We start from the raw sequence: 121,896 nt of genomic DNA, 5'->3' as shown, positions 1-121,896 counted from the left end.
AGAAACTTTCTGCTAGAATATCAAAATGTGCTTTTATGATGTGTAACTTACAAGGCGTGCACAGTTTTGCAACCACAGCATTTTGAAAGATTTTTAATCATATTTCCTAGTAAGTATCGATTTGCAGTTCACTTTTGTATTCTTGTTTGTAAAAGCTGATTATAGCTGAAAAAATACAAGAACTGATTTACTTTAATTTCAACATTTACAGCAACATAAAGTGAAATTTCATTAAGGGCATATACTTTTGATATCCATTTACTGTATGTTAGTGTCTGTTCTTACTTCTCATAGCCATAATCTGTATTTTTGTATGTTAAATTTAACATAAAAGTCTGTTATTTTATAAGTGCATGTTAGTTCCATTTATTCAACAGGAAATTGGGAACTAAAATCAATCGGCCAAATTTAAGCTGTGGGAGGGAGTTACAGTTAGGTCCATAAATATTTGGACATAGACAACTTTTTTCTAATTTTGGTTCTGTACATTACCACAATGAATTTAAATGAAACAACTCAGATGCAGTTGAAGTGCAGACTTTCAGCTTTAATTCAGTGGGGTGAACAAAACGATTGCGTAAAAATGTGAGGCAACTAAAGCATTTTTTTAACACAATCCCTTCATTTCAGGGGCATAAAAGTAATTGGACAATTGACTCAAAGGCTATTTCATGGGCAGGTGTGGGCAAGTCTGTCATTATGTCATTATCAATTAAGCAGATAAAAGGCCTGGAGTTGATTTGAGGTGTGCTGCTTGCATGTGGAAGATTTTGCTGTGAACAGACAACATGCAGTCAAAGGAGCTCTCCATGCAGGTGAAAGAAGCCATCCTTAAGCTGCAAAAACCCATCCGTGAAATTGCTACAATATTACGAGTGGTAAAAAAATCTACAGTTTGGTACATCCTGAGAAAGAAAGCAAGCACTGGTGAACTCAGCAATGCATAAAGACCAGGAAGTCCACAGAAGACAACAGTGGTGGATGATCACAGAATCATTTCCATGGTGAAGAGAAACCCCTTCACAACAGCGAACCAAGTGAACAACACTCTCCAGGGGGTAGGCGTATCGATATCCAAGTTCTACCATAAAGAGAAGACTGCATGAAAGTAAATACAGAGGGTGCACTGCAAGGTGCAAGCCACTCATAAGCCTCAAGAATAGAAAGGCTAGATTGGACTTTGCTGAAGAACATCTAAAAAAAGCCAGCACAGTTCTGGAAAAACATTCTTTGGACCAGGGGTCCCCAACCCCCGGTCCGCGGCCCAGTATCGGGCCGCAGCCGTCTGACAGCCAGGCCGCGAGAGAACTGCCGGCAACGGAGACTCACTCAGACTTTTCAGAACGCTTGGCGGGCAGGGCTTTGCAGCGGCACAGAGAGAGGAGAGAGACCGAGGTTGAGTATTACAACAAAGTATTTTTATGGTCCCGACAGTTTCCCCATATGACACGAGCCTATAGAATCGCGTTACTACGAAGTACATTCAGCAGATGCTTTCATTGCAACGAAGTGACCTTGAAATGCTTGAACAAATCATCCACAGAGCAGTTAGATCTGTTGTCGCAGTTCAGTTGTGCACATTTGCACAACGATCCCCAAACAGAAACATTGTAAACAAAATCTCTTTCTTCGAACTTTCCTACCTTTTGTTTATTGCTTGTCAACATTTGAAAAACATCCATTGGAATTTAACTCATTGTCACCCTCCTATAGAAACGGCAGACACGAAAAAAAGATAGCAGTGTTAATGTTTGTGATGTGCAATCTGTTGGAATGGCAAATGTAAAGCATATGTCTTTGTTATATGCAAAAAAAGAAGAAACATCTCGGGTTGCAAACGTATGCGAACTGCTTAATAACTTAATAATAATAGAAATGTTATGTAAATTGTGTATAAAAGTGACCCCCCCTCCAACCGGTCCGTGGAAAAATTTGCATCTAATAAAGTGGTCCTTGCTGTCAAAAAGGTTGGGGACCACTGCTTTGGACAGATGAAACCAAGATCAACCTCTACCAGAATGATGGCAAGAAAAAAGTATGGAGAAGGCGTGGAACAGTTCATTATCCAAAGCATACCACATCATCTGTAAAACACGGTGGAGGCAGTGTGATGGCTTGGGTGTGCATGGCTGCCAGTGGCACTGGGACACTAGTGTTTATTGAGGATGTGACACAGGACAGAAGCAGCCGAATTAATTCTGAGGTGTTCAGAAACATACTGTCTGCTCAAATCCAGCTAAATGCAGTCAAATTGATTGGGCGGCGTTTCATGATACAGATGGACAATGACCCAAAACATACAACCAAAGCAACTCAGGAGTTTATTAAAGCAAAGAAGTGGAAAATTCTTGAATGTCTAAGTCAGTCACCTGATCTTAACCCAATTGAGCATGCATTTCACTTTTTGAAGACTAAACTTCAGACAGAAAGGCCCACAAACAAACAGCAACTGAAAGCCGCTGCAGTAAAGGCCTGGCAGAGCATTAAAAAGGAGGAAGCCCAGCATCTGGTGATGTCCATGAGTTCAAGACTTCAGGCTGTCATTGCCAGCAAAGGGTTTTCAACCAAGTATTAGAAATGAACATTTTATTTCCAGTTATTTCATTTGTCCAATTACTTTTGAGCCCCTGAAATGAAGGGATTGTGTTAAAAAAATGCTTTAGTTGCCTCACATTTTTATGCAATCGTTTTGTTCACCCCACTGAATTAAAGCTGAAAGTCTGCACTTCAACTGCATCTGAGTTGTTTCATTTAAAATTCATTGTGGTAATGTACAGAACCAAAATTAGAAAAAAGTTGTCTCTGTCCAAATATTTATGGACCTAACTGTATTTCTAATAATGAAATCTTGTAAACACACACTGAAAGTGATAAGGATGTTAATGTGCACAATTTATTTCTCTGCATACACATCTTGTTAAAATATTTTTTTATATTTAGATAAGGAAATCACACCAAAAATATTTTGTAGCACTAAAAACATGCATTTATGAAACTACAGAAATTTCAAATCTGAGTAGTTCTTCAATGAACTGTTTTAGTTCAGCTTGAGATGTGCACCTGGGCAGCAATCATTACACCTTTTTTATTCAGTTTTTGGGTCACAGGGAACTAAGAGTCACTTTCAGTGTCATCAGGAGTCAGGTAGAAACATATACTGGATAAAAGGCTGCACTTGTATGCACTCATATTGGGCCAATTTAGATTAACTTCCTAGCTATGTACCAATGTCCTTGGCAATTAACTCACACAGACAAAGAAAGAATGTACACTATCTACATATTGACCAGAGTAAGTTTCAAAATCATTCTCAGAGTTCTGTGAGGCAGGAGTGCTAAACACTGTGCCACCAGGCTGCTCTGGCAAGAGCATGTCCTTTATTTCTTTATATCCCTACTCTGTTAAGGTTTGTAACAAGTAGAATTTATCCTCCTCGTACAGTTCTCCATTTACTTTCAGGCCAATTCTGGAGGGTTCCTCCTCACCATTGCAGCTTCATTCTAAACTACTGTGACCTCATTTCTAGTATTGTAATTGATCTCTGCTTTCACCATCATCTTTCCCATTTCTAAATCTGCTTTCTTGCCAGTGCTTACCATGTCCCCAAATCTCTGTTCATGAGGATAAATTCTTTCAGAAAATGTCATACCAGAGCTAGGCTGTTGGGTAAAATGGAATTCATCCAAGGGTGCATGCTCTATTTTACACAGACTATCTTCACTGTCACTGTGATATCCGTGATTTAATGCAGAGGTCATCATTCCTGTCCAGGGCTCTTGTGAGATCACAGAAATTCTCTCAGCAAGGTGCACTTCCTCTGTCTGCACATATTTGTCTTGCTTGAAACTCACTGGGCCAAATTCACTTGTTGATCCATTAGGAGAGCCAGGTTCCACCTTACGGAAGCATTGCCGTGCAAAAAGCCCAATGCAGAACATCTCCACAATGATGGAGTAGTGGTAAATTACTGTAGAGACAAAAGCATCAGTGAACAAAATTATTTATCAAACTCAGTGGTCTAAGAAAGTAGGATATATCAAATATATCTGACTGCTATTAATATCTTCACACCTGATGCTATTTATATGGTGTTTCCCTTTAGGATAAATAAAGTACGTACAGTGCCTATAAAAAGAGTTTACCCCTAGGAAGTTTTAAGTTTTTTTTTCTCTTTAATGTCAAAGTGAAAAAAGATTTCTGTTAAGTGGTCTAAATCAATTACAAATATAACACACAAAATAACAGACTGCATAAATATTCACTACCTTCAAGTCAGCATTTAGTGGACGTACCTTTGGCAGTCATTACAGCCTTGAGTATGTCTGGGCAGGTCTCTGCCAGATCTATATTTCTGCACATTTCATATTTTCTCTATTTGTCTTTGCAAACGTCCTGCACATTTGCACACATGGGCAAAGGTACAGTGCATCCGGAAAATATTCACAGCGCATCACTTTTTCCACCTTTTGTTATGTTACAGTCTTATTCCAAAATGGATTAAATTCATTTTTTTTCCTCAGAATTCTACACACAACACCCCATAATGACAACGTGAAAAAAGTTTACTTGAGATTTTTGCAAATTTATTTAAAATAAAAAAACTGAGAAATCACATGTGCATAAGTAGTCACAGCCTTTGCTCAATACTTTGTCGATGCACCTTTGGCAGTAATTACAGCCTCAAGTCTTTTTGAATATGATGCCACAAGCTTGGCACACCTATCCTTGGCCAGTTTCGCCCATTCCTCTTTGCAGCACCTCTCAAGCTCCATCAGGTTGGATGGGAAGCGTCGTTGCACAGCCATTTTAAGATCTCTAAAGAGATGTTCAATTGGATTCAAGTCTGGGCCACTCAAGGACATTCACAGAGTTCTCCTGAAGCCACTCCTTTGATATCTTGGCTGTGTGCTTAGGGTCGTTGTCCAGCTGAAAGATGAACCGTCGCCCCAGTCTGAGGTCAAGAGCACTCTGGAGCAGGTTTTCATCCAGGATGTCTCTGTACATTGCTGCAGTCATCTTTCCCTTTATCCTGACTAGTTTCCCAGTTACTGCCGCTGAAAAACATCCCCACAGTATGACGCGGCCACCACCATACTTCACTGTAGGGATGGTGCCAGGTTTCCCCCAAATGTGACTCCTGGCATTCACACCAAAGAGTTCAATCTTTGTCTCATCAGACCAGAGAATTTTCTTTCTCATGGTCTGAGAGTCCTTCACGTGCCTTTTGGCAAACTTGAGGCAGGCTGCCATGTGCCTTTTACTAAGGAGTGGCTTCCGTCTGGCCACTCTACCATACAGACCTGATTGGTGGATTGCTGCAGAGATGGTTGTCCTTCTGGAAGGTTCTCCACTCTCCACAGAGGACCTCTGGAGCTCTGACAGAGTGACCATCGGGTTCTTGGTCACCTCCCTGACTAAGGTCTTTCTCCCCCGATCGCTCAGTTTAGATGGCCGGCCAGCTCTAGGAAGAGTCCTGGTGGTTTCAAACTTCTTCCACTTACGGATGATGGAGGCCATTGTGCTCATTGAGACCTTCAAAGCAGCAGAAATTTTTCTGTAACCTTCCCCAGATTTGTGCCTCGAGACAATCCTGTCTCTGAGGTCTACAGACAATTCCTTTGACTTCATGCTTGGTTTGTGCTCTGACATAAACTGTCAACTGTGGGACCTTATATAGACAGGTGTGGGCCTTTCCAAATCATGTCCAATCAACTGAATTTACCACAGGTGGACTCCAATTTAGCTGCAGCAACATCTCAAGGATGATCAGGGGAAACAGGATGCACCTGAGCTCAATTTTGAGCTTCATGGCAAAGGCTGTGAATACTTATGTACATGTGCTTTCTCAATTTTTTTATTTTTAATAAATTTGCAAAAACCTCAAGTAATCTTTTTTCATGTTGTTATTATGGGGTGTTGTGTGTAGAATTCTGAGGAAAAAAATGAATTTAATCCATTTTGTAATAAGGCTGTAACATAACAAAATATGGAAAAAGTGATGTGCTGTGAATACTTTCTGGATGCACTGTATGCTGAAAACAGTTCAGGGTGCAAGGGCCTGCCCAAGACTAGACTAGCACCACCAGAAGCAAAGGACATTTCATGTATTCCAAAAAGAGATTTTTCTATAAGAAATTGCATTGAGCATATAATGAAAAAAACAGAACATTTTCATTATACTGTATATAACAGTGCCATCTTCTGTGAGATAGGGGACAGTCTCCCATTGCCCGTTATGCAGAGGCATGACTGCTCTTGATGTAAATGAAATGTGTTGTGGTTGTATTGAGTGTAGTATATGAAGTCTCAGTTTAGTGGAGGCCATCTAAGTCTTTAGGCCTTATGTCTACAATGATGATATGTGTCTAAAATAACAAGTAAAATGCATGGCCTAAGGGTTTAGCAGTCTCTGTCTCATTTAATCTATAACCTGATCTCGGTCTTATTGTTTATATGTAAACATTAATTTATTATATTTATGTTTTTCCTCTCCTGTGCAGCCAGCCAAGCTAATTTTCTGTCAACTAGATTCCTTTAGTGCCTGGCATGCTGGTTAGCACCACTGCCATATGGATCCAGCATCCAGAATTCCAAACCAACACCCATTTGTTGTCTCTGTGCAGTTTTGTCCATCTGGCATTTGCTTCAGCTAATCCTTTATTCTCCCATCTTCCCAAAGATCTGTGTAACAGGTGGATTGGTAGTTGTAAACTGGTAGGTGTGCATGGACTGACACTCCATTCAAGGTCGTTTTGGGAATAATGGTCACTGGCTGAGACCCTAAAATTCTGAAAAGGATTAATCCGGTTTGACATTATATGTATGTATGTATGTATGTATCCTCTTTAACATGAGTTTTGTTACATTTTGGCTAAAAATTAATACCCTTTCTCCTTCTACCTCTCTCTCGGTCTTTTACTGTCCTGTACATCTGGAATCATAGAGAAAAATAAAGCCTGTGTAAAGGTTGATGGAAAGCCCAGATCTTACATCAGTAAATATTGTTTTTGGGTAATTCAGAGTCACTGATCTGAATGAACAAAAAAAAATCAGCATTTTGAACATGTGTGGCGGTGCATTATTGACGCAACAACATTACTCCTTAGCTTACTGCTCCTTTGTTGACTGCATGTGTATATTGTGTGGATTTGTGTATCAGGAAAAATGGTGGATGCACCAAACACATTGTTGCCTTTTTATTTGCACATATAAGTCAAGATTTATATCTGCTTATGTTTGTAAAAGTTATCTTGCTTTAAATGTTTCTGTTACAGTTGATATTTGTAAATCTGTGAAACATCTTACACAAGAATAAACTGAACTTTCAAATAGGCTGTCTGTCTTCACTAGTCTTGCTGAGCCAGAAATGATTCTCAAACAAGAATACATGTCTGTGGACAACCCATTAAAAACTGTGTAGTGAATAGTAGCAAAATCATGTACTGCAAATGCTGCAACCACAAGACATCTTCCTAAAACACCCGCCTCCAATTCATCTAATCCATGCATTTTAAACCACTGCTGGGGTATCCGTGAGAGAGCAAAAGATACTGAACAAAAGACTTGACACTGAGAGAAAATTAAAAAACTAAAATTGCTGTTATCTATTTAGGAGCCCAGTAGCACAAGGTAACTGAAGTTTAATAATTAATTTGCACATTGTAATGAGCACTGACAGTAGAGGCAGACAGATGTGCGCGCACACGCACACATACACATACACACAGACCACTGCAGCTGCTGGGCTCTACATGTTTGAGACATGCCTCTGTCCCATCTGCCTCTGACATGCCTCTGTCCACTACAAGTGCTTTCTGTCATTTAAACTATTGCATCACTATATAACATAATATAGTAATTGCAAATAGAGTTTAGATAAGCATTGTGGTCTATGAATATCCAATGTGTAAAACACGTGCGGCTATTTTATCATGGTATGTTTGCCTTTCTAAGTTGACAGTAATGTTAAATTTCTTCAGTTATTCGCTTAGAAGTGCAGTCACAACGTGAGTGCTGTGCAGTCTTGTCCATGCTTGTACTGATGTTTTTAGGCAGGTTTGTTGATTTAGGTGTTTTGTCTACTGAAATCTGCATCTCCTGTGGCTCTTTATTATTAGCTCTCTTAAGAGCAGCCCGTTTGGTGGAGTATGACACACCGTTTATTTCAAATGCATATTTTGCAGTTCACATTTTCATTTACATAGCTGCCAATTCTTTCCATTGATTCTCAATGTATAATCTAATGCTAAAGAAAAGTTTTTCCTTGCATCAGGTTATGCTTATTTTTTAATCAGGTTATGTTTATTTTTAAAATGTGTAATGTGCCCTCTGCTCATGTGACACACATTACATGACTAAAAGGAGACTTTTCAAATGCAGACAGTCCATCGCAAAGAAAAGCTTGCTATCTGTCGGACCAGGTTAACAAGAGCACCTCTGATCTTTTGCAGTTCAATATCACCACCGCCTTGAGGTGTTGGATTAGTTTAAGAATGTGACAATCAATGAGCTGTCATAATTGTTGTCACAAAATTGTTCCCACACATAGAGACAACTATGCGTTTGGGTTCAGCAAGACTAGCTTTCACAAAATAAAGATCAGTAACATATGCTTATAGACTCATATTACTACAAGTACAGTATATCAGATTCATTTACAGCAAAAAAGAGCTGAGGTTTTGTTAAATGGTTAAGATATTAGTACACCCTTAAAAAGTATTGCCTTCATGCTGCATTGTTACTAAGTGGTTAAGGTCATGTGATTGCACTTTACAGCTACTAAACTCCTACTCTCAAATAACAGTGCCTGCCTCATACAAGCAAACACTTTTTATTTAATTATTTATATTTTAATTTACTGTTTCACCCACTCCCTGCCATCATCTTTCACTCTACTGTTTTGGAATCTTGCTTTCATCAATCTTGTTAACAATGTTTTTTAATCTTTCATTTTTGTCATTCTTATAGCAAGAGATGTACCTGAGATGTTATTACACAACCCCAGACCTATATGTTTTACTTCGGTTTATATCCATCTTACTAACCGAAGGTTGTAAACCGGATATGGACGCAAGGCGCTGGGCACATTGAGGCGCACGCGCACTGCCGCTCGTCACAGAGCAAAAAACGAAACGAGAGGATTCGAAGGTTGTATTACAGTACGGTAACCCCAGAGGTCCACGTTGCGCAATAACGCCCTGCAACGCAGGGCACTGGGCGCAGGGCTCACCGGATGTACGGAATCCCCACAGGTCCATGCTGTGACAACACGTGTGCCTACAACGCGCTTGCGAAAGGAGTCACGGCTCAAAGCAAAGAAAACACAGAAACGAGACTACGACCTGTGAACTACACCTGGGGTAAAGCGTGCACGCCAGGTTGTACAGCCGCCCGGATGCGACCGCCCACGCAACCGCATATACCTTCCATGATATGTCTTCACGCAGCGGCTTCCCACCGAGGCGGATATTGCGCTGTGGCGCCCTCCCCACAGTCAGACGCAGCGGGTTCCCAGAGTCAGTAGGCGGCCCCCAAACAACACAACCTGTTCAAGCAGTCGGTGTCAGCAAAGGCAACAGACTCACATCTCCACAAAACGAAACCGCTTTAGTACAGATATGCTTATTGGATTAAATGACATTTCCCCAGATGCACCTGCCCTCCATGATATGTCATCCATCCACATATCGGACGGAACAGAAACTGATTGCCATTCTAGGATTTCCGATTCGCTGGCAAATCGCGGGGTTACTTGTAGGTACAGATGTCAGCATGTGCTAAGTATACGTAAAATGTCAGGAGAAGTGTGTCCAAAAGGCGAAGATCATTGAAACTGAGTATTCCTGTTATAAATGCCTCATTGTGATATAATTTACAGAAACATAATTTCCCAAGGGTTTTCTTTTCTTTACTTGTCACCTGATAATGTCTAACTTTTTACTCAGCAAGACTATATATTGATATGAAGTCTGTGTGTGTGTTTGCGCCCAGCTGTGGGCTGACGCCCTACCCGGGGCTTGTTTCCTGCCTTGCACCATGTGTTTGCTGGGATTGGCTCCAGCAAACCCCCATGACCCTGTAGTTATGATATAGTGGGCTGGATAATGGATAGATGGGTGGATGTCATTTCATCTAACAATTTATGTATGCAAATATATTGTGAGGTTTTGACCGGCACTGTGGTGTGGTTGTTTAGGAACTCCACGCTAAGCCATACATTGCTGATTCAGTCTTTAACACTAATTTACTGAGTAATGTTGAACAAGTTATTTATCCTGCCTATGATTCCCAGTTGTAAAAAATAAATATATTGTATGTAAACAGTTGTATTATGTATCAGTATTTGTAAGGTTCTTTGGGATGGTGTTCACCATTGGAAATAAATTAAAGTTGTTTTTGCTGAATGCCTTAAAAGATACAAGTGTGAGAGCATCAAGTGGAACGTCCCACTCACAAACACTTCCACTTTCACATTAACATAGGCTCAATGTATCATCTTCAATCAGCCTAACCAGCACATCTTTGGTGACGTGGAAGAAAACTGTAGAATCCCAGAGGAAAAGCTATACAAACAGAATGAGAAAATGCAGACCTCACACAGACAACAGAAAGAGTCAGGATTCAAACTTAGGACACTGTGACAATTATGATGTGTTGTGCACACTTAAATTTTAGAACTTTATTGTAATTGAATTATTATTGGAAATGTGCATGTGCACTTCAAGTCATTCCTCATTTAGGATCCACATACAGGAATAAATGTAAAAAAACTGAATTATGATACACATCCTATTGGAAGGTGTAAAAGAACACCAGGGCAGCACGGTGACGCAGTGGGTAGTGCTGCTGCCTCGCAGTTGGAAGACCTGGGGACCTGGGTTCACTTCCCGGGTCCTCCCTGCATGGAGTTTGCATGTTCTCCCTGTGTCTGCGTGGGTTTCCTCCGGGCGCTCCGGTTTCCTCCCACAGTCCAAAGACATGCAGGTTAGGTGGATTGGCGATTCTAAATTGGCCCTAGTGTGTGCTTGGTGTGTGGGTGTGTTTGTGTGTGTCCTGCGGTGGGTTGGCACCCTGCCCGGGATTGTTTCCTGCCTTGTGCCCTGTGTTGGCTGGGATTGGCTCCAGCAGACCCCCGTGACCCTGTGTTCGGATTCAGCGGGTTGGAAAATGGATGGATGGAAAAGAACACCAAAAAGTATTGTAATACTGTCAAGATAGAGAACAGACTATGTTATGATCAAAGTCCCAAGGTCAGCGGAAGCCCCTGTGGCAAAGGAGAATGTGGAAGGTCATCTCACTGAAATCAGTAGGTGGTTCTCACAGCCTAATGGAAGCAGTTGCTTGTGTTACTAAATGCTGTACAGTACTCTATGAAATATGCTTTATTCCTGGTAGACGTCATTGTGCACCATTCATGCAGTTAATGGAATTTGAGAAGAATCATATTATGGGCTTTTATGAAGCAGGACAATTCTTCTGTTAAATTGCAGAAATAATTGGATGCAGGTGTTGAAGTTGGCAATGACAGCAAGAGGAAGGTATCTACAGGATGAGGGTGTATGGATGCATGTTATGACTGAGGTAACAGAAGGAAGATTGTGGCAGATCCAATGTTATGTCAGTAGTGTCCACTCAGATCATATGCAGTCATATTTTTGATGCAAGACTGTGGTCATGCCTTTGCTTGCTTTGACTGCCACTCATTCATTGCTAATCACACCTGCAGTGGTGCCTTGAACATAAAGGTTGGAGGGAAGATGGCAGTCTATTGTCTTTTAGTGATGAAAGAAGGTTCTGACTGGGACTGAGTGAGTGTTGCATGTGTGTCTGACAGTGACCAGTTGAGGGGCTATGTCTGTTGTATATATGTCAGGGCGTATGGTACAGGGTGCCGTCACTACAGTGCCTGTTCATGTCTGGTGTTTGCGTATGTGATGCTGGGGGAGTACAAAGTAAGTTGCACCCGTAAAGATCTGATACACCCTACCAATGATGCCAGAAGAAGACAGAAATTCTAAAAGTAAATGGAAGAGGAGTGGCAACATATATATAAAAAAAGAGTCGACATGTTGTGAGAGGCATACATATGCCTTGAGTACTAACTTTGATACAACACTGAGACGTGAAATCGGAGACAGAACGCGAAGAAGCAGCACAGTCCCAGAGAATCACGCTGATAAAGAACGAGTGGCGGTCCGAAGATGGATGAGATGTGGGCAGTAAATTCGAGCTGAAGACTCGTAAACGGAAGCCAAAGAAAAGACAGACTCAAGCGGTCCCAGTGTATCGTTTCGGTAAAGGTGCAGAGTGGTATGTAGCGGACTGAGACGGAATAAAAAATATATAAAAACAAAAAAGATGAAGCCACTGGGGAAGTACTTAACAGACGGAAAATAGAGAGTGATAGAGGGACGGAGTTTGGGTTGCCACCTACCCTGATGACACTCAACTAATGAAGTAGAAACTGTGGTATCAAACTCTTATTTGTTTTTATTTTTTGCTTTGTATCCTATATGTTTGTCCATAGTAAAAGAAAACATTTAGTTACTGCCAGAAATTTGAATATTATACTTTTAAGTGTGCAGGAAGGGTGATAGCATTGCTCAGGGGAAAGGCTACTTTATAATTCAAGAGAGGTGGCAACAGCCAAACAATTGGCGAGTGGCATTAGGGTATTACACGACTTAGACCTTCACAACCTATGTCAGAAACAAACATCATACATGAAACAGGATACATGTTCCTCCAATAAGACAATGCCATTTAATATTCCATCTGTGCCACTTAATGTGCTGTAGAAACTGTTTGTCAACTCCCCAGGTTGGCAGCTCACCTGATCTCTCCCTGATTATGGAACTGGATTACATGCCCGGAAACCAGCAATGAACCTTGACCAGTTGCAACCTCTGTTTAAGAGTATGAATTGACGGTTCACAGAAGGACATTTGTCATCTGTATATGCATTTGCATGTCTGGGTGTAGGCCTGTATTGCAGCAATGCGAAGTTACATCCAATTTTAATTTGAAAATGCTGCACTATGTGACACTCAATGTACTGAATAAACTAGTGTGTGTGATCATGTTCTTTGCACACTCAGAAGATTCTTCTACCTAAATCTCAATTGCGTGATAATATTTTATATTATTTCTTTTTAAAAAACTTGAAATAGTGAATTTTTTCTTACAAGTCCAAAGTGAATCTTCACAAACCCTTTCAGTAAGCATAGATTGCAAGCAGCTTAAATTATCCTGAAGTCTATCACAGCTCTTGGGAAAGTATAATGCATGTCATATACTTGCAAACATTCATCATTTAAAAGTGCTGATATCTGCACATTTTCTATAGCAATGGCAATCTGACTCGCAAGACCTCCTACATTAAAGGGCTGAATAGGATAGTTAAGCCAAGAAGTACCAGGTTAATTTAGACAATACTAAAAATATTAAAATTTTGGAAACCTGACCTTTATTAACTTTAATAAAATACACAGAAAATTTTAGTTGTGTAGTTCTTAAAAAGTAACACATTCTATCAATTTATTACACAAGTCAAGTCAAGTCAAGTTGGGGAGCATGCACTGGTACAGTGTGTCGCCGCACCCACTACACAACAAACAACTCGGGATCTCAGTTTGCAACCCTCCAGGCCGACATGCGGTCCGGTCCCACTCTCCGCAAATGACCCTCTATCTGCCACAGCCAGGTGTTACATGGGCGACCCCTTGGTCTGGTCCAGCCACTCGGGTCCCTAACAATGAGGATCTTACGAGTCAGATCACCCTCAGGGAAATGTGCCACATGGCCATAGTGCCATAACTGAAGCTCCCTCACAATACAGGTAATGTGCCACATTCGGGACTCCATGAGCAACCGCTCATTTGACACAAAGTCAAACCAACGGTACCCAAGGATTTTCCGGAGAGACACAGTACCAAAGAAGTCCAGTCTTCATCTCAGGTCACTGGATAGCATCCATGTCTCGTGACCATATAGCAAGACAGGAAGCACCAGCACTCTAAAGACTTGGACCTTCGTCCATTTACATAGATATCGAGAGCACCACACATCCCTTTCCAGCGACCTCATGAATCCCATGGTCTCCCAATCCGTCTACTGACTTCATAGGAAGAGTCAGCAGAGACATGAATGTCACTGCCACAGTATGTAAACCTCTCAACAAGTTCAACACTCTATCCGCAAACAGACACACTGCTGATGGCTGTGCCCAAGAGGTCATTAAAGGCCTGGATTTTGGTTTTTATCCAGGACATTCACAAGCCCAGACACTGTGTGGGTTTTTTTTTTTTGATCAGATAAAAAATTAGGTCTTATGAGTGACATTACGGGAGATGTTACTCTAATTTTTTGTAAGTTTTACATGTTTCCTAACAGACAATTATACTGTAAGTGTAGGCTAAATGTTTACAACTAGACTTTGACAGAAAAAAAAGGCAGAATGAATCTGGAATACTTACATTGTGAGCGCATGAGTCTGGAGAAGGGTGGATTGCAGGGGATGACCCCGAAAGCTGCCATTGTCTCAAGAATTCCACTTTGCAGACCACACAGCACCAAAATTAAAATAATACAAATGAATTTGGCACGTAACCCATAACCATGCAGAGCTCGCCGTGTGGCCTTATAAAAGAGCAAGTAACCATAGAAAGAAAGGAAAGTGGACACTCCAATGATGGCATTCACATAGGCATTAGGGTTCTTGTAGTCAACCTGAAATACAAAGACAGATTATTTTCTCACTAGTTATGCATACATGCATGTTTTGAAATCCCAATCTTAAATAGTATTGTTTGAAGATGCAAACTGTGCTTTCTACTTCCCAGTCTTAAACAGTTTTGTTTCAAGCCACATTCCAACTATGCAACTATACCTCTCTACCTTCATATAATTCATTTTCACATTCACTGATTCACTTATTAGTTGAATTACAAAGTTACATGTAATTCCATTGAATTACATGATTGTTGATAGATAGATAGATAGATAGATAGATAGATAGATAGATAGATAGATAGATAGATAGATAGATAGATAGATAGATAGATAGATAGATAGATAGATAGATCCCAAAGGAAATTGCATTTTTACAGAAACAGACAAAAACACACAATATACAGTACATATGACAATAATTATTATAATATTAAGTATGGTCTGTATATGACAAGATCAGAAGATGTAATGTTCTTTCATGATTTATCCAACGTTCCTTCTTCTTTCCCTAAAGTTTTACTCACATCCCCGTAGTCATACTTCTCATCTGTCCACAGCACCATGGTGACAAAGAAGAGGATTGTCCTCACAACTGATAGCTGAAAAACAATAGCTGTCATCCATCTTATATTAGACCTGTGGAAGAAAAATTAATCTGAAAAATCAAATAAAGTATTTGTTATAGGTAGAAGTGTGTAATAACAAAGTAATCTAAAAATGAATCACATGTATTGGTTTTGCTTTGTGCTGCCATTGCCTGTTACATGAACATAGCCCCAGTTAGTACTGCTGCCAAACTGATAATCAATCTTTATTTCATACAGCGTCATTAACATGCACCATCACAAACACACACATTTACTGCTCCTAGTAAAGGTATTCACATTCTTGGAGATTTTCATGTTTTTTGAGTCACAGTAGATTTAATTTGGCTTTTTTCACACTGATCAGCATAAAAAAATAAACTTTTTAATATCAAAGTGAAAACATATCTCTGCAAAGTGGTGTAAATTAATTTCAGATTTAAAGCAAAACATAATGGATTGCACCCCAAAGAAGAAATACACTACTAAGAGACACCAGGATATTACATAGGAAAGCAAACATGAGAGCTATATAATCTAGGATAGCTATAGTGTAAAACATAACAATAGTGACAGGCAAAATCAAATGAGTTGATATAAAAGTCAATAAAAACTACAAAATGAAAGATTCACTACAAAATACAAATGAATAAAACAGGATATTTTACAGTGAAGTTATGACATTGCAATTACATTGAATAACGATGGCATGGAACTCATAAATGACATGACGACAACTAAACATAGAGAATCTGCCTGCATATTGATGAGATATCATTCATAGACCTAAGATAAGTCTATGTTTCTCCGTGGATTCCCATTAACTGACTAACTTATGAAAATGCACAGCAGAGAGTGCACTGAGTAACTACATCACAGTTTTGAATGACAATTGTATTATGGTAAATCACAAGGCCTGTAGTGGGTGGTTAGAAAGGTCCAGTTTATCACTGGGCCATCCATAAGGGTCATTAAAATCCACACAAAATTACAGAAAAAATATATTGTCCTGGACTATACAGACTCCAGATACAAATCATATGACTTCTTTTTCCATTCTATAAACAATATTGCAGCATCCAATGTTTTACCAGTGGACTTGAAAGCGTTTCTTACCCTGGGACATTAAATTGTTAATTCGTATACAAACGTCTGCTTGAGCAGTGATTAAGACTCGACTGTGTTAGCACCGGCACTACTAATCACGTATCTCTACAGATTCAATGTTACTTACAGGCCACAGCTTAGTAATTTGTATGTTCTGAGTGTTACTTCTTATACATGTTGCAAATTTATTTATTTGTTTGTTTATTCATTTATCCATTAATTATTCAATGACGTTATATACTATTTGCATTAATATTCATTGATTTTTTAAAAGATTGTCCTTTTAGTAATTTATTTTGGCCATGTCATTCTACTATGTACTATATTGTCCCTGCATATTTCTACACCACCGGGGCTATATTTGATTTTTCCTGTAAGATATAATGATAATAAGTTTAATTGAGATAATGTAAATTGAATTGAATAGAGAGAGTTCCAGAGTGACAATGTCTCAAATTAGAATGATTGTTTGCCATGAACTGCTAAACAGGGTGTTAGGATAGCTAATGGTGTTTAAGGTTTTAATTAAAACCAACATTTTCATTTAAATATATTCTTTCATAATGCTTGCCTTTCTGTCTAAGCATTCAGGACACAAACAGAGAAGAGGGCATTATTATAATTTAGTGTTCCAATAAGTTTACCGCCATATTGTAAGGGGCAGAGCCTTGTCCTGCTTATCATTCTTAATTCTGTGAAACTGATGACACATCACAGGAGCTTCATCCTGTTACATGGTTATCCATTGTGTAGAGAATATGAGACCTGGGTGGCTATTAAACCTTAGAATAGGGGTGTCAAACTCTGGGCCTGGAGGGCCCATTTTCATTCTAAACCCTTTTCCTAATCAGTGACCAGTTTTCACTGCTAATTAAATTCTTTTTCCCTTCATTTCAATAGCCCTGTTTTTAAGGATTCAGTGCTCTGAATTGATTCTTTTCTTCTTTAAACGACAGCCAAACAGAAATGAGACATGAAACAAGCCAACAGACGACCAGCTAAATTGGGGCTTCAAACGCCAGCCAATTTCACTCCAATCACTTTCTTAATGAGAAGCTGATTCTTGCTGTTAATTAAATCCGTTATTTAATTCCATGGCTTGTTGCTTCTCTTATTCTGTCACAGCAGACATTTCCAAAACTGTTGATTTTCTGTTTCTTCTAAGGATACCGTCGAAATGTTTTGGTGACCTGAGAGATCAACCTTACTGAGACCTTTCTTTATTTTCAGATATTGTATGATGGGCACAGGTGAGCTGGTCATGTGGTGGCTTGTTTTGTGTCTCACTATAATTTGGCTGCTAATTAAGGAAAAAGATACAACAAAGGGGCCTGAGTCAAGTTAATTAAAATTAAGGCAAAAGAAGTTAATTAGCAGCAAAAACTGGTAACTAATTAAGAAGATGGTTAGAATGAAAACCTGCAGCCACTGTAGCCCTCCAGGACCAGAGTTCGACACCCGTGCCTTAGAACAAAGCAACAGCTTGCACTTGGATTTCCTGTAGCAATCTTTATCTTTCTATTTGTGTGCATGGGCACCGGAAAAACCATTTGATCTGTATATGTTTTCATTACAGGATGGCAAAGATCACCTTAAAGGATATAGAAATGTATATATGTTTCTACATGTGTAGACATCAGCTACCCTCGGCATTACGTTTAATTATTTATTATTATGAAATCTGTTTTTCAGTTTGCAACATTTACCCATATATTTTCTAATCACACGTAGCATAATTTTTGGATGTGTGATAATGGAAATTAATGACTGCATTCGGAGACAAAGCAGGACATAACACTAGATGAGGTGGTAATCAGTTTCAGGATACACTAACTCCATCGGGCCTATTTAGAGCTGTCAATTAATGTAACATACATGAACACAGGGGAAATAGTCAGATTGAACACAGACAATACACAATTCATGTTGCTAGAGCTTTTGGGCAGTAATGCTAATTACTTTACCAAAATGCCACTCTGTAAGCAACTTACTGTACTTAAAAAGTTAAAATTGCATCAATTATAATATTCTCTCGGCACGGTGGAGCAGTGGTAGCACTGCTGCCTCGCACTTAGGAGACCCGGGTTTGCTTCCCGGGTCCTCCCTGCATGGAGTTTGCATGTTCTCCCCGTGTCTGCGTGGGTTTCCTCCGGGCGCTCCGGTTTCCTCCCACAGTCCAAAGACATGCAGGTTATGTGGATTGGTGATTCTAAATTGTGCTTGGTGTGTGTTTGAGTGTGTCCTGTGGTGGGTTGGCACCCTCCGTGGGATTGGTTCCTGTGTGGGCTGGGATTGGCTCCAGCAGACCCCTGTGACCCTGTGTTCAGATTCTGCGGGTTGGACAATGGATGGATGGATAATATTCTCTCACCACAGAAGGTAGCTTTGAAACCAAAGTCACACTCAACTATTCTGGTCCAGTATTGAGTAGGTACTCACAACAGAATGAACACAAAATTCAAGAAGATGCTACAAGTGAAAACAAAAAGCAGTCTTTTCTTTACTGCAAGTGCTACAATTGTTAGTATAAATTGAATACATGTGCCCAGAAAATAGATTTATCGATCATTATTTAGAAATAAGATAACAATGGTAAGCAGGTTTGAGAATGTTAACATATTCTGATCAAATAGTTTACATAATGATATATTTTTGGTAAAGTCATACTGATAAAATGGAAAAGGGAAATTAGTAGTTCATTCATAGTTTGATCCTTCTGTCACTGAATTGATCCATATATTAGTGTTTACAGTACAAATACTGCCTCCATTGATATTCTGCTTTTAGTTTTAGTTTAACCAGCATATTCTACAGCATAACTTAACACATTATTTAAAGCCAATAAGCGACTTTTAAAACCTGCTCAGGGACAGCCAATGACAATATGCTACATAGCCAGCATCATTCACATTTGACAGGCTGTGATATCACAATCATCCAGCAATTCATGATGTCTGCAAACGTTCCAAGTCATGTCAAGCATCAGCTCAGAAGGACCTGTTGTCATCTAGGAAGATCAAAATCCATCAGCTTTTAATTAGGATTTCTTTATGAAGAAAGTCTTTCATGGGGGGTGGCACGGTGGCGCAGTGGTAGTGCTGCTGCCTCGCAGTTAGGAGACCCGGGTTTGCTTCCCGGGTCCTCCCTGCATGGAGTTTGCATGTTCTCCCCGTGTCTGCGTGTGTTTCCTCTGGGTGCTCCGGTTTCCTCCCACAGTCCAAAGACATGCAGGTTAGGTGGATTGGCGATTCTAAATTGGCCCTGGTGTGTGTGGGTGTGTTTGTGTGTGTCCTGCGGTGGGTTGGCACCCTGCCCAAGATTGGTTCCTGCCTTGTGCCGTGTGTTGGCTGGGATTGGTTCCAGCAGACCCACGTGACCCTGTGTTCGGATTCAGCGGGTTGGAAAATGAATGGATGGATGGACTTTCATGGATGTATTATTCTTCCACATATCTCTCTGTCTGAAGTTCCCACTTAAGTTTTTTATTGACAAGTTCACAAAAAGATGAAGAAAATAAACTAAATTCAGAGGGCAGTGCACCTAGTCTACCTGAAGTAGTTAGTTAGGATTCTCTTACCTGTTAACAGTTATCATTGGAAAACAGCAGCAGCAACAACATGGAAAGGGGTTTGGTGAAACCAGCTGTCCCTCTAATACTACCAGCATCTGAGATTTTCCTCCAAAAAAGTCAGTAATGAGAGCCAAAAACTTCCAAAGAGTAATGGAGTGATACCTGTAACATGTAAAATTTCACTACTGTAATGAAGTATCCAGAAAAAAAAATTCTTTAACTCACATCCTGTTTGGTGGAACTTTTGCATCATTTTGATTTGTACATTCAGAAAAATTAAAGGCATAAAACCTTTGTTGGAAAAAAATCATCCTGGCACAAAATAACTGATTTAGGCTATACATGAGGCTGTAGGTGGTGTGGGGTAGAAATAAAATGGCAAAGGTATAGAGATTTCTGCGATGGTGAGGTTATTACAAGTGTATCTGTAAATCATTTTTGCTTTAGTGCAATAAAAATTCCTGAGAGAGCAAAGAGTGCATAATCTTAAAGGAACAGCAGTCTTAACTATGAATAAACCATGTACATTAGCAAAATTAATTGGAAAAGTAAAATAAAGGTGAATAATTCCCAGACTGATAAATTATAAATAAAAACAAGGAAATATCAGCAAAATTACATGAGAATATCACTAATATTAAATTAACACTTAAGGTCTATTTATAGATACAGTGTTGTCACATATTCAGTTTAATTGTTAATTTAATACAGGCAACTTTATTTTGCAGAAATCAAAACACAGGCAAAAACTGGCAACAAATTAATAAGTTGGAGTAACTTAGCAATGAGTTTGGAAAGCACATCTCTGCTGGACTCTTTTTGGGCTTGCCTATTTTTACATGCAAATTCTTTTTTTTCATTAACATTTTACTTTATATTGTTGTTCTTAGCAAAAATCAGTTTTATCACACACATTAAAATACATTTACATCTATCATTAATTTCATACATGTTTTAACAAGCTTTATCCATTACACAGGCATGGAGAGCCAGTGTATATTCAGGCAGTATAGGGCAAAACACATTCAATAATTCTGAATAAGACAAAAGTCCCATAATCACTTCAACCAAGATATTTAGGGACTCCTTCCCCTGAATCAGCCTAATCACTCTTCTCTACTCCATACATCACGCTATATAACCTAACATTCTATTAACATTCTTAATGGCTTCAGAACACGGTCTTGAAGTTGATAGTGAAGAGTCCACTATGACTCCTAGATCACTTTCATAACATGTACTTTCAATTTTCATACATTGTATTGTGTATTCAAACCTAACATTTTTACTTTTTACATGTAATGCTTTACATTTACTTACATTACATTTAATCTGCCAGAAATCTGCCCATGCCTACTGTATAAGTTTTCCAATTTCCTCTGTAATGATTCAATGAATTCTAAATTACCTGCCACTTCACCAAGCTTGGTATCATCTGCAGACTTAACCATCGTGTTATTTATATTCCAGTCCAAATCATTTACTGTATATCCACTAAAAATATCAGAGGCCCCAACAATGACTCCTGTGGGACACCACTATTAACATCACCTATTTCAGATCAGGTCCCCCACACCTTAACTCTCTGCTTCCTGTGTCTTAGCCAATTCTGCACCCATCTACACACTATACCCTGAACTCCCACTTCTTTTCGTATGATGCTCAACTTGTCACGTGGCACCTTATCAAAAGCTTTATGAAAATCAAGATAAATAATATCATATGCATTACTTTGAATGTATTCATTTGTTGCTTCTTCATAGAATTTTAAAATGTAAGTAAAATACAACCTCCCTTGTCTGAGCCAATGATGACTGTTCAGTAAAACTGTGCTTGCCATGTGTTGCTCAATCTTTTTCTTAAGATTTGCTTCAACTAATTTACCTGTGGCGAATGTTTAGCTTACTGGCTTATAGTTGCTTGGATCTTTTCCATCACCCTTTTTATATAATCAGATAATATTTGGCATTTTCCAGTCCTTTGGAATTTCCCCAGTGTGCAGTGACTTCCTAAAAGTATGTGTCAAGGGTTTATATATGTACTCTCTAACCTCCTTAAGAATTCTGGTCCTGGGAATTTTATTCGATTTCAGCTTATTTAATCTGAGCAGAATGTTCCCTCTACAATCTTTTAATTACTTCATACTTCCATAGTAGTCCCTGTTACCACTGGGAGGTTACCCACTTCCTCACATGTGAAGACTTCAAAAAATTAATGTTTAGAGCATCTGCTATTTCATGGTATGCATTTTTTAATTCCCCTTTAGTATTCCTGATGCACTTTACCTCCTCCTTGACTATTTTTTACTATTAAAATACCAAAAGAATCTCTTTGGGTCATCTGCTATGTTCCTCTGTAAGAGCCTTTTAGCTTCTCCAATATCCTTTGTGGAATACTGGGACGCACCTGCCACACCAACCCTGACATAGACAGGCAGAGACACAAGTGCAGCACACCGCACACTTTTATTTGCATACTTGGAGTTTTCTTTCCTTGCTTCCCAAAGCACAGCACAGTAGAAAGCACCAAATAGTGCAATTCAGTCCTTTTCTCTTTGTCTCTCTCGCTCTCTCTCTTTTTCCACCTCCACTCCTCCTCACAAGCTTCATCCACCTCCTCCTGACTCTGGCTCTCCAAGTAGTGGCATCTGACTCCTTTTATAGGATACCCTGAAGCACTCCAGGTGTCCAATGAGCTTCTCCTGGCAGCACGTCCGGGTGCAGCAGAAATGCTACCAAGCAGAGCTCAGCAAACATCCAGGCACCCCCTGGCTGTGGCCACGGGCCCCAGCAGGGTTGAGCTTCTATGTTCCAAACCTGTAGCCCTGCTGCAAAACATTTCGTGCAAAAAAAATGTCGTGCAAAACATTTCTAAGCCTGTTCCACTGTTCCTTGACTGTCTCCACACTTAAAAGCTTATCCCAGTTTATGCCTTTTATACTTTATCGCCTCTGTTAAAATTTTGCCCAATCAAAGTTAAACTTAATAGTTTTGGTCTTTGCATTTGCACTCTTGCATAATCCTGAGAATTGTGTTATACTATGGTCACGTGACCCTAGCAGTTCAATTACTTCTACACTATTCTACCCTGATTGTTAGAAAATACTAAATCTAGACAGGCATTTTTCCCCACATTGGTGCTTTAAAACACTGTGTTAAAAAGCAGTCTTTGATTATGTCCAAAAACTCATGCTCCTGTACTCCACTATTTGCAAAGTTAGTTCAGCTAAAATGGGTAGCTAAAGTCCACCATGACTATAATATCCCCCTGCAAACCTGCCTTTTAATATTACACTTCATTGGAGGGTCTATAGCAATCTTTTAAAATTAGGTGTCTTTCCTTATTGCTTTTCAGATGAATAAAGATGTCCTCATTAACATGTGGCTCATTGTTAAACTGAACAAGACTTGTATTTAAATACTGCTTGACATAATTGGCAAAGCCTCATCCTTTTATGTTCTGTCTCTCCTTCCTAAAAATGTGTAATCCTCTATGTTTTACTCATCACCATAGTTGTTATTTAGTCAGGTTTCTGTAATTACTATAATATCATAATCACTTTCAGTTACATACAACTCTAAGTCATTTGTTTTATTTTTGACTAGCAAAATACCCGCGCTTCGCAGCGGAGAAGTAGTGTGTTAAAGAGGTTATGTAAACATATATATACATAAACATATATACTTATATATACACATATATACATACATATATGCATATACATATATATATACATATATATATATATATATATATATATATATACATATATATATACATATATATATATACACATACAGACACATATATATACATATACATATATACATATCTACATACATACACATCTATCTATCTATCTATCTATCTATCTATCTATCTATCTATCTATCTATCTATCTATCTATCTATCTATCTATCTATCTATCTATCTATCTATCTATCTATCTATATATATATATCTCTATCTATCTATCTATCTATATATATACATCCCCATGCTTTGCAGCGGCAAAGTACTGCTTTTAAATTTTTTTTAAGAAGAAAACCTTTTTAAATTGAGTGAAAATCTACCAATAACAATTTGTTAAGGATCTGTTTTTTTGTGAAGCTGACTTCACACAGCCTCTCCGCTGTTTTATAAATGAACGTCATATAAGGTCTTCCTTTCTCGTTGCTTTGCCAACGGAAGCAGCCTTTTTATTTAATCCTGTTTTTACGATTGTGCTGTTTGTATATCACGTTGTCAGTTCAGCACTCCGGTTGTAATATGACCAAGCTGTGCAAGCACACTCTTGAGAATGCAACGTATAGTTGTACAGGATAAAAGCAATCTTGCCTGAAATCAATGGCAACCTTTTGTAGGTCTATGAACTTAATTTAAACTTTAGGTTTACACGGTGCTTTCTTTCCGAAGTACCTGCACTCATGAATATGTCTGTATGCGTCAGTCGCTCAAATCCCCGCGGTTCGCACCGGCGAAGTTCTGCTTTTAAATTTTTATTAAGAAGAAAAGAAAACCTTTTAAAATTGAGGTAAAATATACCAATAACAGTTTGTTAAGAATCTGTTTTTTTTGTGAAGCTGTCTTCACTCAAGTGATCATTTTGAGCTGTAAGCCTGAGAAATCACCCCGTAAATGCACACGTTTAATTGCACATCTGTTAATATGTATGCTTACAAAGTATTAAAAGACACTCAACAATTACACAGTATTAAAAGACACTCAACAATTAATGTCATTTACCTTCGTTCCCGCGTTTGACTCGTGCTGTAAATCTCTTCCTTGTTTTCACTTCACGTGATTACGTAGGAGGCGTAATACGTGATGACGCGATACGTGACTCCGCCTCCTCCATTACAGTATATGGACAAAAAACAGGTTCCAGTTATGACCATTACGCGTAGAATTTCGAAATGAAACCTGCCTAACTTTTGTAAGTAAGCTGTAAGGAACGAGCCTGCCAAATTTCAGCCTTCTACCTACACGGGAAGTTGGAGAATTAGTGATGAGTGAGTCAGTCAGTCAGTCAGTGAGTGAGTGAGTCAGTGAGGGCTTTGCCATTTATTAGTATAGATACTTGTAATGCATGCTATTTTAAGTTTTACTTGTTTAACTTTTGCATTAAAACCTTGGGTTAAAATTTACATTACTATGCATATTTATTTTTACACTATTGCTTATCCCTTCATGTACAATTCTAAACCTGGCCTGTCTTAAACTCACTGCCTCCCCATTCCCTAGTTTAAGCAATCCTCAACTAACCTACTCATACAACTCCTAACGCATTGATGCCTCCCCTGGTTCAAATGTAACCTAACATAGCAGAACAGATCCCATTTGTTCCAAAAGGTTTCATAATGCACCATAAACCTACACTCTGTTAACCTGTACCCAGATTTGAGCCTTTTGTTAAGCCTTCTAATCTCATATTTCTTTCTGGACTGGCGTGTGGCACGCATAGAACTTCTGAGAAGACTACCTTGTCAGTTCTGCTCCTCAGCTTAGCACTTAACTCTTTAAATTTGGATTGCAGAACTGATAGCCTTCCCTTATGTATGTCATTTATGCCTAACATGGACAATAATAACTGGATCCACCCCTGCTATGGCCAAGAGCCTATCAACATTTACAGGGTGGTCTCTCACCTGTACATTCACTGGCAACACACCATGCAAGACTATCTGTCTCTTTAATCTCCAAAAATATTGAGTTCCCCACTATCACAACCTCTCTTTTTCTGTAGACTGGTTTAGAGGTGGCCCATTTGGACTCCTCATTCCTGCCTACCACCTAAGAGTCTTCAGAGACACAGCTCCACAAGTGCCGGAAAAAGGATTTTGACATTTCCATTTCTGGGGTTGATGCCCAGAACATTGTGCATCTTTTGTCTTGTGTCTTGTGACCCATCTATCTCTACCTGTCTAGTCTGGAATGAACTCCCACACCACCTATGGGGTCCTCTCTAAAGTACATCTGGGCCAGGTCCGCCAATTCTCTACTTAAACATAAGCATGCTAACTCCTCCTCCAGTTCAGTGACCCTAAACTTGAGGTACATGATTAGCTGGCATCTCCTACAGACATAGCCTTCAAGGAAGACAGGCCAAGGAAGACATGCCATCCTCCAAAAAGTCCAACATCCAACTAGACTTGTATTGCACTGGCCTCATTATTAAAAATTGGTTTTGGATTACCTAAATTGCTCAAACCTTTCTTATTGAATTTATTTTATTTATCTTAAGTTATAAAAATAAAAAAATAATACATTAAAGGACAAGGGAGCTACACGACCTCTAAGTCCTATGGTCATTGCTGTGTGTGCCAAGCGGTTTGGTAATTGTGGACTGAGAGCAATTTACACATATTTGGCAATACAGTGCTATCGATTAATTGTGGATGTAGGACAAGAGTGTCAACTCTCCTGCCTGTGTTTTGTATGCACAGGATATCATATATATATGATATATAAATATATATCATATACTAGCAAAATACCCGCGCTTCGCAGCGGAGAAGTAGTGTGTTAAAGAGGTTATGAAAAAGTAAAGGAAACATTTTAAAAATAACGTAACATGATTGTCAATGTAATTGTGTTGTCATTGTTATGAGTGTTGCTGTCATATATATATATATATAGCAAAATACCCGCGCTTCGCAGCGGAGAAGTAGTGTGTTAAAGAGGTTATGAAAAAAAAAGGAAACATTTTAAAAATAACGTAACATGATTGTCAATGTAATTGTGTTGTCATTGTTATGAGTGTTGATGTCTTTTATATATACAATATACACACACACATAAACATATATATACATATACATATATATACATATCTACATATACACATATCTACATATATATATACATATACACATCCACATATATATACATATATATATATATATATACACATATCAACATATATATACACACATACATAAACACACACATATACATACACACACACACATATATATACATATATATTTATATATATATATATTTAGGGCGGCACGGTGGCGCAGTGGGTAGCGCTGCTGCCTCGCAGTTGGGTGATCTGGGGACCTGGGTTCGCTTCCCGGGTCCTCCCTGCGTGGAGTTTGCATGTTCTCCCCGTGTCTGCGTGGGTTTCCATACGGGGCGCTCCGGTTTCCTCCCACAGTCCAAAGACATGCAGTTAGGTGGATTGGCGATTCTAAATTGGCCCTAGTGTTGTGCTGGTGCTGTTTAGTGTGTGTCCTGTGGTGGGTTTGGCACCTGCCCGGGATTGTTTCCTGCCTTGTGCCCTGTGTTGGCTGGGATTGGCTCCAGCAGACCCCCGTGACCCTGTGTTCGGATTCAGCGAGTTGGAAAATGGATGGATGGATATATATATATATAATATATATATATATATATATATATATATATATATACTGTATATATACTGTATATATACATACTCTAATTATGGCTCCTGTATTTAGGATATAGCGGGTTGGATAATGGATGGATGGACATCTGTATGCATAGCCCTATTTGCCCATTTTCGTTTTTTTTCTTTCTTCAGTAATATTCAGTAAACCCCGGAAGCTTGTCAGTTCAAATCCTGGTACTGACACCACTGTGTGACCCTGAGGAAGTCACTTCACCTGCCTGTGCTGCAAAAACAAAAGTAATGTAACAAATTGTACCTCAGATGTTGTAAGTTGCTGGAATAAAGCATAAGTAAAATAGGATAATTATGTATGATACACATAGGAACTATTCATTTATTTTCAGGTTAAGTCATCTGCAGCAAACTTTTATAAATGAGGGTTTCTCATTTTTATATAGTGCAAAACGGTTTCTTCTTCATTGACGTTTTCTCTTGGAGAGCTTTTTTCATTTCATTGAAAATTAAAGCAGCAGCTGCCAAAATATGTAGCTTTCTTATTAATTTTTCAACATTGTGTAAAATAAAATGTATAAAGTAACATAAAAGGTTTAAATACTGGTTATCCTTTTACACTAAAAATATTACTAAAGAGATACAAAAAAAGTAAAATGGATATGTTCTTTTTCTTTAAGGAGATTAAATATTACTGAAGAAAGAAAAAAAAAATTAAACAGCCAAATGGGGCTATGCATACGAACTTAAAAAGGTTTAAATAAAACAGAATATATATTTTATTTTTACTTGCTTAACTTGTGGAGGGTGTATCCTGTAGCAAAGCCCTAACTTTTTTCGTGAAAGCCCGTTTCAGTCGATAAGTCTTAAAAAAACGTGTAAAGATATTGACAATAAGCTAAGCAAACCCAGGAAGACATGGAATCGTTTAAATCAAGTATCATTACATCTTCCTTTCTTAAAGAGAAGTAAGGCGAGTACTTATAAGCTTACATATTTATATATAGACATACATACATATATATATATATCTATATCCGAAGCCGTGCAAGCACACTCTTGAGAATGCAACGTATAGTTGTACAGAAGAAAAGCAATCATGCCTCAAATGAATGGCAACCTTTTGTAGGTCTATGAACTTAATTTAAACTTTAGGTTTACACGGTGCTTTCTTTCTGAAGTACCTGCACTCATGAATATGTCTGTATGTGTCAGTCGGTCAAATCCACGCACTTCGCCCCGGCGAAGTACTGCTTTTAAATTTTTATTAAGAAGAAAAACCTTTTTAAATTGAGGGAAAATATACTAAAACAGTTTGTTAAGGATCTGTTTTTATGTGAACCTGCCTTTACTCGAGTGATCACTTCGACCTGACTTGGTGGCCAACTATAAGCGTTACCTGGTAGGTAACCACCCATACAATCAGATTGTGAATCAGACTACGAATGCCGTGATGTAATTACACACTCACTGCACTTGCTTACGGTAATCGAACCTCGGACGTCAGCGCTAGAGGGGCTTAGCAGCGGTGAAGTATTGCTTTTAAATTTTAATTAAGAACAAAGAAAACCTCAGAGGTTCGATTCCCATAAGGGAGTGAAGTGAGTGGCTGGTTACCTACAGGTAACGCTTATGGTTGGACAGCAAGTGACGTAACATCAGCCACGGTGCCTTCAGTTGAGAGAAGCAGATCATAGAATGATTGAAAATAGTTTTGCATTTACCTTTTTAGTAAAAGGCGAGCTTTTAAGCCTGAGAAATCACCCCGTAAATGCACACGTTTAATTGCACATGTGTTAATATGTATGGTTACACAGTATTAAAAGACAGTGAACAACGTCATTTACAGTTGTTCCTGCGTTTGATAAAAGGCGAGCTTTTAAGCCTGAGAAATCACCCGTAAATGCACACGTTTAATTGCACATGTGTTAATATGTATGCTTACAGATTTAAAAGACACTCAAAAATTAACGTCATTTACCATCAGCCACGGTGCCTTCAGTTGTGAGAAGCAGATCATAGAATGACTGAAAATAGTTTTGCATTTACTTTTTAGTAAAAGGCGAGCTTTTAAGCCTGAGAAATCACCCCGTAAATGCACACGTTTAATTGCACATGTGTTAATATGTATGGTTACACAGTATTAAAAGACAGTGAACAACGTCATTTACAGTTGTTCCTGCGTTTGATAAAAGGCGAGCTTTTAAGCCTGAGAAATCACCCCGTAAATGCACACGTTTAATTGCACATGTGTTAATATGTATGCTTACACAGTATTAAAAGACACTCAAAAATTAACGTCATTTACCATCAGCCACGGTGCCTTCAGTTGTGAGAAGCAGATCATAGAATGACTGAAAATAGTTTTGCATTTACTTTTTAGTAAAAGGCGAGCTTTTAAGCCTGAGAAATCACCCCGTAAATGGTTTAATTGCACATGAATTAATATGTATGGTTACACAGTATTAAAAGACAGTGAACAAGTCATTTACCTTTGTTCCCGCGTTTGATAAAAGGCGAGCTTTTAAGCCTGAGAAATCACCCTGTAAATGCACACGTTTAATTGCACATGTGTTAATATGTATGCTTACACAGTATTAAAAGACACTCAAAATTAACGTCATTTACCTTCGTTCCCGCGTTTGACTCGTGCTGTAAATCTCTTCCTTGTTTTTAGTTCACGTGATTACGTAGGAGGCGTGATGACGCGATACGTGACTCCGCCTCCTCCATTACAGTATATGGAAAAAACAGGTTCCAGTTATGACCATTACGCGTAGAATTTCGAAATGAAACCTGCCTAACTTTTGTAAGTCAGCTGTAAGGAATGAGCCTGCCAAATTTCAGCCTTCCACCTACACGGGAAGTTTGAGAATTAGTGATGAGTCAGTCAGTCAGTCAGTCAGTCAGTCAGTCAGTCAGTCAGTCAGTGAGGGCTTTGCCTTTTATTAATATGTATATATATATATTTTTTTGTATTAATCCCTTGGGATTAATAATGTATCTATCTATCTATCTATCTATCTATCTATCTATCTATCTCTATCTATCTATCTATCTATCTATCTATCTATCTCTATCTATCTATCAAGGTTCAGCTGAGACATAGAGAGTATCCAAAGTGGAAATCTCAGAATTAATTCTTAGACTCTTACCAATGATGTTACCTTCTTGGTATCCATAGACTGCATTTTTGAGGCACTCTAAAGCAGTTTACAATAGTGTGTAATGAAGGATGAAAATTAACACCTCAGATGTAAGGGCATTGTTCTCTTCTGGCAAACACTGGTGTCTTTACAACAGGTAATGAGTGATCAGATGTTCCAAGTCAAGTTCAAGTCAGTGCATCTGGAAAGTATTCACAGCGCTTCACTTTTTCCACATTTTGTTATGTTACAGCCTTATTCCAAATAGATTAAATTCATTTTTTTCCTCAGAATTCTACCACAACACCCATAATGACAACGTGAAAAAAGTTTACTTGAGGTTTTTGCAAATTTATTAAAAACAAAAAAACTGAGAAATCACATGTGCATAAGTATTCACAGCCTTTGCTCAATACTTTGTCGATGCACCTTTGGCAGCAATTACAGCCTCAAGTCTTTTTGAATATGATGCCACAAGCTTGGCACACCTATCCTTGGCCAGTTTTGCCCATTCCTCTTTGCAGCACCTCTTAAGCTCCATCAGGTTGGATGGGAAGCGTCGGTGGACAGCCATTTTAAAATCTCTCCAGAGATGTTCGATCGGATTCAAGTCTGGGCTCTGGCTGGGCCACTCAAGGACATTCACAGAGTTGTCCTGAAGCCACTCCTTTGATATCTTGGCTGTGTGCTTAGGGTCGTTGTCCTGTTGAAAGACGAACTGTCGCCCCAGTCTGAGGTCAAGAGCGCTCTGGAGCAGGTTTTCATTCAGGATGTCTCTGTACATTGCTGCAGTCATCTTTTCCTTTATCCTGACTAGTCTCCCAGTCCTGCCACTGAAAAACATCCCCACAGCATGATGCTGCCACCATGCTTCACTGTAGGGATGGTATTGGCCTGGTGATGAGCGGTGCCAGGTTTCCTCCAAACGTGACGCTGGCATTCACACCAAAGAGTTCAATCTTTATCTATCAGACCAGAGAATTTTCTTTCTCATGGTCTGAGAGTCCTTCAGGTGCCTTTTGGCAAACTCCAGGTGGGCTGCCATGTGCCTTTTACTAAGGAGTGGCTTCCGTCTGGCCACTCTACCATACAGGCCTGATTGGTGGATTGCTGCAGAGATGGTTGTCCTTCTGGAAGGTTCTCCTCTCTCCACAGAGGACCTCTGGATCTCTGACAGAGTGACCATCAGGTTCTTGGTCACCTCTCTGACTAAGGCCCTTCTCGATCAGTTTAGATAGCCGGCCAGCTCTAGGAAGAGTCCTGGTGGTTTTGAACTTCTTCCACTTACGGATGATGGAAGCCACTGTGCTCATTGGGACCTTCAAAGCAGCAGAAATGTTTCTGTAACCTTCCCCAGATTTGTGCCTCGAGACAATCCTGTCTCTGAGGTCTACAGACAATTCCTTTGACTTCATTCTTGCTTTGTGCTCTGACATGAACTGTCAACTGTGGGACCTTATATAGACAGGTGTGTGCCTTTCCAAATCATGTCCAATCAACTGTATTTACCACAGGTGGACTCCAATGAAGCTGCAGAAACATCTCAAGGATGATCAGGGGAAACAGGATGCACCTGGGCTCAATTTTGAGCTTCATGGCAAAGGCTGTGAATACTTATGTACATGTGCTTTCTCAATTTTTTTATTTTTAATAAATTTGCAAAAATCTCACGTAAACTTTTTTCACGTTGTCATTTTGGGGTGTTGTGTGTAGAATTCTGAGGAAAAAAATGAATTTAATCCAGTTTGGAATAAGGCTGTAAAATAACAAAATGTGGAAAAAGTGATGCACTGTGAATACTTTCCGGATGCACTGTACTTTAGGGTCTTGCTCACTGGTAAAGCTAGAGGTGATTGTGAATTTCACTAACAAATAAGGGCAGCCATGGCAGTTTTTTGGCTGTTCCACCAGACAACAGTGGTGAAGAGGGAGTTTGAGTAAATCCTTGCACAAATCTTTCTATTCACCTGTCAGTCTATATCCCCATCCACATGTATTGTCATGAACTCTGTGCAAGGACCAAAAGAATGATACAGTCAGTCTAAGCAGCTGAAATAAAATTCCTGCACTGTGTTTCTGAGCTCACTTTTCATGACAGAGTGGGAAGGTCAGCAATAAGAAATGACCTCAGAGTGAAACTGCTACTTGTTGAAACCAAGGGAAGCCAGCATAAACAAGGAGCATTCTATCTTTCAACTCAACAGGTAACTTTTAAAAACTCCCCACTTGCAGCTGGAAAGTTTTGCTGAGAACAGAGTCCAATTTGTTATTGTTTCCACCAGGACCCTCACCAGGATAAGCATAGTAAAAGTGAACTGAAGTGAAACTCTTAAATGATTAAGCTTTAATCCCATGTGGCTTACTTACAGAGAGGCAACAAAACTGCAGACAGACATAGAGCGAGGCACATACATCCCAATGAGAGACGTCATGCTGAAAACCTGAAAAAAATTTACAGAGATGCTATATCACCACAAGAAATGGTTGATCAACAGTCCACAAGATGTTACATTGAAAGGAAAATACAGAGGAAATATGGAAATGAATGAGCTGGACTTAATGAAAGAAAAAACTTTTATATCCCTGTATAAGTTTAACTGATCCATAAAATCTTCAATAGAAACAGCAGAAAATAAACATAATTTTTGTTTTACCGGGTAAATGCCAAGAATCCAAAGATATAGCCGACGACGTCTACAAGAAGTGATATTGCGGAACAAGAAGCCCATTTCCTCCAGGAACACAGCTGATAGAATGAAAGTGAGAAGAGCAGGGAGTAGGAAAAGCCATAGCTCTCCTTTGATTTCTGTAAAAGACCATTCATAAATGTAAGAATGTTTAACTGTATCACAGCTACTGATCTTATAAAACTCCTAGCCACCTTTGCACAAACCTTTCATACATTCCTTATTCAAGATTCACCTGAGATTTTGTTACTCCATTATCACTGTCCATGTCATGAGGATTGAGAAAACAAAAGAGGTGTGTAGTTCAGTCACTGAATCACAAATCATTGAATCAGCCTATGCACCATTGTGAAAAAATACACATAAATAATTGATTTGTATTTGTCAAGTTCCTCTATGAGGAAACAACAGAAAAATGTGATCAATGAGATGAATATATTAATATCTTGATTTCCTTAAGGCTTTTGATAAGGTACCTATAAAAGATAAATGATCAAACTAAAAAATTGGATTAAATAATGGAAGCAATGGGTCATGGTGATGGCAACATTTACACAATTATGTGATGTTAAAAGTGGTGTCCCTCATAGATCAGTGCAAAGACCACTGCTATTTTTAATATACATAAACTGTCTGGAAAAAATATAATCAAAAAGCTAGTTAAGTTTGTAGATGATACCAAAACTAGGTAGAAGGGCAGATAATCTAGTATCAACTAAATTGTTACAGAGCTACTTGGATAGCATACAGACTTGGGTAGATTTGTATCAGATGGAATTTAATGAAACTAAATGCAAAGCTTGATCTGAATACACTTCGGGAGGTCTTGAAAGTACACTTATGAGAAGTACTTAGGAGTCATAGTGTATTCATTACTATTTTCAACCAGACAGTGTATAATAGTGATTAAGAAAGATAATTGGATGTTAGGTTAAATATCATAAGATATGGAATTTAAGTCAAGGTTTTGCTTAAGTTATATATGACTCAGGTGCCTCCGCGAGTGGCAGCCATTCCAGCAGCTCTGTGTATGACTCTATCTTCTACCTTTTTTCTCTATTTTTCTCTATTTCACTGTTCGCTCCTACCACTTTCTTTTATGTGGACTTGTTCCCTGGACACTTTTTACTTTTTACTACTTGGACATGGATTTTTACACGCCGAGACCCGTTTATTCAAGTAGTCAACTTCATTGACAACAACAAATGCCCGCTCCGGTGTGGTTCCCTATTTACCTAACGAGGTAAGAAGACGGTATCGTGGCAGCAGAGCCGGCGCTAAGATAAAAGCCAAGCGTCCAACGAGAAAGTGGCACTACAAACCTTTTTTGCCTTCTGTGATCCTGGGAAATATGAACTCACTACCAAATAAGATCGACAAACTGGCTGTGCTGGTGAAAAATGTCAGGACCTACAGAGAATGCAGTTTGTTGTGTTTTAGTGAAACGTGGCTAACAACTAACATCCCAGATGCTTTGGAGCTAGCCGTGTTTAGCACAGTTAGAGTGGGACGAACAGTATCTGCGGGAAGCAGAAAGGAGAGTACTCGCACTCTATGTCAATACAAGATGGTGCAACTCTGGACATGTAAACATTAAAATTTCCACTTGCTGCAGGGACATGCACTAGTTAGACATCACCTGGAGTACTGTGTTCAGTTTTCATCTCCATATATTAAAAAAGACATAGCAATGCTAGAGAAGGTCGAAGGAAGATCAATTAGGCTGATTCCAGAACTACAGTAAGAAATATGAACAATGAGGAGAAATTGAAGGAGTTGAATCTTTTTAGTTTAAGCTAAATTAAGTTAAGAGATTACATGATTTAAGTTTTAAAAATTATCAAGAGGAATTAGTAGAGTAGTTACTTGTTACTTTAAAATAAATGTTTCAAAGAGAACACTGGGAGAATAAGGGTAAATTTTACACAAATGTTGTAATGTTTTTGTTCAAGTAGAAAACAAGAGAACATGGAATAAATTACTAAGTAGTGTGTTGGAGAGCAAGGCTTTAGTAGGGACCTTCAAATGTGGACAATCTAGATGAATAGGATGGATAAGCTTCTTGGCCTAAATAGCCTATTCTCAGCATAATTGTTCTACCATTCTAAAATTATAACCTAGTGCAAAATTTGTTTATTTTTAACTAAAGCTGAGCTAATAAAATTCTCTGCTACCCCAAAGTCAATAAATGCTTGAGCATTTATTTCTTTTTTTGGTGTAACTAGAAGAAACTGAGTTTAGAATGGCAAGCAGGCATTGCTCTAAGACCACTGACAAAAGAATGAGGTGACAAATTTTTTACAAAGCTTGGTACACTTACTAATTAAGCAGCCAGAGCCACTACAGTAAAAACAAAGTACTACTCAAAATGGTAACCGTGGGCAATACCCAGGATCAAACCTGCAATCTCTTGATTACAAGACAGTAACTCTTTCCTCTGCACCAGTCAAACAGACATGTCTGCTTTGTGTTGATTGACATTTGGGCTTCATTTTTTAACACTTTGAAAGTAACTACATAATGTAAGTGCTGTTAGTTTGTCCATCATCTAAGGCTGAGTATTCAGTTTCATAGTCACTGTGAGCTGGCACCTATCCAAACAGCAATAGGTTCAAGACATGACCCTTCCTAGTCCAAGATAGGATACCAAACCATCATAAGGCAGATTCCCACACACTACATTCAGTTATACAGGACTAATTTTAGAGTTGTCAATTAATCTAATGTTCATGTTTTTGGGATGTAGAAGAAAATGTAATAAAGATGTGTGACAAACAGACACATTTGACTGTGACATGGCCAGGATTTTAACTCAGTGCCCAGAGGCTGAAAGGCAGTGACACTAACCACTATGTCACATCGCAGCCCAATTTTTGCCATATGACATCAGATTGCATGACATTGCTAATTACAGCTAGCGCCTTTATTAAGGTACCAGAGTGCTATCCGGAAAGTTATTAACAGCGCATCCACGTTTTCCACATTTTGTTATGTTACAGCCTTATTCCAAAAATGGATTAAATCATTTTTTTCCTCAGAATTCTCAACAACACCCATAATGGACAAGTGAAAAAAAAAGTTTACTTGAGCAATTTTTGCAAATATATTAAAAATAAAAAATTGAAAAAGCACATGTACATAAGTATTTCACAGCCATTTGCCGTGACGCTCAAAATTGAGCTCAGGGGCAATCCTGTTTCCCCCTGATCATCCTTGAGATGTTTCTGCAGCTTAATTGGAGCCACCTGTGGTAAATTCAGTTGATTGGATATGATTTGGAAAGGCCACACCTGTCCTATAATAAGGTCCCCACAGTTGACAGTTCATGTCAGAGCACAAACCAAGCATGAAGTCAAAGGAATTGTCCTATAGACCTCGAAACAGGATTGTCTCGAGGCACAAATCTGGGAATGTTACAGAAAAATTTCTGCTGCTTTGAAGGTCCAATGAGCACAGTGGCCTCCATCATCCGTAAGTGGAAGAAGTTCGAAACCACCAGGACTCTTCCTAGAGCTGGCCCGGCCATCTAAACTGAGCGATCAGGGGAGAGGGCCTTAGTCAGGGAGGAGACCAAGAACCAGATGGTCACTCTGTCAGAGCTCCAGAGGTCCTCTGTGGAGTGAGGAGAACCTTCCAGAAGGACAACCATCTCTGCAGCAATCCAGCAATCAGGCCTGCATGGTAGAGTGGCCAGACGGAAGCCACTCCTTAGTAAAAGGCACATGGCAGCCCGCCTGGAGTTTGCCAAAAGGCACCTGAAGGATTACTCAGACTGTGAGAAAGAAAATTCTCTGGTCTGATGAGACAAAGATTGAACTCTTTGGTGTGAATGCCTAGGCGTCACGTTTGGAGGAAACCAGGCACCCGCTCATCACCAGGCCAATACCATCCCCACCGTGAAGCATGGTGGTGGCAGCATCATGCTGTGGGGATGTTTTTCAACGGCAGGGACTGGGAGATTAGTCAGGATAAAGGGAAAGATGACTGCAAGCAATATACAGAGACATCCTGGATAAAACCTGCTCCAGAGCGCTCTTGACCTCAGACTGGGGCGACGGTTCATCTTTCAGCAGGAAAACGACCCTAAGCACACAGCCAAGATATCAAAGGAGTGGCTGCAGGACAACTCTGTGAATGTCCTTGAGTGGCCCAGCCAGAGCCCAGACTTGAATCCAATTGAACATCTCTGGAGAGATCTTAAAATGGCTGTGCACCGACGCTTCTCATCCAACCTGATGAAGCTTGAGAGGTGCTGCAAAGAAGAATGGGCGAAACTGGCCAAGGTTAGGTGTGCCAAGCTTCTGGCATCATATTCAAAAAGACTTGAGGCTGTAATTGCTGCCAAAGGTGCATCGACAAAGTATTGAGCAGAGGCTGTGAATACTTATGTACATGTGATTTCTCAGTTTTTTTATTTTTAATAAATTTGCAAAAAACCTCAAGTAAACTTTATTTCACGTTGTCAGTATGGGATGTTGTGTGTAGAATTCTGAGGAAAAAAAATGAATTTAATCTATTTTGGAATAAGGCTGTAACAACAAAATGTGAAAAAAGTGAGGCGCTGTGAATACTTTCCGGATGCACTGTATCTTCCCAAAAGATTCACAGACAACAGGGCCAATAGCTTTTTCAACATTAGAGCCAAATTAAGACCAAATTCTACTAAATGTGAAAAGTAACAATAAAGTCAAATCTGTATGCATCCTCAGGAAACTCACTGGCCTTAAATGTGCACTCACTGCAAAAGCCTATTTTTTCAATTTATATCATAGAAAGGTTTAGGCAAGCCAATAACAATGCAAGTATTTGCCCAAGTTGATTAGCCACCTGTAGCTCACTTACAGTGCCTATAAAATGTATTCATCCCATTTGAAAATGTCACATCTTATTCTAATACAACATTGAATCACAATTGATTTATTTTGACTTTTTGATACAAGTCTACCTAAAATTACCTTTTATTCTCAACATGAGAACAGATCTCTGCAACATGCTCTAAATTAAATACAAATATAAAACACAAAATAACTGTTCACACCAAGGTTATTATAGTTAACGAAAACTAAAATCAAAAACTGAAACTATTGTTAAAAAAACATTTTCGTAAACTGAAATAAAATAATTAACAAAACCGAAATGAAAACTAAAACTAAACAAAACTATTAAAGTAGCTGGAAAGACTAACTGAAATAAAATAATAATTTACTAAAATATTTTTAGTTTTTGTTTTTGAATGAATATTCTTGCCGTTAGTCTTTAACCCTTGTAAGTTTTAACTCTAAAACAGAAAGTCATCCCCCACGAGCCGTCCGCACATATTCATTCAGTAATCGGCATTTGGTGATGGAGTGTGGCTGTTCACACAGTATTTGCGGTGACAAAGCAAGCTGAATGCAGGTGCGTAAAGCATGTAAAATGGAAAGCGACTTACTGTGCCACCTTTCTTTGCACTTGTTGTATATCAAAATGTAATTCAAACGCCTGAAAACAGAATGTGCTTGTCAACCTTTACCATATGGACAGAAAAATCAGAGTGAGTAACGTTTCAGTTTATTTCTCAGGTGACTGCTTTTTGTTGATGGCAATTTACCTGCTACTTTCCATCCATCCATTTTCCAACCCGCTGAATCCGAACACAGGGTCACGGGGGTCTGCTGGAGCCAATCCCAGCCAACACAGGGCACAAGGCAGGAAACCAATCCCCGGGCAGGGTGCCAACTCACGCAGACCTGCCACTTTGCACAGGAGAAATCGTTTTTTACTTTCTCATATATGAAGTATACAGAAAGTAATTATGAAAAAATTTGACCTCAATATTTTGATGCATCTTGACATTATAGACCTCCCAGAGTCCAAAAATGCAGTTTTTTGGAATTGTGTGTAAACACAATAACTCAAAAATGCAACTTTGGCAACTTTGAAATTTGGCATGTGGTTGTAACACCACAGTTGTAGATCTGTATTAACTTCTGGGCCAAATCCATCACCCGGAAGTGGTACTTTACCGAAACACATATTCGATTTTTTTTTCTTATTCAAGCAGCTGCAGATTCCGATTTATTCAACTTTACATTTTAATAAATGTTCAATATATTATTCATTTGATTGATTTGTTGTTGATGGTTCCTTAATGTACATAATATAAAAATATAATTATTGTCTTGCAGTTTACTCCTCAAATATCCATCCCCATATCTTAGTATATGAGAAAGTCTCGAGGAGACCACTTCCGGTTTTTGAAAATAAAACGACACTGATCGAGAGACTGACAAGGTCATCATACAAGAACAGCATATTGTTACTGACCAATCACTTTTGCTTTAAAAACATCGTTTAATAATGAAGCGATACAAACAAAGGTAAGTAGGCGAAGAGAGTCTGCCAAGTGATGAAAAACTAAAAGATACTAATGGGTTTTTGTATTTATTCTATATTTATTAATTTATCTTTTTTTAGTTCATATTCACAACTCAAAATACCTGATATTGTGAAAGTAATCCATTAGCAGAATTATATTTTAAAATATTTGTCTCACTTTTTCAATGTTTTTCTTCCTCTCTCTCAAAATAGATAGTTGAAATATCATATTCTTTTTATTCTTAACATCAGCCTTATCATACAGGTTTCCTGTGATCCTGCTCTAGATAAACAGTTTTAGATAATGTATATATTGTTCTTAATCTCAGATGCTGTCTCTGTTGTTTTATGCCGTTCAAACTCCTATTACCTGCTCTTACTCTGCTCATTATGGGTTTACTGTCCTTTATGTATGGGCTATTCAAGTCTCACCACCCCTAACCTTCGCACTACATGCTTGTTTTTCATTGTTTCCCTCAATACAGCTAGGTGTTGTCTGCACAGACATTCAAGTCTAAGAGCCCTGTTCTTCCTAAGCCCCTGTAATTTTCATGAGAAAATATTTTAAAAATTATAAAATTGTGTAAAATTGTTCTTATTCAGTATCTAGTTTTGATTATGCTTGTTTTTATCAGACAAAAGCAAGACCAGATAGTAAACCATGTAGCGTAGTAAGCTTCCACTAACATTAAACTTGTATCCAAACCTGTTAAGTGCACAGTTCTGTCTGATTGTGACACAAAACTAAACTCCGTAGGAGCTTCATGCCATAATTACTAAAACTGAAAGTAATAGATATAAGAATAAAATAGAAATGTGAAATAAAAACTAAACTAAAACTAAAAATACACAATGAAGGAAAACTAAAACTAAACTGAATTTCCAAGTAAGGTCAGAAAAAATCTAGAAATAAAAACTAATATAAAAAGGCAAAACTACAATAACCTTGGTTCACACAAGTATTCACCCCTATTAATATGACACACCTAAATTACCACTGTTGCAGTCAGTTGGTTTTAACAGGCACATAATTAGCTTACTGAAGATCCCTGTCTGTAGTCAAGGGCTTCCAATTGATTGTAATCTACTGTAAATGCACCTGTAGCTGAACGGTCCAACTTGTGGTGAGTCAGGACTGTAGCTTAAGCTAATCAATGAAGAAAAAATGAACACTCCAAGTAACTCTGTGAAAACATGATTGCAAAGCACATGTCGGGTGATGGATACAAGAAAATTTACAAGACCTTGAATATCCCTCAGACTACAGTTAAATCAATTAATAAGAATTGGAAAGAGTGTAGTGCAGCTGTAAATCTGGCTAGCTGAGGCAATCGTGCAAGAAGAAGACTAGTATGGGGGGCCACCAAAAGACCCTTTGACAATTCTGAAGGAGTTAAAAGCTATATTGTCTGAGATTGGAGAGACTGTGTATACAACAACTGCTGCCTGGGTACTTCACCAGAAAAAAATACACATAACATCTTATTTTAAGTTTGCCAGAAGGAACATAGGGGACTCCAAAATTAGCTGGAAGAAGGTTCTAGAGTCTCGTAACACCAACATAAATCTTATTGACCACCAGACTAAATGCCATGTATTGCATAAGCCAAACACTGCACATGATCAAAAATTCATCATCCCCACCATGAAAACATGGTGGTGGCAGCATAATGCCCTGAGCATGCTTCTATGCAGCAAGCCCTGGAAGGCTTGTGTTGGTGGATGGTGAGATAAAAGCAGACAAATACAAGAAAATCCTGCCGGAAAGAAATCTATGCCATGGAAGAAGAAATTCCCTCCAGTAAAGCAGCAACCTCAAGCATATTGCAAACGCTACAAAAGAATGGCTTAAAAACAACAATATTAATGTCCTGGAGTGGTGGAGTGTCCAGATCGCAATTCAATAAAGAATTTGTGGCTGCACTTGCAAAACGCTGTTTGCTCAATATCCCAAACCTGACAAAGCTTGAGCCTTTTTCATAAAGAAGAATGGAGAGAAATTACAGTGAACAAATGTCTAAAACTGATAGAGAGCTATTAACACAGACTCTAGGCTGTCATGGCTGCCACAGATGCATCAACTAAATGCTGACTTAAAGGGGGTAAATATTTATGCAATCAATTATTTTGTGTTTTATATTTGTAATTAATTTACATCATTTTGTAGAGATTGTATTCACTTTAACATTAAATGGCCTTTTCCCATTGATCGGTTTCAAATAGCCAAATTAGATTGTGTTTCAGTGTTGTTTAACCATAGAATGTAGAAACGTCCAAGGGGGAGAATACTTTTATAGACACTGTAGTATGGTAGCATGCTAATCAAAATATGTATAATCTCTTACTTTCAAAAAATTCTGTAGATAATGGGATCTCGGTCTCCGGAACAGAACAGTTGCTTCTTCGCACCATTTCTTGGGATCACAGCTTACCTGAATAACACTACCTTGCTGCCAATAAACACAAAAAACAGTTAATTTACATTTCTAATACAAGATCATTGCTTAGAAAAAAAAGACATGCCATGGTAACCAATTAGTTATATAATGCCAGCTATAAAATAGAAACAAAGTACACATGGTTTGCAGGGGGCATCTCACGGCCCCAAACACTAGACACAGCTTCGTCTCAGGTGCAAGTAAGAGAAACTTTATTTTCATAATACCTTCAGAATTTACAACACATGCCATAATGGCCATCCATTATAAAGGTACGTCATCCAGGTAAGGAACCATCAATTCTGGTTGGGATGTCAGCCAACTCGTGTCATCCGTGACAACAGATACATAAAATAAAGCTAATAACTAAAACTATTTTTTCAGACAGCAACTTGTTCTGTATGGTATGGTGTTTATTTCATGTATTGTTCTCCATTTAAACTAGTAAATTTAACCTCCCTGAAGCCACAACCCCCTCTCCCGCATATTTCAAACACTTTCAAATCCAAGGTATGAAGATAAAGAAAGTAAAACCTAAATTATTAATGGATTACTTATTATGGTAAGTAATTATGACTGTCCTGTAAATCAGATTATCCCATCTCTTATATTCACTATATATGTCATACCTCCCAATCAATCACAATATAGGCACCAAAGCCAAGATGTTGTCCTGTGATTTGTCTGAAATATTGTAAGCATTATTGAAAGCTTATCACAATGGAAAGGAAATATTGAGTTTATGAGGGAAAACGTTTTGAATTTCTGAGCTTTGTAATAAACTGCTGTTCTCACCAACTGCATTGTTAAGCCAGCTAAGCTTCCAGATGATTATTATGGTCAGTATAAAAATTTAATTTCAGTAGCAGTGTTTCCATGTGAATACCCTCAGTATTTGTCATATTTTCTAATAATATGAACAACAAATATCCCTAAATTTGCCTGAACATGATGTCATAGATGTAATGAAGATGGAGATCATTATAATTGGAGGGTGTATTAATAAAGAAGTACCTGGACTGTCAGGCCAAGGTAGTGTAAATGTCAGTGGCTCATAGCTTAAATGTTTTGAAATAAGAAAAAAAAAATGTTCTGAAGAGTATATTGGCATAACATAACACAGTGTAACAAAACACAACATACAATAACATAGCATAACCAAGCTTGATATTCCTGAGCCCATCTAGTTCAGGTTTTAATTGTTTTAAAATTATAAATTCATCTCTGAAATAATTTCATGTAATACTTTAAAAATAATGCTGGTAAAAATCTTTCATATTCAATACTTCAAAATTCTGGAACAAAATTCAGAGTTGTAGAGGTTGGAGCCTTTCCTGGCAGCACAGTGTGAAAGCAAGAAACAAAGAGACAGTCCATTCAAGGGTCCACTTACGCACATGGCCATATTCAGACTCACTCAAAACCAATTTGGACCAGGCCTAACTAGCACATCTAGAGGTAGAATAGAATAGAATAGAACTGTTTAAGTCTAAGTCTAGTTACAGCATTGTGCTACTCACCACAGAGATAGACTTCTGCTACCTCTGACATATACTGTACTGTCAGAAATGGGTCCAGAAATTAAATCAATGAGTAAGTCATATATGCCAACCATCAGTTGCTCTACCTAGTTAATCCAGTTCAGAATGCTGAGGTCTGGAGTCTGTTCTGTCAACACTGGATGCAAAAAAAAGAATCAGCTTTGGACAGGGAGTTAGAACTTCATAGGACATGCTCATTCACAATTTACATTCACTGATTTTCCTGAAGTGCACATTTTTGAAATGTGTAAGAAAACACAGAGTATCATGAGAAAAACCCATGCAGACAAAATGATGATGTGGGAAAACCATACAGACATTGCCTGAGATGGAATTCGATCTCATTTTCCTGGACCTAAAATGTAGCACTGTTGCATATCTACAGGGAAGTTTTCTTATTTTATTTTCATGTAACTCTGAATCAAAGTAGATTTAATATGTATTTTTACACTAAATCAACAGAAAAAGACCAACTAATATCAAAACAAAACAGATCACTGCAAAGTGGTCCAAAGTAATTACAAATATAAAGCATAAAACTATTAAGTGCATAAGTATTCATCCCCATTAACATGACATACCTAAATCATCACTGATGAAGCTAATTGGTTTTAAAAAGCACAGGATTAGTTCAATGGAGATCACATGCTGTAGGCAAGGTGTTTCAATTGATGATCCACCTTATCTGAAAGGCCCTTCTTGTGGTGAGTGAATATCATGGCCTCACCTACATAATGAAGACAAAAGAGCACTTCAAGCAACTCTGTGAACAGGTTATTGAAAAGCACAAGCCAGGGGATGGATGAAAGAAAAATACAAGTCAATGAATATTCCTTGAAGTCCAGTTAAATCAATAAGTTAAGAAGTGGAAATAGGAAAACTCAGCTGAAAATCTGCCTAGAGTAGGCAATCCACAAAAACTGAGTGATCATGCAAGAAGACTAGTGAGTGACACCATAAAGAGACAACCCTAAAGCAGTTACAAAGCTATGGTGTCTCAAATTGTAGAAATGTGAATAAATACAACAATAAAATAATCTGTAATTCAATGGTTGTATAAAAATAAAATATTGAAAACATCCAAGTGTGAATACTTTTTATAGGCACTGTAATATGGTATCATGCTAGTCAAAATATAGCACTGTATATACAGTTGAAGTTAGAAGCTTATGTACACTTAGGGTGACTTCTTTAAAACTCAATTTACAACCCCTCCACAGATTTTAAACTAACAATCTATAACAAACTATAAATTTGGCAAATCATTTAAGACATCTACTCTGTGCAGGGCAAAAGTAATTTTTTCCAACAATGCTCACAGACAGAGTATTTAACTTTTTATTGACTATATGAGTGTATCATTATTCAGTGGGTCACAAGTTTACATACACTTTGTTAATATTCGGTAGTATTGGCTTTAAATTGTTTAACTTGAGTCAAACATTTAGAATAGCTTTCCACAAGCTTCTTACAAAAAGTTGCTGGAATTTTGGTCCATTCTTCTAGACAGAATTGCTATAACTGGGAGAGGTTCGTAGGTATTGTTGCTCACACACACTTTTTCAGTTCTACCCACAAATTTTCAATCAGATTGAGGGCATGTCACTCCAATACCTTGACGTTGTTGCCCTTAAGCCATTTTGTTACAACTTTGGAGGTATGCTTGATGTCATTGTCCATTTGGAAGACGCATTTACAACAGAGCCTCAACTTCTTGACAGCTGGGATGGTGTTCTTTGGCTTGCAAGCCTCTCCCTTTTTCCTCCAAACATTACAATGGCCATTATGGTCAAACAGTTTGATCTTGGATTCATCAAACCAGAGGACATTTCTCCAGAAGGTAAGATTTTTGTCCCCATGTGCCACTGTAAACTGCAGTCCGGCTTTGTAATAGTGGGTTTGGAGTAGTGGCTTCTTCCTTGCTGAGCAGCCTTTCAGGTTATGTTGATATAGTACTCATTTACTGTGGATATAGCTACAGTACTTGTCTACATGTTTCCTCTAACATATTCACAAGGTCCTTTGCTACTGTTTTAGGATTGATTTGCACTTTTCGTGCCAAAGTACATTCTTCTCCTTCCTGAGCAGTATGATGGCTGTATGGTCCCATGGTGTTTATAACTTGCATATTATTGTTTGTACAGATGAATGTGGAACCTTCAGGGTTTTGGAAATTGTTCCCAAGGATGAACCTTCTTTTCTGAGTCTTGCCTGATTTCTTTTGATTTTCCCATTATGTCAAGCAAGGAGTCAGTGAGATTAATTGTAGGCCTTAACATACTGTACATAACATGTTAGGTCCAATTTGGCTAATTCGCTATCAGAAGCTAATTGTCTAATTGTCCAAAGGCTTGATATCATTTCCTGGTATTTTCCAAGCTGTTTAAAGGCACCATTAACAAAGTGCATGTAAACTTGTGACCCACTGGAATCCGTCTGTGAACATTGCTGGAAAAATTACTTTTGCCCTGCACAGAGTAGATGTCTTAAACAGTATTACAAAGTTATTAAAAATGTATAGTTTGTTAGTATATAATCTGTGGAGGGGTTATAAAATGAGTTTTATAGAATTCACTCTAAGTGTAATGTAAATGTAAACTTCTGATGTTAACTGTACTTAAATAAAATCGCAGACATGGTAGCATCTTTGGTACAAATACCATGTCTGACTACTGTCTGTGTGCAATTTGCGCATACTGCCCTTACCTGTGTGGCTTTTTCTCTGGATGTCTTTTTTCCTCCTGCATTCAAAAGATGTATGTGTTAATTAGAATTCTAAATTGTATAATGGCTTTGTACAGGTGACCTGTCTAAGGTTAGTTCCTATTCTCCATCTAATAATTCTTTGATAAGTTCTAACCCTGAGAGACCCTGAATTGGATATTGTCGTATTTGTAATGAGTGATAGTGCCCTGAGATTGTTGAACAGATGTGTGCTATATAAGCATAAATTAAACAAGAATTGAATTATTCATGAAGGGCACTATGGCTTAACTACCATGTCCAAAGACTAATTGTCAATTTTAAACTGAGCCTATGTGTGTGTGAAAGCACACTATAATAGAATACAGCCATGTCCAAGACTGCTTGATATCTTGTGCTTATTTTTTGCCTGGGGAGGCTCCAACTCCCTGTGACCATACAATTCGATTAAGGGATTGGGATTTTGGAAGGATTGATGGATGTGTATATATACAAGCTCCTCTTTTAATAATCATTGTAGTTTTTAAGTTTTTATACAAGTAAATGGCATGGTAATATAAAGTAAATTTACATAAGGTATGCTAAGTCAAGGAATGTTACCAAATAAATAAGATTTCATATGCAGTATATTATACATCACTTATTATAATATTTATGATTAGGTTCTATGGTTATTAGAATTAAATATCACAACCCAAAATGCATTGCTTAGAATCCTGTGCTTTACCTTTTCTTCTTATATATGTATAATTTCCCATCAGAGCTCCATTCTTTATGGAGGCAAACATAGCATAATATCCCTAATTATTAAATTTTAAAAAGCATTTGAAATTATAACAACTCCATCACTTTTGGTAATAAACAATTAGCTGGTAGTTTGTTTAAATATTCTGAACTTTCTATTTAGTTTGAGATGTTATTTCCAAGTTATTAAAAGCTTCAGAATTGCACTTGGTGATAAGCAGTAATTTCATTTTGCCTGCTCCTTAACAAAAAGGTAGAGAGAGCCATATTGATTCTACTCAGTTAGGATTCAAATTGTTGAGTGTATTACAAATTAGTACTCTTTTTGTTACATCATTTCACAGTGGGGGAGAAAACGTAAGGCAGTATGGAGTTGCCAAAGGTACTGATATTAAATGTTGGTGTTCATGCATTCATGGTCAAACTCAGAGAAAGAAGGACTCTTTGTTGGCAAGAAGAGGCGCATATTAGGAAATGCAAAAAACTTCTGCATAGCAAGTACTCCAGCACTAAAAAACTGAATTGTCCCAGGCACTGCAAGGTCATAATATTTATAGTATGAATTGTGTATATTAATATAAGTGAACATAGAAAAAAATGGCAAAAAGCTCATCATAGTTATAACTAAAAAGCTCCATTCCAGACCTTGCAAGTTAGAGATCATTTTGTGTGATCTCCTACCTTGTTATATACAAAAGTGTAGTCCAACATTTAGTAACTAAAGTAAAAAAAAAAATGGAAATGTTTACCTACACTAGTTGGAAAATTCTTTCTTCTCTTACTTTCAAATGTCTTCCTCTTATTTTATGCAAACAGAAAATCGGCCCATAATTTGAAGCTTTATAACTTCCAAGAAGGTTTTAAGTATTTATTCCTTTTGGGGAAAAGAGTGGGAATTTGCTGCTTACCTTGACTATCCCACACTTCGCTGTCAGAACAGTGAACAAAAAAAGATACGTCTCCAACAGTACTCTCTCTGTCCTCCATGCCAATTGTTCAAATAATGGTGTGCCTTCTCTTCCTGCTGTCCTGTTAATTATTCACTTTCTTTCCAAAGTAAGAGACAGGTAACTCGGTCTAAGTCCAGCATACATCATGACGCATTAAAGAAACAGCCATGCTGTTAGGCTATATCAAGTGCACTTCCACGTCAAAATCAAAACTTACAGAACCTGCTTATATGACACAATTACACTTTTCTTTGTAAGATATTAGTGTTTATTGAGTTTTACTTCAATGAACAGCACAATTGGGATCAATCAGACAATGACGAGTATCATTTCGTTTTAACCAAATCACCCACCAGTGTCACTATACTTCCCAGGATTTTATTATCAACCTTTCATCCTCAGCACATTTAAGAATCAGTCCGATACCAGCAAGACATCACAAAACCAGTTTTCCTATGTTATAAAACTTAACACAACAACAATGACTGCTTTAACAACTAAAAAAAATATACAGTTCTTCAGTATTCTATATTTTGGTCACATTTTGTAATCGGTGATCTCTAAAAATATCTCATACGGTGAGTGTTGTAAACAACAGTGTTGTTTACCATTTTTATTTTTCTCAAGAAAAAACATCCATATGGATTTGAGTATTTTTTTCATAATAACATTGCACATAAGGACAGTATAGTAGTACAGTGTTTCGCGAAAATTTAATCTCTAGAAAATGAGTTTATGAACAGTTCCAATCACGGTTTAATAGATTTTGCATGTTCGCCTAGCTTGTATTAGCCGTCATTCAGGTTAAACTGGCAATGCTAACCTGGCTGGTGTGACTGAACGTTAGTGTGCATTCGAGATCGTGTGCTGGGTTAGCCAGCAAACTACAGAAAAAAAGGCCTGTACACATTTGAATGAATAAAAAAAATCCCGGGTCCCATGCTCTACAGGCATTTGCTATGGTCTTGTTATATAACAGTAACTGAGCTTCTAGTTTTTTTTAAGCTGAAAAACCTTGCGCTTTTATTAAATCATGGTCAGGGTGTGGCGATTCAAATAGCAGACCAACCTAAGCGAAGTACAATCTGCAGAAATGAATGCCTAAACAATTATTAAGAACTAAAGAGCTTTATTTCCAGGATGGAATGCGGTGTGAAACGTTTAAAGGGGCGGCGTAAAGAAGGCAGACAGAACAACACCCTTAAACTAGGCTTAATCTACTCAAGTTTGTGTGTCACAGCTATCACGGGTTAAACCACCTCCATCTAGGTTCACTTTATATTAACAAAATGCCAGGAGTGATAGAAAGCAAGATACAAACGGTTTGTTTATTGGTCGGGTGTTGCCCACAATGGCCGAAAGAACGTGACTCTTTGACAGTTGAGTGAATCCATGAGCTCAGCAGTGCGTTGATATACGGTGAGGCTCTGCCTAGCTGACTGTGCCTTTTCGGGACAATCGCAGGATTGTTACACGGCCTCTTCCAGAACAGATTCCCAGACCATAAATGTCGCACACAGTGGCCCAGCGGAGCGTTTTCACACTCAAACAGAAGTTACAATCCTTACGAGTCTGAGTCGCGCAAAGATGCCAGGAGCGAAAGGTGAGGGTGCTGCGGCGAGGGGGATGTATCTAATTGCGGGTTTGTTTTCAGGGAAGTCTCGGTACCTGCGATATGAAAGAGATAACCTGCAGAATCAGAAGAAACCCCTATAGTATAGTATAGTATAGTATAGTATAGTATAGTATAGTATAGTATAGTATAGTATAGTATAGAATAAGATAGGATAGGATAGGATAGTGCGCGTTTATAATTAGAGCTGCGGAAACGTGTTTCAATTTTTGACAGAAAATGTGCTTTTTGACAATGATAATGGAATGTACCTATTTGTTGTCAGTTTTCGTCAAAAAATGTGGACCAGTTACTAAAAGAACTATTCATATCGAAAGGTACCACAATTATTTCAGCTATTTTTGATATGTTTTAATATCTGGATACCTACATCTTATAGCCTATGTGGATATGGTAGGGATGGACAAATTGTACATGTATATAATAAGACTGTTGAGATAGCAGTTTTGCAGAACTGTTATGCTTTCTGGTAGCCCTGCTTTACAGGGTAGGGTTACTGCACATTTTACAGTAATGTTTTGTTACACACAATTATATTGAAATCTATTTTCTACTGCAATATAAATACAACCATCATCTTGGAAGAGAATATTTTAGTAAACAGATAATTGTTAATGCATTATGTCATGATCTTTTTCATACATACACAACAATATTTTACCAAAAATAAACTGAAAAACAGCATTAATATTGTATTCTCAAATGTTGTTTTCAGACCATAGTTAGACCCACCATTTAATTTCTCTGTCAAAAACATCATCAGTTTAACCCTCAGGGTTATTCTAATGTGTAATGTCCTTTACAGTGTCACACATATATGTATGCAGTTGCATTATGCAGGCATGTTCACACTGCAGTATTTGGGCTAATAGTAAAGAGTGTTTTCAGAACCACTAGTAAACCTGTTAAGAGTCCAGAGGACCTATCGGTAAATTGCGATCATCTTATTTTTTATGAGGTTCCTCTCATGCTCTTTCTGTGACTGTATAAGGTAAGATTCTTGTAATGGGGTATAATCTTCTGATTTCCAAAGGTTAATATCCAATTTTCAAGACTGAACACTTGAATATTTGTGACAGAACATTGTTGGAACATTAAGGTCATCACAGGTGATCAACAAGCTACTGAATATTTTAGGACATTATTTCAGCAGAATCAAGCCCTGTCAGTTGAGTAGAGTTACATGCTGCATCAGTGTACAATTCATGAAATGACTCTGCAGTGCATTAGTATTTCTTAGATCTTGCAAGCTGACTACCATAGTAAATATCACTATGCTTTCTCACCTTTTCAATCTTAATTATTAGTTTTGCCTGAAAACAAAGGATGACTTTATCCCTGCATACAGCACGGTACATTCTCTGACTTGGTTGTGATGCTGTCCCCTCCCTACAGTTATCGCTACTTTGTGGAATAATGTTAATTTTTAATCCACTGAAGTACTGTACTACCATTGTTTGAAAAGTTATTTTCCATTTATTTTTGTGACAAAACTGCTTGTAATTATGATTCCTTTCATTTGTTACTGGTATTGAAGCAGCAGTGAAATGGTTCACTTTGTCCTTTGCTCTTTTTTATTTAATCCATAACCAACCATGCTGTAAATATTACATTTTTATATTGTGGTAAACAATGAGAGGGTATGATTAACTGTTGCCATTCTTGTCCTCACTAACACTATTGTTTCCCTGGCTTGCTTTACAGACTTGTTGCACAATTTCATCTATATTGCTCACTAGTGTGTGTGTGTGTGTGTGTGTGTGTGTGTGTGTGTGTGTGTGTGTGTGTGTGCGTGCGTGCGTGCGTGCATGTGTGTGTGTGTGTGTGTGTGTGTTAGACAGTGATTATTGCAGTCCGGAATGCTATAGGCAGCTGTGACACCCACACAAAGACTGTACATGAAGAATGGGGTCTTTTGTTCTCATCATATTGTTTTTGATTAGGAAAATATTGCATGGACCAAAGATCCAAAACATGTGGTAGTCCATTGGGCCTTGTGAGTCTGTAGTTTGGTTGTCTGGAATTAAAACGTGATAGTCCTGGATGTCTGGACCACCAATTTGTCAAACCTTTGTACAGGCATATGAAGTGTGATGGTTTTCATTATTATATTAAATATAAAGTGGACGTGTATATCTACAGAAAATTCACAGCTCATAAAGTAGGAAAAACACAAACTGAAATATAGTTTAAAAGTCAAATCAATTTTAAATTATAAAATGTGATTTAACTGTGATTCAATTTGTTGCCTTCTTTCTTAATTTTATTGATTTTATTAAAATCAAATAACATTCCACGCAAATAAATCAAGTTTTATAAAAATAGGTTTGAAACAAATCAACCCCCACCCCTGAGAAAGAGAGCTAGGCCAGCAGAGTAAAACTTCAAGCTAGTAGAAATAAGTAAATAGATAAATTAATAAATCATTTGTCACTTTTTAAATTCTTATTGTGAGTATGGAATTTATTTCTACTTTTTGTAAATAGATTTAGTATATACTGTTTGAGTATGGATTTGGGCATGAGTGTGTACTGTGAGGGATGAAGATCTTGTCTTGGGGATGGTTCTTACTATGTCTCCAGTGTTGCTGGGACAGGATGTGGCTCCCCATTACTTGAATTGAACTAAGCAATTTTGAAAACATTGTTTTGTATTGCAGACATACACATTGACAAACAAGCAATTTCTCAAGGCTGAGAACTGGAGAGAATAAGAAGGTGTGACAAGGCTAATGCTCTGCTGGATGTGGGGTGCAGGACTTTCACCTAGCAAGAATACTAATAATGAGATGTTTGACTGAACTTTATTAGATTAAAACCTGATCTAAGGATTTATTTAATTGCACTAAGCGATGATGTGGGGATTTCTGATTTTAGGTTGAGGCTGTCTCTTACAGAATGCTAAAACTATTAAATATTACTTGCTTATACATTCAAATTTATACATAGAATAGTGACATGGGCGCTGCTGCCATGTCCACATGTGTTTTTCTTCCACCAGTCTAAGACATGTATATTACTTTTATTTGAGCCTCTAATTTGGCCTAGTATGAATGATGAGTTATGTATCGGTATGAATCACAGATGTGTTTTGTGAATGAGCCCAGAAATTGACTGATGCCTCATCCTGAATTACACTCATTTGATTTTAACTTTCTGTGATATTGAATGGGATAGGCTAATTCAGAAAATGGGTAGAATGTTAAATAGATAATTTACAGCACATGTAAGCAGCACAGATGAGAAATAAATATATAGGAATTATTTATAAAGCACAATATCTTGACAATGCCACATTAGTATAACAGTCAGATGTGTTAAAGTCAATTTATTTATTATCATATTTCTTATGTCACATTTAATAAAATGCATTTTGCATACAATTAAAACATGAAAATCTAAAGGGTTTGCTCCTTCTCACAGATAAATTGACAATAATATATAATATAACATTCTCAAACCTGTTAAATGCAATTCAGGGTCAAATGGTACCAGAGTACATCTCTGGATGAGGAGCTAGTCCATCACAGAGCTCACTCCCACAAAGGGCAAATTAGGAATCATCAGTGAAACTAAAAATCATGTCTTAGAGGATCAGGGAGGAACACAAAATGCATGGAGGAGTTTCATGGATACTAACCAGCAAAAAATTTGAACCCAGGACACTGGATGCATGAGGCAACAAACCCACACACTGTATCACATTACTGCCATTGACAATATTAGTTTTCAGATAACCAGAGTATTTACTGATAGTGAGTACTTCTCTTTTTAGGTAACAAGCCGGACAAAAAATCTGCCACAAAGGTAAGCCAAATAAGCACCCATAGTTAAACCCATCAATTACTCATTAAAGTTCAACTGAAGTAAGTCATACATTGAGACACTTTACTGGTATCTGGACAGCCGGAAGGAGTCTTACGCAGAAAAGATAAGAATAAGGTAAGTTTATTTCTATCCCAGTCAAGGGCTTCTGCTTTGAGGCTGCACCACGTGCAACACCATCTTCCAGAAAACTGAGGAAAATTACATTTATCCGAAATATTTTATGAACTTTATCCATCAGATCAAAGTGCAGTTTTTATGTCTAGTTTCCATCATAAGTAGGCTTACAGCCCAGTCAGGGCAAACACTTTTTCCTATTTAGGACACCAGCAACACAACACAATCCAAATGGGGACCTGGGGCATCATATATAACATTGTGCATAGAAATCACACTATAGCATGGCCTATAGACAAAAGCGGAAATGTTCGTACACACAAAAAAATCCAGATGCATAAATCTGTTCGAACGCTAACTTCCACGTTCTTCCGCTACATAAATCCTGGTCAGCGTGAAAAGTAACGCATGTGCACACACCTGCTGTCCCGCCCCAACTCCTCCCAGAATTACACCTCTTTGAATATGTAAATCAATATAAATAGCCCTTATGCTCAGCCTTCTGTTAAAAGACAATGGCAAAAGCCCGGGGGAAAATAGAAGCATTTCAGTGAATACCAAGTGGAAGCAAGGAAAAACTTACTATTTGTTTGTTTAAACAGTGATATAATCAACAAAAGGAAATTGACAGAGTGAAACAGAGTGTCAGAGAAGCTCAAAAGCTCAAGTTCACAAAGTCGCACAGTGCCTGAAATAAAAAAGTTGTCAGATATCAAAGTCGCAATGAAAAGGTGAGTCGTAGCCCACCGTCTGAGTGTCATATGAAAGCTTATTAGGGTACAGAGAAAAAAAATAGGCACACAGTGGGAAAAAAGCAAGAAATGTCAACTTTAATCTCGAAATTTCCACGTTAATCACGTAGTTTATTTTGTCATTAAAGTAGAACATCATAAACTTCATCTTAAAATCGTTTAATATACTAGTTTCTCAAATCCCATTGTAACTAAAGTAGCATGTTAAATGCTTTGTTTTGTATTTGATCTTCTATATGCTCTATGTGTGTGAATCACCACGTGCTTCTTAAACGGGGTTTCTCTTCCTCCGACAGGACACAGAATCCATTACATTTGTGATATTACAGCTCTCTGAATAATTAAAATACTGAGATGTACACTTGATATGATTATCTTGATGATAGGAGTTAAAGCATGTTATTAAACATGGGAACACGGTGGCGCAGTGATTGTTCCTACCTCACGCAAAATGGTTGCTGTGCCGTGCGCGACCTTCAATGAAATAATTTACTGTGGCAGTACTGTCTCTTTCAAACATATTAACCCCCAATTCCTGTCCTTACTTTTCTTTCTCCAAATACCCAATCACCACACAATCAGCTCTGTAATAGACGTTAAGCCATCTGTAAGCTTAGAATACAGATTCTTCAAAACTTTTAAGGAATTTCAAAATATATTTGTAGTACATGTTTAATTATCCTATCCATCTATCCTTCCAGTGTCGCGCCAGCCCCAGCAAAAATACAGCGCAAGGCAGGAACAATCTGTGAACCGAGCGCCAGCGCCTCGCTAGCACTGCGGCACCATGTCCTCACATGTTTAACTATTAACAATATAGATTATTTAAATGATGTTAACATTTTTTCTGTATAATATAATAAACATATTTTCCTGCATTTCATCTTAAAAATGACATCATCATCATATGTAAATATGCGCTTTATAAAGTGGCTCAGGTTGTGCAATATTATAACTGTATCGCAAGTTTACAGTGAGGTAATTGTACTTATAAGTACAAACAGTTCTACAAGGAGCACTTGATGGACTGATTGAGTGCGTTTATAGTTCTTGGGATGAAATTTTTCTGAACCACGAGGAACGGCTCTGAAGCGTTTGTCATATGAGACCAGTTCAATAGACAGCATGGCTGAGGCAGCGTGTGCTTGATGCTGTATACCAATAATCTGTTTCCAATCATCTGCTGTAGAGCTAGATGTAGATACAGTGATATAAATATTCCGAGTGGTGCAGTGAGAGTAATATGGAAAAAGATGATCCACTGTGGCAAACCCTAATGGGAGCAGCTGAAAGAAGAAGAAGAAGGTGCAGTGAGAGTAACAACGCTAAAGCAGCTATGGTATTTACAACAGTTTGACCATTCTGTGAACCATTATATTGTTACAGGTTAATTACAATCAGATGCATTAAACTAATAAACAATATGTGGTTAATTTCAGTGTATTTATAAAGCTGCGTCAGGGATGTGGATCTAAAAAAGAAAGTTAAACCACACTGGAACAGTAGCACTGCTTTGACGCTGGGTGTCGCCAGTTTGAAAAACCAAGTGAAGAACTTGTGTACACCAGGGTTGGAGCTACCATGAAAATGTACGTGGCTTTACGCCAACTTTAGGTTTTATACATCGCGATTTGAGCGTGGAAACTGGATTACACAACATTTTTGTGCGTACGCACCGTTTATACATGAGGTCCCTGATCTTTACCAGCATTCTGTGTTATATATTTTTGTGGTGCAGTGGTCCACAGGAATGAAGTAATACAGCAGAAATAGACACAACCATGAAACCCAAATCCATATTCATAATGATATGAATAAAACTGAAAGAGCAAAAAATCACTTGCCAACACCTGCTTATTTAAATGAATACTAAGAAAGGAAATAACAGTCATGACTATCTGTAATTTAATATTGCAAAATGTTATCTTCATTTAGTAGTTTTAATGAGAAGACAGCTGATTATTGTTGATTTTACCTTCCTTTCTTCTACTACTGCATGTATACAAGTAACTATGGCTGGCTGCAATATAGTATATTTGCTGCCAAGCATGAGCCTGGTCACAGAATGGCAGAATATTTAGAATATTATATTATGTCTGCAATCAGGAATGATTTTGTATTTTCTCTCTTAATTTCAGCAACAGCAGAGCAACAAAGATCAAACAAAAAAGAGCGATCAAAAGGGAGATGATAACAAAAAGCAAGGAGGTAAAATGACACCTACAAATGTTTAAAATGTTACTTGTACTTCCAGTATATCAAACAGGGGCTACACCAACTCCCTGTGCTAGCAGGATCCTTTGACATATAATTAAAAAATGAAAAAAAGTATTCTCATACTACTCACCAGTTCAAGAATCTGATACATCACAGGGCAGCTCTCTGTGCCACAGTCTTCACCATAGTGCTAAATGACAACATACTGTATGCAAGTAGGAAATTCACTGCACTCAGTACACATAACCCTATATACAACTATATTATGCATTGTCACATATGTACCATTGGCCATGTATAATGAAATTGGTTTATTTTTCACATTTTCTTTATATACAGTATATCTCCAAGAATTATATATTAAGTGACTCCTTAGTTAACCACCCCTAACTTGTCTTTTTTTTTTGTAGAAATTAGTTTTAAAGTGGTTATACAGGTATCAGTAATTGTTTATATGTGCAATTTTGATGAAAAATGTCAAATCATGGTGTATGCCAGATGCACTGGTATGGGTGCATCAGGAAAAGCAGCTCTTTGGGCTTTGGACAAATTACAGTTTTCTGGGTGTTTCCAGAATGGACCACCATACAAAATCATCTGAGTAACAGAAGGCCTATATATATCAGAATGCACCACTTGTATTATTAGTATTATGATGACAACAATGTATTTATTTGTCATCTTTCCTATTCTAAAAGTACTTAATAGCTCTGGTATGGCAACTAGTGCCTGACCAAAGTGAGTTTTACTCATGTCAGAGGAGTGTTTTGGGAATAAGCTGGCAAAGACAAAAAATAAATAAATAAACTGAAACTGAAAATAGTAAGTTAAAAAAATGAATAAAAAAATTGAAAGTTTACATATTTGAAAAAATTGTATTGTTTTCTTAGGAGAGCTGACTCAAGGTTAATTATAATTTGATTACTTAATTAGTACACAAGTGTGTGATTGTTTTGAAAAAAAAATAGGACCATAAGAATAAAAATAGCATATTAGGTAAAAGTATGAAGAATCTTTGGAATTTTATTGACAATCACATGCTGTAATTTGCTTCACCTGTGACCAAGACTCCACTACATACTATAATCATGTGCACAATTTATATGTACAATTAATTTAAAGTCTCTGCTTATTCTACAGATCTGGTACTTGTATTGTGTAATTTGTTGCATGTTCTGTGTAATTAATGTTGTGTTTCTACATCTGATATTTATTTATTTATTTGTTTGTTACAATTGGTTTGTTCAATAATTTGTTTCTGTTATGTCATACTTACTACGTGTATTGCCACTGCATTTTTTTTTAATGTTTCTGCACTGGTGGGTCTAGCAATAAACATTTTTTATTCTTCTGCAAGGTATAATGGCAATAAATTGAATTGAATTTAAAAAGGTTTACTTTTTTATAGTATAATTCTGACAAAAATGTGTCTATCATTTTACAAGTGTGTATATTTACAAATTTCATTTCAAACAAAAAAGCAGATTGAAAATTAAGAGTTCAGTACTAAAATTTATATCTTTATTCCTTACATGACACTACAATAAAATTATATGCATTTGGTCAGCTTTATATACACACAAGCACAAAATAGAATATAAATACAAATGAATGCTAATTACTGTATCTAAATAGTTAATTATATAAGTACAGTATGCATATATCAGCAGTTAGTCAAACATACAAGTAAGAATTTCACTGTACTCGTTACACTTGATGATGATAACTTTCTAATTAGACATACATAAACGAAAGACCTGTGTGTATGGAGCAGACCACTCTGCTCACGCTCAACCACAGCCACTAGATGGCGCTTGCATGCACCTCACTTCTCACTGCCTGTGAGCAGGAAACGCCAAAGTGCAACAATGATATCATGCTAATGACACAGACGAAGTGACACAAAGTAGAAACAAAACAAACACCTCAGTAACGGAGGGCAAGGTTTGAAGTTTTCACTAAAAACATTGTCCATCTGAAGGTATTTTCTTGAGAAAAAGATTAGTAGGACTCATATACCAGCAATAAGGCTAAGATATGGTATCACCCGTGTCTTCTTATGAAAACCAGTGGGGCAGAAGTACAGGTAGGTCCACATCCTCTGCACTGGGCAATTCTTAAGAGTTAGCTGACACCTCTCCAAGTTCAAGAATATAGTAAAGCTGCTAGAGAGTCTTCGGCTGGTTTTTGTCCCAAAGACCACACACAGCTATTATTAAATATGCCAGTAGTTGTAATAAAATGTCCCCATGTATCATTTTGGTTCCTGCCTTGCATGTGATACTGCCAAGATGTGATGTGTCCCCAATGTCACATAGCCCGATGGAAAACATTTGATAATGGATGGATGGGTGTAGTAAAGCAATTTTTGCAGGCATAAGCTCATTTTTACTGTGATTCCCATTTACGTCTACAGTATTACGTGCTACTCTTTGTACAGCCTGCACCAATTTTTTCATTTGTTCTGGCATTTTTTGCAGGATGAAAAAGTGCTTAATGTGTTTTTTCAAAACTCTGAATTGGTACCCATATGTAACAAAACACTTTGCCAGGGTGTATTACAATATATCTTTGTCACTATCAAATGTTTGTTTTCATCTACTGGTGACATGGAGGTGCATGGGATAACCCCAGGAGTACATGGATCAATTCTGCCATATGCTAACAATGCAATGCTGGCTAGTAGTTGGTTTAATAGTGTTGGGTGCATTTTTGTGGTACACATTGGGTCCATGACACAAGCATAGCCATGCATGAGTGCTACATGGTCTCTGAATATTGTCAATCAGGTATATTCCTTCATGGCAGAAGTGTACCCAGTATCAAAAGGAGAGTTTCAGAAGGATAATAATCAATGCTGGAAGGCTAGGAAAATATTGGAGTGGTCCCAAAAGCTTACAAATAAATTCATTTAAACAAAAGCTAATATACCACCTTCAGTAGTCACCTTGATTTTAATGCAAATGTGCCTCTGTAGCAAATATCAGAGCACTCATTAACTATGACAGGGTTTACAGCAACTAAGAAAGGCAATGGATTTGACATGTCCAATAAAATTCAAGGTCAGGCGGAGTGGAAAACAGTGGACTAACATACAGTACAAATAGGTTATTGCACTTTATAAAATGCCCTGCCAATGTATAGAACAATCAAGCTTGGATTTTGAATGCTTTAAATGCATATTGTACATATGAGAGGACAGAAATAGCAAATGCATTAGCTATAACATTTAAACTGATACCTAGAAAAATGTGATTACATGTACAGTATCCTATCAGTAGTTTCACAACACAAAATAGTATTCACTTCAACATTGTATAGAATTGCACAGAATTGCAGTGCTTAATAGTACCAATGGAAATTATGCACACATTAAATTCTCAAAATATGCTGCTTTTTCTGTTTTCGCTACAGGACAGCCGAAGGGAGAGAAGCAGTAACTTCCAGGCTTTCATCAAAATTGCTTTGGAAACATTGCTTGGAAAATGTCGACGTAAATCTGTCAGTCCATGGTACAGATGAACCCACTTCTTCCCACTTATCTCTCCAAGTCTTACTTTTTTTCTATCTACTCTCTTTATCTCTGAAAATAAATTTTATGCATACATGCTAGGAAAATGCCTTCTTTTTTCAGTAAAGCAAAACAAAGTTCAGAGTTCACAGATGGAAGCATTGTTAAACAATTTTTGCTTTAATCATGGTTGGAGTCACATACATTAGGACTTTGTAGTAGAAATGGGAAATGAGCAGCATAAACCTTAAAACCTGCATCTCGAGTTAAGAAGCAAACCCATGAAAATAAAAGGGGAATATATTTGCAAATGAATGACTACCAATCATGATGATAAAGAGAAGACGCAAGCATTGTGAACTGGAAACTGCAAATTTGCCAGGAGCAATATTACAATTAATGTTTCAATAACGTAACAGACTGAATATTATCACCTTCCTGCCAAAGTGACCTTTCACTAAGCATGCTTCTCCTTTATGTAGTTCTACATTTTTTGAGGTTATATGCTATTTGACACAGTATCTTTGTTTTTAAAAAGCGTGTGCTTCACTAACATATTGCAAAAGACAGCACAAAACACTGTAACAAGCACTGTTACAAGGCTAAACAATCATAAAATGCAAAGAAGAAACAAGAGAAACAGAACAATTCACTCTGTTTTTTTAATCACTAGGATGAAAAGTTAAAAGTCAGTGACATATTTCCTTAGGTAGTATGGACAAGACCAAGTTCTAATAGGTTGAGGAGAAGGTGCAAGTGGTTGCTCTGGCTTATGCCTTAACATAATATATGCAAGACAGCTGCCTTTTTGTGGAGCATTGTATTAGTTTCTAATGGAAAAGAGTACAAAGAAGAACAGTTGAAAATGTGCAGCCCTCAACCATGCCATTTGTTTTAAGTTTTGCTCAGTCTTCCTACTCCCCCATTTGCCTGAGGATGATAGAGATATGTCTGAATGTGACAAATGTCACAGGTGGCAAAGAAAGAAGAAAACTCTGCTGAGATGTACTGGGGCCCACTGTCAGTGGTGATAGCAGATTGCAGACCTCAGTGGGAAAACAGAAAATCCAAAGTCACTGGGGCCCTAAGTACAGTGTTCTCCAGACCAACAAAGCTCACCAGTCCTATTTACTTAATTCTTCTAAAATAATATTAAGTCTAGTTTTGAAACTTCCTAAAGTCTTACTGTCTACCACATTACTTGGTAACATATTTCATGTGTCTATGGCTTCCTGTGTGAAGAAAAACCTCCTGATGTTTTTGTGAACCCTTAACAAGTTTCCAACTGTGTCCCCATGTTCTTCTTGTGTTCATTCTAAAGTAAGAGTCCCCATCCACATGTCATCTCTTTTGCTTAAACTGAAAAGGGTCAGCTCGTTTAATCTTTCATCAGACTCATCTCCTGCAATTCTGAAATCAGCTTAGTTTCCCTACTGTACATTTTCTAGTGCATCTACGTCTTTTTGCAATCTGGAAACCAAAACTGTACACAGTACTCCAGAACTTCAGATGAGGCCTTACCAGTATGTTGCAAAGCTTAAGCATGACTTCCTTTGACTTGTACTCTATACATCATGCTTTATAACCTAACATTCTGTTTGCCTTGTTAATGGCTTCTGAATACTGTCTGGAAGTTGATAGTGTCGAGTCCACTATAACTCCTAAATCCTTCTCAATAGGTGTACTCTCAGTTTTCAGAACTCCAATGGTGTATTCAAACCTTAATATGAAATCCCTCATCGGAACCCATGCTGACTGTTCAAAAAGCTCCTGTTACTGCCATATGTTGCTCAATCTTTCACCTAATAATTTGTTCCATTAATTTGCTTGCGACACACAATAAAGCTTACTGACCTGTGGTTTCTTGGATTTTCTTGATCACCCTTTTTAAATAATGATAAATTTGTCATTTTCCAGTCCTCCAGAATTTCACCAGTGCACAGTGACTTCCTAAAATTATGCACCAAGGGTTTATATACGTACCTACTAACCTCCTTAAGAACATGAGGATAAATATTATGATGTCCCAACACAGTGTAATTGCAGTCTGCAATATGTACGTTTAAGGTCAGTCACAAAACTCCCACTAAAGTCACGGTTGATGATGTTGATGTCCAGAACAGTGTGCATCCTTTGCCTTATGCCTTGTGACCATGATCTATCTATCTCTACCTGCATGGCCTGGAATTTCCTCCCATGCCATCTTAGGTGTGCAATCTATCTCTCTGAAACCCACCCCTCCCTTATCTTGGCCAAGGACCTCATTTATAAAGCTTGTGCATGCACAAAAAGAGGCTTGAAACGTGCATATGCAACTTCCTAAAGAAACGCTGGGATTTATAAAAGAAAACTTGATGGGGGAACATGTGTACTGTATATTAGCGTCAACTCTGGCCCGTGTGTATGGAACATTTGGAGAAACTGGGAAATGACTAGACCCTTGATCAAGCAGGGAAATGCAGCCAAACCAGCTACATGACAACTTGTACATATAATTCATATCACTGAGTCATTATTATAATGTGCGTTGACATGACTAACATATTACACCTCAAAAACAATGAATGTGATGTACAGACTATATTTTAGTTCTATTTTAAAAAGGCCAATGCTGTGTATTTGCACTGAAGAAACTTTTTTGTTTTTCGTTAGGTTATATTGGCTACTGGTTGTCACGTCTCAGGGAACTGGCCAATAGTATCTCAACCAAGCTTCACTCTGTCATGCCTGCTGTATTGGAAGCCCTTAACAGATTGGCGAGGCAGTATATTCATGTTTTGTATGGTGTGGTGGTACATACAAAAAACAGGAAAACATGTTTTTGCTAACATAAAAAGGAATTTTTTTAGAACATTAGAACAATCTACATGAGAACAGGCCATTCATCCCAACAAAGCTCGCCAGTCAGCTGTTTTCTATTCCCCTTTCCTAATCGGAGCACTTTACTGCATTCCTATTGCAATAAGGCCAATAAACCTGGCAAGAATGATATGAGGAGCCAAACAAGCCATAAATTATATATTAGTGTGCGTAATCTATTGGATTACATGTGAACACTATTGGTTTATGAATATTTACTATTGGTTTGCTTGCATACTTAATTGGTTTGTGTGTGTACAATACTAGTTTCATTCATATGACAACATTTGTTCATGTCCGAATATTATCAGTTTGTGCATGAACTATATACGTTTGTATATACATACCACTGATTTGAATATGAACTATATTGATTAGTGTGTGTATATCACTGGTTCCAGTAAGTTTGGTATTGGTTTGTGAGTGAACTGCACTGATTTATGCTCGCATGTCATCGGTTTGCGTATGAACTATATTGGCGTGCGTTCTGTGCTGGTCTAACAAAAGATTTGTGTATGGACTATATTGGTTCTGTGCTGGTCTAACAATAGATTTGTGTATGGACTATATCGGTTTCATGCACGTCTAATACTGGTTTCATGGTAATAACATCAGTTTTGTGTTTGAACTCTGTTGGTTGTATGTGTGTACTATGTTGGTTTCTCATATGAAACATACTGTTTACACGTGCACATCCCACCGTAACTTTGTGTATGAACTATATCGGTTCTACATGTGAACTATGTTGGTTGTTCACATGATCTTCAGCGGAAATGGGCGGGGCAAGAAACAGGAACTCAAGGGTCGGGAAAGTCATGCAGCATGAAGAGAAGTGGGTAGGAGACAGATCTGTGTTAAAACAGTGCAATATTTTTTTTCCACAAATTTGTGAAAGGATTTGGTTGTAATTAATACTGTTTAACAGAATCTACCCTTGAGTCTGCAATGAACACAAGGCTGAAGTTATGTACGTATTCGACCATCTTCTTAATCGCTCCCAGCTACATGCTTATTTACAACCCGAGACTGTACTTTTTAATACAGTTTTTGCATTCAACATTTACAACTGATACCATTATCCAACATACAACATTTAGTTAACTCTGCTTACATCAGCACCTCGCCGCACAGACAGGTGAAGTGACTTGCTCAAGGTCACACAGTGTCAATAACAGTATGTAGGGTTGAAAGTGCAAAACCCTAACCACAATACCCCAATGATTACACATCTGCAATGTGTATATTAATTTTTATAATATAACCGTCTCCATTCTTTGAAAAGCTAAATATTCCACATTTAAGACCTGCATGGGTGAGTTACATCATATTGGGACACCTTACCTTTCTCAGTTTTGTCACAAGGCAGATGCACTTTTTAAGATGCATCTGAGTTTTGCCCTGCCCAATGTGGGTTCCTGGGTGAAACTGACAAAGTAATCCATATCCAATATCTGATAAATAGGATTTACTGTGATATTTAATGGACACCGTAAAGGGTTAAATCATGTTGGACCACCTAGATTTTCACAATTTTATGAGAAGACAGATTCCTTTGTTAAATTAAAGTTAACTTTAACATTTTTGACCCATGCAGTACCATGGAATGTGGAATATTTATTTTTTCAAATAATAGATCAGTTTGTAATGATGCCGATTAATGTACATGCTGTAGAATATTTTGCCTCTCTGTTAAAATAGAATAAGAAGGTGGTTTGCAAAAGCTGTGTGAATAAGTAGCTGACTGAAGCATATACTGTATATAGCTAGGGGTGAATAAAAATCCAACTGAATGCGTACCTAATTTCAGCCCCGTGATCATTTCAGAAAATACTGGTTAAAATAATTACCATCAAGCCCTTTCACAAACATAAAATAATGTGCAAAAGCATTCAATCCCTTTAAAAGTCATTCTAATTTTCTGCATGACAAAAGATTTTTCCACATATTTATCGATTCAGTCTTTTTAAGGTGAACTCTTGTGCTGTAACAATAAATTTCTAAAACCTAAATAAACCCTTTTCTGAAGAAATGAGTGAGTGTTTGCATTAAGTATTCAAGTCTAACGTGTTCATACGTTGTTGAGAACCCTTTTTGCTGTAGTAACAGCCTTTGTTCTTTTGGGGTATGTAAGTACAGTTAGGTCCATAAATATTTGGACAGAGACAACTTTTTTCTAATTTTGGTTCTGTACATTACCACAATGAATTTTAAATGAAACAACTCAGATGTAGTTGAAATGCAGACTTTCAGCTTTAATTCAGTGGGGTGAACAAAACGATTGCATAAAAATGTGAGGCAACTAAAGCATTTTTTTAACACAATCCCTTCATTTCAGGGGCTCAAAAGTAATTGGACAAATTAAATAACTGGAAATAAAATGTTCATTTCTAATACTTGGTTGAAAACCCTTTGCTGGCAATGACAGCCTGAAGTCTTGAACTCATGGACATCACCAGATGCTGGGTTTCCTCCTTTTTAATGCTCTGCCAGGCCTTTACTGCAGCGGCTTTCAGTTGCTGTTTGTTTGTGGGCCTTTCTGTCCGAAGTTTAGTCTTCAACAAGTGAAATGCATGTTCAATTGGGTTAAGATTAGGTGACTGACTTGGCCATTCAAGAATTTTCCACTTCTTTGCTTTAATAAACTCCTGGGTTGCTTTGGATGTATGTTTTGGGTCATTGTCCATCTGTATCATGAAACGCCGTCCAATCAATTTGACTGCATTTAGCTGGATTTGAGCAGACAGTATGTCTCTGAACACCTCAGAATTCATTCGGCTGCTTCTGTCCTGTGTCATATCATCAATAAACACTAATGTCTCAGTGCCAATAGCAGCCATGCACACCCAAGCCATCACACTGCCTCCACCATGTTTTACAGATGATGTGGTATGCTTTGGATAATGAGCTGTTCCACGCCTTCTCCATACTTTTTTCTTGCCATCATTCTGGTAGAGGTTGATCTTGGTTTCATCTGTCCAAAGAATGTTTTTCCAGAACTGTGCTGGCTTTTTTAGATGTTCTTTAGTAAAGTCCAATCTAGCCTTTCTATTCTTGAGGCTTATGAGTGGCTTGCACCTTGCAGTGCACCCTCTGTATTTACTTTCATGCAGTCTTCTCTCTATGGTAGACTTGGATATCGATACGCCTACCCCCTGGAGAGTGTTGTTCACTTGGTTGGCTGTTATGAAGGGGGTTCTCTTCACCATGGAAATGATTCTGTGATCATCCACCACTGTTGTCTTCCGTGGACGTCCAGGTCTTTTGCGTTGCTGAGTTCACCGGTGCTTGCTTTCTTTCTCAGGATGTACCAAAGTGTAGATTTTGCCACTCTTAATATTGTAGCAATTTCTCGAATGGGTTTTTTCTGTTTTCGCAGCTTAAGGATGGCTTCTTTCACCTACATGGAGAACTCCTTTCACCGCATGTTGTCTGTTCACAGCAAAATCTTCCACATGCAAGCAGTAAACCTCAAATCAACTCCAGGCCTTTTATCTGCTTAATTGATAATGATATAACGACACACTTGCCCACACTTGCCCATGAAATAGCCTTTGAGTCAATTGTCCAATTACTTTTGAGCCCCTGAAATGAAGGGATTGTGTTAAAAAAATGCTTTAGTTGCCTTACATTTTTATGCAATCGTTTTGTTCACCCCACTGAATTAAAGGTGAAAGTCTGCACTTCAACTGCATCTGAGTTGTTTCATTTAAATCAATTGTGGTAATGTACAGAACCAAAATTAGAAAAAAGTAGTCTCTATCCAAATATTTATGGACCTTACTGTATGTCCCAGTTCTGCACATTGTTCAGGAGTGATTCTTCCCCATTCTTCTTGGCAGGTCCCAGTATCACGTCCTAGTGAGCTGAATGACCTCCGGCCTGCTGCTCTGACATCACGTGTGATGAAGACCATGGAGAGGCTGCTGCTTCACCACCTGAGGCCACAGGTTCAACACGCCCTCGACCCTCTGCAGTTTGCATATTAGGAGAAGGTGGGAGCGGAGGATGCCATCATCTACATGCTACACCGATCCCTCTCCCACTTGGACAGAGGCAGTGGTGCTGTAAGAATTATGTTTCTAGACTTCTCTAGCGCCTTCAACACAATCCAACCTCTGCTCCTTAGGCACAAGCTGACAGAGATGGGAGTAGATTCATACCTGGTGGCATGGATCGTGGACTATCTTAAAGACAGACCTCAGTATGTGCGTCTCGGGAACTGCAGGTCTGACATTGTGGTCAGCAACACAGGAGCGCCACAGGGGACTGTACTTTCTCCGGTCCTGTTCAGCCTATATACATTGGAATTCCAATACAACTCAGAGTCCTGCCACGTGCAAAAGTTCGCTGATGACACTGCTGTCGTGGGCTGCATCAGGAGTGGGCAGGAGGAGGAGTATAGGGACCTAATCAAGGACTTTGTTAAATGGTGCGACTCAAACCACCTACACCTGAACACCAACAAAACCAAGGAGCTGGTGGTGGATTTTAGGAGGCCCAGACCCCTCATGGACCCCATGATCATCAGAGGTGACTGTGAGCAGATGGTGCAGACCTATAAATACCTGGGAGTACAGCTGGATGATAAATTGGACTGGACTGCCAATACTGATGCTCTGTGTAAGAAAGGACAGAGCCGGTTATACTTCCTTAGAAGGCTGGCGTCCTTCAACATCTGCAATAAGATGCTGCAGATGTTCTATCAGACGGTTGTGGCGAGTGCCCTCTTCTGCACGGTGGTGTGCTGGGGAGACAGCATTAAGGAGAAGGACGCCTCACGCCTGCACAAACTGGTGAGGAAGGCAGGCTCTATTGTTGGCATGGAGCTGGACAGCTTGACATCTGTGGCAGAGCGACGGGCGCTCAGCAGGCTCCTATCAATTTTCTTCTAGCATGGTTTTGTGTACAACTTGGTCAGTGGTAACTTGTTTAATGACAGTAGATTTAATCCTAGCCTTAAAGACTGAAGAACAGTCGTAGACTACTAAGCACTGTTGTAAGTTGCTCTGGATAAGAGCGTCTGCTAAATGTTGTAAATGTAAAATGTAAAATGTGAGAATCCACTGCATCCACTAAACAGTGTCATCTCCAGACAGAAGAGCAGCTTCAGCGACCGACTGCTGTCACTGTCCTGCTCCACTGACAAACTGAGAAGATCGTTCCTCCCCCAATCTATACGACTCTTCAATTCCTCCCAGGGGGGTAAACGTTCACATTATACAAAGTTATTGTCTGTTTATACCTGCATTACTATCAATCTTTAATTTAATATTGTTTTTTGTATCAGTAAGGTGCTGCTGGAGTATGTGAATTTCCCCTTGGGATTAATAAAGTATCTATCTATCTATCTATCTATCTATCTAATGAGAGAGACCGTAAAGTAACTAAGCACTTAACAAGTGTGTGTGACATTTTGTAAGCCAGCCCAGAGGGAACCTCATCCATTTAATGATCACATAGCCATATACTGATTAATTTGTGTAAAAGTTTATATGGAAGATTATAGGCTGGAGAAGACTAGAGGAGGCTAGGGTGCAGAACTTTAGTTATGGGTTGGTATTTAGAGTTATAGAAGCTGACCAGATTACAGTAATAATAATTCATTATATTTATATAGTGCTTTTCTCAGTACTCAAAGCTCTATCCACACAGGGAGGAACCGGGAAGCAAACCGACAATCTTCCACAGTCTCCTTACTGCAAAGCAGCAGCACTACTACTGCGCCACCTGTGAGGACAAACAAGGAAGGCAACTGTGGACAAAGTATTGTTATAGAGTCTCTCTCTTAAGTTTTGCGTCTGGGGATTAAAGGCAAAAGTAGGACTTACTGTAATCACTGTAGAACCTGATGCAGAATAGAAGTTATGGAGGTGTGGTGTATGGGAAGGAAGTAGTATTAGCCATGCACGTACTGTCAAACTGTCAATCAAAATGATTAATGACCTTTAAGCCCCGCCCCTTTAGGTTGACTGCCAGAACACTTTCTGTCAAAATTGATGGATGACCTTAAGCCCCGCCCCTTCCGCGACGCACATCCGGTCCCGCCCCTTCGCAGACGCATTTACGGTCCCCGCCCCGTCCCTTCGGTGACGCACGTCCGGTCCCCGCCCGCCCCTCTGATTGGTGGATTTGAATGATGCATACCGCCCCCTGTTGGTGGATTGGTGACGCACATCCGGTCCCCTCCTTAAACCCCCCTTCTCCTGCTCGGGTGTCCTTTCTGTCAAGGGCATTTTGATGGATGTCTGCCCCTTCCTTGAGCCCCCCTTCGCCTGCTCGGGTGTCCTTTCTGTCAAGGGCATTTTGATGGATGTCTGCCCCTTCCTTGAGCCCCCCTTTACCTGCTCAGAGGTCCTTTCTGTCAAGGGCTTTTTTGATGGATATCTGCCCCTTCCTTGAGCCCACCATTACCCCCCTTCACCTGCTCGGAGGTCCTTTCCGTCAAAAGCCGTTTGATGGATATCTGCCCCTTCCTTGAGCCCACCATTACCCCCCTATGCCTGCTCGGATCTCCTTTCTGTCAAGGGCTTTTTTGATGGATATCTGCCCCTTCCTTGAGCCCATCATTACCCACCTTCACCTGCTCGGAGGTCCTTTCTGTCAAAAGCATTTTGATGGATATCTGCCTCCTCCTTGAACCCACCATCACCACCCCAACCACATTCCAACCCCCACCTCCCGAAGGCAAGCCCAGACATGCCCAGGGGCATCCCCCTCTCCCGAGAAACATGTTCAGGCTTGTTCCAACATGCTCTCGGTCAGGCAGCACCTGTTGGTTGGCCCCACCACTTCTGAAAGTGCTGTATAAAAAAGCGGCTCATCTTCTTCGATTCTATCTATGATTTTAATATTAACACGAAAATAAAATATCTCTCTACCCTTTTGCTTTTTTTATCTAAGTCCAACAGCTTTCCATTTCACGGAAAGACAAGCAGCCTCGATCTCTCTACACACTGAGCTGACAGGAGCTGGACAGGACCATGTGCGTTCGCGCGTGCTGGAAAGCTGCTAGGTCCCACTTCTGCAGGGGTGCCCGGCCGTCTGAGGAATTCTTTGCATTCTTTGAGCGCGAGGTTATAGAAAGGGGGGTGATTCACACCCCAGCTGCCAGATACGGTGCAAGCCGGTAGCTGACACCATAATGTACATCAAATAGACTCCAATATACATCTCCCCGTTTTTAATTGCCACGTATCTGTTTTTATAAATTACATTTCAAAAAAAGAATTCCTGCTTTTTGCCTATAAAATAACTCTGAGGGCTGACACTGTTCTCACTTGCCTGGTCAGCGCACAGACACATTAAAGAGATCACGGTAGGGCATATTTTTGATTATTATATGCGCCAAATGAGTATGTTTAAAAAATGGATGGCAGAATCCTTATATTTTAACCTTAATATTAATGTTTCCAAGTTGATTCTCCGGTAACTCCCTTTTTAAAAATGACAGCTGTTTAAAACGAGAGGGGCTGGGGTTTTAAATTTAAAAATGCTCATAGGTTACCATTAATTATTATGTTCAGCCATAGTGGTTCTTTCTGTTTACTGAAACGGGTAATCCGTTCAATTTGTTTTTGTCTCGGCGTCTGGAAATTCAAACAGAGCCTCTTCCCTGAGAATATTCAGGAGTGGCTTAAAAGCGCAGGCAGAGATTGTAGGCATTTGCTCTGACATAATAACATGTCCGTATTCTGAACTACGTACAGAAGGGCCCGCTTGTGAAATGCGTACTCTTTCGAAACGGAATCCCGCTGTAAACGTTTGTTTTCTGTACGAATCCGCCTGTTTTTAAAAGTCTGAGGTAACGAAACATTTTTACTTTATAAACTCTCATTTGGATAGCCGGTTGGAGACAGCCTCCAAGGATGAACAGGGACCAGGAGCTTAATGCAACTGTGTTTTCATTCCTCTAAATGAAACGTAATTATTTTAATACAGCCTATAGTAGCCCCAAAGTCCGGATGATTTTTAGATGTATCAAGTGTATTGTTGAATAATGGGGATAAATGAATAGTATAAGATGTACCTGTATGTATGAGATTATATCTTAATACACAGGGAACCTGAGACCCGGTTGTCTGTTTTTATTTCCGTCCTTAAAAAGTTTGTATACATTTTTCTGTGGTACCTGTTTCTTTTTTTCACAAACGTCAGGTATCTTTGTAAGACGCTCGTATAAAGTTTTACTTTTGCCTCGGAGCTCAAGTCACCGCGTTCGAGTATGAATTTCATTTGTTTATTCAGGTCCATTTCCGTAGCGTTCCGCCGCATTGTAGCCTTTTGTTTTTGAGGGACTAGGCACATCTTGTGTGTGTATTTATATTTATCCTCTCAGACCTATTAAACTAGTAATGAAAGGAATGGCCGTGCTTATGATGATGATTTTTAATTTTTTGCTTAGCTCATTTCTATAACATAGGAGCCTTTTGACAAAGGAAAACTTTATAAATACACTTGTGCATTTAAACGGAGCTTTATAAGAAAGCAGGTTACACACCTTATCCCAGTTTTGTACGTGCATTTAAAAACACTCACTGTTACACTAGCACAAAATGTTGATATTTTCTGTCTACTCAAAAACTAAAATTATTTCTATTAACACAGGGGATAATTAGAAAACATTTTACTATTTTTAATTAAAAAGTTAAAAAACAGAAAAGCCCAATTATGATTTTTGTTTTGTCATGGGAGGGTCCTAGGGTGACACTTTCCCCTTTTATACTCTCTTATTTAGACCTTAACACATATTCTTACCAAAATAGTTCATCACTTCCCAATTCCTGTAACTTTAAACAGAGCTCCATAACAGGCAAGAGAAAAAGAAAAGTATTATAGTTCAAATACACAGGGCCATAAAACAAAAGAAAAATAAAGTGTGAACACCACACAACCTGGTATAGCTAGATGTTTCGTTTTTTTCCAGGTGACCCATTTTTTGTGTTGTTTGAGGTATCAGCCATAAGTCAAGATCTTTTTTTGATCAGCTTTTATACTGATTTTATAAAGCTAATCTAGGTATGATGTGGTCATCCTGTCTCCAAGATAACTTTACCTTTATTACATTTAAATTTCTTGTCTCTGAAAATTCATTCATAGCTCATACACTTCTGCTCTTAGAGCCAGGAGGCTATAGTTGCGGTGTGCTTGTTTAACTAGAGGCAAGGTTGTAAGAAGGGCTCTTCTGCACACCCAAAGTTCATTGAACTAAAATCATGTTTTTAAAATCAGCAGCTTCGGCTCATGCTAGTGACCTCATAAATGGGAGCCAACAGCTCAGCACGCTTGTATAGCTCACAAAATAGCAGAGCTAATTACTCTTTCTGCTTAAACTAATTATCAAATATTCAGGTAATTCTTAATTAAACACTAAAGCATTAGTGAACAAAATACATTTTCAGTAGCCAAGTAAAATGACCAGTTGCTTTAACATGAAAATAAAGTATCTTTAGAAAATAAAGCATCTAAAAGCATCTTTGTAAAGGTCCAATTTTATAACATTATAAGAAAAATCCTTGTTTCCAAAAGAGTTCGGCCCATTTTTCCAACAGTTTTCTTGACTGATCTTTGAAATCATCAGTGCCTTTCTGATCACATCCACCCCAAACATAGCATATAACTTAATTTCTGTACTGTACTCATTTTAAATGATAATAGCCAGTATAAAGTCCCTAAAGGAACTGGGTAGGAACTGGAGACATCTGATATCTTCTATCACATATATTTTTTTTTGCAAGCCCAAGTAATTCAGATTCTGCTCACAACACAAATGTACGGTTATTTTTTCTGATATGGCCAAATCTTTGTCAGGCTAATCATGAAAAAATAAATAAAAATCAGATTTTATTCTCATTACAGTTTGACATATTTTATTATACCTGCTTAACTTTTATCGACATTTATCTTATCTCTATATTTATTTTTCTAGTATCAGAATGTAGTTTAAGTTAATTTGTTTTGGGTTCAATAGATGTATTTTTCATATTTTCGATTCTTGTTTTCTTTTTTTCACATCTTCGCACCCTCTAGGTGGGGCCCGTCTCACAGTTTGAGAACCACTGTTGTAGGGGTTTATTTGTAAAACACTCTGTTGCACTTCAAGCTAAAGTAGATTCCCTCGGTATTCAGCTGTCCATTGGTGTTCCATTTTTGTTATAAATTGTATTTAGTCTCTCTTTATTTACTAAACATTTTATATGATGATTAGAAAACCGATATCTTGTTCAGGCTTTAATTTAAATCAGCATTTTCATCAACAGGTTATAACCACTTGGTACTCAGGGTGCTTTGTATAGTACAAAGTTTTAGAAATTCTGTTAACGCTTGGTAAGAGCCTTCCATTTTACATCAGTTATGAGCCCCTAAAAATAAGAATGGTTATAGTATGTTATAGTATGTTATATGAGCCTATACACTACAGGGCTGATGATTAGGCTTATTTTGGACATGTTAGGCAAATCAGGAAGGAAAATGTTTTAGTGAATAGTTACATAATATCTATTATAGGTATTAACACAAGGATTAAAATTTTACTAAAACTGTGAGGTTTATTCTTTCTTTTAGGTAGTCCAGGTTACATAGGACAGTTATCCTTGAAAACTGCTTTTCCCCTCTGTTTGTGAAAAAGCACCCTTTGTTTTAGTAACATTCAGGGTGAAGGGGATGTAAGTTTGAACTGTGATTCCAAGAGTCAACAAGTGTCTGCAATCTTCTTGAATACTAGTCAAAGGACCGGGGTTTGTGCGGTGATCACAGTCAAGGGCAGAGTTAAGCTAGACATTATTATTATTCCAAAATGAAACATTGACTCGCCCATATCACAAATATAGGATAGTAAAAACTAAAATTTACAAATACTAAGTCGCAGAGGAGATTAAAAAATATATTAAGACCGGACCAACAAGGGATCACCCCAAAGCTCAGAGCACACTACAACTGAACCTACGTGTTTTGCAGTATATTATCAGTTAAGCGGTCATCTGTTTAGACCGCTCCTCAGGGTTGCAAAGAGTTGGGGAAAACATTATTTAACATCTGAGAGTATGATGCTAATTAACATTAGCCTGCTATTGTTAGGACCTTATCCAGCACTAAAAGTTGGGCTTGTGTTCCTCCAGATTCAGGAAGAACATGAAAAAGTGGAGTTATAAAGGAGTTATTACAATTTGAAAAACATGTCATAAGGTATTAAAAAACATTTATATGGAGACAAAACCAGCATGAAAAGAAACCTTTTTGAAATAATAAGCTTTTTTTTGATGTGTGCAGTCTGGAATAGTCTGAAGATGTCTTAAAGAGTTAATTTTTAAATAAAACATAATAAAAATACTAAATATTAAAACTGAATAAAGCACAGAAGTAGCCTTTAATGATATCCATTAGTGTTAAGTATTATCAAGCACTGGGTTCTGTTTATAAGATTTATTTAATTTAGTTATAAGCAAAATGATTGGCTGCATTTTGCTTTGAAATTAACCATAGTTTGATACAGCTTTAAGAATTAGAATGCAAGACGAACCTATACACTTAATAACAAATGTTGCTGTTTCAATAGGGATATGTTGGATCTCTGTTTTATTTTAACCTTTTGACCAGAAACCCTGGACAGGGACATATACCACATATATTGAAAATGAACAGTGCCGACATGCTAACTAAATAGATATAATCTAAGATATTTTAGAATAAGGACCTCTGCGCTAACCCCATGATTCTGACAAACTAAAGGGTTTCCACTTAATTGTCAAACTTTCTGCGGGGCTGTGGATCTTCTAATGGAGAGTGTAAAAGATCCTATAATCTTTACTCTGTAAAGGTCAATATGACGGAGATGTAGCGCCTGTGTCCACAGTGATAACCAATCATAGGACATGATGTTCAAAATTCACCTAGGGTTTTTCAGAAGAGATGGGACAAGTGCGGCGTGTGTTCTGTATTCTCTTTTCTGTATTAACTATACACAATGACCAGAATCCCGAGACCTTAGGCTTTTTCATGCAGAAGTACATTTCACAGACCTGAATAAGAGACATCCATCAAAATGCTCTTGACACAAAGGAGGACCAATCGGGCGGGTGGGGTGGGAGTCTCTTTTCAAAGAGTCTTTGCTACCCCAAGGACCCCTTCATTCTCAGATTTATAATATGCTTTTTCCAAGACCTGCACCATCCTGGACGGTGAAAGAAAAATGTCAATGGTTTAAAAATCAAATGATACTTTATTGGTCATTTTCAAAAACAATATAAAAATTCAGAGAGGTTTTACTAAACACTTCAAAACATAATATTTCAACTCAACAGCATGATTAAAAGCGGACCAAAGCATGTGATCTCATCGGTACATTCAGTTCAGACACTCCATTTGATTTTTCCATGTCTTATGCCCTGTAAAACCTTGAAGATCCATCAGACCTATTAAGTTCAGAAAATGGTGTTTACAGAAAGCCTCGGCTATTTCACGTATTTTTGAGTAAGAGTCCTTGTCCCTGTTATGAAAGGCTTGGACAATCGACTCATGAATAGAATGTTCATTTTTCAGGTCGTCGACAGCATTTTGGGCAAAGGTGTGAATCTGGTGAAAAGGCAGAAAGATGTTGAAGCAGCCCAGAGTCTTGATGACCAGGCTCCTGAGCCACGGTTTGTGGAAAACATCCAGAACCTCTTGAAAGCGGTCAACCCGATAAACAGAGTCAGTCTCAAACAGACACGTAGGCCGTGTCTGGCTGGGTTGGTCTATTCAACATCCCTGACAGGTACTTTTTAGGTACCGATCCACTATTATATCCAGCAGAGCCACCATCCAACTCTTCCCCAGCTTCAGAGCCTTTCGAAGTGTCTCACCCAGGGTCCGTCAGTTTGTTCAAGGGCCATGCCCGCATAATCCGCATCCTTGGATGATATTTTCCAAGCGGCCGGAGCCTCTACCGGGTCGTCCACGGCCTCTTCTTGTTGCCCGGCCTGAATGGCTATCTCCTCGGCCCCTGTTAGGCTCCCTGGAACATCATTAGCAGGTACAAAAATGTCAGGTACTGCGCGGTTCTCCAGGAAACTATCCGACCCAGACATATCACCAGGGGCAGGTAACGGAGGCTCAGGCTCCTAGATCTGGTCAGTTGAAGGTATAAGAAGGTCCGGCCAAGAAGGCTGGTCCGGAGGCTAGCTGTTAGGCGCAGAGTCCTCGGAGTTGGGCACGATAGCCTCATGTCAAAACAGGCCATCATAGGGGGCTGTCTGGCCCGTAGACCATCATGCATGATCAGGAGCATAGTCAGAGAGATGCTGATTGTTAACCGTTCAAAACACGTCGTTGAAAAACTTTTTTATAGCCCGGCACATCCTGGCTGTTTGGGGGGCAAAGACTCTTTGAAAAGAGACTCCCACCCCACCCGCCCGATTGGTCCTCCTTTGTGTCAAGAGCATTTTGATGGATGTCTCTTATTCAGGTCTGTGAAATATACTTCTGCATGAAAAAGCCTAAGGTCTCGGGATTCTGGTCATTGTGTATAGTTAATACAGTTAATACAGAAAAGAGAATACAGAACACACGCCGCACTTGTCCCATCTCTGCTGAAAAACCCTAGGTGAATTTTGAACATCATGTCCTATGATTGGTTATCACTGTGGACACAGGCGCTATAACCAAGTGGTTATAACCTGTTGATGAAAATGCTGATTTAAATTAAAGCCTGAACAAGATATCGGTTTTCTAATCATCATATAAAATGTTTAGTAAATAAAGAGAGACTAAATACAATTTATAACAAAAATGGAACACCGATGGACAGCTGAATAACCGAGGGAATCTACTTTAGCTTGAAGTGCCACAGAGTGTTTTACAAATAAACCCCTACAACAGTGGTTCTCAAACTGTGAGACGGGCCCCACCTAGGGGGCGCGAAGATGTGAAAAAAAGAAAACAAGAATCGAAAATATGAAAAATACATCTATTGAACCCAAAACAAATTAACTTAAACTACATTCTGATACTAGAAAAATAAATATAGAGATAAGATAAATGTCGATAAAAGTTAAGCAGGTATAATAAAATATGTCAAACTGTAATGAGAATAAAATCTGATTTTTATTTATTTTTTCATGATTAGCCTGACAAAGATTTGGCCATATCAGAAAAAATAACCGTACATTTGTGTTGTGAGCAGAATCTGAATTACTTGGGCTTGCAAAAAAAAATATATGTGATAGAAGATATCAGATGTCTCCAGTTCCTACCCAGTTCCTTTAGGGACTTTATACTGGCTATTATCATTTAAAATGAGTACAGTACAGAAATTAAGTTATATGCTATGTTTGGGGTGGATGTGATCAGAAAGGCACTGATGATTTCAAAGATCAGTCAAGAAAACTGTTGGAAAAATGGGCCGAACTCTTTTGGAAACAAGGATTTTTCTTATAATGTTATAAAATTGGACCTTTACAAAGATGCTTTTAGATGCTTTATTTTCTAAAGATACTTTATTTTCATGTTAAAGCAACTGGTCATTTTACTTGGCTACTGAAAATGTATTTTGTTCACTAATGCTTTAGTGTTTAATTAAGAATTACCTGAATATTTGATAATTAGTTTAAGCAGAAAGAGTAATTAGCTCTGCTATTTTGTGAGCTATACAAGCGTGCTGAGCTGTTGGCTCCCATTTATGAGGTCACTAGCATGAGCCGAAGCTGCTGATTTTAAAAACATGATTTTAGTTCAATGAACTTTGGGTGTGCAGAAGAGCCCTTCTTACAACCTTGCCTCTAGTTAAACAAGCACACCGCAACTATAGCCTCCTGGCTCTAAGAGCAGAAGTGTATGAGCTATGAATGAATTTTCAGAGACAAGAAATTTAAATGTAATAAAGGTAAAGTTATCTTGGAGACAGGATGACCACATCATACCTAGATTAGCTTTATAAAATCAGTATAAAAGCTGATCAAAAAAAGATCTTGACTTATGGCTGATACCTCAAACAACACAAAAAATGGGTCACCTGGAAAAAAACGAAACATCTAGCTATACCAGGTTGTGTGGTGTTCACACTTTATTTTTCTTTTGTTTTATGGCCCTGTGTATTTGAACTATAATACTTTTCTTTTTCTCTTGCCTGTTATGGAGCTCTGTTTAAAGTTACAGGATTTGGGAAGTGATGAACTATTTTGGTAAGAATATGTGTTAAGGTCTAAATAAGAGAGTATAAAAGGGGAAAAGTGTCACCCTAGGACCCTCCCATGACAAAACAAAAATCATAATTGGGCTTTTCTGTTTTTTAACTTTTTAATTAAAAATAGTAAAATGTTTTCTAATTATCCCCTGTGTTAATAGAAATAATTTTAGTTTTTGAGTAGACAGAAAATATCAACATTTTGTGCTAGTGTAACAGTGAGTGTTTTTAAATGCACGTACAAAACTGGGATAAGGTGTGTAACCTGCTTTCTTATAAAGCTCCGTTTAAATGCACAAGTGTATTTATAAAGTTTTCCTTTGTCAAAAGGCTCCTATGTTATAGAAATGAGCTAAGCAAAAAATTAAAAATCATCATCATAAGCACGGCCATTCCTTTCATTACTAGTTTAATAGGTCTGAGAGGATAAATATAAATACACACACAAGATGTGCCTAGTCCCTCAAAAACAAAAGGCTACAATGCGGCGGAACGCTACGGAAATGGACCTGAATAAACAAATGAAATTCATACTCGAACGCGGTGACTTGAGCTCCGAGGCAAAAGTAAAACTTTATACGAGCGTCTTACAAAGATACCTGACGTTTGTGAAAAAAAGAAACAGGTACCACAGAAAAATGTATACAAACTTTTTAAGGACGGAAATAAAAACAGACAACCGGGTCTCAGGTTCCCTGTGTATTAAGATATAATCTCATACATACAGGTACATCTTATACTATTCATTTATCCCCATTATTCAACAATACACTTGATACATCTAAAAATCATCCGGACTTTGGGGCTACTATAGGCTGTATTAAAATAATTACGTTTCATTTAGAGGAATGAAAACACAGTTGCATTAAGCTCCTGGTCCCTGTTCATCCTTGGAGGCTGTCTCCAACCGGCTATCCAAATGAGAGTTTATAAAGTAAAAATGTTTCGTTACCTCAGACTTTTAAAAACAGGCGGATTCGTACAGAAAACAAACGTTTACAGCGGGATTCCGTTTCGAAAGAGTACGCATTTCACAAGCGGGCCCTTCTGTACGTAGTTCAGAATACGGACATGTTATTATGTCAGAGCAAATGCCTACAATCTCTGCCTGCGCCTTTAAGCCACTCCTGAATATTCTCAGGGAAGAGGCTCTGTTTGAATTTCCAGACGCCGAGACAAAAACAAATTGAACGGATTACCCGTTTCAGTAAACAGAAAGAACCACTATGGCTGAACATAATAATTAATGGTAACCTATGAGCATTTTTAAATTTAAAACCCCAGCCCCTCTCGTTTTAAACAGCTGTCATTTTTAAAAAGGGAGTTACCGGAGAATCAACTTGGAAACATTAATATTAAGGTTAAAATATAAGGATTCTGCCATCCATTTTTTAAACATACTCATTTGGCGCATATAATAATCAAAAATATGCCCTACCGTGATCTCTTTAATGTGTCTGTGCGCTGACCAGGCAAGTGAGAACAGTGTCAGCCCTCAGAGTTATTTTATAGGCAAAAAGCAGGAATTCTTTTTTTGAAATGTAATTTATAAAAACAGATACGTGGCAATTAAAAACGGGGAGATGTATATTGGAGTCTATTTGATGTACATTATGGTGTCAGCTACCGGCTTGCACCGTATCTGGCAGCTGGGGTGTGAATCACCCCCCTTTCTATAACCTCGCGCTCAAAGAATGCAAAGAATTCCTCAGACGGCCGGGCACCCCTGCAGAAGTGGGACCTAGTAGCTTTCCAGCACGCGCGAACGCACATGGTCCTGTCCAGCTCCTGTCAGCTCAGTGTGTAGAGAGATCGAGGCTGCTTGTCTTTCCGTGAAATGGAAAGCTGTTGGACTTAGATAAAAAAAAGCAAAAGGGTAGAGAGATATTTTATTTTCGTGTTAATATTAAAATCATAGATAGAATCGAAGAAGATGAGCCGCTTTTTTATACAGCACTTTCAGAAGTGGTGGGGCCAACCAACAGGTGCTGCCTGACCGAGAGCATGTTGGAACAAGCCTGAACATGTTTCTCGGGAGAGGGGGATGCCCCTGGGCATGTCTGGGCATGCCTTCGGGAGGTGGGGGTTGGAATGTGGTTGGGGTGGTGATGGTGGGTTCAAGGAGGAGGCAGATATCCATCAAAATGCTTTTGACAGAAAGGACCTCCGAGCAGGTGAAGGTGGGTAATGGTGGGCTCAAGGAAGGGGCAGATATCCATCAAAAAAGCCCTTGACAGAAAGGAGATCCGAGCAGGCATAGGGGGGTAATGGTGGGCTCAAGGAAGCGGCAGATATCCATCAAACGGCTTTTGACGGAAAGGACCTCCGAGCAGGTGAAGGGGGGTAATGGTGGGCTCAAGGAAGGGGCAGATATCCATCAAAAAAGCCCTTGACAGAAAGGACCTCCGAGCAGGTAAAGGGGGGCTCAAGGAAGGGGCAGACATCCATCAAAATGCCTTTGACAGAAAGGACACCCGAGCAGGCGAAGGGGGGCTCAAGGAAGGGGCAGACATCCATCAAAATGCCCTTGACAGAAAGGACACCCGAGCAGGAGAAGGGGGGTTTAAGGAGGGGACCGGATGTGCGTCACCAATCCACCAACAGGGGGCGGTATGCATCATTCAAATCCACCAATCAGAGGGGCGGGCGGGGACCGGACGTGCGTCACCGAAGGGACGGGGCGGGGACCGGAAGTGCGTCGCGGAAGGGGCGGGGCTTAAGGTCATCCATCAATTTTGACAGAAAGTGTTCTGGCAGTCAGCCAAAAGGGGCGGGGCTTAAAGGTCCTTAATCATTTTGATTGACAGTTTGACAGTACGTGCATGGCTAATACTACTGAAGGAAATTGTGGTCCACTTGTCCACACCTGTGCATCCTTTGGAAGAAAATTACTGGCGTCCTTCAACATCTGCAATAAGATGCTGCAGATGTTCTATCAGACGGTTGTGGCGAGCGCCCTCTTCTACGCGGTGGTGTGCTGGGGAAGCAGCATTAAGGAGAAGGATGTCTCACGCCTGGACAAACTGGTGAGCAAGGCAGGCTCTATTGTTGGCATGGAGCTGGACAGCTTGACATCTGTGGCAGAGCGACGGGCGCTCAGCAGGCTCCTATCAATTATGGAGAATCCACTGCATCCACTAAACAATGTCATCTCCAGACAGAAGAGCAGCTTCAGCGACAGACTGCTGTCACTGTCCTGCTCCACTGACAAACTGAGAAGATCGTTCCTCCCCCAATCTATGCGACTCTTCAATTTCACCCGGGGGGTAAACGTTCACATTATACAAAGTTATTGTCTGTTTTTTCCTGCATTGTTATCAATCTTTAATTTAATATTGTTTTTTTGTTTCAGTATGCTGCTGCTGGAATATGTGAATTTCCCCTTGGGATTAATAAAGTATCTATCTATCTATCTATCTATCTATCTATCTATCTATCTATCTATCTATCTATCTAGGATTTCTAGAGATCCTCTATGTTGGTGGGATGGCACCTCTGAACAGTAGTTTTCAAACAGTGCCCCAGATTCTCAACAGGGTTAAGATCGGGGGGGTATTTTTCGTACGTGGATTACTCGCTTAGCCGGATGTAATTGTTGACAATTTGGCCTGATCCTGGATCTGTCGGTTTTTTGAAACTCTTGCTGGAAGTGTTGTCATAACAACACATCCAAATCCGCAAACCTGCTCGGAGCAGGTTTGTTATATGTAAACAAGGATTAGTTTACACACTTAATCAGTGACGGTGCGTGGAAGTCATCCAGTCATGGCTTCGCCGTTCATGAATGAGCGACCAATTGATATTGGTGCGCAAATTATACGGAGAGAATTTTATATAGAGAGTGTGTTGCGCGATCGGCAAGATCCTTTATTGCTCCCGGAGGAAATTTTGTACGAAAGATATCGCTTTAGCCGAGGGGGGATATTGTACCTCAAAGATTTATTAGCTCCATATATTCGAAGTCAAACTCGGCGAAGTCGGGCTCTCACAACCACACAGACAGTAGGCATTGCTTTGAGGTTTCTTGCAAGCGGCACTTTTTTATATACTGTAGGTGATGCGGAACATCTATCGAAAAGTGCAGTTTGCCAGGCAATTCGTAAAGTCTGTTTGGCTCTGAAACATTTCCTTCGGGTTTTCATTGTGTTTCCTGGACACCTGCGTGTGCAGACAAAAGAAGCGTTTCATGCCATTGCAGGTATTCCATAAAGAATCTCACAATCAGCCTAACATTCTCATTACCTAGGGTTTCCAAATGTGATTGGGGCACATGGGACTGATCAGAGTGGAGTTTGATCAAACATTATTTGGAAAATGTACCTCTCCTCCTGATGAATAATCAGACACAGTGTCTTCGTCAAATATTTGACCTTCGTCAATATTTCGTTGGTCAGACACAGGTTCAAGGGATATGATATTCCCTGCAACTGACCAAACAAAAAAGAGGGCTATATGGAACATACCTATGGCACACATGGAGGACAAATATATGCAATGACCATCCTATACCTGAAATGAAGTGACCACTGCATCCTGCCACTGGTTCTGAGGAGGAGCTTCCCCCTGGAATGCCCTCAGAAACAGGGCGATAGGCATTTTGCTGGAGAGCCAACTCTTCTGCAGGGGTTAGGTGTGGACCGCGTGGACCTCCACCTGTTTTTTGCTTGTCTGCCTTCTTATTAGCTTTAAAATTTATGTTTTTTATATTATATATGATTATTTATGTCAACAATTCTTTAAATAGTTATATACCAATATTTACCAGTTTGAAGTATATTCTTGTACTTCACTTTAACCTGTTCCCATGTTCTCCTTGTGCTCACGTTTGATCTGGAATTATGACATATTAAATAATAATTAATCTGACACATAGGAAATGAAACGCTGCTTTCAGTAAGTACAATGCACACTACTTAGCGTTTAATTTGTCGGCACTTTTTGCCAGCCATCTTTTCTGGTCTGGGCTGCTTTTGCAGTGTTACCCCTTGTGCATATTAAATCTTGAAATTCTTCATGTCTTTCGAATGAAAGGTCTTGCTCCGCTTGTGTGGAAAAAAAAATGCGGCTGTTCTTTCGTCATTTTGTTGCAGCCTATCAAAGACTTGCTGATCATGTTTTCTAGACTCAATATATATGGGCTTTTCAATCAGCGCGGGCGCGCGCATTCATCTCGGATGATTAGATCCAGCTAGACTAACCTACTACACAGCTGCATTTGAAAAACCGACTTATCTGGATGAGTTTCACTGGCATTAACTCATCCAAGATGAGGCATCTGATCTCGGATGGTTTAAGCGATGTACGAAAAATACCCCCCAGGGCTTTGACTTGGTCATTCCAAAACATTTACCTTTCTGTTTTTGAGCCATCCCAGTGTCACGTTGGTCTAATGCTTAGGGTCATTGTCATGTTGAAAGATGAATCTTCTTCTGAGCTTTAGATTCATAGAAAGCTGGAACAAGTTCTCCTGCAATATTGTGCAGTATTTGTGCCCATCCATTATCCCTTCTCATTCCCAGCACAGGAAGTATATTCCCCTAGGCATGATGCTGCCACCACCATCTTTCACCATCATAGGTATGATGTTTCTTGAGGCATGGGCAGTGTTCGTTTTACGCCACACATATCTCTTTGAAGTTCTATATGTGGACCTTCTAAAGGAATGGCTTCTTTCTTGCTACACCCCCATAGAGGCCTGTTTTATGGAGAGCTCTTGAAACTGTGGATCCCTGCACCTTCACTTCAGTTTCAGCCAAAGACCATTGCAGACATCTGAGAGCAATGGTTAGATTTCTAGTCACCTCTCTCACCAGTCGATGTTTCACTCTGATATTTCGTTTTGAGGGATGCCCTGTTCTAGTAAGAGTCTGGATGCTGTGATGAACCTTCCACTTTCTAAAGATGGATCTAACAGTACGTAATGGAACATGCAAACTCTTTGATATTTTTTTATAGTCATTTCCTGCTACCTTGCGCATTTCAATAACTTTCTTTCTTACATCAGTAGAATGTTCAGCTACATATATGCTTACAATCAGCTACTTATTCACAAAACCAGTTTCTTCTTCTATGTCAGCGTTTCTCAACCTATAAGTATTTGCGACCTGAGTTTTCATAACAGTGTTAATCACGCCCCCTAACGTTTTTTTGAAAGGAGCACACTAATACCAATTTGTTCTTTTTTAATTAATGATATATCATAGCTGCGGTGGGTTGGCACCCTGCCCAGGATTGGTTCCTACCTTGTGTCCTGTATTGGCTGGGATTGGCTCCAGCAGACCCCCGTGACCCTGTGTTCGGATTCAGCGGGTTGGAAAATGGATGGATGGATGGATATATCATAGATGCATATTTTATTATACCTACTTAACTTTTATCGACATTTATCTAATTCTATATTTATTTGTCTAGTATCAGAATGTAGTTTAAGTTAATTTGGTTTGATTTCAATAGATGTATTTTTCATATTTTTGATTCTTGTTTTCTTTTTTTCACATCTTTGTGCCCCCCTTTTTGTTACTTCGCGCCCCGCTAGGGGGGCCTGCCCCACAGTTTGAGAACCACTGTTCTATGTTAACAACAAGGCAAAATATTCTACAGCTTGTACATTAATCAGCAAACTGATCCATTATTTGAAAAAAATAAATATTCTAGATTTTGGACTTGCACGGATTGAAAATGTTAAACTCAGCTTTAACAAAGGAATCTTACTGACAAGTTTATATTATGCCAATTAATATACACATTGTAGCTATGCTATCATTGTGGCATGGTGGTTAAGACTTTGCACTTTTAAACCCTGAGTTAGAGGGTTCAAGTCCTGATAGTGACACTGTGTGACCATGAACAAGTCACTTCACCAGTCTATGCAGTGTGGGGGCCACTGGGTAAAAGAAATGTGAACAGTAGTATCTAAATATTATAAGTTGGATAGAGATGTCAGTTGTAAATGTAGAATATTTTGCCTTTAAAATAAATAACTGGTTTCAAAAGTTGTGTAAAAAAGTACAGAGGCTGGTTGCAAGCAAACATGGACCTGGAAGCGAATAAGAAGATGGCCGAATATGTACCTAACTTGAGCCTTGTGTTCATTTCAGTCTCAAGGGTAGATTCCGTTAAATAGTAATCATTACCACCAAGTCCTGTATTGTATTTTGTAAAATGCATTGTGCGAAAAAGAAAATACTGCGCTGTTTTAACACAGGTCTGTCTCCTGTCTGCTTCTCTTCATGCTCCATGACCCTACCAGCCCTTGAGTTCCTGTATCTTGCTCCTCCCATTACTGCTGAAGATCACGTGAACAACCAATACTGTATAGCTCTCACACATAACCCATTTAATTCATACACAAAGTTGCGATATGGTGTGTACGTATAACCAGTATATTTAGTACGCAAATCCGACATAGTACACACATAAAAGCAACAGAGTTCAAATGCAAAACCGACGTTACCCACATGAAACCAGTATAAGACATATATAAAACCAATACAGTACATACACAAATCAATTGTTAGACCGGCACAGAACTTAAGCCAATATAGTTCATACGCAAACCATATGCAAGCATAAACCAGTGCAGTTCACTCATAAACCAATATCAAACTTACTGGAACCAGTGATATACACACGCAAATCAATAAAGTTCATATGCAAACCAGTGATATGCATTTACAAATGGATATAGTTCACACACAAACCAATAATATATGGACACAAACCAATATAGGTCATATGAATGGTACCATTGTACATGCAAACCAATAGTAAATATTCATAAACCAACAGTGTTCAAGTGTAAACTAACAGTTTTCGTACAAAAATATAAGATTTATGACCTGTTTGGCCTCTCACTTCTTTAATACAAAAGTCGTCTGTGATGCCAAGATGGGACTGAGAAACGTGTTTTTCTGGCCTGGGTTAGTTCATGATTAATTTATTTTGAAGTAATGTAGCTTTGACAGATGTGACGGTGCTCTACGTCAGGAGTCCTCAATCACAGTCCTGGAGGGCCGCAGTGGCTGCAGGTTTTTATTCCAACTAGTTTCCTAAGTAGAAAGCAGTCCATGCTGATAATGAAACTTGCTATTGAACTATTTAGCTTGTTAATGCTTGCATTCGTCCAGGAGCAATTTTAATCGGACTGTAGAGTTCCCTTCCCTGAGAACATTATCCATGTGTTTTGTGGACCAGAATAGATTTAAACTAATGGTCCTTCCAATTCCCCTCTCATTCATTTCTAAACATTTTTTTTTATCACAGATACTTCATGTTAAGTAAGCTCGTTAGCTGGAGAGCTGCTGATTTATTGGTGATCTGCATCTCATTATTTACTAATGTCTGATTAAGAAAACAGGCAACAATTAAAACTTAAATGCATCTACTAACATCTAAAATAGGCAATTAAGGGCTCTGAATGGTAACAGGGAAGAGAATTAAAATTAGGCCCAAAAATGTATTGCTTTAATAGTAAATAAAAGGCTCCTAATTAAGAAATTGGTTAAAGTGAAAACCTGCAGCCATAGCAGACCTCCAGGACTGTAACTGAGGATCTCTGATCTACAAAGTAACTAAAATTTGTCTTTGATGAATAAAGGTACTAACAAGGCATAGTGTTAAACACCAACTTTCATTATCAGCAAGGACTGAGTTCTAATTAGGAAACTGGCTGGAATGAGAACCCGTAGCCACTGTGGCCCTCCAGGACCGTGATTGAGGACCCCTGCTCTATGTAGTGGCTGGCTTGTTGGTGAGGTAACTGCCTGAACTGTCAGTGTTTCATGTTGCCTGTACTATTCATTGTCTGCCTGCTCAAGACACCAAGAACTCAGAGGAGAGATGCCATGATGCTGCGCATGTTCATCTTCTCTCTATTGCAAAGCACGACCAGATACTTATTAATTAAGGTGGTGGGGTCTCGACGCGTCCGGAAGGAGAGGCTACTCTACCTGCCAATGAAGTTCTACTTTATTGTGATTACATATGTATAATGTTTATTAGCATCCTCCATATATGGATGCTTCAGGGCAGCGTTCAAGGCGCTAATAAACAACAACAACAACATTTATTTATATAGCACATTTTCATACAAAAAGTAGCTCAAAGTGCTTTACATAATGAAGAAAAGAAAAATAAAAGACAAAATAAGAAATTAAAATAAGGCAACATTAGTTAACATAGAAAAGGAGTAAGGTCCGATGGCCAGGGTGGACAGAAAAAAACAAAAACAACTCCAGAAAGCTGGAGAAAAAAATAAAATCTGTAGGGGTTCCAGGCCACGAGACCGCCCAGTCCCCTCTGGGCATTCTACCTAACATAAATGAAATAGTCCTCTTTGTAGTTAGGGTTCTCATGGAGTCACTTGATGCTGATAGTCATACAGACTTCTGCCTTTTAATCCATCCATCATTTTTGGAACATCATGGTACTTAGAGTAGATGGTGGTGGCGCAAGCCACCACCAAAAGGACACCAGAAAAGGAAACAGAAGAGAGAGTAGGGGTTAGTACAGATTTTAGAGCCTCCATGAATAGTTATTATAATGAATTGGATATACAGAGTATCAGGATTAAATTACAGTGAAGTTATGAAAAGTGCTCCACTGTATTAGCCTGGCGAATTCCTACGCACATTTACAAGGTGATATTGATTAATAAATGGTATTTTGCGTAGATTTTTTGTGCACATATTTTTACGCGCAAATCCAAGCCAAGTTTTATCAATGAGGCCCCAGGTGAGCTAACTCTCTACTGCAACACAGGCCAGCCAACCCCTCCTCAGTTTTAGCGACTCCTGCAGACGTAGCCTTTACTCCAAGACATCCTCCAAAAAGTCCAACATCTAACAGGACTTGCAATTGCACTAGTCTCATTTTTAAAGTTTGGATTAATAATACTGCTCCATTTAAAAAAAAATTATTTAACTTAAATGATTAAACTAATGATAAATGCATTTTACACACTACTTCCCTAAGAAAACTCGTACACTGGATATCTGCCCCTTTTTTTTCTTATCTATTTCTATAGCTACATGTGTCTGACCGGCACTCTCTCGCTAGATTCCTGTCTACATACAGTGGGGACCCTCTCATAACCACCTTGAAGTCAGCCAACTACCTTAGCTTCATGTTATATTCATGAATGCATGTGCCCTAGCTTTCTCCAGGCATTAACGCTTAACTGTATGACTGCTATATGTTCTCTTTCCAATTATTACTTATATGCCTTAACTTCTTCCCACTAAAGAATCTCTGCTACTCTAGACTATTTGATGCTAAAACTCATATTATTTACTTACAGTCTTGTTTGTCTTAGCTACTGCTTTCTGTGCTTTCTGCCTCGCTGAAAACTAGTTTTGAATGCAAGTAACAAATTTTTTACATGAAGCTTTTCCAAACGGTCAGTTACTTTTGTTCATGAGTGAAAAATAAGAAAAAAAATCCCCAACTAACAGAAAAAAAAGCTTTGAAATTCCCACAAGGCCACTTAGATGTGTTTTTAGGAGCAAAATTTGTATTTTGATTAACATTTACATTACAGTAACACAAGATACTCTGCACTTCTTCTTCGTTCACTTTCAAAGATGAACGTCAGTACATCTCAGACTCATTTTTCTGTCTAAATAACTGTGTGGTCCATGATCTGAACTGCTTTAACAAAGCACATTGTGGTCAAGGTCTTTTACAAAATGCCCTGGCCTTCTTATAAATAATTATGGTTACTATGACCTGAAAATGAGTCTTTAAAAAGAGATTACATAGTAGGTGTATTTTTAGGAAAAGCCTTCAGTAATTAATTCCGTTAAAGCCAATGTCACATGTGACTTCTAATTGTAAGGTATATCAGACTTGCAGACCACAGGTGCTGATCTCGTCACTGGACTATGTCAGTTTTCACAACCAAAAACCATTGGGCATGCCAAATTTAGTGACTGTGTGCTGAATTTCCAGCACAGCTGTGCTCACCCATTTTCCTGGCAGTCTATAGCGTGCAGCCTGATGGAGCTGGTGCTGTACAAAGGTACAGTGAGTTCAGGCTTAATCTCGACCCTTTTTTCCTTTTTCAGAATTTTGTCGTGGTATGAACATGAGACAGTTTCTCTCTGTTTTTAAGGTCCCAAAAAAAAAAAAAAAAACCAGTGTCCCTTATTCTTTGTCATTGCATTATATGCATTGTATGTTTGGATGAGCATTCATTGGTTATCAGCTCTCATGGACACAGAGCCCACACCTAAGACTAAAGACAAAATCAGGCTTGTTTGATTTTGTTGGGGTCAGTCAATTGGTATATCAGGCTAGACGACCGGCCGGCATGGGAGCATAACGCTCAGACTAATTAAGGTTATGTACTGTAAATGAAAGCTACAACTGTAAAGGTCATCTAATGTCACAGAGCCTTAAGTTCGTTCATATTTCATCTTGTAATTAAACAAACTAAAAATAGAGCACAAGGTCAAAAATGGTTACCAAATGCCACACCTTCTTTCAATATGTGTACCTTTTGTAGAAAATAGAAAATTAAATTACAAATGGATTGTCCCAATTTTATTTACAAACATTAAACCCAAGTGAAAAGAACATCCTAAAGCCTTTTGCAAACTATTACACAGTTATCATGTATTCCAGCAGTAAGTGAACACCTTCCTCACACATGAAACAGAATAAATATATTAAGCTAATACCATCCGGATATCAATGAAGAAGAGGAAAAAGCTCCACTCTACACAGATTCCAGAGAATATAAACATCCAGGGACAACTGCTAACTTATATTTACCAAGTTTAAATCTGTGTGATTGTGCAAGTGCATTTCCTAATGCTCCAAGCATTCCACAATATGTTATAGTGTATTTTAATGTATAAAATGGTTGTAGCCTAATGTTGGGTCTAGTGTTGATGGCTACAGAGATATTCATAGACTTATGCAAGGTCAACAGGGATATAATCAGCAGGTTAGGAAATATATGCACAACATAACATTCAGGCGCATTTGGCAACTAAGATAACGGATATGAAAGTTTGCGATTTTTTTATTTATTTCATCCATTACATTTTTGTTTTAAAAATAGTTTTGGAACAAAGAGTGGTATTTAAAGTAATAGCTATAACAGACTACATTAAATAAATGCTTTTCATCAGCACTTTACAATGGAGTTAAAAACAAAACAAAGGCTTGTGGTGGCCCAATAACTTTCATACACAGCAGACTCCAATTCAAGTGATGTGAAAATGGCATCAATTGATGTGTGTTAGTAGTGGAGTGTCTCTGACTAATTCTTAAATATAACAATTTGAAAAGTATATCCAATAGAGTAGTATCTAATAATTAGCAATTGAAAAATATCTATTTTTACAAAGTAACCAATACTAGTATAAAATCACTATTAATATTACCCAAGGAAAGGAGAAAAGGAACTGAAAAAAGTTCTCTACGTAGCAATTAACATTAGCTAAAACAGAGTAATTCCTTAATATTATATACAAGTAAGAACTTGGAAAGGAACTGATTTATTGTACAATGAGGATATGAATGGTACATGATGGGCAAGAAGATCAGGAGCTTATCAGGATTCTTTGTGTATATTTGGGACTGAAAGATGCATGCCAGAGATAGAGACTTTTTCGTATTCTATTAGTTAACTTACCTAAAGCAGCAGGAGAAGGGTGCTGCTGTATGAGCTGCCCTGTGTTTGACTCATTTGCATTGGGCATCCGAGTAGCTCTTGGATGCGTAAAAGAGTAAAATATACAAGTTCAAGCAACCACTCCCAAAGTAAAATTGAAAACGTGAACTAAATCCGAGTTGAAGGCACACAGAACATTCCTTTGTTACAAGATAGACAAGTTTGCAAATTCACCAGTGGTTTTCTTTTTTTATCATTTCATTTAAAGAAAATAAAATGACATACAATAAAGCTGAACTTATACAACAAACAACTTCATAGTCAAACTAGAAGAAAAAAAAACATCAAAAAGTTAAAGAAAGAAAGCAGGAAGAAAAAGAGACAAAACCTAACAAAAAACAAATCAGTCCCCATCAAGAGAAAGAGAGGAGTGGAAAGAGCATGGGCAAAAATACTTAGGATAAAAGGAAAAATGTCCTTTCCCCAGGTATAAATGTGTATTAATCAAATCTTGCCATATTTTAAAAAGGTTTCTAACTGATCCTTTAAAGGAGGATTTGATTTTTTCCAATTTCAAACAGTTGCGATTCTTCCAGTTAAGCAAGATAAGTCTATGTGCTAGTAGTGTGGTAGAGGCTATTACAATCAATTGTTATTTTTAACTTTAAGACTTTCTGGGATTACACCAAACACAGTGATTAATGAGTTAGGAGTGATTGTGACACCAAGACTGTCTGATAAGCACTCAAAGATTTTTGTATTTGACTAAAATGATGTTAACTTGGTGCACTCCCAAAACATTAGGCCCAGTGAGGCTGGAGCTAGATTGATTGACAGGTTGGATCTTGCCCTGGATACATTTTAGATAGATAGATACTTTATTAATCCTCAAAGGGAAAATCACATTTCATCATTGGACAAATTTAAACAAGATAAATATGATCAGGTGAGGAAGTTGAGGAGAATGCACTGGTAAAGTGCAGTGCCGCACCCACCACACAATGATCCAGCGCGAGATCCTGGTTGGCAACCTCCCAGGCAGACACGCGGTCCAGTCCTATCTCCCAGAAATGACCATCTATCAGCTACAGGCAAGTGTTATGTGGGCGTCCCCTTGGTCTAGTCCAGTCGCTCGAGTCCTCAACAATGAGGATCCTGTAAGACGGATCAATCACCCTTGGGGAATTGCGCCATATGTCTATAGTGCCATAACTGACACTCCCTCATAATACAGGTAGTGTGCCTCACTCCGGACTCCATGAGCAACCACTCATTTGACACAAAGACAAACCAGCGGTACCCAAGGATTCTCCGAAGAGACACCGTACTGAAGGTGTCCAGTCATCATCTTGGATAACTGGATAGAGTCCATGTCTCACAATCATATAGCAAAACAGGAAACCCAGGACTCTAAAGACTTGGATCTTCGTCCTTTTGCAGAGATATCGGGAGAGCTACACACCCCTTTCCAGTGACCTCATGACCCCCAAAGGTCTTCCAATCCGTCTACTGACTTCACAGTAGGAGCCACCAGAGATATTAATGTTGCTGCCGAGGTAAGTAAACCTCTCTAAAGGTCAACATTCTCTCTCCAAATAGACACACTGCTGATATCAGTGCATAAGAGGTCATTAAAGGCCTTGGTTTTTATCCAGGATACTCACAAGCCCAAACACTCAGACTCCTCACTCAGTCTCTTGAGAGCCCCGATCAGAGACTACATTGACTCCAGGAAGATCACATCATCGTTGGCAAAGTCAAGATCAGTGAATCTTTCTTCACCAACAGATGCCTCACAGCCACTGGACCCCATGACCCTGTCCAACACTCAATCCATGCAACCATTAAACAGAATAGGAACAGGAACACACCCCTGACGAATTCCAGACTCAACTGGGAAAAACGCAGAGGTTCTGCCTCCACTCTGCACAGCACTCACAGTCCCAGTGTACAGGCCAGCAGTGATATCCTCAGCTGGCTCTGGTTATCAGCCCTTTTTCTGTAAATATATAACTTTAAGGATAGCAGTTAGTTGTTTCATATAGTTTCTTAGTTCTAATTGCAACTGCTCTAATCAGAGACCTTTATGGGGCCCCTTCTAATCCTGCAAAGGTATTGGCTGATCAGTAAGCATCTCATGCAATGTTAAATGCATCATTCGGTTAATTTGCATGTGATAGCTCATTAAAGCAAGCTGCAGAACTTCTATCCAATTCATTTTTGCTGTAGCACAGATTTTATTTAATTTTGTTTCAATGTCCCATTCAATCTTTCCCCCATCCTTTGTGATTGTGAATGATTCACACAAACAAGTCTTTGCTTGATATCCAATACCTGTAATCACCTATTTAAGTGCTTTTTGGATAAATGCTGCCCCATTGTCTGAGCTTATTTCTGTGAGGATACTGAACCTTGGTATACCTTCTGTATTCAGAAATTTCACAACAATACTTGTTCCGTGATCTAGGGATGGACCAGCTTCCAACCATCTGCTAAATCTATCAATCACCACCAACATGTACCTTTTGGCTCGAACTGATATGAATCTGTCCACATAATCTAGCACTATGTGTTTGAATGGACCCTCTGGCATAGGTATATGCCCCAACTGGGTAGTAATACCTTTCCGTATATTATTTTTTGCACAGACTTCGCATTCAGACAGATATTTATTTACTGTAGCCTGCAAATAGGGAGACCAGTTATCCTTGATGTTTGATTTTCTAACTCACTTAACCTCTAGTGCAGTCATGTAACCGTTGCTCTTCTTATGGGCCTGATATTTAACAATGGTCAATCTTTCTGGTAGCATCCTGGCTGTAATTATCACTAGAATTTGTTCATAATGCTGCTCCAAACAAGTGACAGACTCCATGAGGATACGTGGGGTCTGTGAAGATATTTACAATATTATTTTTCCCTAGCCAGCTCAACTTAGTGAGCGCTTTGAATTCGGCTAGTTGAGCCGAGCAAGGCTGTTTACACCCTTGTGAAACAATCACTTCAAAATGGCCATTTTTATATTCAACAACTTCAAAGCCTGCATGGTTCACTACGTTATCCCTGTAGCATGATCCATCAACAAACTAAATGTGCTCAGCATCTTGAAGAGGCAGCGACTCCTGATCCCAGTGCAACTGGCTGAAGACCAACGATTCTGCTATAGACTCATGTGGCTCCTCTTCTACTGCTACAAACTCAGCAATGTTTAGCGTGTCACACCTTTGAATTGTCACATGTATAAACGGTATATACTCACAAAAATGTTGTGTATGCCCATTTCCAAGTTCACATCGTGATGTATAAAATCTGAACTTGGCGTAAAGCCACACATATTTTCACGCCAGCTCAATCCTTGGTGTACACAAGTTCTCAGCACGGTTTTGTAAACTGGTGGCGCCCAGTGTCAAAGCAGTGCTATTGTTCCAGTGTGGTTTCCCTTTCTTTTTTTAGATCCACATCCCTGACCCAGCTTTATCAAATACACTGAAATTAACCACATATCTTTTATTAGTTTAAGGCATCTGATTGTAATTAACCTGTAACAATATAATGGTCCACGGAATGGCCAAACTATTCCAAATACCATAGCTGCTTTAGTGTTGTTACTCTCACTGCACCACTCGGAGTATTTATCCCACTGTATCTGAGTGTGGAATCACAGCTCTACAGCAGCTGATTGGAAATAGAATTATCGGTATACAGCATCAAGCAGGCTGCCTCAGCCATGCGCACAGTCTATTTGAACTGCCCATACAGCAAATGCTTCTGAGCCGTTCCTGTAGGGACCCCGCTGTTCTGAAATAGTTTCATCCCAAGAACTATAAATGCAATCAATCACTCCATCAAGTGCACCTGGTAGAACTGTTTGCACTTATAAGTACAATTACCTCACTGTAAACTTGTGATACAGTTATAATACAACCTGAGCCACTTTATAAAACACATATTTACATATGATGATGACTGGCTTCTAAGTTGATTTAGATTTCAAAGCGCTATCTTTTTGGAGCTCTTGATATTATTTTTAAGAATAAATGCATTAAAGTATGTTTATTACCCTAGGTTCTTGTCTATAAGCCGGGCTCATGTATAAGCCGGAGACCAAAAATCATACGAATTTTTAAAATAAAATCTTATCATAGATAAGCCGGACTCATGGATAAGCCGAACATACTATAACCTATAACTAATAGAAGGGAGGGAGGTCAGTGGTCTCACTCGCACCCATTTAATTTCTTTAAGGGGGGAGAGAGTGTGAGATATTGGCGTCTCTCTCACTCCCCGCATGGCGCGGTTGGAGCGGCCGGAGTGCATTCTTTCTGTGCGAGTCAACACGCGCGCGTAGCGGTCATTTAAATTGTGATTTTATATGTAAGCATATTTAAATATATATCGCGGATTTTTTGCTGGTTCACGGATTTCTGCGGACAATGGGTCTTTTAATTTCTGGTACATGCTTCCTCAGTTGGTTTGCCCAGTTGATTTCATACAAGGGACGCTATTGGCAGATGGCTGAGAAGCTAGATTGCTTACTTTTCTCTCTCTCTTGCATTGACTATCTGTGATCCTGACATATGGGGATTGAGCAGGGGGGCTGTTCACACACCTAGACGATACGGACGCTCATCTAAAAATGCTGAAAGATTATCTTCACGTTGCTATCTTTTGTAAAGCTGATTCCTAAAACGACATGCTGCACAGTGCTTCGCATACTTAAAAGCTCGAAGGGCACGTATTGATTTTTGACTGAAAAACAAACTCTGTCTCTGTCTCTGTCTCTGTCTCTGTCTCTCTCTCTCTCTCTCTCTCTCTCTCCCTCTCCCTCTCCCTGCTCCTGACGGAGGGGGTGTGAGCTGCCGCCTTCAACAGCTTTGTGCCGGTGCTTCGCATACCTAAAAGCCAAACAGCACCATTGATTTGTTTGCTAGAGATTGTTTTCTCTATCTATGTGACATTCTGTGCTCCTGACACACACTCCTTTGAAAAGGAAGATATGTTTGCATTCTTTTAATTGTGAGACAGAACTGTCATCTCTGTCTTGTCATGGAGCACAGTTTAAACTTTTGGAAAAGAGACAAATGTTTGTTTGCAGTGTTTGAATAACATTCCTGTCTCTCTACAACCTCCTGTGTTTCTGCGCAAATCTGTGACCCAAGCATGACAATATAAAAATAACCATATAAACATATGGTTTCTACTTTGCGGATGGCTCTGGAACGCAACCCCCGCAATGGAGGAGGGATTACTGTATAAGCTGGACTTATGTATAAGCCGATATTCTATTTTTTCATTTTCACAACTTTTTTCCTTAGATAAGCCGCGGCTTATAGACAAGAACTTAGGGTACATTATACAGAGAAAATTTTAAGATCATTTAAATAATCTATATTGTTAATAATTTAACATGTGAGGACACGGTGTCACAGCGCTAGCGACGAGCTGGCATCCCGTTCAGAAGATTGTTCCTGCATCGCGCTGTATACTTGCAGTATTGGCGCAACCCTGGATGGATAGAAGGTAAAAAAAAATAAAACATGTACTACGAAGATATTTCAATGTTTCTTAAAAGTTTTGAAGAATCTGTGTTCTAAGTTTACAGATGGCTTGACATCTATTACAGAGCTGATTGTGTGGTGTTCAGTTACTCGGAGAAAAGAAGGTAAGGACAGGAATTGGGGGTTAGTATGTTTGAAAGAGACAGTACTGCTGCAGTAAATTATTTTATCAAAGGTCGCGCACAGCACAGCAAGCATCTTGCGGGAATAGAAACAATCTCTGGATGGGATGCCAGCTCGTCACTATCACTGTGCCACTGTGTTCCCATGTTTAATAACATGCTTTAACTCCCATCATCATGAAAATTATATTAAGTATACATCTTAGTATTTAAATTGTTCAGAGAGCTGTGATATCACGAATGTAATGGATTCTGTGTCCTGTCAGAGGAAAGGAAAGCCTGTTTAAGAAGCACATAGTGAATCATGCACATAGAGCACATAGAAGAACACATAGAATACGAAGCATTTAACGTGCTACTTTAGTTATGATGGTATTTGAGAAAGTAGTACGTTAAACGATTTTAAGATGAAGTTTATGATGTTCTACTTTAATGAAAATAAACTATGTGATTAAAGTGGAAATTTCTAGATTAAAGTTGACATTTCAAGTTTTTTTTCCCCACTGTGTCCCTATATTTTTTTCTTTTCTCTGTACCCTAATAAGTTTCCATATGACATTCAGATGGTGGGCTACAACTTGCCTTTTCATGGCAACTTTGATATCTGACAACTTCTTTTTTATTTTGGGCACTGTGTGACTTTGTGAACTTGAACTTTTGAGTTTCTCCGACACTCTATGTCACTCAATCAACTTCCTTTTGTTGTTTAAACCAACAAATAGCATGTTTTCCCTTGCCTCCACTTGGTATTCGCTGAAATTCTTCTTTTCCCCTGTGCTTTTACAATTGTCTTTTCACAGAACGCTGAGCTTAAGGGTTATTTATATTGATTTTCATATTCAAAGAGGCGTAATTCTGGGAGGAGATGGGGTGGGATGGCAGGTGCGTGCACAAGTGATACTTTTCAAGCTGAGCAGGATTGGTGTATACACAAATTTATGCATCTTGATTTTTTTGTGCGTACGCACATTTCTGCTTTTGTCCATACGCCATGTTTTAGTGTGAATTCTATGCACAGCGTTATGCATGAGGCCCCAGATGTCAATATAGCTGGTTTCAAAACAAACCTACCCTGAGTCACAAGATCAGCAATCTTGTGGTGTGTATAGATGACCACAGGGTAGCCCATTGTAATTGTAATAGTCATAAGTATAGTGGACTTCCGTCAGTCCCTGAAAACATGGCAGACACTCCTGAGCCACAGTGTCCATTTTAGCACTATAATATGCAATTGGCCGACGCTTCCTACCACTACACGTTTCATGCATCAACATAGCAGTAGCAATTCCTGAATGTGAGTTCCTCACAAACAGTAAAAAGGACGTGTCATATTTCAGTAAGGCTAATGCTGGTGCAGACTGCATTTCCCATTTGATGAAATCACAGGCTTCATTAGCATCTATTGTCCAATCCAACCGATTTCTCAAGTCCTGCAGCTTTATCACATTCCTCAAAGCTGTCTTCAAGGCATAATATGGAATCCGATCGGAACTAAATCCAGTCATTCCCAAAATGTCATCATTTTCCCCAAAAACCATTGGCTTAGGAGTTTTGTTAATCCCTCCTAACTGTGATGTTGTGATTGCCTTGGTATTTTTTGAAATGATTCTTCTTTGGTACTCAACTTCAGGCTGGCAGTAGTACAATTTAGCCTTTCAGACTTCATGTCCTCTTGATTAAAACCCAGCCATGAATTCGCAGGACCCAGAGCAGGCTGCTGTTGATGGTTCAAATTTTGCTGGGGATTTACCTGTCGGTTCTGATTTCCCTGCGCAGGCTAATTAAGACTCTATTGCACTAGATTCACCTGACAATTTCTCCAAATATGTCCTGATTGACCTCATCCCCAACACAGCCTTGGATTCATCGGACAGGTTCTTTTACTATGCCCCAATTGGTTACAACCACAGCATGTACCAGGCGGACATTATGGCAATCTAAACATGCCACTCTTTTACTTCTTTGTTGTCCATAGTTGCAGTGGGCTGTTGAACATATATATTGACTGTAGCTGGTGTCATTGGGGGTGGTCCAGCAGTTGGTGGACAGGGAGCTGAAGGAGGAGAGCTCACAGGTGCCATTACCCTGTCCTCTTAAGGTGCCCCAATCTCTGGACAGAAAAATAATTGGAGCTTATGTTTTCTTTTACTGAGCCAGTTTCCTTTGGATGTCATGTTCCTGGTCTCTCAGCTTTTTCTTGTCTCTATGATGCTTATCCACAGCATGGGCCACACGATCACAGAATTCTTTGTAGAAGTTAGTCTATAAGCCCAATGTGTCCTCCAGCCTGCGTTCGACTGGCTTGGGTAATGCACCTATCACAGCCCTTGTGAACAGTGCAGTCAACATAGGATCCGCCTCCGGGTCCTCTTCTGTCTCTAACTTCCATTTTCTCAACTATCTGTACACAAAAGCGACCGGACTCTCCAAGTCTAACAGTCAGCTCACCATGTAATGTTTTAGGGTCAAATTTAACCCGGATATTCCTCTCTTAGGACCTTCCACAGGGCAGGACTGTGGAGGGTCAAAGACATTTGTATTATACAGAGAGGTCTCAAAAACTGCGAACAGATGGGCTATTTCCAGTAAATGCTTCATATGGCTAAACCCCCCTATTCTTGCCAGCAATGCCTTTATGTCCCCCAGTGCCAGTAGCTTCCCTACTGTCTTGTCTTCAAAAATTCCAACCCATTTCCCTCCACCTTCATGCATACTGGAAAGGCTAGTTATCTGGGGCCTCGTGCATAACGCCGTGCGTAGAATTCGCACTATAGCATGACGTAAGCACAAAAGCCGAAATGTGCTTACGCACAGAAAAATCCAGATGCAGGAATCTGTGCGTACGCAAACTTCCACATTCTTCCATTACATAAATCCCAATCAGCGAAAAGTAACGCTCGTGCATGCGCCTGCTGTTCCGCCACAACTCCTCCCAGAATTACGCCTCTTTGAATATACAAAGCAATATAAATAGCCCTTAAGCTCAGTGTTCTGTGAAAAGACAATGGGAAAAGCAAGAGGGGAAAATTGAAGAATTTCAGCGAATACCAAGTGGATGCAAGGAAAAACGTACTTTTTGTTGGTTTAAACAGTGATATAAACAACAAAAGGAAGCTAATCGACTGACATAGTATGTCGGAGACACTCGAAAGCTCAAGTTCACAAAGTCGCACAGTGCCCGAAATAAAAAAGAAGTTGTCAGATATCAAAGTCGCCGTGAAAAGGCGAGACGTAGCCCACCATCTGAGTGTCATATGAAAGCTTATTAGGGTACAGAGAAAAAAAAAGGCACACAGTGGGGAAAAAGCACGAAATGTCAACTCTAATCTCGAAATTTCTACTTTAATTACGTAGTTTATTTTGTCATTAAAGTAGAACATCCTAAACTTCATCTTAAAATCATTTAATTAACCAGTTTCTCAAATCACATCACAATTAAAGTAGCACGTTAAATGCTTTGTTTTGTATGTGTTCTTCTATGTGCTCTATGTGTGTGAATCACTACGTGCTTCTTAAACCAGCTTTCTCTTCCTCCGACAGGACACAGAATCCATTACATTCGTGATATTACTGCTCTCTGAATAATTAAAATATTGAGATGTATACGTGATATAATTTTCATGATGATAGGAGTTAAAGCACATTATTAAACATGGGAACACGGTGGCGCAGTGATTGTGCACGACCTTTGATGAAATAATTTATTGCAGCAGTACGCAGGGGCGGCTCTAGGCTCGTGGCGGCCCTGGGCAGAGAAGGAATCGGTGGCCCCTTCGCCCGCCAATGTCAATATGGTATCTTATGCACTGCGGATGGCCATGTCCGTTGCGGACACTGCATAGCCACCTTGTGCTCATGACACAAGCGTTTAACTTTTGCCGAAATTTGCCACTGAGTTTTTAGCTGTGTCGTTATTTTCTCTGTTTTATATTCAATATATACTGGCGTGGCGGCCCCTGGGATTTGGAGGCCCTATGCAGGTGCACAGTTTGCACATGCCTAAGGCAGCCGCTGCAGTACTGTCTCTTTCAAACATACTAACCTCCAATTCCTGCCCACCCTTTTCTTTCTCCAAGTAACCGATCACCACACAATCAGCTCTGTAATAGACATTAAGCCATCTGTAAGCTTATAACGCCGATTCTTCAAAACTTTTAAGGAACATTGAAATATCTTCATAGTACATGTTTAATTATTCTATCATTCACGCCTGTCTCAGTGAAGCATACAGTGCTTTTATCTGTATAATAAACATATTTTGCTGCATTTCATCTTAAAGATGATATCGTCATCATATGTAAATACGCACTTTATAAAATGGTTCAGGTTGTGTAATATTATAACTGTAGTGCAAGTTTACAGTGAGGTGATTGTACTTATAAGTCCAAACAGTTCTACAAGGAGCAGTTGATGGACTGATTGAGTGCGTTTATAGTTTTTGGGATGAAACTCTTTCTGAACCGCAAGGTCCGTACAGGAGAGGTTTTGAAGCATTTGCCGTGTGAGAAGCAGTTCAAATAGGAAGCATGGCTGAGGCAGCATGTGCTTGATGCTGTATACCGATAATTCTCTTTCCGATCAGCTGCTCCGAGTGGTGCAGTGAGAGTAATATGGAAAAAGATGATCTGCTGTGGCAACCCCTAACGGGAGCAGCTAAAAGAAGAAGTAGAAGGTGCAGTGAGAGTAACAACGTTAAAGCAGTTATGGTATTTTGAATAGTTTGACCATTCTGTGGACCATTATATTGTTACTGGTTAATTACAATCAGCTGCATTAAACTAATAAACAATATGCGGTTAATTTCAGTGTATTTATAAAGCCGCGTCAGGGACGTGGATCTGAAAAAGAATGATAAACCATACAGGAACAGTAGCACTGCTTTGATGCTGGGTGCCGCCAGTCTGCAAAACCTAGTGGAGAACTTGCGTACGCCAGGGTATGAGGTGCAGTGGAAATGTGCGTGGCTTTACGCCAAGTTTAGGTTTTATACATCGCGATTTGAACGTGGAAACGTTTTTACGCAACATTTCTGTGCGTACGCACCGTTTATACATGAGGCCCCAGGCCCTCCAAATCTTGCATTCCCCATAGTACATACTGCACTCAATTACCTTTAACCAATACTAGCATCTTACCACCACCATCCATTCTCTGCAGGGATTTCAATGTCCTTCTGTCAAATAGGTTATCTGTGTAACTGTCATAAGGGTTTTGGGTGTCTAGCTTGCACCTTTGGTTCTGCCTATCTTGCTCAAGATGCTCCATGCCCAAAGCCCCCACACTCCTACTTATATTTTCTTTCCCTTCTCTACGTGTGATAATTGTATCACTTACAATGGTTTCATAGGGGTGCATATCCTTCTTCCCAGTTTTCTTTCTTACCACCTTTCCCAGCTCTTCTTTAACCAATGTACCTGCTGGGGTTCCTTGATAATGGACCATCCTCCTGCTCCTCATCACTCTCATTTTCCTCTAGTCTATTTTTATACTTCTTCTATTCTTCCATCTTCTTCTGTTTCATTAATCATTTTAATTTCATCCACTTCTTCCAATTGGTCCAGGTTCTCTTCGATATTAGCATTATATCCTCACTCACTATCCCGACACCCTCGTCAAAGTGTCTTGCTTTAAGCAATATCTTATTTTTCTGTAGCTGCTTCCTTCTTATGGGCACATACACTCTTGGCTGTCTCTTTTCTGTTGTAAGGGAGCAGATCACTGCTCGCCTGACCCTTCCTCTTTTGAGCGCCTATCCCACTCCTCTAATCCATTTCACAGCTCCATGTGGGATTTCTATACCCTTGCCTTTCTCTCTCACAATTGATTTACGATAATCTTGTGTGCAATTCTTTAAGGCTCTTCCGATGCTCTGGTATTCCCTCAGCAATTCACACATACATTCTCATTTTCTGATTCTATGTTTTTCCCTTTCTGTGCAACCGCTTTTCTCATGTGTTCATCTCCTGAGTCCTCCCCTATCACCTTGTTCCTCAACCTTCTGTCAGCCTGTGTGGTCCAGCATTGGTAATTGTCTTTTATTGTATCCCCTTCCTTTCTAAAATCCCTGAACCACTCTCTCCACTCCTCTGGCACTACCCCATGTCTGTTCCTTAGATTCCTCACTGCCAGCCTTCCCCTGTTTACGAGTGATTGTGTATACTTCCTCCTTCTCTGCCAGCACTTACTTATCTTCTTTGTCTTCCCCTAACTTTATTTATCCTTTAACATCTATTTTTCCCCTTCAATCAATGGGCACTTGGGTACAGTGCCCACTGGTGGGGCTGATGGTAACCCGCTCCCTTTCGATTCTTCTCTAAATCTCTCTCCTCATAGCCTCACCTAAAAATTCTGCATTATTTCTAGTTTCATTTTTCTCTTCTTATTTCTCTCCTTGCTCACATCATCAAGCTTATAATGTCATATGCATTCCATCATCTCTGTGCACAAGGTTAGATTAAATGATCCTAGCCTAGGCCAGTGAGTGTCAAGAACTTTTGTTGTTTTGTGCTACTTTTCAGACAACTGATTAAGAAGTTTGTTGTTTTTTCTGAACCTTCCACCTGAAAACCTCTACAGGCACTTTGGTCTCCACCATGGTCACCTTGCAATCTCAGGCTGCTGAATGCCAACTTCAAATTAGGACTCTTGTTCAAATCTGGTTCTATTTGACACAGAATTTATCTCTCTCTCCTTCTTGGAACCACAGGTCTCCCTGCCCCTATCCAGGAGTACCAGTTCAAACTGCTCAGAATCACACTAAGTTCAACTTCAGGATCTCTCATCACCTTTCCAGAAATCCCCTTTCCTTTCTCAAAGCCGTGATTGACGCTCTCCTGTAAGTAAGCCATCCAAGTGTCAGTGAAAGGTTATCACAGAAAAATGTTATTTCCTCTAGTGTGGGACCCAACTTTCTCATCATCCAAATTTATACCAATCACCACATCCCAATTTATATATGGCCACTCTTCCTGTGACTCTTTTAGGTTAGTGATTTCCTTTAATGATCTGAGAAAAAAGTCCTTCGCCTCCTCTGTCCACTGGTATGTATGCCAAAACAAATCCTCATAAAACTCTTCCCTCCAAAAACGAGTACTTATACCATGTGTTGCTTGCAGGACCCTTTCAACAATGTGTCATAAATCTCCCTATATTAGCTATCCCACAACTTATCATCTCCCAAATATATTTGCACTATGTTTCTGTAATGGGTTTTAGCCTTCAAATATACTGTGAGGACTCTCCTTCAATACTGATCTCCTGCACCTAGTTCTTTCTTCACCCTTTCCTCTGCTACCTTCAATTTTCTTATCTCTGTTTCACTATCACGCAAATATCTGGCTTCCTTAAACACCCTCCTTCTTCCTGTCAGGCTTAGCTGCTCAGATATTCAAGAGTAATTTTCTTCCAAAGGATGCACAGGTGTGGACAAGTGGACCACAATTTCCTTCCCATACACCACATCTCTATAACTTCTATTCTGCGTCAGGTTCTACAGTGATTACGGTAAGTCCTACTTTTGCCTTTATTCCCCAGATGCAAAACTTATGCGAGAGACTCTATAACAATACTTTGTCCACAGTTGCCTTCCTTGTTTGTCCTCACAGGTGGCGCAGTAGTAGTGCTGCTGCTTTGCAGTAAGGAGACTGTGGAAGATTGTCGGTTTGCTTTCCGGTTCCTCCCTGTGTGGATAGAGCTTTGAGTACTGAGAAAAGCACTATATAAATGTAATGAATTATTATTACTGTAATCCGGTCAGCATCTGTAACTCTAAATACCAACCCATAACTAAAGTTCTGCACCCTAGCCTCCTCTAATCTTCTCCAGCCTATAATCTTCCATATAAACTTTTACACAAACAAATCAGTATATGGCTATGTGATCATTAAATGGATGAGGTTCCCTCTGGGCTGGCTTACAAAATGTCACTCACACTTGTTAAGTGCTTAGTTACTTTACGGTCTCGATAGATAGACACTTTATTAATCCCAAGGGGAAATTCACATACTCCAGCAGCACCTTACTGATACAAAAAACAATATTAAATTAAAGATTGATAATGCAGGTAAAAACAGACAATAACTTTATATAATGTTAATGTTTACCCCCCCGGGTAGAACTGAAGAGTCGCATAGTTTGGGGGAGGAACGATCTTCTCAGTCTGTCAGTGGACCAGGACAGTGACAGCAGTCTGTCGCTGCAGCTGCTCTTCTGTCTAGAGATGACACTGTTTAGTGGATGCAGTGGATTTTCCATAATTGATAGGAGCCTGCTGAGCGCCCGTCGCTCTGCCACAGATGTCAAACTGTTTAGCTCCATGCCAACAATAGAGCCTGCCTTCCTCACCAGTTTGTCCAGGCGTGAGGCGTCTTTCTTCTTAATGCTGCCTCCCCAGCACACCACCGCGTAGAAGAGGGCACTCGCCACAACCGTCTGATAGAACATCTGCAGCATCTTATTGCAGATGTTGAAGGACACCAGCCTTCTAAGGAAGTATAACCGGCTCTGTCCTTTCTTACACAGAGCATCAGTATTGGCAGTCCGGTCCAATTTATCATCCAGCTGCACTCCCAGGTATTTATAGGTCTGCACCATCTGCACACAGTCACCTCTGATGATCACAGGGTCCATGAGGGGTCTGGGCCTCCTAAAATCCACCACCAGCTCCTTGGTTTTGCTGGTGTTCAGGTGTAGGTGGTTTGAGTCGCACCATTTAACAAAGTCCTTGATTAGGTCCCTATACTCCTCCTCCTGCCCACTCCTGATGCAGCCCACGATAGCAGTGTCATCAGTGAACTTTTGCATGTGGCAGGACTCTGAGTTGTGTTGGAAGTCCGATGTATATAGGCTGAACAGGACCGGAGAAAGTACAGTCCCTTGTGGCACTCCTGTGTTGCTGACCACAATGTCAGACGTGCGGTTCCCAAGACGCACATACTGAGGTCTGTCTTTAAGATAGTCCACGATCCATGCCACCAGGTATGAATCTACTCCCATCTCTGTCAGCTTGTCCCTAAGGAGCAGAGGTTGGATTGTGTTGAAGGCGCTAGAGAAGTCTAGAAACATAATTCTTACAGCACCACTGCCTCTGTCTAAGTGAGAGAGGGATCGATGTAGCATATAGATGATGGCATCCTCCGCTCCCACCTTCTCCTGATATGCAAACTGCAGAGGGTCGAGGGCATGTTGAACCTGTGGCCTCAGATGGTGAAGCAGCAGCCTCTCCATGGTCTTCATCACATGTGATGTCAGAGCAACAGGCCGGAAGTCATTCAGCTCACTAGGACGTGATACCTTTGGGACTGGGGTGATGCAAGATGTTTTCCAAAGCCTCGGGACTCTCCCCTGTTCCAGGCTCAGGTTGAAGATGCGCTGTAGATGACCCCCCAGCTCCGATGCACAGACCTTCAGCAGTCGTTGCGATACTCCATCTGGACCCGCTGCTTTGCTGGCACGAAGTCTCCTCAGCTCTCTGCTCACTTGCGCTGTTGTAATTATGGGTGGGGATGTCTCTCCTATGCTGGTATCAGCAGAAGGATGTGTGGAGGGTGCAGTACTCCGAGGTGAGGGTGAGAGTGGGTTAGGGTGGTCAAACCTGTTAAAGAAGTTGTTCATTTGGTTTGCTCTCTTCACGTCTCTCTCGATGGTGGTACCCCGCTCTGAGCTGCAGCCAGTGATGATCTTCATCCCATCCCACACTTCCTTCATGCTGTTATTCTGCAACTTCTGCTGCAGCTTTCTCCTGTACTGCTCCTTTGCCGCCCTGAGCTGGACTCTGAGTTCCTTCTGCACACACTTGAGCTCATGCTGATCACCGCCTTTAAAAGCCCTTTTCTTCTGGTTCAAAAGCCCCTTGATGTCACTTGTAATCCATGGCTTGTTGTTAGCATAGCAGCGTACAGTTCTTACTGGAACTACAATGTCCATACAGAAGTTGATGTAGTCAGTAGTGCACTCAACAACTTCCTCAATGTTCTCACTATGTGATCCCTGCAGGATATCCCAGTCTGTAGTTCCAAAACATCCTCTCAAAGCATTCTCAGCCTCCGGGGTCCACTTCCTGAATGATCATGTGGTTGCAGGTAGGACCCTCACTTTTGGTTTGTAGTGAGGCTGAAGCAGAACCAGGTTATGATCTGCTTTCCCAAGCTCAGGCAGCGGGGTGGCGCTGTATGCGTCTTTAATGTTTGCATACAGTAAATCAATAGTCTTATTTCCCCGGGTGTTACAGTCCACATACTGGGAGAAGGCAGGTAATGTTTTGTCCAGCGTCACATGGTTAAAGTCTCCAGCGATTAGCACAACCGCCTCAGGGCGCTGCGTTTGTAACTTAGCAACAGCAGAATGGATGATGACACTTGCTGTCTCCACGTCCGCCCGAGGAAGGATGTACACGATGACAACAATGACATGTCCAAACTCCCTGGGCAAGTAATAGGGACGCAAACTTATGGCCAACAGTTCGATGTCCCTGCAGCAAGTGGAGACTTTGACGCTAACATGTCCAGAGTTACACCACCGTGTATTAACATAGAGAGCGAGTCCTCCTCCTTTGTGCTTCCCACAGGTACTTGCATCTCTGTCCGCTCTAACTGTGCTAAACCCGGGTAGCTCCACGTTAGCATCTGGGATGGTGGTAGTTAGCCACGTTTTGCAAAAACACAACAAACTGCATTCTCTGTAGGTTCTGACATTTTTCACCAGCGCAGCCAGTTCGTCGATTGAGTTCACATTCCCCAGAATCACAGAAGGCACCAAAGGCTTAAAACGCCACTTTCTCGCAAGCCGCTTCATTTTTAATTTAGTGCCAGCTCTGCTGCCCCGATACCACCTTCTTACCTCGTCGGGTAAATAGGGAACCACAACGATACTGGCATTTGTTCTCTGCACTTGAAGTTGAGTACTTGAATAGACGAGTCTCGGCGTGTAAAAATCCATGCCCATGTTGTAAAAGTAAGTGTGTCCAGGGAACAAATCCACATAAAATAAAGTGATAGGAGTGATCAATAAATAAAAATAGAAAAATAAAAGTAGAAAAGTACACATACACATGCAGTCATACACGGAGCTGCTGAAAAGGTTGCCACTCTTGGCGGCGCCGGATCTATGTACTAACTACTTGGGTCCTGGAGCTGTTTTCATAATCACACTTGCCTCTGATTCTGTGGCTTGTTTTACTACCAATGAAGGATAATGGAACTCATGCAGTCAGTCACTCAATTGTTCCTTATTCAAGGATGGGGCATTAAAAAAAAATCATCTTTATATATAATCTTCATTTGGATCTTGATCTATGTTTGTCCACGAATTCACTGCCTTGTGTGGTGTTCCTGCTGTGTTCAGTAGAGGGCAGTAGTGATGGAGGAGGAGAGGAAGTGAGGGGGAGGATCGTTAGATGAGGTTGGAGTGTGGTGATTAAAGAGGACTGAATTAAAGGAGACTACGTGCTGTTTGTACTGGCTGAATACACAACACCTTGGTTGTTACTTTTGTTTACGAACACTGTCGATAGCACTCTTTGTGTTTAGATCTGGCGTCGACACCGTGCATTGTGTTTAGATCTGGTGTCGACACCTGCTTCGTTGTCAAGACTGTGGTTTTTTGTGTTTCTATCGACCGTCATTGGCAGCACTTCGCCCAAATCGAATGTTCACCCACTTCTTGGAGTCGGCAGTCAGAGTATATAAGTCGGGCACACTTCTGTGATTTTCCATCAGTTGGCGTTTGGAGTTCAAGAAAGAAGCATTGGTTCTTCCTTACTCTTTGGATTGCCACAAAGCAACCTGCAAGATTGGAGAAAGGTTGAGAAGAGATCATGACAGGAAACAACAGCGTCATGAAAACGAGACGGACTGTGAACGAAGAGAAGCAGAAATGCTCCTCCACCACCACATAATTACTATTCGGACAGTGATTCCGAGTAGGCCGTTCCTATCGAATCAATGTCCAAGGGTTTTGTTTTGTAATTTTGTTTCCCTTATAAAAAATCATAATGCTGTTAGACGAAGGGCCCAGTTCACAACTGGCAGCCGTGTTTAAACAGGGAGCCCTTCACAGACAACTTTAACATGCGCAACATAGTTGGGCGCACATGGCTAGTGTGTATATATATATATATATATATATATATGAGAATAAAAATAAAACTAGCCCTATCCTTACCTATGCTTCCCTTCGCTCTCCTTGCACTAAACTATTCTATATACAGTATTTACAATTTTTTTCTAATTTTTATCTATTCCTATCTTTCCCTCATGCTAGCCCACTCGCTCCCACCTGTTTTGGTTTCAGCCTCCTCAACTTCACACTGTATGGGGAGTCGAGAGCAGCCACCATAGGCCTTTCGCCTACCCAAGCAGACCCTTGTCTCTAATCTAAGGCGGTATCGTAGGACTTTACACCTTGTCAGACACCTCATCTGTAGAAGTTTTATGGGATGCAGTAGGAAGGGAGGGTCAGGCCACATGCACCAGTGGCTCTGACCAGATTCTCACTGATTCTTGCAGCCTCCTGCGTTAAGCACAGCAACACCTTGGCAGCATCTTGTCTAACTGTCCTAAACCTTGCACCAGGGCAACGGCCCAAGTCATAAATGACAGCATTACACAGAATTTCACATTTGGTCTATGCAGCCTCTAGCATTCTTCACAAAGCAGTACCTACCAGAGTGGACTACTAGAGTTTTCACTGTTCCTTTTAATTTTTCCTCACCTATCGCACTGTAAAACTGCTGTCTTTTCTCATATTAATTCTGGCTGCTCATCCTCCTTTACCACACTGTTTAGTTCGTAAACTAGTTCGTTTTACTGCTTCTCCGATGGAGGGGCAGAATCTCTGTGAAACTACCACAAACAACTTATAGCGAAATATTGCTTACCTTGTTCAAGTTGGCCACAGTTTGTGCTCATCTCTCTGAGCCATATCCCAGCCTCTGGCTTAGCTTCAGCATTCTTCCAATCCCTTCTAGTTCCTTTGTGGTCGTCAATTAAAGTAGTGGAAAAATGTGTTGATTGGAAGTTAAATTTGTAGTGTAATTGTTCATAAGATGCAAAAATGTTGTCAATATACAGTTCTCATGTTTTAATCACAGATGTTTTCCAAAGATTAAATACTGTGTAGGTCTGAGAGGGTTGAAAAAGGAAGATAAAAGTTTATCTGTCTTGAAATACAGTATATCATGCATTGCTCCCATATTCTGAGTGATTGGTTGACAATTGGATTATTGGTATTATCATGCTAATGATAATTATTTTTACTGGGGCACAAAATAGGTCATATAAAGATGTACAGCAAGATTTTATTTTCATTGCAGACCGGGCTTGTGTATATTCATCAATTTGCGTCAATTTTTATGTCTTTTTAGCTTGCATATTTGCCACCTAGTAGTAAAATTGAAAGTTAGGTAGTATCATGCCAACTTCTGCTTTAGGTTTTTATAGAGTGACCTTTTCAAAGTGTGGACATCTCTCACCTATGCTTTTCAACAGGAAATATTGAAAATTTAATTATTCATACAGCACAATCTTGTTTTTGAGTTATAGCACCAATTTCTTTAAAGAATAAGTATACACACATCTCAACACAACTGGTCCTCTGGGGAGAGGGAGGATGTTTTATGCAGACAGGCAGACATGGGCTTTTGGAATAGGTGGTTCACACATCATATATGAACATACCTAAAAATGACAGTAACAACAATTGTCAGTATTAGCCACCAAAAAAGATATATAAGCTGCCACTGCAGTTTTACCTCCAACAAAGGCCCATTAATAAAAATAATAAATCTCAGATTTTAAGAGTAAGTGGCGGGAAGACCCTATAGGTAAAACCTTTGCTTCCTGCTGAAGTTTAATTTATCCTTTAAATCTTAAGCCTGCCTTTATGTAGTGTGCTCCTAAGCATAAACCTGTAAGGTAATGTATGACTTTATATGTCAAAAGGAAGATATTAAAATCAATGACCTGTCTGCCTATGTAGACTGAAGTAATATGCCCATACTACTTAATTTTAGTTATAGATCTTATTGTTATTTTTGCAGAGTACAAATCAAGAAATCTTAAACACTACAGTGATTGTAAAGTATTATAGCAGTCAGCTCTGCTTGAAATTTACATAACATAGCATTCCCAAACTGACTTATTTCATTTCAGGTCACAAGGACTAAAGTCTGTTCTGGCAGCACTGGGTAAAAGATAGCAGACAGCCCTGAACAGGAAAGTAATGTTACTGTCGATTGATCTACGAAGGAATGATCTAGCTTTCCTCTATACTAAATGTTAAGATAGGGACTGAACTTTGAGATATTTCTAAGCTGCCAAATGCATATCTTAGAAAGTTTGGTAATATGATGATTAAAAATTGTTGTGTACATCAGTTCATGCTGTTCAAGTTTTATTTTGCTAATTACAGAATTACCAGTTGTTAAAAGAGCTTGTTTCTTCAAATTTAAGGACAAGTGATTTTCAATCATCCAGTGGTATAACTCACAAATATGGTGCCATACAAAGACTGGATCTGTTGTAAACTTAACTGAACATAATGGTATATAATGTAAAAAATTTCATATAAGAGCATAATGTATTTTATACGATAAGACAAGGAATAATGTGGAGGGTGTTTAAAAAAATATATATACAATGATTAAAAATCTCTTTTTTATTTCATTCACAGAACTAATGTAAGATACACAATGATACAAGGGAAATACAAAAGCAAAAAAGTTTACATACAGAATATTTCTTTATTTTCCCCCAAAAACAGTGAGCTGCCATAGAGTTGCGGTCTCACAATCAACGTTAAGAAATATTTTAGAGACCGATCAAACAATGGTTCCTGTTTCAGTTCAGGGGCTGGAAATACCAGTTTATGTTTTCAGACAGTTTTCCATTTCAGCACAACAGATGAGTGAAAACTTAATCATCAGCCAAAAACAAGACTTAATTTTCCGTTCCCAGTAATGAAAAGCAAAACATTTTTGCTGTTTATTTTAATACTTTGGCAATGTATGCACAATTTTAATATAATGGTACAAGACTTAGTAAGAAACTCCAGCCTTAATTTGATCAGTTCACAAACCCACTGTGTGCTGCAGTAACTACATTACAAGAGATATGAAGTGTATCTGTACTTAACTGAATTTGGTTTCAAAAAATACTATTGTTTAGATAATTGACAAGTATTCACCATCAGCGTTGCTGGGCTTAAAACTGCAGTATTGTGTTACATAAATAATTTATTATTGCATTGATAAAAAATTTGAAAGTGATTAAAAAATTTGAACATAGCTTTACTGGAAGACTAATTTTGTTGAAGGATGTTCCAATGCTTACTAATTCGTAAATCATCGGATTATCTATTACTGAAATGAATAACCACCGAGTATTCTTTGTGTTTTTACTATATTTTAAGAAAAAAAGAAATTATATTCGCATTAACCAAATAAGGTATAGTGACTGGTCTTGGTTTTAAAAAATCAATAATTTTAAGCATATAATGAATACATGCTAATAATTCCAAAGATCAGACTATGCTTGAATAAAAAAAAAAAAAAACTAAATATTACAAACAACAAAATAGTCAGCAGTTAAATATTGGTATTTTGGTGAATCAAAACGTAGTTTCAGTAACAAGTAGGTGTTACATCTGTTTTGTAAGTAAAAACAGAGCTATAGTATATTGTGTGTTTGTGTATTATTTTAACCTTTTCAATTTGTGATTTTTTTCAAAAACCTGTGTACTACAAAATAAAAGATAATAAATTCAACTGTTTACTGTTTATGTTCAATCCAACATAGGCTTTGTTGGCTTAAGTTTTAAGAAAGTGTGTGATAAAGATAGCAGTCATTCCAAGCTGATAATATTTTAAGACACAGTTTTACCCTTGTAGTTTTTATTTATTATTAAAAAAAAAAAAAAAAAAAAAGCATACACATAGCCTCAAACATTTCAGCATCAGTTTGTAAGACCCCTGCATTAATAATGTTGCTGCATTAGACTGTATTCTTGTGTACCTTATACAGTATATTAATTGGAGGCTAAAGGGAAACAACAGTGTCAGAGTGACTTGCGATGAAATTCTAAAAATAAGAATGACAATTACCTAGGAGTGCAATCGTAATAAAAGCAATAATGCACCCAAAGCCTATAAAAGTGCTTTTTTTATATTTATAGAAAAGGGTAGCCTCAGCAGTTGCAAGTCATTGTTAAGTCACTGCAAAAAGAGCATTACTTTGTGACATTTTAAACATGCTTCATGACTTCCACAAGCATTTTGAGCCTTCTATTTGTCTGGTGCTTCTCTTGATACAGACAGGGCAGAACACAGTAATTTTTCTCCCACCTTACAAAATTCACTTATGTGTTTAAATGTTAAATGCAGATTGGTGTTAGACTCCAAGTAATTTAACAGTTTATTTTTGGGCAGCTATTGCTATTCTATATAGTCACTATTGTACATTAACTCTATTGAATTTTGGAGGATGGCTACCAGGCATTTGGCAGTAGAGAAAGACTGTTAGTTGACTGCTGCTAGTTGTCTCTACACTTGTAACAGAAAGGCTTTCAATTCACTAGCAAACTATGGAGGCATTTTTTAACTTACTTCATTCTTCAAAATTTACTTTTCAAGCCTATTTTCACTATTCATTTCCATTTAGTATTGCAATGCTTTGTACATTTTTTTATCACAATTTTACAACACTAAAGTTTGTCCTAGAATTATGCTTAAATAGCTATACTGCAATAAAAGGACATCTCTTCCATTAATATCTTTTAAATTACAAGTTTGGCACATTTTTGTTTTTGGCATTTAACACTTTTGTGCTTTCTGCTTTTATCCTTGTCCAACGTCAAAAATAACTTTCTATCAAGCTCAAAAACATTGAAATACTGATAAATGAAAACGTAAAGAAGGAAAAACACAAATGAAAACCATAAATGTTAAGAAGCTGGATAGCACAATTTGAAAGATAATCGTGTTTAGGATTGAAACATTAGTACATTCAGGATTGGGCGGATTGATTTAAAATAATTTGCATTTTAAAAATCATGGGTAACAACAACAGTATAGACTGTTAATGAAATCACTAATACAAAGTATAACCTCATGTAAAAGATTTTTCTTCAGTCTTTAATAATTTAGATAACACAATTCTGCATAATAAATTTATAATTCTTTTTTTTTTTTTGTAAAATCTTTGAATGACATGAAGCATTAAAACACAGCAAAACAAAGCTGGGAGACATCCATATGAAGATAGTAAACATAAGGAGGTGGCTAAAGCAGCATGCTACAGTAAGGATGAAGGAGGACAGGAATCAAAACTGGGTTCTGGCTGTCAGGAGAAATGATTCAAAACTGATCAGTCACAGAGGTGCAACCTAATAAAAACCAGAGTTATCACTCTGTTTCCATGCAAATCCCATTTTGCATTTTTTGTGTGGAAAGAAATTAAACTAAAAAAAGGTTATTTGCTATGATAGCCACTTTTAATATCTATGATTATTCAAAACATCTAAAATGAAAGTCTGTTGGGTTCAAATTGCAAGCCTGGCAGTTGTCCAAGTGGAGTAAAGACATTTTCACCATGTCAATATGGATTTACCTCTGGTTACTCCAGCTTTCCTATTACATCCCCAACACAGGCTGGTTAGGTCATTTGGCATTTCCTAATTATTCTCTGTCTGAGCTGAGTGTGGGTGTTTGCATGAGTGAGCCCTGAGATGGACTAATGTCCTGTCCAGTGTTGCTTCCATCTCCCAGATTTTCATCAACCCAGAAATGGATAAAGCATGTTTAAGAAAAAACATGAACATTTCAAGCCATGATTACAGTCATGAATGCCCATGGTAATGCGAATAAATATTAAGAAATCAGGTTTGGAGATATGTCTAATAAGGGAAGTCAGTCTCTTAATTAAGATCCACAGTTCAATAATGGAATTCTTTTTAAATTCCTGTGCACTGGTACCATACCTTAATTGTTTAAGCTGCATATTAGTAGCTCATTTAGCATGTGTTTTTGACTTTTTAAATTACCAAGCTGAGTGTTGCTTTAATGAGGACAGAAAAAAAAACATCTAGAGTTTTCTGAATTGCTGAACCAATTCAGGTTACAAGAAACGAGGGAGAAAAAACAGAAATTGTGAACCTGCATATTGAATAAGAAAAGTTAAATGTGCAACAATTATATATTTTGTTGATTAGCCTTGGATTTGTGGTTGGGTGCAACTTGCAGAAAAACTCTAGTCTTGTCACATATTCATGAGCATATGCTATGAACCTGAGTAAGACACCTTCCCTTTTTTGGATACATTTTAAAACTATGTGTTTATGCTTTCTTTAATACACATATAAAATACTTTAGGGTGGTGTTTATCATTAATCTTGCTATATAACAGGTCTTCTAATTAAGTGAAATTCATTTATTAGAGGACAACGCCATTTAGAATGATATCTTGGGGGCAGGAACCATAAAAAAAGGAAAAACTAAAACCAATCTAATGCAGCCATGATTGACTTTGCTTTAACAATTGTGCAAAGATGTGCTGTATGCTACTTGTCATGTGCTTATTCAGCATTTATGGTTAAGAAACACCATTGAAACCTGGCTCTAAGATATTAAAGAATTAGTTGAATAGGTGCTAGCCAGAAGAAGGTAGTTATCACAAGCTACATAAATCTTTGTTGAATTCAAGGTTAGTATGTCATAAAAGTACAGAAAGCAAAATCTGATTGAAGATTTATCAAAGTAAACTCTACTTTTATCAGATTGTCAACTGACAAAGTAAGCACTTCTCTGCATCCCACAGGGAATGCTTAAGAGAAATGCCACACCTCATCATACCCACATGATGACATTGCAGAAGTTGGAATTTGATGCATTTATTGGCTAGCTTTTTGTGAATCTATATCATAGTTATAAGAAATTGCTAAAATATTCTAGTTGTGTTTGAACAGATACAGTACACTTTGGGTTAATGCTGGAAAAGGAACATTAAGCACAATCATTTCAGATGAGGAAAGGTCTCAGAAAAGGTACAGTAACTACAGAGACCCATCATTCTAATTATTTAAAAAGAAGACTTACTTGGAGCTAATATGTGTGGGATTGGGACAGCTGCGACAATAGGCTAACGGCAGACTCTGGGAAAATCATTGCACATTCCTCTTCAATAAAGTTTGTTATTGTACTAGAATTCAGTCCCTTGATTTGTTAGATCCATTTTGAAACTCCACCTCCAACTGTCATTTAAGGATTCATACATAAAGAATAACAAATTTATCAATAAAAATATATATATTTTGCTTGCAGTAGAGATTTAAATACCTTTCACTGCAACCCCCTTGGCAACTCAAAAATTGTCTGCATCATAATGCAGAATAGACTAAAAAATTTGCCCTTTATTGCAGTTCTTCATATGTTGTTGTGTTCAGCAGATGAGTCGATAAAACACCCAGCAGCCAAATGTCACCCAATGGCTGGCCCAGCTCAGTTCTGACCATTTTTTAATTGTGTGTGATGGTGCATAACCCTACAGAAGGAAAGGAAAACAGTTGCTTTAGGTTAAAGAATGACACATGGCTAATAATTTAGTACAGTCACAGCTAAGAGTGTCCCATGTTTCTCAAGAAGCATTATTTCCTGAAGTTAATGGATATATGTTGTCACACACGTGTACATGAGAGGCAGCTAAAGGGCTTAAATGAGGGTAATTCCACGCCACACTAGGGGTGGCAGGGTGCACTAACCCTTTCTCTCTTTCCTCTGTAGACCAGTTACGGGAAATTCAGCCTGGCCCCAATGATGCCACTTCTGCTTCCAAACCCGATGACCCAACTTCCGGTTGTGACCCCAATGACCTCATTTCCTCTGCCTGAACATAAAACCGTCATTTTGTTTCACCCAACTCAGTTTTGTTTTGGACACAAATTTGTATATAACCTGCATCTAATTGCCTTCCTTTGCAAAATTGCAAACCTTTTTCGTGGCATTGGTCTGTTTATTTGACAATGTTAATGACTCTGGTCCACTTTTTCTGGTGCAGAATTTCTTTAGGACATATTAAATCTGTTCTTTATTTTGGAAATGTATTTTCTTTTCATAGCCTTATCAGTAATTATTTTAGCAATTTTAATAATTTGTTTAACTATCCAGTAACTTTAATTAGTTAGAAGGTTACTTGTTTTTGGAGTCATTTATTTGATTTATACCACCTTGTAATGATACAGGAAGAGGAAAAGCAAATACATAACAATCAAATCTTGTCCTGCATGTGTGTTCATTTTCCAATGCACATGTAGCATTTTCTTGCAGAATTCTATATGTAGCATCTCTACTGATACTACACTCCTGTGCTACTGCTCACGGTGCTAAAAAAACAAAAATTAAATAGTATGCACCAGATTTTATTTTTCATGCTTCTTTGCTGGATTGTCTTGAAATGAAACTAAATCTGGTGAGCACATTTGTTGGCATAATGATATCAAAAAGAAATCTGGACCTCTTTCCTTCAAATACTATTACTTGCTTAGCCTGGATCCTGTTTATGCTACCATGTACCGAAATCACTATGGCTTTGTGAATACTTTTTTTCTCCTTTTTTAAACAACATCTTAAAAGTGAATACAGTAATCCCTCCTCCATCGTGGGGGTTGCGTTCCAGAGCCACCCGCAAAATAAGAAAATCCGCGAAGTAGAAACCATATGTTTATATGGTTATTTTTATATTGTCATGCTTGGGTCACAGATTTGCACAGAAACACAGGAGGTTGTAGAGAGACAGGAACATTATTCAAACACTGCAAACAAACATTTGTCTCTTTTTCAAAAGTTTAAACTGTGCTCCATGACAAAACAGAGATGACAGTTCCGTCTCACAATTAAAAGAATGTAAACATATCTTCCTCTTCAAAGGAGTGCTCGTCAGGAGCAGATAATGTCAGAGAGATAGAGAAAAGCAAACAAATCAATAGGGCTGTTTGGCTTTTAAGTATGCGAAGCACCGCAGCACAAAGCTGTTGAAGGCGGCAGCTCACACCCCTTCCGTCAGGAGCAGAGAAAGAGAGAGAGAGAGAGACAGAGAAAAACAAACAAGCAAAAATCAATACGTGCCCTTCGAGCTTTTAAGTATGCGAAGCACCGTGCAGCATGTCGCTTCACGAAGCAGCTGCACAGAATGTAGCAACGTGAAGATAATCTTTCAGCATTTTTAGACGAGCATCCGTATCGTCTAGGTGTGCGAACAGCCCCCCTGCTCAATCCCCCTACGTCAGGATCAGAGAAAGTCAGCGCAAGAGAGAGAGAGAGAAAAGTAAGTTGGGTAGCTTCTCAGCCATCTGCCAATAGCGTCCCTTGTATGAAATCAACTGGGCAAACCAACTGAGGAAGCATGTACCAGAAATTAAAAGACCCATTGTCCGCAGAAATCCGCGAACCAGCAAAAAATCCGCGAAATATATTTAAATATGCTTACATATAAAATCCGCGATAGAGTGAAGCCGCGAAAGGCGAAGCGCGATATAGCGAGGGATTACTGTATGCATAAAAGACATTTAGAACTGTAGCAAACTCGAGGTAGGTGGATAGGTAGCTCATGCCAATTTGTTCTGGTTAAAACACACAAGTAGAAAGCTGAAATGAGTGTATTCAATTCCAATGCATTAGGCGTGAAATAATCCCCAACCCCCCATGCATGCATGCATGCTCTACAATATCAAGAACAAATTTAAATTATTCAGGTAAACAAAAACAAGAACCCAATGGAAGCGAACAGCTGAAGGACCTGTTGAATTTAATTATTTTTAATCAGAGCTAAAACTTACATAAAATAAGATTTAAAAATGATAAAACAGGATGCAAATAGGATAAAACCACTCTGTCATTCATTTGTTAATTTCCTGACCCTATTTATTCCAAACATGGGCCATGAAATCAGAATCAATCCTAGCAGTAGAAAATAGATCTGAATTCTGAGCTTTGGAACTATAGGACAATAGCAATAATACAGCACATCCAACCCAGCCAATTGAAATAAGAAACAAAGGTCCCTCCACATTATCTTGTATAACACAACATGTAGTGCTGGAGCTCACCGTTTGTGTTCAGTCTCAACTCACCTCTTCGCCTTCTACATCATCCACTGATGCATCAAATAAGGAGCCTAGATAAGCCAAGTGAAAGACAGCAAGCATGCCAAACCCAACATTGGTTGCCCGTACCCAGAGATTCTGTTGAAGACAAAGCTGTGTTACAATAGCAAAATATACAAATACAAAGTCTGCTTCACCTGCATTGCTTCTAAAAATATACTCTCAAAGCGAAAATATCTATCTATATATTATATAACCCATCCATCCATTATCCAACCCGCTATATTCTAACTACAGGGTCACGGGGGTCTGCTGGAGCCAATCCTAGCCAACACAGGGCGCAAGGCAGGAAACAAACCCCAAGCAGGGCACCAGCCTACCATAGGGCACACACACACACCAAGCACACACTAGGGACAATGCAGAATTGCCAATGCACCTAATCTGCATGTCTTTGGACTGTGGGAGGAAACCCACACAGACACGGGGAGAACATGCAAACTCCACGTAGGGAGGACCCGGGAGGCGAACCAGTGTCTCCTAACTGCGAGGCAGCAGCGCTACCTACTGCGCCACCGTGTCGCCCTATATTATATAACATAAAAGTAAAACAATAAAATGTCCAGCGTCCACTGGGCATACTGTCAATCAGTGTCCACAGCAGGGTTGGATTGTCCAATGAACAAAGGGAACTAAAAAAGTCACAAAGAAAGAGGGATGTAAGGGCTAGCAAATTCAATGAACAAAAGTCCCTAAATGTACAAAAAAATGAAATTGTCCCTTCCTTTTCTTTAGTATAAAAATGTGCTTTACATTTAACAGTATTCATAAGCTCTTTAAAAGATGCTGAAATGTCATGGCAATGCAGAAAACGTAAAACTAATTAACATTTTAATGTGCAAGGGATTCAAAGCTTTTGAAAGTACCCATAACATTAACTTATTGCATTTTTCTCCACAGCATCTGCCCAAGATGTAAACTGCAGCCCACTGGCTGTATACATAATTTGCCACACATATTCTTCATATGCGTATTTGTCATCACACACTTTTGTAAATGTGCCCTAGAAAGATGGATTGGTTAAGAGAGTTATTCTGGTCTCACTCCTTTTACAAAACCACCCACTGCCACCTCTATGAGCAGATAACGGACAGATTATATACAAAGATACAGAGAATACTTTATTTTATTTTTCCATGTTCCTTGGGGACAAATAAACTGCTCTTGTTGGCACAGTATGTCAATAAGGCATTTTGAGGGACTTGTTTATTGTGTTTTGAATCAGTCTTTAAGACCACCACCAATTAAGCTTTTGAGAGACCATGTAATCCCAAAAAGAATATTATTTTAGAAGGAGGGTTTCTGTTTACCGTCTTGTATTGGTGTTTACAATCTGGAGGACAACGTCTGGACAAGATGCAAGCATTCATAATGACAGAAAGTCGCTTTCGAAGAACTGAAAGGAAAAATATAAATAAAATGACATTTGTTATTCAAATGTAAAAGACAGGTGAATTTATATAGCACCTTTATTAAATTAGTCAACTTTTCAAAATACCATATTTATTTGTTTTGTGCATCATTATATAGTATATAAATTTTCAAGGTACATTGTTTAAAATGAGACCGGGAAATGTAGCAAACAAGAACACAAAAGGATAAAAGCAATCAATAACATTGTCATAATCAAAATTAAAAAGCACTTGTGAAAAGTAAAACAGTAGATTGAGTGTTTATGAAATTCCCACTTGATAAGAACAGAGCCTCAGAAAAAGGTTCAGGGGTATTTTTTTTTCTTAACACATCTATTGTTGCTGAATTCTCATCTAAATTAATCTTACATTTTCATTACAAAATGGTAAAGTAATGCAGCCTAAACTATCTATTGAAAATAAACAATATTTTATTTTTTAATTTTATTGATTTTATTGTAATCACACAACATTCCACACAAATATAGATCAATTTTTACAAAAATAGGATCGAAAACAAATCAACCCCCACCCCTAAAAATAAACAATATTTAAATGATATGAATACCATACTTTTTGTCAGTGACAGAATTTTTCAGCATATCTAATACTGCTGAATTCTTAGTTACACTATCATTCAGATTAATCCAATAATGGTTGCAAAGTGGTAAAACATTAAGAGACACGCTGTTTATTGAAAAATTACAAGAACTAATAATATATCACATTTAATTATACTATTCATTCCCATTACTCTTTGTGTCAGGTAGAGAGAAAAGGAAAAAGCAGTCCAATAAAAACTTGTTAAAATAAGATGAGTTTGATAATGATAAAATCATCAGTTAAAATTGTATTAATTCTAAGTCAGTAAACCTCAAATACTAAAATAGTAGAAAGATGTTTATGGTAATGGACAAGAAAAAGTGCCACACTTCCAGAGCTTCTAACCTCAACCATGATTTGTTCCAGTTTTCATGTACCACCAGCCAAAATCTATATATCTATATATATATAATTCACTAAGCCAGAAGACAAGTAGCCACCCATGGAAAGCACGCAGGAAGGGGCGTGGATTCACTAAGCCGCCGACAAGTAAGACACCCATGGCGCACGCAGGAAGGGGCCACACCCACCAACTCTAAGACCATTGGATATGACGACAACTCGCAGAGCCACGCCCACCAACTCGGATGCGACGCCTCGGAAAACATGCCGTCATTTCTGTTTGTCTGTGCCACAGTCCACATGCAGCTCTGAGCCACGTTAACTTTTCATTAGTCAACCTCAGTGGAACCTTGGTTCACACAGAGGCAGCGCCAGAGAGAGACAGAGGCACACACAGGCAGCATGCGAGAGAGAGAGCCACGCACACACAGGCAGCGCGCGAGAGAGAGAGCCACGCACACACAGGCAGCGCGCGAGAGAGACAGAGGCACAGACAGGCAGCCGGAGAGAGAGAGCTGCGCACACACAGGCAGCGCCACAGAGAGACAGAGGCACACAAACAGGCAGCGCGACAGAGAGAGCCGCGCAATCCTTTAAAACTGAGGTTAAAACACAATGAAGGAAGCAGTCTTTAAAAACCAATAAGCCCTGTGCCTCTTTTTCATTAGCGTCTCACCTGCTTCACCGCCCTGCAACAGTCGACATGCTTTCTCAGCAGCTGACCTTCTCTGTGCCTGACTCCACTACTGTCAGTCGCCTGATTAAAAATGGTGAACTCCTGCAATGTTACTATCTTGGTTGGCTTTTAAATAAAGTTCGGATTTGTTCAAATGTTCCTTTTTCCCCCTGCGCTTAAAACTCATTTTAAAAAAAAGTGTTTATACAACTGCTGCAATGTTACAGAGAGAGAGAGAGGGCTCGTGTGCTGCTGAGAGAGAGAGGGGGAGAGAGAGAGAGAGAGAGGCAGACTCGGGTGCTGCTGAGAGAGAGAGAGAGAGAGAGAGAAAGAGCAAGCGAGAGAGAGAGAGAGAGAGAGAGAGAGAGAGAGCATGCAGCTGAGCAGGGAGCCTGGGTGTTTGTGTCAGTGTTATTCAATGTT

The 121,896-nt window shown here is 38.9% G+C and overlaps 2 protein-coding genes and 1 long non-coding RNA gene across 5 annotated transcripts in view; 1 reads left to right on the top strand and 2 right to left on the bottom strand.

Moving 5' to 3' along the window:
• Positions 1 to 2,804: 2,804 nt before the first annotated feature.
• Positions 2,805 to 48,003, bottom strand: si:dkey-16n15.6 (organic solute transporter subunit alpha). Of its 2 annotated transcripts, XM_028813680.2 has the most exons (9): positions 47,887 to 48,002; positions 44,113 to 44,258; positions 41,898 to 42,002; positions 33,163 to 33,314; positions 32,876 to 32,949; positions 19,999 to 20,154; positions 15,255 to 15,366; positions 14,475 to 14,727; positions 2,805 to 3,967 (listed from the first exon to the last, which is right to left on the bottom strand). In XM_028813680.2, the coding sequence occupies exons 3-9, from the start codon at positions 41,962 to 41,964 to the stop codon at positions 3,501 to 3,503; spliced, it is 1,281 nt and encodes a 426-aa protein (XP_028669513.1). In that variant the 5' UTR covers positions 41,965 to 42,002; positions 44,113 to 44,258; positions 47,887 to 48,002; the 3' UTR covers positions 2,805 to 3,500. The 2 variants fall into 2 exon arrangements, with proteins under 2 accessions (XP_028669513.1, XP_028669511.1); XM_028813678.2 differs by lacking the exon at positions 44,113 to 44,258 and having other exon boundaries at positions 47,887 to 48,003.
• Positions 48,004 to 49,304: 1,301 nt separating this feature from the next.
• LOC114660051 (uncharacterized) lies at positions 49,305 to 60,089 on the top strand. Its single transcript, XR_003717653.2, has 4 exons — positions 49,305 to 49,531; positions 53,336 to 53,367; positions 56,393 to 56,462; positions 59,886 to 60,089. It is a non-coding gene; the product is annotated as an uncharacterized LOC114660051 (long non-coding RNA).
• Positions 60,090 to 112,202: 52,113 nt separating this feature from the next.
• The window catches only part of LOC114660782 (protein-serine O-palmitoleoyltransferase porcupine-like), a 131,602-nt gene continuing 121,908 nt past the window's right edge, over positions 112,203 to 121,896 (bottom strand). The window contains exons 11-13 of one of the 2 annotated variants that reach the window (XM_051934168.1): positions 119,751 to 119,836; positions 118,408 to 118,521; positions 112,203 to 115,823 (exon numbers count right to left, since the gene is read on the bottom strand). In XM_051934168.1, the coding sequence (XP_051790128.1) occupies positions 115,722 to 115,823; positions 118,408 to 118,521; positions 119,751 to 119,836 (302 nt within the window). In that variant the 3' untranslated portion in view covers positions 112,203 to 115,721. The remainder of the gene's footprint in view (positions 115,824 to 118,407; positions 118,522 to 119,750; positions 119,837 to 121,896) is intronic. The other variant, XM_051934169.1, reaches the window with a different exon arrangement.

This window comes from Erpetoichthys calabaricus, chromosome 11, assembly GCF_900747795.2.
Source record: "Erpetoichthys calabaricus chromosome 11, fErpCal1.3, whole genome shotgun sequence".
Taxonomy (NCBI): domain Eukaryota; kingdom Metazoa; phylum Chordata; class Cladistia; order Polypteriformes; family Polypteridae; genus Erpetoichthys; species Erpetoichthys calabaricus.
Note: the sequence above shows the minus strand (reverse complement) of the source record. Positions and strands in the feature narration are given on the sequence as shown.

Bases quoted from the DNA above. Each gene is read 5' to 3' on its own strand.
- si:dkey-16n15.6 (XM_028813678.2), bottom strand. From the start codon at position 41,964: ATGGTGCGAAGAAGCAACTGTTCTGTTCCGGAGACCGAGATCCCATTA. The intron at 33,315-41,897 runs GTAAGAGATTAT...GGTCTTTTACAG, and splicing joins ATCTACAGAATTTTTTGAAA to AAATCAAAGGAGAGCTATGG. The intron at 15,367-19,998 runs GTAAGAGAATCC...TTTCTTCCACAG, and splicing joins CCAATGATAACTGTTAACAG to GTCTAATATAAGATGGATGA.